The following is a 131374-nucleotide window of genomic DNA, read 5'->3' as shown; positions in this document are numbered from 1 at the left end:
TTTAATAAAATATATACACTTGGTAATTTATATGCCCCTAATAATGATGATCCGGCCTTTTTCCATGATTTTTTCTCTCAGCTGTTTGATTTAGTAGCGAACTCTACTATTATTATTGGAGGAGACTTTAACACAGTCTTAAATCCATTAATTGACCGTTCTAATAATACAACATGTAGACGATTACAATCTACTAAAGTAATAGGGGAATATATGGATGACTTTGGCCTCGTCGACAGCTGGAGACTTAAAAACCCAAATAAGAAGGAATTTACCTTCTTTTCCGCTGTGCACCGGTCTTTTTCAAGAATTGATTATTTTCTTACAAATAACTCTATTGCTGATAAAACTGTTACAAAAATACATCCTATTATTATTAGCGACCATGCACCAGTCTCCCTTTCCCTACAAGTTGATTATACCTTTAAACCACCACCGACATGGCGGTTTAACATCTCACTGCTAAACGACGCAGAGTTTGACAAAATTATAAGAAAAGAATGGGCAGACTTTTTGGAAATGAATGACTCTCCAGACCTATCGCCATCTCTTCTCTGGGAAACTGGGAAAGCAGTAATTAGAGGTAAAATTATATCATATTCATCTTATAAAAAGAAACAGGATCAAAAATCAGAAAAAGACTTGGAAGATAAAATTAAACAACTGACGGATGAGTACGCAATAAACCCAAATAACCAAATATGGACTGACTTACAAAATACAAAAATACAGTTAGACGATATGCTAACTAAAAAGACAGAATTTATAATACAGCAATTGAGATATAACAACTTTGAATATAATAACAAATCAGGTAAATTTCTTGCAAACCAACTTCAACGCAATCGGGAAAAGTCTCTTATAACGGCTATTAAAGGGACAACTGGTGAATGCACACAATAACCAGAAGAAATTAATCACATTTTTTATAACTATTATCGTAACCTATACTTAGAAACTAACAAGCCTAACCCTGAGCATATTGAGGCATTCCTCAGTAGCTTAAATATACCTCAGTTAACTACTGAATATAAAGACATGTTAGATGCGCCACTTACTATAAAAGAGTTGTACAGTGCTCTAGATAGTATGCCTAATGGCAAAGCACCTGGCCCGGATGGTTATCCGGCTATATTTTTTAAGCACTTCTGGTTAATGCTTGCTCCACTATTCTTAAGAGTAGTAACAGAAATTAAAACTAAGGGTTACATACGCCCACACATGAATACAGCAGCAATTAAACTTTTATTAAAGCCAGAAAAAGACCCCACCCTTCCATCAAGTTACCGTCCGATTTCACTAATTAACACTGATATTAAAATTATCACTAAGGCTTTCACATCTAGACTAGAAACAGTAATCTCGACAATTATTCATAGCGACCAAACAGGCTTTATTAAAGATCGGCACTCTACTAATAATATTAGGAGACTCTTTAACCTTATTAGCATGTCACAGCGGCATGATAAAAAAGGCAGTTATTATATCATTGGATGCAGAAAAAGCTTTCGACAAAGTTAACTGGTCCTTCCTCTTTGCTGTTTTAAATAAATTTGGCTTTGGGAAATCATTTATCCACTGGGTATCAGTATTATATGATTCTCCAAAAGCTACAGTTACTACTAATGGGATTATATCTCAGAGCTTTACTTTACAGAGAGGCACAAGACAGGGATGCCCACTATCCCCTTTATTATTTGCAATATTTATTGAGCCACTTGCATTAGGCATACGCCAGGAAAGAAGGATTCAAGGAATTCACTCTGGGGTAACAGAACATAAAATTAATCTATATGCCGATGACATCTTACTTTATTTAGAAAAGCCGGCTACTTCGCTAGGAGAAGTATTTAATTTAATAACTAAATTCTCACAGTTATCAGATTATTCTATTAACTGGACAAAATCAACACTTCTACCTATTACAGAAAATTCATGGAACCCTGCAAGCCAGGACCCACACTACTCATTTCCTATAGGTAATTTAAAATACTTAGTCATAAAAATCTCACCTAAATTAACTGATTTAATTCATTTAAACTTTTCTCCACTTCTGGATAACATTTATAGTGACTTGGAGTGCTGGAATAATCTTCCTATTTCTCTAATAGGACGAATAGCCACCATTAAAATGAAAGTTTTACCCGAAATAAAATATTTTTTCTCAATGATTCCATTTAAACCTACGGCTAAATGGTTCCAGTTGTTGGACTCAGCCGTAACAAAATTTTACTGGAATAAAAAAAAAGCAAAGATTAGTCTATCTACTCTTCAGAAAAGTAAATCCAAAGGTGGTCTAGAGGCACCAAATTTTATGTACTACTATATAGCTAACCAGCTACAATATATCGTTCTATGGGCACAACCCAACAGAGACACTAACTGTTGGTTGGAACTAGAACAGAAGGATTGTAATAACCTCAGACTTCGAGATCTACTCTTTAATACAACATCAATTAAGCGCCATAATTGTTTTAAAAACCCAATTATTTCCGCCACCGTGACTGCCTGGTGGAAGGCACTAGAATTGACAAAAGCCCAAGTGGAGCCCTGTGGACTTTCTCCCCTATGGCATAACCCCGACTTTCAACTTAACAACCAACCATTTCATTTAGCTGTGTGGGAGCAGAAATGAATTACACATCTCCACCATCTCTTCTCAGATAATATGTTTATATCATATACATCCTTGATCCAAAAATACAATATAAAAAACGGAATTTTTTTACATTATCTACAAGTTAAAAATATGATAAAGAAAAAAATTCCAACACTTCGGGGTACGCTCCAACCGCCTGTTTTAGCTAAAGATATTAACAAGCTTTCTCCGACAACAACAAAAAAACTTTCAAAAATATATAAGTTACTTTCATATACTGATAAAATGTGTTTACCCATCTCGAAATGGGAGACAGACTTGTCTATAGCACCGGAACCTGACTTTTGGATTCAAGTTTGTGAAAACGCATTTAAAATGACAAAACACACAAATTTACAACTTATCCAATATAAAATTATTCACAGAACATACATTACTCAATATATGAAGAAGAAAATGGGACTCTCAGACTCCGACATTTGTCTCCAATGCTTACAAAACACTACAGACACTTATGTTCATGCTTTATGGTTATGTACTCCGGTTATGTATTTCTGGACTAAAATCTTAGAAAAACTTTCCGCTATTTTGGACTGTAGGATACCTTTATCTCCAAACTTGTGTTTGCTAGGTGACCTAACAACAACTGACTTACCACACAAACAATTTCAATCTACACTTGTAGCCCTTACTATCGCTAAAAAAACAATTCTTGTTAACTGGAAAAATAAACAAACTCTGAATATCGACCAATGGTCTAACCTCCTCATAAATCACATTTTAATGGAAAAAATATCTGCCTCAAATAAAAACCAAATATCAAAATTTATAGAAACATGGTCTACGTATATAGAATTTTTTGACCTAACAACAACTGACTTACCACATAAACAATTTCAATCTACACTTGTAGCCCTTACTATCGCTAAAAAAACAATTCTTGTTAACTGGAAAAATAAACAAACTCTGAATATCGACCAATGGTCTAACCTCCTCATAAATCACATTTTAATGGAAAAAATATCTGCCTCAAATAAAAACCAAATATCAAAATTTATAGAAACATGGTCTACGTATATAGAATTTTTTAACCTAATTCTGGTTACTTAATTCTGTCTGTTAGCGAGAGCCACTACATCGTGATAACTTACATTGATGTTTCTGTATTTGGCAATTTATTATTATATTATATTATTAGTATGGGATTTTTTTTAATGGGCTTTAGGTGAACTGATGAATACACACACGCTCGCACGCACGCACGCACACACACACGCACGTACACATACTCACCCACATACAAAAATATATATATATATATATATATATATATATATATATATATATATATATATATATATATATATATATATATATATATATATGTGTGTGTATATGTATATATATATGTATATATATTTAAAAAAAAAACATTTATTACATTTTTTTAATTTATTTGTTTTTTTTTAAAAAAAAAAGGAGAACAATGATGATGTCAAATCGAATGAACAATACTGAGCTCTCCTGAAAAAAAAAAAAAAAAAAAAAACAAGAAGGCAAAAGGGTATTTTTTACAGGCAATGCAAACACTTCCTCTACTCTGTGAAAACAAACGACCGACGATATAATCAACTCCACACAAGTAAGTATAAGCTCTATGTTGTACTATATTCAGCAGGAATAAACAGACCATATTAATGTGCTAATCAATAATATATAATCATCACAATAATTAAATTTTCCTCAGTCGATGATAGCAGGCAAGTGTGTAAAATAAGTATTTGCATCAAATACCGTAATGGAGAAAGACATCATACCACCCAAATTGAGTTAGCAGGTACCTGTATAATGCTGGTAACAGCACAATAATAATGCACTCCAAGCAATATTATAAGCCTTATAAACATTATACATCCTGACAAAAATGGCACCTTAATAGGCATATGAGAGAATTGACATGGATACAGTTCACTCCAGAAAGATCTATCAAATGATTGATGATTTTGGCCGATGTTTGAAGGGACATAATCGGCCGATTTTATCGGCAGGCTGATTAATCTACTCGGTTGGGCCCAAATCATACCGCGCCCAACATTTCAGTTTGGGATGTAATATCACAATAGCCTAAAGGGTCTATATGGAGGCCTTGCTCTACAAACCCAATTCCCAAAAAGTTAGGACACTATACAAATTGTGAATAAAAACTGAATGCAATTATGTGGAAGTGCCATATTTTGTTCAGAATAGAACATAGATGACAGGTCAAAAGTTTAAACTGAGAAAATGTATCATTTTAAGGAAAAACTATGTTGATTGTAAATTTCATGGTGCCAACAAATCTCCAAAAAGTTGGGACAGGTAGCAATAAGAGGCTGGAAAAGTCAATTGCACAACAGCTGGAAGACCAGTTACCACTAATCAGGTCCATTGGCAACTTGATTGGAGTCCCGCCCAGACGGAAGCAAAGACGACTTAGTTCCTCAAACAAATCTTGTACACACATTTGTAGACTTGCGTGTGTCCAAAAGAAGAGGCTTAGGACGTTTAACGGCTGTAATGCATATGCCAAGTCGGGAGTGGCGCTGTAGCGCAGCCACAGTGAGTTAACGGAAAGCTTAGAAGAAGAATCAGCGAAGAAGATGAACACTTTTTTTTTCTAACTTTATTGCAATCTACAGAACAAACATGGCTTCGCATGTATCAAAACAACATGAAAAAGACGAACACAAGCAAAATATTTTGCTGCAAAAGCATAAGCAAGCTAAGGAGGTTGAACAAAATGACTACGACACGGCTATCCGCCATTGTTGTTGACAAACTGAAGGCTCCTGCAGTGGAGACGTGCACATATGGGGCTGGCCCCGTAAATTTACCCCAAAGTTCCTGTGGTGGAAACGTGGCTAATGTCATCCCACAGACCCCCGGCCCAGATTGACTGCGGCGCACCCCACACAGAGTGAAGCGTGCCACAGTCCCTCGGGGCCAAGGAGCCCCCAGGACAACCGTCCGGTCGCAAGAGAAGACCAGCCACTCCTCCCAGTGCGGAGGCCTTCCTATGAGGAAACACTGGAGCTAAGAACTAAGTGACAACCAAATAAGAACAGTTAAACGCTAGAAGAAAACAGTTAAACACTAAAATGAAACAGAATAAAAGGCAAAAACAAAGCTAAAAGACCTAATGATAAAAGGAACTCAAAAGAAATAAAAGGGGTAAAACAAAAAACATTTAATTGCCAAACTAAAAAGGTGTGTCTTAAAAAGATAAAAGACAAAATAATAATAACAGAATCTGTGAAAAGGGCAACCTTGACTGAGTCCAACACCCACTGGGATCGAATCCGACTTACTGCCAGCAATGCGGACCAAACTCTGTCACCGAACGCGTCCAAACAGCCCGTATCAGGGGGCTCGGTAGACCGTACTTCCGGAGCACCCACCTCAGGACTTCCCGAGGGACAAAGACATTTTGAACCTGTTAAAAATTTGATAGCATGGCGAGAAGGAAAACGGTTTGCGAGCATAAAAACTGTCTGCGTGTCTGGTGAACGTCTTTGCAACGTTTGCTGCTCAGCGAGATACTGGCTTAAAGTGCGTTCCCAGGATGTTCAATTCTCCTGGGCACCATACAAATGCTTCAAATAAGCCTTTGGAACGTTAGGTCACTGACTTTTTTGGTGTCAGATCACTGAAACAAATCATACACAGTCTTAACTCAATAATATATTGATTCTGAACAGACATTTTTTGCTTTGAAGGATCCTTGTGAAGTTTGTCACTTTTTTACTCATGACTGCCACCTCTGGCCCAAAGCGCAACTGCTGCATCTGTGTCAGGCTCGTTCATGGTGCGCGTGCGAGTACATGCACGATCTTAAAGCGAAAGTTGACAAACGAAGACATGACTTCAAATGAGGTAAGAAAAACTCCACCAGCCCAGAATTTACCATTCTCACCCCCATGCCTCACTGTAGGGTGAAGGTTCTTTTGCTGGTATGCAGTGTTGACTTTTCACCAAACATGACTGTTTTAGTTGTGACCAAACAGTTTAATTTTGGACTCATCTGTCCACAGAAGGGACTTCCAAAAAGCTTCAGGTTTGTCCAGGTACTCGCTGGCAAAGTTGAGATCGGCAGCTTTGATTTTTTTTTGTAAGCAGAGGCTTCTACTTAGCAAGCCTTCCATGAAAGCCTTGTCGATGGACTTTTCTTCTGATTGTTGAAGCATGCACATGTGTCCCCGATGCAGCAAAAAAAGGTCTGCAAATCCCTTGATGTGATCCATGTGTTGGCTTTTTACCTGAACTATCATTTTTCTTGTGGTTCTTGCTGATATTTTAGAAGGTCATCCACTTCAAGGCAGGATTGCAGTAATTTTCAGTGTTCTCTAGTTGCAGATGATCTGCTTCACAGTGGAATGATGAAGCTAATTTTTTTTTTAGATGACTTTATAGCTTCCCCCAGACAGAGAAGTTGCTGTCACTATCCACTTCCTGAGGTCCCCTGAGATTTCTCTTCCTCTCAGCATGACTGACCTGTATGGGTTCACATGGGTAGGACTAAAGTGACGTAGTTTTGTCTCTGTTTCAGTCAGTGATGCACAATTTCTTTGCTAAAACTCTCATTTCATTGGTTACCGTAGTTTAGCTACCAATTTGTCCTACCTGATCCTACTTGACTGCTTGTTTTAAGCAATGCAGCTCAGGGTTCACTTACTTTTGCACCTAGATGAATTGACCAAAAACGTTTTGCATTTAAACCTGTACAGGTGAAATTAATGTGAACTTCTCTAAATGTTACAGTACTTTTTGCACAAGTTGCTGTTCTCTAACAAGGAGCTTAACGGCAAAATTCACAAACGACAATGCTCCAGCTCATCGAGGTCGCATCATCAGGGAATGTCTGTAATTGAAGCTCAAGGGCACATGACAAGTTATTGAGACGTTGACAATTTTTTGTTATGGTGTCACCACCATTGTTGTTAACTTTTGTTTAAATGAATTGTTTGGGATGAGGAAATCACTAGTGCATCCTTCTACTTAAATGTCCTATTTTCATGATATGATATCACTGTAGCGTGAACTTTTTACATTTCCCATAAATTTCATCTGAAAGCCAAATATTGTAAACCAATATGTGTACTTTTCTGTCTTGGTGGTGCCTAGCGGGTGGCTTCAAGTCATTATGCAGTAGCTTGACACACATTTATTTTGTATTCCACCAGAAAAACGTCAAGTGAAAACAAATCAAAAATAAAAGTTAAAGTGCAATTGTTTCCCAAATGAAGACAAAACAGGTGCGTTGGAGTCGGGAGACATGGAGAACAGGCTGGATAGTGGGCCCCGAGGACCAGGGTTGAGAAACACTGCTTTAGAGCACACTAGAGCGATGCTAACTGCTAACCAGCAGTCCAGGGGACTCAGGCGACTCCAGGCTTCCTACCTCATGTGCCTCGTGGTCTCGAAACAGGAAGAGATGGCCGCATGTGCAGAATTTATGACTAAAGTTAGTTTTCGGGACAAATTGTGTCCCGGGAAAATAAAAATTTCTCCCGGGACACAATTTGTCCCCAAAAATGCCAAAAGCTAATTATAAATCCTTCATTCTGTGACCTAAAAATCTCGCTTTGTCACAGAGCGTTTAGATACACTTTGGATTACCGTAACTCTGACACCGTTTGTGCTAGCTTGTCCACTGTAGCCTGTCAAAGCACAATAACAAACAACTTAAACAGCGTTTGCGGTGTGCGACCATGTCTTGCGTCATCATCTACTGGCTCGTCTATCGACCGAGCATGAAAACACTTCTAATAGAGCCTATGACAATCCTATGGCTACAGTTACACAATTACATTCACATACAGAACAGTTTCAGTTTTCCCAAAATTGGTTGACAAGAAAATATGTAGTTCCTGTTTAATCCAAAACACAAAATGTGGACTGTTACGGCATCCATCAGTGGCTAATAAATGAATTAGTGCTGATACAAACCCACACATCTGCTCATTAGCTCAATCTAGCATAACTACGCTTAAAGTTAAATAGCTTAGCGAGTAGCTCACACATACAATTGGTCTCTGCCAAGTGACGTTTACTCTGTCGCGGTGCATTGTGGGTAAATCACCATTTTTTGTAGAAAAGGCTGGAAAGCCACGAGTTTCAGTTCTTGCACACAATTGTTTACAAAAATGGTTCGATCATGTTGGTGTCACACCGCGGTGAGGTTGTCTTGTCATTTCATGTTTTATTTTGAAAATTCTGACTTTGTTTCAGGTCACTAGCGCTTCCTCATGTGGTGTCAGTGTCAACCCTGATTCCTGATTGTGTCCACCTGTTTCCCATTACCCTCATGTGTTAAATGGTCTGCGTCTCCCCTGTCTTGTACCAAAGTGATTTCGTCAGAGCCACTCAAGCCAGTCACAGTCCTCAGCCTTGTTGTCCTGTCTCTTGTGTGAACTTTGGTTTGTAACTTTGTATAGCCACAGTATAGTTTTAGTTAAGGAGTGATATTGTTTTGTTGGTAGTTTAGACATCCTCCCTTTTGGAGCGCCTTTAGTTTAACATTTAATAGCCTTTGTTTTTCCCTCTAAACGAGGAGTTTTTTTTGTTTAATAAATATCTACCTTGGCCTCAAACCCCTATCTCTGCGTCTGAGTACTAAATCTGCCACGACGTGTCAGTTGGTTGAAAGGCTGCCAATCATGAAGCCACAGACCAGGGGACAAAGGTATACGTTTCTTTCTTGGAAAATATCACATGGACCAAATGAGAGCAGGTTGAAAACTTATGATTTATCAGAAATTAAGAGAGAAAGGCGCCTAAATTAACATGGATAAGATTCCGACTTCTCCTCGCTTAAAGTGAAAATAAAGGTACTAAATGACACCTTAGCCAAATAAAAGTAGGTTTTTCTGAAAGCAGACCTTTGTCACTACAAAATGTGAGAATTTGATGTCTAGTGAGCAAAGATTGTGGCCATGGTGACGAGTTGAAGTGAAACTTTTGGAAATAGATTTTTTGGTTCCCGCCACTCAAAGCCGAATTGCTCCACTGAAGCCGACCCAATACACACCAATTTTAGAAGGCTATTTCACTCACTGTCTTTGAACTCGCACAGGGGGGAGAGCTTTCATTCCTTAAAAAAAAATTCGACACTGAGCTATAGATGGGAAAAATTGCTACAAAATGAGCTCAAATTCATATCGGTCGGTTAACGTATGCGCGCGCAGCGTGTCTTGGAAAAAGGTGCTTGATGTGTGATTTTGTCTTTCCTTTTCCCATTCATTCCTATGGGACTTTTTGGGGGACTTTTTTGGGAACTGCGTCGCCATGGTAAGTCGGAATTCTTAGAAAAGAAAAGTAGTATGTGCCTGCTTGCTCTGCTCAGCAGTCCCATAACTAGAAAAATTCCCGCGGAAATTTTGAATGGGACTGCTGACTCTTGCGAGGCGGAAAAACGCATGTATGTAGTACTTGTAGCAATAGTAGTAGTAGTAGTAGTATAGCAGTAGCACTTGTAAAAAAGCAGTATTTAAATAGCAGTCCATTCCATTTAATAAAAAAAATTCAAATTAAAAATAATAATAATAATGTGTTTTTTTTTTGAAAATGTATTTAAAAAAATTTTAATGAGTTGAACAGTTAAAAATTTAAACGACTGGAATCGGTCAAGAAATGTGGACGTTAACCATAATCAACATAAACTAAAAGTATCTTACTGTCCTTAAAAAAAATTCTTTTTTTTTAAAATACATTTTCAAAAAAACACATTATTATTATTATTATATTTAATTTTTATTTTTTTAATTAAATGGAATGGACTGCTATTTAAATACTGCTTTTTTAGCTCTTACAAGTGCTACTACTAAAAGTTCTACTACTAATGCTAAAAGTACTACATACATGCGTCTTTCCACCTTGCAAGAGTCAGCAGTCCCATTCAAAATTTCCAAGGGAATTTTTCTAGTTATCTTTATTATTTGAAAGACGCATGTAGACAACCATACTCGGGTATCAATCAGCCATGTGGAAGCACTGGTTTGACTGCCTCTTAAATTCTTGCGCGTGTGTGATGTTTTGCTTCTCTTGTTAGTTTTTTTTGTCTTAAATAGACCCAGAGTCTAAATACTCTATTTTTATAAAAATAAAATTATGGATTGTAGTTGGAGCATAGTGTGATCCAGTGTGAACTTTCTCTCTAAATCAAACCTAATGTGTGTTTCATGTGAGCCAGCTTATAAAATGATGGATTTGTATTATTTCACCGATATTTTTCAATGTTTTTCAATAAAACAAGATTGGAACACTGAAAGTATATGTTGCTTGTAAGGGGGGATCGAAACATTTACCACTAAACCCGATCAGCCTAATTGACCGGGGTCCGGACATGAAAAACACCCAACCGCAATAATTTAATAATATAATAATCAATTGTAAACATGTTAATTCATTGACAAAAATTTCAATTTCTTAAATATATTCAACTTATTTTTAGTCTATTGTTCAAATATTTCGTTCATTAATTTTTTTTTTCATGCAAATATTCAATTGTTAAATCTTTCAAGCAAGGGTCCCCATCGCAAGTTATGAATACAACAATTTTCACATTATTTCCTTTCTCTTTCAGCATTTCCTTTATGGCCAAATATATGTCCTCTCTGTGTTTTCAAAGGTGTGATACCCAAAATGTCCTCAAATTTTTTTTAGTCTCCTCATGATAGAATCGGACATACACCAAAAGCTGAGGATTGTCACTTACATCAGTTGATTGATGACTCATCCGCAGCTAACGCAGTGCACCGGGCACTTTGATGGCGCTGTCAGGGTGCACACATCTTCCGAGAGCAGTGCTGCTCGTTGTTCTCGTTGTTGCTCGTTCTTAAGTTTCTCTCCTTTCTCTTCAAATAGCGTGTCTCCCATTGCTTCCAAACATTCCTCGACCATTCCGGAATCAGTAAAATGATTTTTGCGTTGCGCCCAAAATCCACCCGCGTAGTGAGCACTCGTAGGCAGACACACGGGGCTCGTAGCCCTCAATGCTGGTAAATTTAAAGCATATACACCTCAGTCCATTCACTTTTTGCCGTCTAATTGTTCTTTTGCTTTTGACAACGCCATACTTCATCACGTTTGTCGTGAGAATGTGTGTACCCCGAAAAACAACACAAATTGCGAGCTTACCGGACCCCGGCTCTGTCAAAGGACCCCGGCTCAGGCATAGCTGCCCTCGCGCGCGCCTATCGGTAAAACTGAAAATATTTCCCGCCCAGTACATATTCTTGGAGGTCTGCATGTAAGGGTCTCGCGTCCGCCAGTTGGGGTCTATTGTTTTGACCAGACTCCGAGCGCTGATACACGTGACCCGACATTGCGTCTTCCGCTGAGAAAACGTGACATGCGATGTGACGTCACTCCTAAATGCAAGAGAAACATTTTCTCCTCAAAATTCTCTTTAAAATAGACAACAAAATTTGGCATGCTACATACATTATGAGGTCATAAAAAGTAGTCACGCACAGCCATTTAGGAAAGTAACTTTAATAAGATTACTGGTTTGGAAAAATGAACGGGTTAGATTGCTCATTATTGAAAGACAGTAATCAGATTACAATAATGCGTTACTTAGCAACTAGATAAAAATCTCTTGAGAGACCTACGTCACATGACTTTGTTCAAGCACACTGGTAAGTTTGGATAAACTTATGAGCAATAGGTTGATCACATTTGTCCCTCAACACATCAGAGCACCAATTAGGGAAACATGAATAATATGTTTTGCCTATCCTTTGATACAAAAGCTATTCTGCAAATACAAGTAAACATGTATCTAGAGTGGTTGTTTTAACCAAATCATCTGTCAGACACATATCTACCAGCTAGATTGGTCAAATGTAACCTTTTTGGGGGGGTAAATTTGAACAATCTGTTTTTAGGGTGTAACGTTCCAAGTTCTTCCCGCGGCCCCGCTCCAAGTGGTTCGGGGTGGTGGCTTGTGCATAATTACGCGGCGGGAAGGTCTACATCCCGTCAGGCAGACCGCCTTTTCCCCCACTCCCGCCAGTCTCGGATGGAGCTCCAAGCGGGGTACCAGCAGCTGGGGGCTGGCCGTCATATGTGGACGGTCTGCGCAAAAAGACCTGGCAGACGAGCAAATGCTGTCGTGAACAACAGTGCTTTCTACTTCCCGATTCTTTGTTTTTATTTATTTTGTTTAATGTATGTAGATCCTTCACCCCAAATTGCCGAAGTTGTTGTTTATTGAAAAAATAAATAAAATTGTTTTCTACTTCTAATGGGACGAAGTGTTGTTCATATGCCGTAGACGCTCTTCACTGCCTCCTAGCCTGGGAGAATATCGACCACAGCGGGGGGAAACCGCGCTGTGTATGATGAAGGCAGCAAAACGTGTGCTCGCAGGCGCTCACCGTCAAGCAAAAACCCTTCGAAAGCGGAGGGGATGGATTGTGGTCTTCATGAAACTGAGGGGGACCCCCCGTCCCTAGTGCCATCTACGCCCGTGACATGAGCTATGTATGGAATTGCTGAACAAAATAAACTTCATGGCTGAAAAAAAGAAAGCCTGTTCCGTGTTCACAACAAAGACACAAGGCAAGCATAGACACAACCTCACTCCTAGACTTCTTTGAGAGCTTTAGAGCACACTACAGTAGATTATGGCTAACCAGCAGTCCAGGGGACTCTCTCAGGCGACTCCAGGCTTCCTACATCATGTGCCTTGTGATCTCGAAACAGGAAGAGATGGCCGCATGTGCAGAATTTATTGCCCAAATGGCAACTCCAATGTTGCTCTAATCTTTAGACAAGTTGTAGTGCAGTGCAGTGTAGTTCTAGATGGATAATTCATACGTGGTAGGGTCTGCTCACTCTGCTGCTTTGTGAGCGGAAATAAGCCCAAAAAAATGTGCGGCATTAAGGGATCTTTAAGTTAACTTGATAGTAATATGATCATTTTGACAACCTAATGTGTGTGCATGCATGTATTATTTTATTTTTTTAGATGAAAAAGGATGATGCGCTGGCGTCCCTAGAAAGAAGTAACTTTATTATCAGGTTATTTGCCTTATGCGTGTAGTATTTACTTAATTTCTTGAAACAAAACTTTATAGGAGACCATGTAGGCATCACAGTAGACATGCAACATCTGGTCCACTGGGCTGTAATTTAGGAAGTAAATGTTAGGACACATTTTTTTAATAAAGATGCCAACATTGAACCTCTCTACCCCAGTTGAGGGGTCGAATGAGTAGAAAATCTCGTCCATGCCCTTATTTACATAACGTGTTGCGTAGAGGACACCGCAGGCCATGAAAGTATTGGTGACTGCCTGCTTATAGACAGAGGTGTGCCAAGTTTGGTTGAGTGAAGGTGGATCTTCTGGGAAGGAGATGTCCACTTTGGACAATACCAGGTTACCAAAGTGTTGGACTGTGCTGTAGATGAGCCACACACCTGACTCATCTGTTGCGAGGTCCATGTCAGTGTATAAGTAGCATTCACTTAGATGGCAAAAATTCCCTCTTGAGTTATACCTGTTTAAAAAGAGTTGTTGTTGTTAATGTTTTTTTTTAAGTTAACACCCGTTAATGTCACCTGGTTGTCTTGAACATATTGTCCATTACAAATATAGTGTATAAAATAACAAAAGTCCAAATGTACCTGGTGCCTTTGGGTAGCTTTACGGTGGAAATGGTTTTGGTTTCTATGTTGAAACGACAAAGTTGGTCACTGTTGTAACAATTGTAGAACAAGGCCCCGCCATATAGAACAACATTTGGTCCCTGAATGGTGTTGGTGGTTGGATTGGAAGGACGGATGATAAAATTACCTGCAATGAGACGAGGGTGGCTTCATTTTATATATGGCTAAAATCAAGTATATATATATATATATATATATATATATATATATATATATATATATATATATATATACAGAAAACTGATTTATAGATATTTTTAAAAAGATGTGCTTTGGAATTGTAGGTGATGGAGTGGTGCCATGATCAGTCGCTGTATAACCTGGTGTCTTCACTCCTACGGTCAGAGAACTCAGGCTGGAGTAGAAACTGATTTGGTTGGCATATATGTTGTTGCCGTTCAGAATCAACCGCCAATACCAGTTCTCTTTCCCCATCTCAGGTTCAGGGTCACGGCCCCAGCCTCCATACTTGTGGTTAGCAGGAGATTCTCCTGTTGAGTAGAATCTGGGCCCAGTAATGTTCACAAACTTGCCATGGGGACAGACACCTACAGTACAAAAAAAGGGAGGTTGCTGCAGTGATTAAATGTATTTACAAAAATCAACCTTGTACGACACAACATATCTCTGAATTATTTTTTTTCTCCAGTTAATAGGAATCAGGGAAAATAAATGATTGCTGTTTTCTTGTGGCTATGCTATCTCGAAACAGTTGAAGATTAATCTTGCCTGAAGTCTGCATACTGTCTGGATGATGTGTGGGCTGTGGATTGTGGTCATTATCATCCCTGCATTCGTCAAGGGCTCTTTTCAGTCGCTGGTTGTCTTTACGTCTCATTTCTACCTTTAAGGTGTCATATTGCTCCAACTCCTGCAACTCTGCTCTCAGGTGCACCACCTGAGACAAAACAACAACAACAGTATTATGACATCATTGAACTCAAGGATGAAGAAACATATATATTTTTTCTTTCTTTTTTTAGCAGGTTGTAGGAATGGAATAATAAAAAGCAGCTAGAGAATATTGAAATTCCATGTGCTGTTTATTAGTAACAAGAGAGGTTAGTCAGGTATTGCAAGTCAGGCATTCCAAGCTAGTCACTGACATCATTATAAAAGTACTGTTAATTGTTGTAAAAAAAAAAAAAATCTATGTTCATAGTAAGAAACTGACTTTGTTTGTTTGATTTAGTGAACATATAAAAATAGAAAACCATAAAAGACATTACAAGTATAAAATACAAGTTACAAGTATAAAATACAAGAATAGGAAAAAAGAAATGAGTTTACATGTTCAAAAGGGAGTAGGAAGAAGTTAAAAACGTATCTAGTCCTACCCTTTATATTTTGACTTATTTCAATAGATACAATAATAGGTTAATATATTTCAATGAAAGAAAATGTATAAATCTGTTCATGTATACAACTGCACTCTGACATGTACGTACATTTGCCAGTAGCATATGTACATGTAATTCATAGGCATACACCATAATAATTCATCCTCATATTCACATATATGATTTTCATTACACTCATACTGATACATCGAAAGAAATAACACAATTTCTGCTGTTTTGCCAACTCAAGCCTGATTTAATTAATTTTCTTGAACTTTGCTTTTAAAAAAAATTTTTAAGTCAGCAAGTGACTTTTCATATCAATACCAAAATTATTCCACAAATTGACACCTCTTACAGAAACACACCTTTGCTTAACATTTGTTCTTGTTTAGATTTTTTTTTTGTAGACACTTGCACCCCTTATGTCACAAGGACTCTCTAATTTCAAATAGCTTCTGAGTATTGTGGCAGAGTAGATTGTTGTATGCTTTACACATCAATTTAACTGATTGTACTGAAACACCAATGTCAACTTACTTGTCGGCCAGAGTCAGTAGTTAAGTGCTGGTGTCCCTGGTTGGTTCTGTTGAGCCTGTCAACCATATTCGTGATCTCAATGAGTTCATTTTCTATCACCTGGAAGCTGACAACTCCGTATAGCTCGCCATCATTCTCCTTCTCCAGTATTGACACATCGTTTAGCAGTTGGGGCAGACGGAGCTTCAAACCAAGCAGAAGAATTTCAAGTTCTTGAGCCTGCAAAGAACAAGCACATTTTTTAAATTTTGCAATTATTGATAAAACAGTACAGTCTTCAGTATCAAGAAATTGTGGCGAGTTACCTTCTGTGGGGTGGCAGTTTGAGAGCATTTTAAAGCCTTGTCATTCACTGAGTTGAGGGTCTCATGAGGAAACGCCTTCTCTTTGTTAGACAGCTCACATACACAGCGATCTTTTAGATTCAGCTGATAAAACAGAGACAAGTTACAAACATATTTTAGAATTTAACTTGTCATTGTACTGTACATAATGTTAAATCTCACCTGTTGTGTAGTGTTGAACAGAGAACACAGGAAAAAGATGGCGCAGAGCTTCATGATGTCTTTGAGAGAATGAACACCACCACTGACTTATTAGCATTGCATATGGATTCTGCATGTATGCATCTTTGAATGTTGATGTATTACATCAGGAACCTAACCTGCAAATGATCACTTCCTCCTTCTGGTTTCAGTTCAAGAAACCTAGGATTGCTTTCGATGTGAGGAAACGGATGTGAAGAAAACAGGTGAAATCCAAGTTTGCATTTTGTACTCAAAATTGTTTCCCAAAACGTTATCCACCAGCATCATCATTCACTTGGAAAGTAAAGGATAATAAAATATTATTAGGACTCGTACTACTGATCATTGAAATGTATTCATAATACTCAGCAGACAAGCATTTGGCCAACAATTAGTTCCAATTTCTTCTTCTCCACAGCAGTCTTAAACCCAGGTTCTCATGGACTAAACTTCTACCTCAAATAATTCTTAGAATAATCCAAGGATGAAATGATCCAACATCCTATGAGCTTCCATCCTGCAAATGGTGACCAAGGCTGACGGGTGGTTGTCAACAATGTGGTGATTTTGGCTGGCTTATATTCATGCCTAGCCGAATAATTCTCGCAGACTGCGTCAAGAGAAAATATCGCCAACGCCACACTTCTCTGTGGCCTCCACTAGCCAGCTGCGCACCAATATCCACGGCCTTTCCCCTCCTGCGGGTTCACTCACCTTCTCACCATGGTGGACAAAACCTTCAGGTGGCCAGAAGTTGTTCCCCTATAAGAAACCTGCTAGTTGTTGTCAGACGAAAATACATTTTAAACTGTGTCACTAATGAGCAGGTAATGCTAGTGCTGGACTACGTTTGATGTATTTCCACCAAAAATTGGGCCACTGGTCTCTTGCTATAGCCTATACATTATTTTGAAGATGTATGATTACTTCATTTAAAATAACATAAGAATATATGTTAAAGCAGGAGATAGTTGCATGGAAAAATAAGCGCCAGTGCAAAAATAAGGCAAAAGCAAGATGGAGAGTCGGGGGACACTCAAGAGAAAAGGCCAGTGACTGTTAACTCTTTTACTGCCAAAGACGTTAAATGACGTTCTGCAAAAACCTATGGAGGAGCGCCAAAGACGTTAAAAGATGTCCTCCCATTTTTATTTTTATTTTTTTTGAAACGGGTGCAGGAAAGTCTTCCGCAGCTGTGGTGAAAATTTCAAGCAGGTCTGGTGAGCCTAATGACTATTTTTGGCCCCGAGAGGGCAGAGGTGACTCTCTTTTGACAAGATTGGGTGGGCGTCAGCAGAAGACGTGAGGCGGGGTTAGAGTGTTGGGGGGACAATGGCTGAAGAAGCCATAATGGCGACCGCTTGCAAGCAGCTCACGGTCGAGCCGTTTTTTTTTCAAAGACCAAAAGCATCGACCAACGATAAAGAGCACATTGATGACGACGATGATCATCATCGATGATGATGATGATGGTGACTCCGTGGTTGGAAGCATTGACGCGGCAGTAGAATACGTTAGGCGGCGCTAGATGGAGGAGGAAGCGGACAATGGCGACCGCTTGCAAGCAGCTCACAGTTGGGAATTTTCAACGCTAAAGAGCACATTGATGATGACGATGATCATCATCGATGATGATGATGGTGACTCCGAGGTTGACGGCGAAGTTGGAAGCGCTGACGCGGCGGCTATGACTACGTTATAAAGGTTCATGGGCTAGCGATACTGACACCGGAAAACGCGCAGCACAACGGAGCATGCTCAGGCGGACGTTCAATTGGACGATGAAGAGTGCCCCGAGTCCAATGCATATTAATCGGAGGAGTGTGTACAGTCTGCTACTTGCTATTTATTCCCCGAAAAAAAAGGCCGTCAAGAAAGTGTAACGTCTGCACGCGAAACGGACAAAGCTAAAGTGAAAGTAATCTGTTGTGCGAATCCTGGTCCCTCTCCTTGCACGCAGGAGAGTGTTATAAAAAGAAAAACTGTATTTGAAACATCCACATAATTGTAAGTAGTAACACAGTTGCACACATTTGTAAATAGTTTCCGAAATTGTTTTGTCAAATTGTTACACTGTTGAATGGAAATAAACGTATTTTGCAAACTAAAAACACTTTTTCATTGTTGGTGAAAGCGTTTTACAGAAGTAAAGCACTATTTAGGTGTTTGTGGCATCATTCATGGACAAAAAGAAGTGTACAATTCACTAGAGTGCATGAAATAACATCGTTTCACAAAAAGCTTGTTTTCTCCGCTTTTTGTTTCAAAACAGAGCATTTTGGTGAAACTAACCATTTTCTATTGTTGATTACTGAAGAACGGAATAAGGTAGAAACAAACTTTTTTTTCTGATGAAAGATGAGAGTTCAATCTTTCATTTGGTAGTATGTGTGTTTCCATAGTCCAAACACAACATTTTCTGTGGACCTTGAAAGATCAGTCAAAATGCTTAAATCGGCTGGCACTGGCGACATCCCGTTTCTGAAAATGTCTGGCAGTCAAAGAGTTAAAAGTTTGTTTTGTTTTTACAATGTGAACAGGTTTGTTTTTGTTTTTAATTGTGGAAACAGCACAAATAAGACATATGTGCACAAAAAAAACTGTACCTTTTTTGTGACTATGTAAAACAAAGACAGAAGCGAAGAAAAAAAGGCAAAACAAGACATTAACGGAGACATTAAAATAACAATTCACAACTAAGCCCATTTGTTCCATGTTGCGAATCAAACCCTAAGCATGCCGTCATTTCCAAAATTAAAACAGTGTTTGAAATCTTCTGAGGCAACCGGCACATGATTTAGATCTAACTTTGGTCTGTCACCCTCACTTACCGCCTGTGTTAAATATGATGACTGTTGTGAGAAGAGAAATCTATCCGCTGTCTCCCACCGTGGGAAATTTGTTATTTCCCAAAATGTGAAAATTAAGGAAGCTACTTGTTTCACAACAATTGTGAAATTCGGAATTTTTTTCTCATTGCTTGTGTGCTGACTCAGTGGGAACAAAAATGGAGTTTGGCAAACTATTAGCAGGTTTGTTAAACATAGACAAGAGATGTGGGAGGAAGTGTAGTACCATCATAGTAACAGCTCCATTACATGTCAGTTCACTCGTCATTACTTCGGTTTTCAACATGCTGTTCTTGCTAGCCTTGCTGGCATCTGCGGTGCTGGTGAGTATCATCTGTTCCATGCTGATGCTAACTGAAATATCTTCACTCACTTAATTGTACTGCCTTCTAAGCTTTATTTGTGCCAAAAATGTGTGAACGTAAAAGGTCAAATATATTATATTATTATCGTTATTGTTGTTATTAAAATATTGTGATTTATGTGACAAGAATTGATGCATATTTTATTGTCAATCTAATCCATGTATTTTTCAGAATGGTAAAAGTATTTCATTTACCTATCATTGTATGTTTTTTGTCTTTGGGAGGTAGTAGGATTACCTAAATATTAGTGGGAGCACATGTTTAACCACAATGACCGATGTGAACATCAATTTTATGTGTGTTTTGCTATCGCTCTACACTTTTTAGTTATGAAATACAGTAGTATAGGTACATGAAGATACAGAACACCCTTCATAACAACAGTACATTAAAGTGAGTTTATAGTATGGACCTTGTAGCAGAAAGATACTGTATGAATGCAGACCCTAACCAATGCAGTAATGTAAAATGGCTCACAGTGCCTGGGGAAATTTTCCATTTTAATATTGAGCCATGTGGTGTCATAGTCCTCATTTCTTTGTCCTAGTACTTGTATTTGTCAGCGTTCTCATTCAATTTGTAGTTTTGGTTTTTAAGACGCAAGGCCTTTGTCTAACATTGCTTACTTTATGTTTGCTAGCAGGGTGACTGCCAGGTCCAACATGTGTCCGGTCAGATGAAAAATGGCTCATGTGCATGTGAGGTCAACACCAACATGTGGTTTTTCCCAGCTAAGAAGTACGAAGCCACACTGCAACAAGTTGAATCTTGTGAAGATTCCCTTACACGGCTACAAGAACAGGTAAAGTAAAAGCAGTTCTCATTTGTCACACAAATAACTGTTTGTGTTCTTAGGATTTGGTTTTCACCAAACCTCTTTTACCAAGAAGTGTTTCGTTTCTATTAGGTGCATCTGTCAAATCAGCGTCTCCCTGAGTTCCGTACAGTGGTTGATGACATAACAGCACGGCTGGAGCCTTACCGCTATCTAAATGATAAGGGCATTCATACTGCCTTATCGCTGCGTCTGCTTGGTGAAGAACTCAACCAGTTGGAGACTGACATTAATACAATGTCCCTTCAAGTGAACAATGCTGAAACAACAAAAATATCAAAAGAGGTATGACAAACAATATACTGTAGCAACCAATCACAAATGGTAATATAATATAATCTTCTTTTTTTTTAACATAGTAAATCTGTTGTTAGAAAATGTCTTCATCGGTGTCGTCTGGAGCACAAGAACATATACGATACAAAAAGTTTGGGATATTTGGCATGAAATTTCAGGATGAAGCTAAAATGCTCCAACAGGTGAACTTAAACTGACTTCCTCTAAACTTTTGAATTTCCAACTGTTCAACATTTGAGTAATTTTGCACAACTTGCTCCAACAAAGAAGTAAATGATAACAATCATAACTGGTGTTTGACACATGAGTCAAATAATATTGGTTCACTTAGAATTGGTATTTAAAGAGTTACTCAACACTAAATTAACACTTTTTTTCTTTTTGATATACTGTTGAAACTGTTGTCTACCAATGCTGGTTACATGTCCTGGGCATTATTTTGACATTTTAGTGCATGTTTGTTGAAAGCTTGAAATATGGGCATAAACCATATGTTTGGCGCCAACTTATGGTTAAACAATGGGATAAACACAATTTGGCTGTTTTCCCTCATTACACGAGAAGTCAGTTGCTACGTAGTAATTTATTAGCATAGCATTTGGTTTATTTAATTAGTGTAGCTTTCCATAGCATAGACATTACTTAGATTTTAGTTTTCACTGCTGCAGTCAATCACAACCACGCCCAACCATCTCCCCATTCGCAACCCAACGGTCATCCAGGCAAAACCTCCTTTGGTCATAAGGCAAATTTTAGTGAGGGGTGGAGCAAGAGTCTGGCTTCCTGTTGAGCTTACTGACAGACAAATTGTGTTTATCCCAGTGTTTAACCGTAAGATAACTTTACCTTTAAACAAAATTAATAATTGTCTGACATCTTTTCAAGTCATCATCAAGATGATTCCATACTTTCACACCACTCATAGAAATACATTGATCTTGTAATTTAGTCCTAGAATAGATTTTATTCTGTGAAAATGTTGCTTCCCTTGGAGGTGGTATCTTTATTGTTTATTTTCTTAAACATATTCTCTATGTGACTAGGCAGCTGTTTATAATACAATTTATACATTATAAGTGCAATTTTATAATTTACCAAGTCCTCAAATTTCAAAGCTCTTAAATGAATAAATAACCCATTTGATGGTTCTCTACTATTTGACTTTGTTATTATCATTTACAGTGTTCTTTTTGTAGAATAAATATTGGTCTTGTATGTGTGGGATATGCATTCCCCCTGACACAGCGTGGCAGTTTTTGAACCCAGACGCAGAGATAGAGGTTGAGGCTAAAGCAGCTTTTATTAAACAAAACAAAAGTTCCTCGTTGAGAGGGAGAAAACAAAAGCTATTCAAAGTTAAACTAAAGGCGCTCCAAAAGGGAGGAAGTCTAAACTACAATCAAAACAAAAATCACTCCTTAACTAAAACAATATTGTGGCTATTCAAAGTTACAAACCAAAGTTCTCTCAAGGGACAGGGTAACAAGGCTGTGGACGGTAACAGGTTTAGTGGCTCTGACGAAAACACTTACGCACAAGACAGGGGAGACGCAGACCATTTAACACATGAGGGTAATGGGAAACAGGTGGACACAATCAGGAATCAGGAATGACACAATCAGGAATCAGGGTTGACACTGACACCACACGAGGAAAGGCAAGTGACCTGAAACGAGAGGAGTCAGAATTTTCAAAATAAAACAGGAAACGACAAGACAACCTCACCGCGGTGTCACACCCCCATATTTCCAAACAATATGTTGTATAAGGCACAACCAAAGATTAATACAAAATACACAGCACATGTTGGTTCAAAAGACCCTTCACCTTATATAATATGGCAATCGATCTTTTATTTGACATAATTTATATGCATTTTCCATTTCTATTTATGATCCAAAATAACACCTAAGAATTTCATATCAAATTTACTGTCAATTGAAAATGGCATCACAGTTGCTCAGGGCTGAGGTAATGACCAATCACAGCTCAGCTTTGGAACATCATATGACCAAACTCAGAAAACAAATGAGCTATGATTAGTCGTTACAAGAGCCCCCCCTGAGCAACTGTGATGTCATTTTCAGTGACACAAAGTGGGAAAAATGACATGGATAAAAATGGGGGGGATTTTGCTGCTTAATTCATGATCCATAAATGCAATATTAATCTAGTGGGACTGCATAGAACTAATTTTTGTGTTGACTTCCCCTTTTAAACATCGACTGGGGGTGAAATTAGTTTTAAGGTCATTGTGACTTTTAAGTTCACCTGTAAACCTGTGGTGAGTAGTATACTGTATACAATATTATGGAACCTTTGTTTCACTGTAGGTCTACAAACTGCGAAGAGACGTTGACAAGATGCAAGTGGTGAACTCAATCAACATGAAGAGTGTGAAAGAGAAACTCCGCTACCTGAAAAACAGTGTTGAGTCATGCTTGTCAATCCCCAGAGATTTTAAAGGTATTATCATAGTTTGAACTTCGTGTTTGTGTGGATACCCATGATGTTTCATTTTACCTCATTCACTGCCATTGACGGCTATAGACGTCAAATATTGATTTTAACTATTTCTATTAGTTAAACATTTTTTTCCACTTTTGTTAACAAGAGTCTGAAAACCTAGAATTGTTTTATTGTACATAGATATAAAATTTGTGATTAATCGTGAGTTAACTAGTGAAGTCATGCGATTAATTACTACTAACATTTTAATCGTCCGACTCCCCTAATTTTTTATAATCTTTTCTTTTTTTCTTAAATCACGTCAGGTGAATAAAATGTTTAATTGTAATTAATCACATGACTTCAGTAATTAACTCACGATTAATCACAATTTTTATATCTGTTCTAAATGTACAATATATTTTTTTAGGTTTTCATACTCTTATTAACAAAAGTGGAAAACTAATAGAAATAATTCAAATAAATTTTTGATGTCTTTAGCCGTCAATGGCAGTGAATGAGTAAAACTGTTTGAGTTTGCAATATGATTAATTTCCTTAATTGTTTCCAGGTCAGCAAAGTTTTTGCCTCAATGGTCTAATGTCCAACATCAGTGCACCGGTCATAACTAAACTCAGTCCGTATGGTAAAACATTCAGCGTTGGCTCATGGGGCCAACAAGCCCAAATGGACAGCGAAAACCTGAAAAACATCTTATGGATTCAACCTTTGCTCAACAACCAAATGTCAGGCAATATCCTGAGAATCTACCAATCATATGAAGACTTCATGGCCTCTGAAAACCACAAAGATTTGATCATAGCTCCATCCAACACCCATGCCAATACTGTCGAAGGCCCCAGTGCTGTCCTGTATGGAGAAGCTCTGTACTATCACTGCTATGACTCCGCAGATATCTGCCGCTATGATCTGAACAGCAAGGCTGTCGCAAGGGTCGAACTTCCCGGACTTGGGAAGGATTACAGAAAGTTCCCTTATTGTTACTTTGACTGTCGGACCTTCAGTGATGTGGACGTGGAAGTCGATGAGACGGGGCTGTGGGTCATCTATGCCACCATAAGAAGCCATGGTAATCTTGTGATAAGCAAACTGTCATGGGACAGTGAAGCTGAAACGCTCAATATCACAAAGATGTGGGAAACCAGGCTGTTCAAGAAGTCAGCAACCAATGCATTCATGAAATGTGGTGTGCTGTATGCTACTCGCGCTTTGGATGATTTCCATGAAGAGGTGTTCTACGCCTTTGATACAGCAACAGGCAAAGAGGACAATACACTTGCGCTGCCGATGGAGAAAATCAGTAAGGGAGTTGCAAGTTTGAGTTACAACCCAGTCAACAGGCAGCTCTACATGTTCAACGATGGATATCTTCTCACCTATCAAACAACACTATTTTAAAATTGTACTACAACAATATATGCAGCATGATGGTTACAGTTGTCCTCTGAGTCAGTGAGTACTCTGTTGTAACGTGAATCTCAGACTGTACCGTAGTGCATCACTAACCTACGCTAATGTAGCAGTAAAGTCATAATTACAGTTGATATTTATAGGCCATAAATATAAACATGCAAATGAAAAAATAAGTACAGTAGTATCTGAATGTTATTCCTTGTACCACGTGATTATTTGTGCCCCATTCATAACCTTGAAATATTGTTAATGAGGCCCGCCTTTTACTGTAAAATTATCTCCTCCAGAATTTAACATTGATGAATCGGCGCTGCATTTGAATAAACAACAGTTTTTCAAAGAAGAAGTGTGGAAAATGTCTGGCAAGTTGATATCCAAGTATAAAATTATCCTTTATTTTTCTAATGTGCTCTCTTACTAGTTTTGAAAGTAATTTTTTCATTGTTTAAGGGCCACAAATATTTGAACAGTTGTCAGTGACTAATGTTCAGACTTGACAAATTTTGTTTAACATTAAAAAAAAAAAAAAAAAACATTTTAAAAAATAAATAAACGTAAGACAGAGTGGTTAAAGCCCTTCATCACAGAGTTAGTCTGTTTTAAACAATTAAATCCACTTAATATATGCAGAGGAAAATTTGTTATGCTGATTTTGAGCTCATTTGGGGGTAATAACGTTAGGATAAACGCTCTTAAGGGCATCGACCCAAAACTTGAACATACTCTTTGGGGAAGAGGTATGCTAGGCAACGGTTTTGCCATCAGAGGGCGCCACAAGGCTCATTAATAAGTCGGTATGGTTGTCTATGGCTTCGGACAGCAGAAATACTGAGCTTTCCCCGTGTAGCCTACTGTTGTCCTCGGTGCGAAATTGCGAATGCATTGCTTGTAACAAGCAGTCTCAAGGAAAAGTATACTAGGGAGCAATATGAGCCACCTTTGACGTCTCCAACATCGACAGCTTTTTTTTTTTAAGTTTCTGGCTGGTTTCCGCTCAGATACGCCCAAAGCTCTGCTCTCATAATGACAGAGCAGCTCCCTGCACAGTTGCAGAAACCAAAACAGAAATTGTATGGCTTATAACATAAGAGCTACTCTTTACTATGTGTGTGGTTATGCTGATTTGATGTTTCTTTGAATGGAAAATGGGCGAGGGTGTTCTCTAATGAGATACTGTGAATTTGTAACGTTTTGAATCCTGTAATCTAGTCTTTCAGACAGCTGTTCTTAAATTGTAAGCATGACAAGTGTTGAAAAAAAAAATTTTCACAATGCAAAATTAACCTGGTTCAAGAGTAAATTGGATTCCACATAAAATTATCAAAGAAAAACGACCTTGATTTACGTTTATTGGGCTTATTGTCACGCAGTGTAACCAACATTGGCCTCGCAATTAGGACTATACAGTAGGGATTTTTAGAATAGCTTGTTAAAAAAGTAGGCCTAAACATATTCATTAGGGATGCACCGAAATGAAAATTTTGGGCCGAAAATTAGAAACGCTTGGCCCAAAACCGAAACGCAGAAAATAATAATAATAATTAAAATATCTATATATATATGATTATTTTTTAATCAAAATAAAAAACAATGTTTAATATCACTCAGATTCACCATTAGCTATAGTCTACTCCACATTTTCAACACATATTACTACAGTAATGATTGAGAAATGAATGAGGTAGCTGAATGAGAATAACCACAAGCATACAGTAAGCACACAGTGCAGTGTCATGTCATTGTGTTATTCTATTATAAATAAAGTTGTCGTTAGCAAACAGACACAGTGCTTTTCTGCACATTGTTGGACGTAATAATCTGGAGATGAAGCTTTACTTTTGTGAACTTTTTCGAGTGTCCTCACTTGTCACCCTCAATTGATTTGGGTTGCTGCTGATATAAATTAAATAAATTCATTTATCATGTTAAGGAACCGGCGCCGTGTTGCTTATTTAACGGGAGCTTTATTTGCATTTCAGCAGCAAACAATTTGCTATGACACATCAGTTACAAAATAAGAAGTTCGATCGCTGTAAACTAGCACGTAGCTGCTACACGCACACACTTGCCTTGTGTTGTCTTTCGCGTCCTCTTCTCTCGCTGGCGCACACACCATACGGAGATCACGATACTGCTTTCCGCTAACACTTTGTGCCGTTGCCATTATTCCTCGCCGCTGATTTGGGATAGCATAGATTGGGTTAACCTCAAGTCGCTAGATTTCAGCTACTGCTTATGAATTAACATTGAGGCGAAACGCTCACCCCGGCGTTTAATTCATACATACGCTTGCTTGCTTGCAGCAGTTTTTTTTTTTGCTTGCGTTACCACAACATCCTATTTGGGCAATATTTTTTTGTCTCCAATTTTATTTTGTCCGAATGCCGAAAATGCATATTTTTCTCATTTTCTGAAGAAAATTTTCCAAATATTCGGTGCATCACTAATATTCATGTGTCCATTTATTTTCATAGAACCAATTAATCGGTCAGTGGGTTGTATTGGCCCTTCTTCAGGCCTTCTTACACTATTTTAAAAAGTCATCTGCAAATTTGCTGCAGTTTTTCCCTAATGTACCCTAACAGGGCTGGACTGGCACAACAAAATCTGCCCTGGCATTTTGACAAAGCCCCACCAGCCTGAATGTAGTTCTGCTACAGATGTTTTTTGATGATGTTTCAGTTTGCTATCTATATTCAAACTTGATTAATGGACTGGTCCCTCTAAATGGTGGGCCAGTTATTTGGGGTAAAAAGTAGGAACATAATAATTAAAAAGCACTGCATCGGCCCTAAAAGACCACCAGGTATGTGCCTTGTATGCCAGATGGCCCTGTACCCTAACGATTTACAATGGGCAATGATAATCTAAAAAATGTTATAGGGCCTACCAGGAATTGGCAATTAACAATTTTTTTCTGATTGCTTAAACCTGTTGACATTATTAACATTTTTAATTCTTTATTTCATATTTTAACCATGTTGAAATGTTTTATAGATGTGTAGAGTAGGTAAAATAGTGTTGAACTCAGTATAATTTGACCTTAACCTAGTTGGTACCTTGTTTTGTCTAAAACTCCTTCTCAGTGTTCTGCGCGAAAACATATTCTGTTCGTGAGAGAGAACGCGCACACACACAGTCCCACAACTATACTACATTAGGAGCTGTCAAGTTCAACTTGTTTGTGAGATTTTGTTTTGGGATAAAGCACGAAAAGTACCCTGAGAGTATATTTTGTCTAAAAGATGAACACAGCTGTGAACTGTGTACTGAAAATTCTGTTATATAACATATTGTGTGAGAACCAATCTGTTTTACTTATTCATGATGGGAGGAGAAAAGGCGTTCTTCTTCTGACTTGGATTCTATAAAGAGCCCTCTTTCCCAAGGGAGGAGGCACGCGCTCCTTGACTGACACAATTTACGTGGTATTCAATGATGTGTGACCAGAGATTCTCTGTAATAAAATCCTTGCAAGGAGTCTTTCTCGCAGAGAAGTTTATCTCCGATTTTTTGGAACACGCAAAAGAGGACAAATTATTTCACCTCTATCAAACCCCAACAGCGATTCTTGTACAATTTCTAAAACTATTTTATTTTATTTTTCTGATGGCTTAAGCATATTTTTTTCTAACTTTACTTTTCCTTCAACCAACATGTTCATTACAATCTGCACCAATCCACATTCTTTCCCTGCCCGAGATGTCCAGGCTGCATCATCTAGCTCCTTCCAGAATTTCTCTTTCTCTTCTAATTCACATCCTACCTGTGGGGTATAACCACTAATTTCATTAAACAGTGCCAGATTCATCACACAATCTGACACACTTTTCACCTCCGGGACATTCTTAACTAACTCTTCTTTCAAACAACCCCCTCCTCAATATCTCTTCTCATCTACATCATGGCAAAATCAATTTGAACCCTGCTATTAAGCTTCTAACCTTATTGCCTGCCCACTTGATCTCCTGGAACACAATTTATTTATCGTTCTTCTAATCATCGTGTTAACCAACTCCCTAGCTTTTCCTGTAATTGTCCCAACATTCAAAGTCTCCATTTACAGGCCAATATTCTGTACTTTTCCCCTCTCCTTAGTCTTCGACACAAAGTAGCTGCATTTCCACCTGCCTACAGATTAAAGGCGCCGATGGCGGTCATTGCGAACCCAAGCTACGACCCATCAGGTCTGGAATTCTTTGGATGAATGCTCATAATTGGTTGGCAAAGTTTTAAGCCGGATGACCTTCCTGACACAACCCTTAGTATTTACCCGGCCTTGGGACTGGCCTACAGCTTGCACCGGCTTGTGCCCCATGTTGGCTGCTTTTGATAATAATACAAATAATATAATAATACAAATAATAATAATAATGATAATAATAATGCCTTTATATGGAAGCCTTGTCTTGGGTATAGGTACTGTGCATTGCACCACTATTTTCACTGTTTATAAAATTGCCATCATTGCAATCTGTCACGTGAGGTGTGGATTTAGGACACAAACACAGACAAGACACGGCAGTCGGGAAATAGTGTCATTATATACAAAAATACAAAGTAACAACAGAAAGCAGGCCTGGATTCAGATGGCTTTGAAGAAAACATTTGATCGACAAATCTTCACCAAGAACTTTGAGAGGGCTGGATTCCGAACTTAAAAGTACAAAGTAGCCACATGCACACACTGCAGAACACATGAAAGACAGAAAAACGTAGGGTTAAGAAGACCTCAACGTGCTGAGCGAAACATTAGCTAAGGAACCTCAACATACAGACAAAAGTGTGACTCATAAAATTTCAGATAGGGGAAGGCACGATTCTATATGACAGAATAAAAGCCTATATAGTAAAATAAGAGTGCCTAGACAAATAGCATAGCAACTGACAACATTCTCATCGTAAGGGACATTTGCATAAAACTAGACAAACTAAGAGAGGCTAACTCATCATCGTCAAACATTATTATTAAAGGGCCATAGCAACTGTATAGCAACTACAAAAATGAAAGAAGACCAGACAAAATAAGTCTGACAAATTGCATAGCAACTGACAGCATTCTCGTCATAAGAGACATTTGCAAAAGACTAGACAAACTAAGAATGGCTAATACATCATCATCAAACATTCACATCATAAGGGAGATAGCAACTGTATAGCAAAACTACAAAATAAAACTGTCAAATAGCATTGCAATTTGCAACTGAAAACATTCTCATCATAAGGTACATTTGCGTAATACCAAACCAATAAGAGTAGCAAACATATAATCATCAAACATTATCATTATAAGGGACAAAGCAACTGTATAGCAACTACAAAATAAGAAATAACTAGACAAAATAAGACTGAAAAATAGTAGGCCATAATTGGATGTCGATCTGCACATGACAATAAATACATGTTGACAGAGTTATGTTAATCCATTCAAGGCAACCTTCCCATCACCCCTCCTCCAATAGTATTAGCAGCCTGTAGATGTAATCTGTCCATATGCCTCCATTACTGAGATGAATTATCAACATAAATACTTGGCTTCACTGTTAGACAATTGTAGGCAGGGCACTTTGGTCACACATAAAAAATGTATGATGTGGAAGAAGAAGTGACCTAGCTGGTGTAGAGTCCTAACCCTAACCTATAAAACACGCCAAATCTAGTGTGAAAACTTAGAGAATAGTGCAGTTATTATAGTTGTAAGGTAGAGTATAGTTACTGACAGACACCAACATGAAACATCAGACAACAGTATTTTCTCTGAAACAATCAAATGACATAATGAAAGTGATTGACTCAAAACCATTTGGGGTCTCAACCTCTCAGTTTAAGAAAGCCTGACTGAGCATTCATCTATACAAAAATAGACCCTATTTCATTGCAAATTTTATGTACAACATTGGTTTCATTGCACTTACTGTTTGGATGAGGAAGAGAAACAATCTGATTTGTGAGCCACCTAGCCTATAATGCTACATAATGCTCACCATCGATTTTTTATTTTTTTTTTACATTTACCTCATTGAGCATTAGACCCCCACAATGGCAAAAGCTCTAAGCCAACTATTGTTCCTTAGATGCCCACTACTGTAGTGCAAAGTGGAAAACACACCACATTATAAAGTGTGCAAAGCACATGACCACTGGACAGATATGTACAACCTGGACGAAGCTTGCCGAGAGGATGTGAATTTGAATTAGAATTTAAAGTTTAAACAGAGTGTGTTCTTACATTTTTATTAAATTATGAGGCGTGTGCTTTGTGACAAAACTGTTAAGGTATTGCAAAGGATGAAAATGAATTAAACAAAGCAAAGCAGAAACGGACAGAAAAGAAGTAGGGTGGGGTCATCGTCATTGCTAAATGAGGCCTTGTAATGACAAGGCGCCTTGGAGTTTAAAGTTATAATTACTGCAGAAGGGTTATTCTGAAGAAAACTTGGAAACAGTCCACCCTCTCGGCTGAAAATTACTGAGTGGATGTGGATGGGAAAACTGTGTGTGTGCGTGTGTGTGTGTGTGTGTGTGTGTGTGTGTGTGTGTGTGTGTGTGTGTGTGTGTGTGTGTGTGTGTGTGTGTGTGTGCGTGTGTGGTTCCGAGAGTCTATGGGATTGTTTCACTGTTCACTTGTGTAATTCACAGCTGCGTATAATAAATGCTAACGGTACATTCATTCATCATTGTTAACTAGATAAAATTGCATTTCACCTAATTTTTCATAAGTTTGTGTGTTTGTGTAGTGTGCATGGATGTGCGCGTGTTAGACACTGTCCGTGTAAAGTCGTGTAATTTATAAAAACAAAGTTCTATTTTTGAAAAAAAATCAACATTCATTCCATCTGTATTTTTATATTTACAGTGGGAAATTGGAAATACATGTTCAAAAATTTACATTTTTATTTTTGTTAAAACATGTTACACTTACATTTTCTCATCAATACTCTAAATTGTAACTCAACATTCATTGGTGAATGCTCTTCTGAATGAGGTACTTAAACAAATCTGGAGTTAACATAAAATGAGTGAACACCATTGTCATGGTGGTAACCTGTTTTCACTACAATGGTGTTTGGAACCTGAAAGCCAAACACTTGAAAAAGCGTTTCCAAGTGGAAACTTCACATTGTATATCAATGCTCAAATGGTAATTGTAGCCTATGAAAACAGATTGTATGCACTTGTGTTTTGATGGGTCCATCTGGCGAAGGGGATTCACACACAATTTGATCCCAAAAGAAATTTCCTGAAGTGTTTCTGTACTTCCACCACCAACTGTTGGCCAAGCAATTTGTCCAGTTAAAATGTATGGAAATAAAAATGGTCTTTCCCCAGACCCAAATTATGTTTACCTTGTGTTTAGATAAAAGGGAAAAAATAACCCTTGTGATAGACACACTGAGACAAAAGTTTGCATATTTTAATCCCTACCCCACTCCAGAGCGGTAGATTAAAAAGAAAGAGCACTTTGATGGCGAAGAAGATGTAGTGGTTAAACGCCACACAGTTCGCTACATAAAAATGGCAAGTCAACCTTTTTTTCAGTACCAGATGAGAGAAAATAAGAGACACAGCATGTTTTCCTTCTGAACACGCCTTTGTGGTTGACCAATACTGGGAAAAATGTTCTCCGGTAGGCCAAGGACCAGTAATTAGTACAGGGCAAGTGTAGTGTGTGTGTGTGTGTGTGTGTGCGTGCAGTTCACATACTGTAGTATGAGCCCAGCAATAGCACAAGGAGCCTCTATTCAGTAACAGTAATAATCTGACACATTACTAATCACACAGTGCAACTCCTCATTAAGTTCCATACAATCCCTACACATGTATGAGGTACCAGACCAAAGAAAAACATTGTAACACAGTGAACCATAGGGCAATGTATCATATTTAGTAACGTCAACATTTAAGGCAAGATTGACACTACATGCCTCACTATAAGGAAGTCAACCATATGATTTCTTCCAGCCAATCACCATCACCTTGACCCAGACAACCCTCAGGCAAGGTGAGGGACCAAACCACTTTTTTCTTTTTTCTCTCTCTCCTTTGTCTTGGAAAACCAATTACATATTGATCCCTTGCATAGTTGTGGAAACATTAGTTTAAAAAAAAAAACATTCTACTATCATCATCTAATACAGGAACTGTACCAGATATTTTGCCTTTTCAGTTTGACTGATGCTGTCAGAGAAGTATTTTTAAATTAAATTTATTACAGCCGTTGTTGATCTTTGCAGTAGGCAAACATTTTTTTTTTTAAAGCTCGCGTTGTTGTTTTAGCTTTTTCTCACTGACTGGTAATATATTTTAGCAAACATTTGCGACTACTTGACTTTGAGTGGGAATTTTGACATTTACTCAGAAGTGCATGTTGACGTTCAACGTTCATAATGTTCATGTTGATCTAACAGACAACTTTTTACATAATTCAACATGACTTATTAATTGTTTAATTATGTAAAAAGCTGTCATTTTAGATAAATAGGATTATTTAAAATACATTAATTGTTTATACACTGAGGTTATTGTCATTATAAATCGTCAATAAATTGTCATTTTAGATAAATATGAGCATATCATGAGCATAGTAGTCATTCTGTATAAAGACATATTAAACCAACAACAATATCTTGGATCAGCACACAAACACCATCATAAATACAATATGAGCAATTTGATTGTGCTATTGATTGTCTGTTCCTGTGAAAGACCTACACCGACTCAAAATGTTTCTTTTGTTTGGTTTGTTGAATAATATATATAGCAAGCATAAGTGCATTTAAAATGTAATATTATGCAATTGAGAAATGCAGTGACTGCTAGTCTCAAACTATTACGTCTCTTTGTTAATGGTTCAAGTTCTCTCTCTGGGACGGTCAATGTGAGAGTAGGCGTGGCGTTGTGGCCAGGCAGTGACGTCATTTGGGAGCTGTTCGAAGCCGTGCGGTGCTGAACAGATAACGCGCTCGTCGTCTTTCTCCTTCTCGCAGTCTTGCAGCTCACACGGTCTTTGCCCAGCTGCTGGTTGGGGAAGGTTGGGCTCGCACACGCTCACTGACTGTTCATTGAGGAGACGTATCACACGCGCGCGCACGAGCACCGCTGCCAACCGCACGCACGGCGCACACCTTGCCTTCGGCAAATGGAGGAGAGATTCCCAATACGGTAAGTAATTTTATCTTTCTCGTGCTCTTTTTAATAGAGCACAACTAGTTGATTGTTGCTGGTGATGAACGGTTGATTATTTACCAGTCAGCTCAGCTTCCTCCTAGCCGTGTGTTGAAAAGCATTTTGTGACGTGTCTTTTGTCAGTGAACCTCCAGCCGCGCCTAAAGCTCGGCGGAACCGCCGGGGCTTCAATATTTGATTCATATTTACATGAAACATGTCTCTCTCTCTCTCTTTCTCTCTCACTCTCTCTCGCTCTCTCTCGCGCTCCCTCTTTCTCTCTCTCGCCCCCCCCCCCCCCCTCCCATTTTTCTCTCGTGCGTGGGTACAGCCCAGAGAAAGATAATCAAAGTAAGACAAATATTGCAGTGCCCACTCGTGTTATTTTTGTTTCCAGAGGGCACATCATTAATTCCGGTGGGGAGAAAAAAACACACTGTTGAAAAAATACATTTAGCTCCTCCCAGTTATTTTTTAGATAAATGGCGATAGCGCTGGTAATTATTGCATCTTTCTTAATACAACCATACCAAACAGGATATCACAGAGAAAGAAACAAACTATTAAATTTAAATACTATAGTTAGTTTTTCCTACAGACAATATGGTCTGAAATACACTTTTCATCTCCAAATTCAGATGTCTTTGTAGAGTATAATAATATGTAAGGCTCTAAAAGATTAGCTGGTAAATGTATTCCCAACGATGTGCACCCTCTCTTTTCAAAGCTCCTTTCATGTAGGTCACATGCACCAGTGTAACCATGAGGCAAGACCTCAGACTGTTTTTGCGTTAGTCGTTTCATGCTAACTCAGGTGTTGCTGAATGTCTCTGTTGGAATGGTAGCAACACCATTCATATCTAAGGGCAGTCTTCTATGTACTCTATAGGTTGAAAATAAAACTGGAGATTTTACTACATTGGCAGATAATGACAGTATAATGACAATGACTTTAGTGTAGAAGCAATCAATGTTTGTTTGTTTGTTTTTTTCTGGTGGGTTTGTTCCTATGGATCAGACTTGGACCTGAAGCCCAGTTCTTCAATGATTATTTTGAGATATAACAAAGCTTGGGATTTAGTTAGGACACCATAATTTCTTTTGATTGTGTTGATAATAATGATTTTACGACACCCTTCTTAAGGAGAACCAGAAGGTTATGCAATATGTCGACATCTTTCAACATAATCTTGAGACTAACCTTTACAGGCTGTCATGTACTGTGCTTTGTGTTGGCTGTTCCCATCAAAACTCTTTTAGTCATTGAGGCATTATTTGCCTGCTGTTAAACCCCAGGCGCATGAACAAACCTCTTTGATTGAACTCCATTAATATTGCAATTAAAAGCCCTCAGCAAGTGCAACATGCTGCACTGTTAAACCGCATCAGAGGAAATGAGTGCTGGCCTCTTCAATTACACAGGGCACTTTGCCATGTCTTTGGGCAGCATAACAAATAAGATACAGTATGTCATTGTAATCAGTAACAATAAACATATTACAATATTTTTTTTTAATTATTCAAAATGGAATAAACATTGACAACATATTTATTATATAGGAATAATACATGATCATGTCTCCATAATTGGGAACAGTACTGATTCTCCAAAGCGATCATTGTGTCCAGCAAACTGGTAAGCGAGCAGACATGTTGGATGGAGACCCACGACACCTGATAGTCGAGGGTCTGGTTTCTGCACCTTAGTGCCGGAGGTAAAGCATCAGGAAATGTGGACAGCGTCATATAAGATAATAATGCGGACTGTATATTTAATTATCAGGCAAGTTTGAACACTTTTAAGCAAGGGACAGTTCTACAATATGAACAGACATTTTAAAAGGAACAACCATGTCTACTTTGGGTTGACTCACGAAAAAATGCTAGTTAATGTGTCATAAGAGATTATTATTTATCCAATTTCACTTAATTGGTCTGAAAATTGTATAAAGTGTATCAAGTTGTTCATCTATTACCGCCAGCGATAAATAGTGCCAGGGAGATCAATTATAGCCTCGTCCACTAGATGGTAGAAAGCACAAATCATCTGCAAATCCAAATTTTGTTATTCATAAAACGGAATAATAACGTTGTGGTCAACCAAACAGTCTTTTATAGTACATCATTTTAATTTGTACATTATGATTAGTATGTACTTTTTGTGTTATATTCCATTTGTTTATATACTGTGCCTTGGTTCTACAGAGTGAATTTGTAGAGTAGATTTTACTCTAAAAAGACTATATTCTATATCCCAGTCCAAACAGAGTAAAATATATAGTTTTTATATCATATTTACATTTTCTCTGAATATTTTACTCTCTTCCAACTGAAAATTTTACTAGACTGGGACCAAATATAGTCGGTCTTTTCAGAGTACAGTAAATTGTACTCTACAAAATTTACTGTGTATCAAGGTTAGAAAACACTGGTCCAAAGGATATTTGCATATTTGTATTCAAGGATCTTTTGTCACTGCGTCTTCCGGGTGGATCATCTTAACGATTGAATCAATCTGCCGTAAAGACGTCGTGCGTGCTCCTTCCTAGCTGCATATTTCTGACTGCATCAACCTTTGCTAAGCTTTTTTCAAGTAAATATCACTCTCCATTTTTACAGTGTAGGCGTTTCCCCCAGATGAGCAGCAGAGCTGGAAGGATGGTCTTCCACATGCGCATTTTTTTAAAAAGTGAAAAAGGGACATTTGGCTTCTACTTTTCGAAAAAATCCTTGAATACACCTTTAAACGTTGAATACTGGAGATCAAATACACCCTTAGATGAGCAAACATTTTGTGTGCAAGCTTACATATTGAAGAAAAAACAGCAGCAACAACAACATAGGAAAATATAGCATAAAAGTACAGTAGAGCATACAATGACATGCAATACAATTTTCAGTCAAAATAAATTTTAAAGTCGCAGTGTCACATTATGAATCCAAGTTTGAGGCCATATGATCAGTATTTTAACCTTCCAATGATATCCTTCTACTTACACCGTTTTTTTGCATACCTTTAAAGAGAGCATTTCTCAATCTTGAAAGGTGGGCTGTTACTTAACACTGAAGTAAAATGTGTAAAATCAACACCTCCTCCTCCTCAACTTATATCTGATACACTGCACGTACACTAAAAAGCAAAAATCTATTTTCCCTCACATTGTTGCTTTGTGTAATATTAAACCGAAAGCAAACTGTTACTTGAAAAATTACATACATAAGACATCATCCTGACGTAAACAACGTGTTATAAATGCTTCATTCAAAACGGTCCAGTGTGGACAGAGAGGAATTCTTTATGTATAACTGTGTGTTTTTCTAGTAAAATTCAAGCATTTATCCTAAATAATGTTTGCACACTTTCACATAAGATTCTCTATTAATGTAGACAGCGCATCTGCGGCAGAGTACAAATGCTGGCGGATCCTGATTTTCATGCCAGGGCAAGGCTCGCTGTGCATGTTTGTCATTTTGGTAGAACACCTTCTCAGACCATATCTAAGTACTGACACAGGGTAGACCATTGGTCATGGGTGATTTTGCGGAATTTGATCAGGGTGCAGGCAGACAGATACTGAGATCTGTAGAAGTGTGGTGGATGTCAGACTGATTTCATTCATAAATTTGTGAACATTGGGAATCAAACCATCTAGATGCAGAATTCATTAAGATCTATTAAATGCATTATTATTAGTAGCAGTTGTAGTAGTTTTTTTTTTTTATCAGCCCATTGGAGATGGAAGAAGTCCCTTTGATTGGCCATTCGCAGAAATAGAGGCCTTTCTATCTCTATTCTACTTCCACCATTTTGCATGTTCTGAATAGCCTTTTTGTTTCTCCTCATTCCACTAAGCATATTTATGTTTGCATTTGAGTTGTTTGTTTCTGCCAGGCCAGTGGTGAGCTTTTTTCCCTTGTGGAGAGGCTGCTTGGGGCAGTTTTGTCGATAATGATGAATTTTTTAAATCAGCTTTTATCAACCGATTGCAGCCAACTGAAAGATTAAGAAGCAACAGTATATTTATGGCACCGTACGCAGTATTGTTTGCATATTGGTGAACTGAATATTACAGCTTAATTTGACCTGCTTCAAACAGTAGTGTTTTTGTAGTTTATGCAAATGTTTGAAAGTGACTCGGATGAACTTTTTCCTTGGAAGCTTAACTTACCGTACAACGATGCTTTCTCTTCACCACCGGTCAACACCCATTTTCCCCCCAAAACATATTCCACTGCGGCTGAATGGTAATATTGTACTACATGGAGGTGCCTGAATCTCAATCGATCTAACTGTACTTTGAGCTCAACTGAATAATTTGATACACAGTCAAATATATGCTTATATATTCTCTCAAATTAGGAAAGTAGTTTTAACACTCTTCTCAATCACCTTTGGAGTTACATTTGAACCTTCATTTCAACATATGATGTTGGGACGTTACGTTGCATACAGTACACCTGACCTGAGTTCATTGTGAGATTTTCCATTTGTAAAGTGCATACTGTTGGGTGATATGCTGTCCATCCGTTTCAGCACAGAACAGATCAGACATGCAGACACTCTCTGAAAGCCTTTGGGATTAGCTATTTCATTGGCTTGTCACCCTGATCCTCTATTCAGTCGGCCTACTTTTGACCACATCTGGTCATCACATTGCAGGGTATGCACAGCAAAAGAAGCCCTTTAATCTGCATTAAATGAAGGGCTCCCAAGTACCATTTGGCAAGCTCTGAATAAAGCTTTAAAATTTGCTGTTGGGAAATTTTGTAAATAATTCTACGCGAGTTTGACCCGCAAATTGAAATCTACAAGATGGCATGTTGAGCTGTAATTAACTTAATGTTACAATAATGTATTGTTTAATCATCAGCATACTTTGTAATTAGTGAGGCAGTAGTTGCTTCCTGAGTTCTACTGTGGGCTTGACTGAGGCACGGAACTCCCAAATTAATCAAAGGCACATCATCAACCTTTGATCTACCGCCTGACAACTTCACCTGAATATGTTTGAGTCTTGTTGTGCATTTTAAAACAAATCAACTGGAAGAACAGTCATTTGGTTTAATGACAATAAATATTGTTGAGATTGTTTTATATGTATAATAATCAGACGTGCTTTGAAATACAATGACATATGTCGGAGGACATGAATTTCTCCTTCATGCCCAAAAAGTGAGCAATGTAACCGAAAAGTTGGTCCATGTTCAGGGAATGCATAGAGCCAACCTCTTCCAGAGCCTGAAGGCTATGTTGGACACACATTTAGTGTTCCAGCCACTATATGATTACAGCATTTGACTGTTTTAGCCCAAATTGGACGTTGTAGGACTGATTAGAGACGAGCTTTATATTAACATACACTTACCGTCCGTCCTCCACCCTCTTCCTGGTCCTTCTCACTTTCATCTCATGCTGCATGTTAATTATGTCCAAAGTCTGGCTCGCGGGCCTCATATGCAATCCGCAAATCGTTATTACATTTTTAAATGTTAGGCTAAATGTTAACATTAAGCTTGTTCTTGTCTGTATTGCACTTCTTTTTACACTAGGGTGCTGCTCTAGCAAGAAATCGGCATCATTATTAGTGTGAAGCATAAGAGTTGAGTATGAGAATGTTCCAAGTGCACTGAGAAAAACTGAATCACGAATCACAGTTGTTTTCTTTTCAGCTCTCAAACTGTTTCTGTAATCAACTGCTGTTGTTTTTCTTGGTGTACCCATTTGACATGTTACACTTTTCACTTAGTTTCTCTGTTTTTCCAGACATTCACAAGGTTCAGACTGGCTGTAGTCAATGTTTGGGCAATGGCACTAAGTGTATTTTATATTTTTAATCTCAACTAACAATTACTTGGTCTCTGCTTTTCATATTGGTAACACTTGTAATAGTATAAACATAGTCTAGGTGACAAAACACAAATCTGAGGGCTGAACCCACAAAAAAAAAAGCACTGCATCTGCTGATAGCTAGCTAGTGTACCAAGTAGCATGCAGGCTAACCCATTCAGCATTTAGGATGTGTGCAGCGAGGACCACCTACTTCACAACATCAAAGCATGCAATAAACGACGCAGATTCTAAGTCCTCTCAATTTACTATTTAGGTAAAATTGTATTTATTTTCCGGGAAATACACTGACGTCGGCACAATTAGCAAATTGGGATTTTAGGAGCGAGTCAAGCTCCGAGTCACAACACAAATTGTTTCAGTTTACAGCTAAAATAATGGAAGAATGTTTTATACAGAGAAAAATATGTAACAAATATGAGGAAATGTACAACCTTTACAGGCATAATTTTTCATAAGGCCTTTGTATTACTTTGCATTAGATTGTGCTAGTGGTCATATTGTTGTGGCTTGTCTGCATATCTTTGCCCACAATGATTGATTAGTTTCAGTGCATTTAATAAATAAAACAAGACAAATATCAAAGTGGCACCTGCCTCTTACTATTATTATTTTTTTTATATATATATACATGGCTGTCCATGGGAACAATTTAAGCACTCCTGCTGTACAGGAGGCTTCTGCCTTCAAATGGCTAGCATTATGACTCCTTTCTTTTCATCTCTAATGGATGCCATTCTCTCGTCTTTTCTCCTTCCCATCATTCAGACTACCATATAACCAGGCTCATTTACCAGCAACATGAAATAATCTCTCTGAAAAGTGCCTGGTTTAGATATTTTCTTTTTATTATAAAAAATTTTTACCCTGACGAGGACCACATTTTCAGTTACCTCTTCAATAAATACCACCGTAAATTGAACAACCTTTTGGTTACCAGGGTTTCTAGATTGCTACAAAAAAGAAGGAACACTTCATTTGGAAAGTCTTTATGTGATCCTTTTATTACAAACACATTTCAAATGGTCTGCTTTCTTTTTCCATGTCCCACAGTTCTAGGCGAAATACAGACCTAATCTGCACAAGATTATAAAGAAGGGAAGCTAGTAACTATAACAAAGGGTACGTACTAGGTAACTGGAATACTCAAATTAAGTCCCAAAAGTAGAAGACACGAGAACAGGTATATACAAGCTATAGAAGTGAGCAATGCGGAAGAATAATCTGACCCTGCTGATCATCATGGCCAACAGGTGTGCAGCAGGAGGCTCCGCCCACAGCCATCACCCAGGAAACTGTGGGCCATAGAAACGGAAAGCAGACCAGTGAGAAATTGGAAAAATGACAGTATCGACCTTTTTCTTTTTCATGAAATAACCCAATTGAATCTCTTTAGCGGGTCATCACTTTGTAGCTTTGTCATTACTTCCTGCAGGAAATGACAGAGGTCATCAGAAGTCCAGTTTGGATGTGGAATAGAGTGAGATTGTATGGATTTGAAAATCCCCCCGAGGATGAACTCAATGTGTCTTTTATTGTTGTTGGATCTTTCCTGAAATATACTAGCCATTGTCATATTACATCATGTTTTTTGGTCCTCGTTGTAATGACTCACAATATGAGGCAGGCAACCTAGACAAGGTCAACTGTGTCCAGCAGACACACACACATATACGACACAGAGGAGATTATGAATATTAAAATTGTTAATAAGGCATATCCAATCTGTTGTCATAAAAAAAAAAAAAACACAAATGTATGGATGTAGAAACATCACAAACACACACCGACTATCATCCTCGCCAAACTGCAGTCGGGTGGCGATGTAAAATCCAATGATGAGCAGAGGCATCAATTGAACCAATGTTATTCCAGTCTGATGGCTGCTAAGCCGTGTCATTGTATGTCAATATCATGAATCAACTGGCAGAAGTTCATTTGCTGTGGCTTTTAGAAATTGATGTTTTGCGTTGCACGAGTCCCACGTAGAACCTCATCAATTTATTTAAACGGAAAAAATCTTATAATAAGTCATTCTAAGAACTGCAACTGAATGAAGCCCCTTCTAATGGCAATTCTGGACACTGCTTATTTCTCAGAAGCTATATTTAGTGTGTCCAGATGTGCAAATATATAGTGAGCGAATGTGTGCAGTGGGGGTAGCTTGCCTGCTGCTTTTGGCAGGTCTGTGTGAACAGACTGTGTGAACACAGAGAGATTATGTTTCCACTTCGGGTCCTGCCTTTACCTCTACGAAAGGCAGAAAGCAGGATTTGGGTTTGGTTGAGTTAATCTTCTATTGTGTGGTTTATATTTGGAAACAGTGTGACTACGTACAGTATGTGCGTGCTGCCTGCCAGTCATCCGCCCCGTTTATTGATTAAATGATAGAAGACTACATCATTCGTTTTTCTTCTTATATACATGATTTGGTTGAAAGCAACATTATCAATTTAATATAAATCAAAGACTATTATTTTTCCCAAGCCAAATAAAAAAGTTACATCCAAGTAACTTTTTACCTTGGAATAAACTAATTAAAGTCAATTTTATTACTTTACCCCAAATCAAATTTCTGATTCAGTATGAACAAAATTTAGGGCAAAAAAGCCTAATGGCTCTATTTTTCATGTCTGGCATGAATCCGGTGCGGCACGCAACATAATTGCGCAAAAGTGGGTTAAACTTGATGTTGGTCATTTTGCAGGCCGCAAAAGGGAGAGCTGCGCTGCTGTTGGAGTTGTCACAAGTGACTTTAATCATGACCAATCAAAGCGGAACTTTTCATTTATTTTCAGTTTCTGCATACTAACACTGTGAGAATTGTTACATGAAGTCGTTTATTGAAAGTAATAATTTCCATTCAAAACAGGATAAAGTTTGTGAAAACAACTGCACATCAGTTCCACCATGGCATTGTACTGTAGCTTTAGCCATTTAAGGCTATGCTATGTTGTTGGGCTTTGGGTGAGTGTTTTGAATTTGGTAGTGTGAGGGTCAACTGCTTTCAGAAAGCAGTCTTTCGTTTGATATTGTTTAATTACAGCTCAGATTGTTACCACACGTGTTTGTCCGGGCTCATTTGCTTGTTAGACAATTTGTTTAGTTGTTGTTGTTGTTGTCTGACATCTTTCGGAGGACTGCCCATGGGATATTATAAATGGGATATTCTGCCTTATCCATCATCTTCTTTCTCCTTTTCTCGCTCCATCCTCACCTTATCTCTAGTTCATATGTTGCATATGGCTCATATTTTAAAATTAATAAATATATTTTGAGTATATATATTGGCTAACTGTCTTTTTGCATCGAGTTTATAAGATGGACAATATAAATGATTCTTTTGACGAAACCAAAAAAAAAAAAAACAGCTCAGTGGCCCGTTGGTAGAGTGTCTTCCCTGAGACTAGGAGGTTGTGGGTTCAATCCCGGGCTGGGGCATACCAAAAGTTGATAAAAATGCTACCTGTTTCCCTCCCTTCTTGACACTCAGCATTATGGGTTGGAATTGGGGGTTGAAATGACCAAAAGATCCCTGAGCGCAAGCCACTGCTACTGCTCACTGCTCTGTCAGGTGATGGGTCAAATCTAGCGATCAAATTTCACCCCACTTAGATGGGCGTGACAATCAGTGGTCCTTTAACTTTAGAAAATGCGAGAAATATTAATTTGGTTACACTTAAATTAATGAACTGGTGTCAAAGTGAATATGTTAATTCAGTTAAAAGTAAATTAATTAGTTTGGTTCAGTAACTAAAATATTAAGAAAATAATTTGGATCAAGGCACAAAATTATTATAAGAATTATTGTTTACATCAGCATAAAATGATGAGTCACTCAATTTTGTTTCTGTGAAGTCAAATATTTTAGATGTGATATCTGGACATCTTTTTTTTGTTTTTGTTTAACTGAAAGTAAATTTTTACAGTGTAGTTGCGTACTAGAGTCCCGACATGGTGGAAGTACATCTGCTTGCCATCCTCTATTGCTCGAGGTCATTAGATCGTGGTTAATTTCTTTTCAGAAAACAAGAAAATTGAACCAAATATTTTATTTATTGTGAATTTCATTTCAGGGGTAGAATTGAATGATCTGTTTAACTAAGGATGTAGCCAACTTAAAGCTACTGAACGAAGAATATTCCATTTCGAATCGCTACTGCCACCCGCTGACGAAAAATGAAACTGCAAATACCGTTCTTCACACACACCACGCACATTACGTCACATCCGCAGACAGGGCGTGAGAAATTCTAACCCAAATTCAGTCTGAAAACTATTAGCTAGAGGTTTGCAGTAGTACCCATTGTGAACAACTAAGGTGTTAATCTACTAATTAGAAGGCATTTCACTCATAAATTGTCCGTTTATTGTAACGTTATCTTTGGGGAAAAAAGTTCCATATTGCAACTTTAAGCAGAGGTGGCATTTATGACCATTATTTTAAGAGTGTGACAATACTGTAACACTCTATTTTTGTGTGGTTGGGAGTGTTGTAGTTCCAAGTGAAGTTTGTGGGGAAAGAACAGCACACGGAGGGAATGGCTCCACAGCAAATTTTATTCAGTAGCCTCACTTCATAATGACAACCACATAACGGTCTCAATCCGTCCCATCATTCGCCTCATCACCCAAAGTATCCTTCCTCCAATACAACTCAATCACAATAGTTACCCGAATAAGAAACAAAACAGGTCCACACAAACGCATACATCACTGTAAAAATAAATATTTTTACAATATAATACAGAATGTATGGCTGATAACAAATAAGCGTAGAAAATATTGAGCTCTGTAACTTGTGTGACATAAGAGCACAACCGCGTGCAACTCACCTGTAAATTTCATCAAGAAAATAACAAGAATCACAACTATTGTCGCTGTGACAACTTAGTTGAAAAAAAAACACACACATAAAATGCACATCAGCACTTCTTCCTGCTGTGGCCTTGCCGTTAAGGCACGTCTGTCTATCAAAGTGACAGTAAGGAAACAACACAATGAAGTGTTAGTGCTGGCTGTAACTGCACTACTTATTGATTGGAACTAAAAGTGAAAGGACGCAAAAATAAATGGCAAATGGGAGCTAGTTATGCTTACATTTCCGTTTTATCACAGAAGCAAATTAAGCAATTCTCTGTCAGCCTATTAAGAGACATGTGTGTGTCTAGCTCCACCCTAAACAAACATTTGTACAAGGACTAAGTAAATAAACACACCTATATGAAAAAAAATAATATACAGTTACGTTATTATACAATATACACAAAAGTGTAGATTTGACATTTGCAAGCCAAAGAATGCTTAGCAGGTTTGTCCTTTGAGACAAGATGTGTATACCCAATGCTATTCAAACATGACTTTAAAGAGTCGTGGATGAACTGGCACACGGAAGGGACCTCAAAGAAGTGTTTATAAAGACCACACAGTGTTTTAAGGTACAGCACACAATCTTTCATGATCTGCGTGGACCACAGGCCATGTGGTAACCTCAATTAATGTGTATAGGCTGGTTAGGAAGGAGAGCGGGCGAGAGGCAGCTCTGTACAGTAATTAGTGAGGTGCTGAGGTTAAAGATGACATCTGGACAGGGTGGGCTGCGCTGCGGTGCGGCATGTTAACCCGATTTTCAACTTCCTCTTCATTCTCCTTCTATTCTCAGCCTCACATGTGGTCAGTTTTATATTCAACATGAGTTGCTGCACCAAAACTGCTGAGTGGTTTGAAGACAAGCAGATTCTTCAAGTACAGGTAGAAAGGCAATATTGTGTTTTGTGTGACCATAAAAAGTATCCAGAGGTAAAAAATTTATTTGTAAAAATACCATTATACTCAAACAAACACTCGTTCATGTTTAAATCATGAGCTACAACCAGATTTAATATCATGGTTTTTATGCATATGTATTATCAGCAGCTGGATTTAATGGTGTCAATTTAGTTGTTATTTTGGCTCACCACACGCTCTATTTACTTTCACATACAAGCTTAAATGACGTTACCTTAGCACTGAATATTTTTTCTTCATATTTCTTTAATTCTTGACAATAATATGTTCTATGCAGCCCCACTAGTCTGAATACAGTATTCTGGTTAAAGCTACTGAACGTAGAATATTCCATTTCGAATCGCTACTGCCACCTGCTGACGAAAAATGAAACTGCACATACCGTTCTTCACATACACACCACTCACATTACGTCACATCCGCAGACAGGACGCGGGAAATTCTAACCCCAATCCACTCTGAAAACTATTGGCCAGAGGCTTGCAGGAGTACCCATTGTGAACAGCTAAGGTGTTAATCTACTAGTTAGAAGGCATTTCAGTCATAAATGGTCAAATAAAAAGCTTATTGTAAAGTCCTTTGGGGGGGGGGGGGGTTCCATATTGCAGCTTTAGTACTGTAGTACAGTTTTTATCAATATTAGAAGGCGGCCATTTTGCTACTTGCTGTTGAGTGAAAATGACATCACAGTTGCGCAGGCCTCAGGTAACAACCAATCACAGCTCCACTTCAGAAAACAGGTGAGCTGTGATTTTTCATTGCCTGTGATGTCATCTTCAGTCGACAGCAAGTGGCAAAATGGCCGCCCCCTGGATTTTGCTTCACAAGTCATATTCCACAAATGAAATATTAATCAGAATGTCATGTTTAAACTAATGGGGTCACATTCAATATATTATTGTTGAGAAATGTTGAAGGTTGACTTCCCTTTAAGTTGCTGGGCCTCCTGAATAGGGTGGCCACTTCTATCAGGTCAAAAAAGAGGACATATTTAAAAAAAATAATAATAAGTGTTCCCTCGCTATAACACGGTTCACTTTTCACGGCCTTCCTGTTTTGCAGATTTTTTTGGTGCAATTTTGCATACAATTTTTTTACAGCAATTTACCTATTATATAACATTTATGAAGGTTTGAACATTGCGAATGTTTAAACAAGAGAAATGTGAGAAAATGTAAATGCCTTGATGAGAAAAGTGTATAAACTGTGTGGTGAGGGAGCCTTAAAACATTTATAATGAATGTAAAACATGAAGCTATAACTACTTCGCGGATTTCATTTATTGCGTGTATTTTTTGGAACCTAACCCCAGCGGAAAACGAGGGAACACTGTACATCAGACTCACGGTGTATTTTGTTTTGTTTTTTTGTTTTTATTGTTCATTTTTCCTTTCGGTCAATCATAGTGACAATTTACAACAATCACTTTTCATAAACAATCATACCTGAAAAGAAATATAGCTGACGGGATGAATCCGAAGCTTATCAATTCTCGTTCCCAGAATGCAAAGGGACGCAGAAAATCAGAGTGGAATTTGTAGACAAGTTCATTGCCATTCTGTTTGAGGCGATGTTGGATGCAGCTAGGTCGTTCTTCACCTGTGACATGTCATCACAGGCCTTGGACAAGTCGGCTTGCACTCCAGTGATGGTGCTCAGAGCCACAGTGGAAATTTCCACCCGGAACTTATTTTTTCCCTTCATCAACAATAAAGTTTTGCATTGTTTATAGATCATGTTTGCGTAACTAAATGGTAAAATGTATCAAAAAAAAGTCAAACATCTTTTTGACAATTTATTTTGTTTACAGTACCATGTTTTTAACCCATTAAGGCCGGGAGCGCGTGACCGCCCTTCTACCGTTAAAGTCGGGAGTAGTGACATGCTTCCGTAAAAGTGCAACGTGCCACAAAAAATAATTTCTTTTGAAAAGCAAATAACAAGTAAAAAATGTCTTCAATGAAGACGCACCTGCTGCTCGTCTCACTTTTAAGCTTCACTGTCCCGAGCCCCAGGTGGCGGAGTTGTCACGTGCTCACGTCCACATCACACCGGCAAAGCATGCAGAAACCAGTCTCGACTGCTTTTGGCCAGGAAAATGTTAAAAGATGTCCGGCGTTTGGGCATTTTTGCTAGCACTGCCTTTTTGCTGCCTTTTTGCTGCTGTCAAAGAAGGCGGCGGGGAAATGACTTAGCCAGATAGCCACACATGGAGATTTGTTTACATTTATTGAACCAATGATATATGAGATTTTTAACTGAAGTAACTCTTGGCCAATCACAGACCAGTTGTGACAACCGTGGGGTTAGGCTGATGTTGGGTCACATAAAATCAACCGCGGCTTATTTTCTAAACAGACAGGGTATCAAAACAGACAGGCAGACGAGTGAGTGAGTGACAGCCATCTGCTAAATTCCCAAACACGCTAATCCAAGCCTACATTGAAGGGGAAACTCATAGTTTTTGTTTGAAATAAATCTTTTGTTATACAAATCCTGGAACTTTTCTGACACACATTGTATGAGCTGTACAGTAGATGTGTAGCCGTATGTGTGTGTGGACTGTGGAGTGTGCGGGTGCTGTATTTGCAGGCATGGACTGCGAAGTAGTAATCTCCTGTGTGGTCATGTTTGCACAGCAGGCAGTTGTTAGTTTTAATAAATGTAGAACAAATCAATAAAGAATCATCTATACTGTGTCTGCTATTGCCAGCAGTGAGAGCTAAGGGATCTCTGAGGGTGATGGTGCATATGTAAATTGTGTGCTAGAGCTGACTTACTGCGTGTACTACAAGTGAATACCCGTGTAGAAATTCATTGCGGGTCAAGGTATGATGCATTAATGGACCGAGAATAAACAGGGTCTGTCTGGATTCATGCCACGGTGTCCTTGATTGGCCTACACAAATAAAGGTTTATTGTGGGGGAAGAGCTACTGCCTCCTTTGGTCTTCTGTTTTGGTGCGAAAGAGTTTGTCAGGTCCGAGTCTGTAATTAAAAGAGTCAAAAGCTGTGCTGGAGTTCTACCAGTCACACATAAAACGTTTGCCTGATGTAGCCACTTGACTCTATCTCTATTTACAAGTTGTCATTTAAAAAATGTTATCATCGTATTTATGTTATCATTGTGTAGCTGCCTTTGGCATAAGCTCCATGCTAATCAACAATGTCTTGTATGATAATCATTAACCAGCTGCGTCAAGCCAGATGGGTGCCTCCTGTCCTGTCCTGGTGTTTAACATAGAGACGGATGATCAACTGACATCCGTGTGACGTATAGCTCCACTACACACTGATTGCTTTGGATTACACAGAACAAACATCAGCTCTGCACACAATCCACATTCATCTAAAGGTAGACACAGGCGGTGTCGACGCACAAGCTTCGTCAGACCGCAGCCTATATGGATTGCTGCCCAAAGGGATATTGGGTAATTGTAAGTCATGATTATAATCAATTGAATATGAGACGAATGAGTAGAACTGTGCATTGCAGTTGGCATGTAAGCTGTCAAGATGGGAGAGATGTCGTTTAAAGAAACCATTTAAGATCTGTACCAGCAGATCTTATTTTACAAGACAGGGCCATGTAGTGACCACTGTATGAGTGAAGATACATTTTTATAGGAAATCAGACTAAGGTGACAGGAACGGAGTATCAAACTCAAGGATACTTGAAAATGTCACAATGGAAGCGACTGTCAGCACAATACTGTAATGAGTAAACTGAGAATTTTCTGAAGCATGATATAGTGCTGACAGCATAGTTGTGCTTGAGGACCTTTGAGATCATCTCACCACTCTCCAGATACCTCCAGATTAGTAGCACGGACCTACTAAATACTCATCGGTTAGTATTGGGGGCCCAAGACAGCTTAAAGGGGAAGTCAACCCAGAAATCAATTCTTGACAATAATATGTTCTATGCTGCTTCACTAGTCTAAATACGGTATTCTGGTTAATATTGCGTTAGTGGAATATGAGTAAAGCAGCAAATTCTAGCAGTTTTTATCAATATCAGAAGGCGGCCATTTTGTTACTTGCTGTCGACTGAAGATGACATCACAGTTGGTCAGATCTCAGTTAACCACCAATCACAGCTCAGCTTCAGAAAACAGCTGAACTGTGATTGGTTGTTACGTGAGACCTGAGCAAATGTGATGTCATCTTCAGTCGAGAGCAAGTGGCAAAATGGCCGCACCCTGAGATGGATAAAAACGGATGGATTTTACCACATAACTCATATTCCACAAATGTAATCAAAATGTTATGTTTGGACTAGTGAGGTCACATATAACATATTATTGACAAGAATTTTTTAAGGTTTAATTCTCCTTTAAAGGAAAACAGCTGGGAAATGAATCGTGTCACAAATGCAGCCAATGTGTTTGTGAAGTGGGTTAAAAAAGAGCTGGAGAAGAACGGTGCGTTTTCTGTACGGCCACCGCAAGGAATAGAAAGCATTCGAGTCTGCGTGTCAATTCACACCAGCTGCAGTGCACTGCGTATGCGGTGCGGAAGGAATGCGGCGCTGCGGAAGGTTTCCGCAAGCTTTTTATTTTTTCTGGACGAACCCCCGTGATCTTGTGGTCTGGCGGGTGCAGATTTCCGGACACGGACAGCTCACGCGGTGTGAATTGCAGTCCATGCGGATGCCGTATGGAAAACGCACCGCGTCGAATCCGCAGTCAGTGTGAATTGGGCGTTAAGTTGCCTCATTTAGCGCCTTACACTGTTAGGACTGTAGAGGGGTTGAGCAAACTATTTGGTAACTACAAGTCCTGTAAAGACTGCAATTTGTGCTTACCATCCTCTCCCAGTATAACCTACCGAGTGATACATATCACATCATTGCATTGGCTTACAATTTCACTGACAGTCTCTTTAGCCAATTTGCTTGTGAGAGGAGAGGACCTTCTCCACTCTTTTTCAAGTTTGTATGTGATGAGTGATTGACACGAATGATAAATTAAATTCCCAACAAAGCTAGTCCAAGATGAAAACCTGCCTTTCTTCATTGTAAAGTATCAAAATGTTACGGCACTCCCATATTTTGAGTGTGTTTATTCAATATATAGCAGCAAACATTACAATGTGTGACAGCCAAAACAAATTGAGCTCCATCACTACAGTCACGTCAGTACTGTACAGTTACCAAAGGTGGCTGGGTTGCCATGACAACAGCCTGTTGAGTATTGCCTGACATCAGTGTGTGTGTGTGTGTGTATTGTAGTACTGGCATGACATATTTTTTATATGACTTCTTTAAAATAACTTACTGTTGAATGAGGCATGAAATCACAAATTTTATCCCAGATTTAGTTGACCTGTTTCTTTATGCCATTATGATTGTCCAGTCCATGAACTCAGCTCCTTGTCTTGAAAACCTCTGACTTCTGACTTCAATTCAGGCCTGGGGTGGGGCAGCGATGCGTTTTCCTCTATTTTGTTTTATTTTGATTCAATCTTATGTTTAGTGAAAGAGTACTGCCAGCAGACATATTTGGCACAGCTGTCTTCCGTAATGTGAGCCGCAACTACATTGTTTTAGCTCGTCGCAACAGTACTTCTAATTAGTAGCTCCTCAGATTCAGACAGCACAGCAAACCGTTTTTCTGTGGTATGCAAGCCACTAAGATGCATGTCTGTCACTGCATGTGGAAGGATATAAAGTCAGTGTCACTCCCTTGGCAAGGTCAAGCTTGACCTCTGACTAAAAAGTGTAACTTGTGCTTTAGCTTAGCTTTCATCTTTTGTTAAGTAGAATAAATTGAGCTTGTGGTGTAATTTCATTTTATTTTATTTCATTTTTACATTTGACAGCATATATACAATAAAAACTCTGAATGTGCTGAGCTCCTGTTACTCGAGTAAACATAACAACACATCTTAAAAAACACACACAAGCATTCTATTTCAATTAAAAAGCAGTCATTGATTAATTCTGTCATTTATCTCCCCCCTCCCTCTCTTGCTCTCTTTCTGCCATCAATTTGTAGGTCCTGAGAAAATGGTGCTGTCAAATGGCTACATCCTGAGGTCACTGGAGTCCATGCAAGAATAGCTCCATCGTCAAGGAAAACAAACCTATCATGGCCAAATCCTCTTCCCAGACTAGACTAACTAACTTGTGTGGATGGCATAATTGCTGAAAACTACCTATGAACATAAATATGCAAATCATGTAGTAAAGCTTTTTTTTTCAAATTGAAGGGTCTTTTCAAGATTTTTGTTTTGTTTTGTTGTAATTGCTCTGATTAGTGTTTGCTTACAGACATAACTTATTTTTTAATCTGTGAGTGTGGACAGTGTTTGAGGTGCATAAAGTGACAAGACGTTTGTAAGAATAAGAGCGAGAGATGGTCCTCCACATCACCCCTTACTCCAGTTCCTGTCTTCACTTCCTGGATGGCTTGTCATGGAGCCTGGTGTTCCCCTGTTACTGGCTCCTGGACCAGCTGCTGGCCTCCTGCCTGGCCACTTCACTCGAGAAGCGCCAGCGTTCTCAGGATCCGTGCTCCCTCCTCACTTTGTGTGTCCTAATAATGGTGCCGCTTTACTTGCTCCTTCTCCTCGCCTCTCTGCCTTTTGCCCTGCTGGGCTTTGTCATCTGGGCTCCTCTGCAGGCCGTCCGTCAACCCTACCTGTACACCTACCACAGGTTAGTCTTTTTGCCATGCTTTTTAGTCAGTAGATGTAAAATGTGTACATCTTGATTTTTGTATGCTGCTGCCATCATATTTCTCTCTTAGTGTTGATCTCCATTTCTACTTCTATATCTACTGTACATAATGTGCAGTATTACAAGCATTCACACCCGCAACACCTACATTTATATTACATGTTGAATGTTTAAACCAATAGTCAAGTCCTTTGTTTGTGTTCTTTTCAGCTTGTCAATTGCAAGGTAAAATGATTGTCCCAAAAAGTTTGTATTATCACTGCAACACTGCTAGTTTACATTAATCTCTTTAGAGTTCCAAAACAAATAAATTGCTAATTTAGTCACGTGACGTTGAACTGCATGCATCAGCAACATTGTTTTATTTTTATTAATAAATTATTCATCTTTATCCAAGGTTGTTGGGAATTGGTTTATTAAAACAAAGAAACAGTGATGGGCTTTTGTTTTCACAGTTTTGTGACTGTTTTAGAATCAAGGCAAAAGTGGCCTGTGTGCTCTGAAGTCAACATAAGCAATTGGTGCAAAATGTTATCCAATTAAGTATTTCAAACCTTTAAACTTTCAAAACAATGTAAATAATTTGTTACCGTTAACAGTGTTAGTATTGGATGGGGGACAATAGGCAAGGTAAGGCAAGGAAGCTTTATTTATGAATGGATCTCTAATGGATCTATTACTAACTGCTGACTTCACTTTAGTTGCCAATACAGAAGTCACATTACAATAAAATGTCAAAATTAGACAAATGACATAAATCAGCCATGAACTGAACTTTTCCCAGAAGTCGTGAGTTAAAGGCATACTCAACACTAAATCAACTTTTTTTTCTCTCTCTCTGATAAACGGGTGTCTACTAATGCTGTCTACATGTCCTTGTCATTATTTTGACATTGTAGTGCATGTTTGTTTAAAGCTTGAATTTGGGTCAAAAACCGTCTGTGTGGCGCCATGTTCAGGTTAAACACTGGGATAAACACAATTTGGCTGTTTTTCCTCTAAAAGCTGGTTCACAAGGCAAGTCGGCCGACTTACAAACTGTGAGAGACTCCACACGTGACGACAAAAAATCATGGGAGTAACGATTTTGAACGTACCATGTGTGGTGTTCAGCCACACGGCACAATCAACACGTCACACACTAACCGATTTTATTCATGAATGTTTCGTGATTAGACAGGAAATCTCACAAAACCTCTTGAGAGTAAACGTGGCTTCAGAGTAAACAAACATGGAGTACCAGTCGCGATACTTTCTAGTTTGTTTTTAGCAGAAAAAAACAACATAAAAAGAAAAGGCATTGTTTAAAGGAGTGTAAACAGCACAAGCACGGACTTTTTGCTGCGCCATAACTGTTTTGATTTTGGATTCCCTACCCTCTTCCTCACCGCCTCGCTTTCAGATTGGCTGCACGTCCGTTCCCTGTCAACCGGTTGCGTGCTCGTTTGTTCTCAGGGCACATCACACACGGTGCAAAGTCGGGCCAAAAAATCCAACATGTTGAATATCCCGATTTGAGAACGACCTTCTGAGCGGCCAAGATCGGACTGAACAGACCACACACGGCAGGATTATCTGTTGAGATTATCGATTGGATGTTAGCACGTCCTTACGATTGTTGGGCGGGGAAATTCGGGGCTAAAGCCAGGATAAGTCCCCTGCCGTGTGAACCCGGTTTTATTGGACGAGAAGTGATTTACTAGGTCACTACGCTCTGCCATACACCGGCTCAGTCTCATGCCTCTTAAGCGAGTTGGAGTAGCACTGTTTTGCAAACATCTTTATACTGATTTTCAGGTTAGTGATTATTAGCATAGCATTTGGTTAGTTTATTTAGCATAGATTGTCATATAGTAGAAATTATTTAGATCGTACTTTTCACTGCTGCTGTCAATCACAGCCAGCCACGACCAACCCTCTCCTCATTCGCAAGCCCAACGGTCCTCCAGGCAACACCCACTTTTTTTTATTAGTGAGGGGTGGAATATAAATTAAGCAGCAAAATCCAGCAGTTTTTATCAATATCCGAAGATCAAGCCTCTTGTTTGTTGATTCAGACTAGTTTTCCCTGTCCTGTTAAGATATGAAAAGCGCCAAGCTGAGCAAGGCGATGCTGCATCAGGATTTGTTGGGGTCAAGGACTGGAGACCCCAGGGCAAGACCTTCTGTTTCTGCAGTGCCAACGTTTGCCTGCTGCCCGACTCCCTGGCCAGGTTCAACAACCTTTCAGACACCCAGAGAAGAGCACGGGAAGTGGGTAGGAGGATCAGAAATGGTGCCTGTCGTCCTCAGATTAAAATCTACATTGACTCACCAACCAACACTTCCATTAGGTATGTAGCTGTATCTAGTGATCACTGTAAGAGAAAAGTAAGTTTTGTGTCTAAGTTACACTGACGTATGTTATTCTTTCACATTCTGTTTCTCAACCATCAGTGCGGCTTCCTTCAGCAGTCTTGCCACGGGTTTTCGTCGTACCTCTTCTTTGGATCAGCGGCCAGATCAGACACACATTGTGAATGGCCCAGCAGACACTGAAAATGAGCCACTCGCTGAGTGTCCCATTCACACCGCAGGGGCTACAGACTGCGCAGTTCATCCATCTGCAGGAGTTCATGGAACCTCTGAATGTCCCCTTCACTCAGACACGGGAAACACAACAGCGGATTGCCCTCTTCATTCTGTGGAGACTAACAACAGCTCAAACTGCCCCATGCACACTTTGGCAGAGGCTCCAGAATGTCCAATGCACTCTACAGGTGTGCATAGCGGCCTCAGCAATCATAACTGCCCCATGCATGGGAAGGAGACGCAAGCTAATCATGAGTGCCCCATGCATGGACAGGAGACGCAAGCTAATCATGAGTGCCACATGCATGGAAAGGAGACGCAAGCTAATCATGAGTGCCCCATGCATGGACAGGAGACGCAAGCAAATCATGAGTGCCACATGCATGGAAAAGAGACGCAAGTTAATCATGAGTGCCACATGCATGGAAAAGAGATGCAAGCTAATCATGACTGCCCCATGCATGGACAGGAGACGCAAGCAAATCATGAGTGCCACATGCATGGAAAAGAGATGCAAGTTAATCATGACTGCCTAATGCATGAAAAGGAGACAAAGGCTAACCATGACTGCCCCATGCATGGAAAGGAGACACAGGGTAAATCCTCTTCAGAGTGTCCTCTTCACACCTCAGGTGTTCAAATCAGCATCAGTGCCCCTGAGCCGGACCCCTACGAGGAGGTGACAGGGAACAATCAGTCAGGGGAGCTGGCAGGAGGAGATATGGGCAGTATGACCGCCTCAAGGGAATCTCTTTCTCGGTACCATGGTAGCGATGGTTGCGGAATGATATCCTCGAACAATACTCTCTCCCACGTGCCTCGCACCTCAATATTTAAACGCCCTGGTAGAAAGCGCCGCCACGGAGATGAGACTTTCGACCATGATATTTCTGCATTTTTCCCTGCCAACTTGGATTTCCTTGCCCTGCAGGAAGTGTTTGATCATAGTTCAACAACACGACTGCGGCAGCAGTTACATCGCTACTTTCCCTATGTGCTGAGTGATGTTGGGCGCTACGGCTGGAAGGGCTGCTGTTCCAGGTTCAAATTCCTAAACAGTGGCTTGTTGCTAGCCAGTCGCTACCCAATCCTGGATGCTCGCTATGAGTGCTACCCTAATGGAAGAGGAGAGGATGCACTGGCAGCCAAAGGAGCACTCTTTGCCAAGGTCAGAGATTGATTCTCTTTCATATTTTCTTTTACCTGTTTGTGTTAGTACTGTGTGTTTCCTTTATCTATTTTGATATATTCATATAAGCGGAAAAGATGAATGGATGGATGGAAGATAAATATCAGTTTTATAAAATGTTGAACTTGAAGGAATGTCTCTTTGGAGATGTATCAGAAGTTGAAATGTGAAATCCATTTCATCCAAATCCATCCACTTGTGATTTCCACAATAACCAAAACGTGATCTTATCTCGATCAATCTCTAGTCTAGTCTTGTAAGTGCCTGGCCATAGCTTGGCCGTAGCAACCAGCCCCTGATAACAATAAAAAAAAAAGTCAGGTCTTGTGCCTGGTAGATGAGGTAAGGACAAGAAGCGGAAAACCACAACCTGGGAAACCCAGGAGAGCCTGGGAGTGCAGTGACTGTTATTGAGGCTGCCTCTGGACGTCCGGCCTTTGCGTACACGGCCTCGTTGGTGGTAAAGTCTTACCATCAGACATTTCATAGGCAGTTCCCTTAGGAAAACGTTGAGGTGTCGGCTGTCAGCAGCTGAGAGTGTCCAGGGTTGTATTTCACAAAGCAGCTTTATTCAGAACCCTGAGTCAAGAAACCCTGAAATGTTGGAAACTCTACGTCTTCCGTTTCAGAAAGGGAGGTAACTTAAACCAGAGGAAAATAGGTAACTCTAGCCTCTTTTATAAAATGAGGTCATTTAAACTCTTGGTCAGTTACCATAGCAACATTGTCTATCAATCAAACCTGGTCGGTGGCAGGTTTTTCACAATGAACCTTGAGGTTTTCTCTGTCCCCGCCTCCTTTCAGCCACACACGACATCTAATTTTCTCATTCATAAAGTCCACCGCCGCGGGTTTTTGCATAAATAAGCCTATAGACTATAGCATAAAGTCCACTTTTGTCACGAACATGACATGTCCTTTTGACAAATACCCTATTGATGAAGGTGCCGCAATATTGCGTAGTGAATTAAATATTTGTCGCAAGATTGTTTATCGGACCGCGCATAGATATGCTGGTATTTCTGGAGAGTTCTTTTTGAACGGTACTGTTTCACATCACAGTCCATCATCTACATACACAACTTAATCCGTCAATTTAATTCAATTCAATTCAATATTTATTTGTCATTGCAAATAACATGGTTATAAACAACAAGATAACGTTATGAGCGCCAAATACTGTCATAGTATGTCTATAAAGTTATTCACAGTCATTCATAGTATTCATAGTATTCTTGTACAAGAAAAATAGTGCTAAAGACTAGTCTTTGGAATTTGGGGATGGGGAAATAAACAGAACAGAGTGGATAGTTGTGTTGGAGCTGCAACAATGCAATACCTAAACCATAGTTATTGCAGTGGTGGAATATGAAAATGTATAGGTAGCAGAGAGGGAGAGGGGGTTGTTCATTTAGCAGCCTCACTACTAGGGTAGAGGCTATGAGCCAGTCTGGTGGCCCTGGCACGGATGGACCAATATTTCTTTCCAGAGGGTAGCAGACGGAAGAGGTGATGTGCAGGGTGGTGCTGATCGCGCAGGATGTTATGTACCCGCCTCAGACAGCGGGTGGTGTAGATGGTGTTGATCTCCGGGAGGCTTGTCACGATGATTCTGCCTGCTGTTTTCACCACACTGTAGAGGGCCTGCTGCTCGGCTTTAGTACAGCTGGAAAACCAGACTAAAAATCAGTAGGTCAGTATGCTGCTGTTTGCACACTGAAGTTAATTATGAGCGGTTGAGGGATTTTAGCCACCTTAAGTTTCCTCAGGTAGAAGAGGTGTTGTTGGGCTTTTCCCACAGCTGAAGTGGTGTTCTTGTGCCAGGTCACTTACATTTGCAACATTACCGGCGCCGTAGTCATGTGCTCACATCACAGCATATGTTGTGTGTTGCACCCTGCTTTTTTTCTTATAACATATGAAAAATGTTTTTATATTTCATCTTAAGTCAAGTGTGCTTCTCCCCCACAGGATTGCACCTAAATGAAATGAATTGCTGAGCTACAATTCAACAGGATTCCCCTGTAATGTTATTGTGATTGCATAGGACTACATTTAAATTTACGTATTGAGCCGACCAGCAACATTCTCCCACGCCGCCTTCCTCTATGGGGAGCTGCTGCGGTGTTGCACTTTTTTTCTAAAAACATGTTCAAATTTGCCATATGATCACATTAAGATTTTCAGTTGAGAGGGGTAAAAAAACAAACAAAAAAAAACATGGAAGCAGAGGACAACGTAAGGTGAAACTACTCTGGGTTGATCCTGGAACCGAAAACGCAGAGTTTCCGCTCTCAGTGTATGTCAACTGGCTGTTCAGGGTTAGTCCCGGTGTTTGTTAAAGATGCTTTGTGAAATGGACCCCTGGACTTGCAACCGTACTGTATAAGACAGAGGGGACCAGTTAGTTGAGGAGACAGAACCTGAGTGGAGTGCAGATTCAGGGGCTTTTCCACACTCTTGATAGCCTAATTATGTCCTCCAAACCATTTTCTATAACATTTGCCCTCATTAGGGTCGCGTGAGAGCAAGAGCGGACCCCAGCTAATTTGGGTGAGAGGTGAAGTACCACCTGGACTGAGTGTCAGTTAATTGTAGGGCGAAAGCAAGCGCTTAAATGAAGGACTAAGCTAATAAGCGTAAAAACAATTAATAGCTAAATTCAGGAATCTGATTGCCTTAATTTTACTATACACTGATGTCATTATTAGAACAGGAGTGTCCAAATTTTTCCTCCAAGGGACACCAAGAGAAAAATCAAAGGCGCACGGGAATTACTTTGATATTCTTCATTATTACATCTTAAACATGCTGAAACCAATAAATCTTATCTAGCTAAGATATGCAAAAATAAACATTCCTCCATCTATCTTACCCTGCTTTTCCTTTCGCCAATAATTCTGTTCGGGGTCACATGGAACTGGAGCCTATTCTCTGCTGACTTTGTTTGGACCAATCCTATTTGTTGACGTTGAGGGCAACTTTGTTGTGTAGCTAATGCTAAATGCTATCTTGGTTGACAGTTCAACACCACTAAACAATACTATGCACTCACCATTATCCAACGTTTTTTGCTCGGTCCCGGCAGCTATTGGAAGCTAGCTTTATATTTTGTTGCAATATTGTAAGCTTGTAACATAATATGCCGCCAGAAAGCTCAACTTGCGTTGGGTTCAACACCAACGACCACAGCATTTGGATAGTAGGACAACATTTGCCATGATTCTTAGTCGTGAAAGCAGGAAGTAGTTCTAGTTCCGGTTTGATGAAAACACGCCTGCCAGCGAGCAGATGCTGATGAGAATGAAAAGGCAAGCTAAATGTGAAAATAATTGGAAATAATTTAACAGTTAAATTCCCTATTAATTGGTTAATTGTGTGAATCACAAAGACAACTGTGCGATTGACATACGCATGGCAAAAACGGGACGACGGGATACAACCTGCATAACATTGGGACAATACAATGACGTATTCGAAATCCGCTAAGACACGAGGCTTAAAACCTGGACTGTCCCGGTCAATACGAGAAATGTGGTCACCCTGCCTTAAGTGCAACCAACTTCCGCGTTTGATAAAACTGCATCTGATCATCAGTGAGCTGTCTGGTCTGTTGTATTTTGTTTTATAGTAACTTATGTATATGTAGACATACACATTTTACATTCACACATTATATTAAACAAGGTTTTGATGCTGATAAAGAACCTGAAACCTCTCCATTCTTTTATTCAAAAAAGTTTAGTCTTGTTTCCCTTTGCAGTCAGAAGCAATACAGGATGTTTCTACTTGACCACTGCACTTAGTGCAAGAGTGTATCAGTGGCTTTTGCATTCAGGAAGAGTCAATTTGACATGACATGAAGTGCAGTAGTCTTAATGAGTTGAAGAGCAAATTTTAAAGTTGAGTTGCATAAGCACGGGAAGTGGTGTATTTAAGGCATGACAAACAGAGCACGAATGCGGCATCAAGCTGAGAGATGGAATTTCCAATGCAGCTCCTAGATTACATCCTTCCTCATTTGAAATAGTTTTTGTGTATTCAAACAAAACACACACTTTCTCTAAAAGTATTTATTGCTAAGCTATAATGACACCATTGAGCATAAATAATGATACCAGCTGTGGTGAGTGTTCATCTCTTTTGTGTGCATGTATGTGCATACATGATGTGTGGTTTCTGGATGAGATCACTAATAAGATTATCATTACCAATGATTTAAAAAAATATATATATACTAGTTTAAATATAATATAAATGTAGAACTAAACACTGTACAACTTTTTGGTTCAATTGATAATTTACATTGTAGCGTGTTTGGTAGCAACAGATTAAAAAAAAGAATGTGAGTCTAGAACAAAGTAATAAGTTGTGCACATGGAAAAGGTAGTTGTCTAACATGCCCCTGATTTTGTCCTTCACCTTGCAGAGCCACAAACTCAGATCATACCATTCTAGGCCAACCAGAAAGTGAAAAATGTTTGTCCAAATGGAGAATGAATTCTTGCTCATTGCCATGGAGGCGCCAAATGTCCAACAAGCTTGAAAGCAGCCAGCTCACTTGGCATTTCTATCAGATGTGTGTGCTACTTTGACAGAACATGACGTGATCATATTACAAACGATTAACGCTGCGCTTTCAAAAAAAAAAAAAAATTCAAATTGAATTTCATTAAGAATTGTATTTATTTCTTTATTTCTTTATTTCTTTATTTCTTTATTTCTTTATTTCTTTATTTCTTTATTTCTTTATTTCTTATTTCTTTATTTATTGGAGGGGGGTGGATGGATGGATGATTTTTTTCAAATATTTATTTTTCCTGTTAGTGGCTCCAATGATTAAAAAGATTAAAAAGCATTCATGAAGTTAGACATGAAAAGGCTATACTGGGTGTTGATCCGAGTCTGCTCAAGAGGTCTGCTCTGTCCCTTCCTAAAGAGGGCATTTTGCATTGTGTAATCAGTTGAGTTTGTTAATGATGTATACGCCAAAGTGCTTCACCACTTCCTCTTTGCACCATATCATGAAGCTCAAAACTAGTCCTCTGCACTCCCCTTCATTGCTGTCGTCACTGATGTGTCCAAAAGTAGATGACATTTCAATAAACTACAGGTGTCATGAACCACAATTGAGCCGTAAATCTGACGTGATGAGATTGAAGAAGAGGAAAGGTGCCAGAACGGTTCCGTGGGGCACTCCAGTGCTGATTGACACGACCTGAGAGACACACTTATCCACCTTGATGTATTGTGAGTGGTTAGTGAGGTAGTCCTCGTGCTGTCGTGTCCAGGCGCAATTGCAAATCATTAAGCTTGTCCTAATTGACTCTGACAGTGCTTCTCTGCTTCTCCAGAGGTTTAATATGCTGCTGGCATGTGAACTACAGGGGGTGCTGGAAAGTAATGAGAAGTATTCTCAAGTGCTGAAATATAGTGCCACGGGTCCATAAGTACTGGGCCTCATTCAGTTACAATCACAAAATTGTGCTTTAATCATGCATGTTTGACACAGAAATTTGTGATAAAAAATATTCCAAATGTTGTCACTCAATCATGGAATCATTTTGTTTTCATATACCATTTAAAGTGCAAATACCACAATCATTTAGAAATATACAGCAACTAACCAGGCACATAAGAGTTAATATAACGTTGGTGATACGCAGTCCGTCTTAAATTTGTGTCATACTGGCTGCCTCTTCAGGATCAAGTAGATTATTCAATTCTGCACAATGTGTTTTGTTGCAGATTGACGTCATTATACATGTAGTCATTTTCTGTATTAAGCAAGTTATTTTCCGATTATATCAGCCTTTTGAAAATAAAATAAAGATTAAGAAATTCATTAAAGCTTTGGTGCCACCTCTCATAACTTTAAATCTCTGCACGTTGGCTTTGATGCGTGAAATGCAATTTATATTTCTACTAGGGCTGTCAAAATTGAAGCGTTAACTCTGGAGATTAGTTTAAATTCTTTAAAGCCTTAAAAAAACCTCAGTTAACTCAGTATGCAGCTAAACTTGGAGGAATGACTGATGGAAAGATGAACATGGATTAGAGGTTGTTTTACTTTCTGATTTATTTACTTGATGCTTGTTGGAGAACTCTTAAGTAATGTGTGCACTTTGCAGAGCCAAATTCAAATAGCAGACTATTTGTAGGCCTTTGGTGTATCATCTCAGTGCAAAATTCCCTGCTCAAGTTACCTCCAGTTGACCTCGCAAACCAATGCTGCTGGAGGCTGGTGCGCGTGAGCAGAACTAAACATGTAAGCGAGAAGTTCCGAGAATTGTTTGTTTGAATCCATTTTGATCATTTAGTTTAACAGTTGTATTTTACAGGAGATGCATTCCATTTAATGATCAAAGAAAGCTATTAGAACAGACTGTAAACTTTATATTTGATGATTTTTACATTCATTTCAAGATTTTACTCAAATATCAGTCACAAACTTTGAAGTAGAAAAATGGGATTAATCACTAATTGCGATTAATTATAGAAAATTGTACAATTAACTAGTTAAAAAATAATCGTTTGACAGTACTAATTTCTACACACTTATTAGTGGATGAGGCCCATTGAGAGTGCTGGGTTGTCCTTTCTTTGGTACACTCTAAAATGAGAATTGTTGAACCAACTTAAAAGAACACACCACTAATAACTCATTTTCCAGTATTCATTTGGGCATTGTGTATAAAGAATAAAAGTGCAAATACCTCTGGCATATTATTCCCTGAATTTTCTTTTAAACCGATTAAGCCGCCTTCGTTCATTTGAATGGAAGCTTGCTAATGTTGAATGTGCATGGAAAATGCCGTCTTCTATCCCAACTACTGCGCCAATTCTGATCGGATTCATGTCTTTCCGTGTGGGGGTGGGACGGTGGGAAGTGGCCTTGACTAATGTTGGCTGAAACGCGCTGAGCACACATGTAGCTGTCCGAGCAGGGAGAAAGTCAGCCAGATGTTTCCTGTCCATGTCAGAGACTGTCCACAACTTATATTTCCAGAGTGAATCAATGGTGACTTAACTAATAACTTGAGCCCCTGTAACACGCAACTTGCAGACGGTCCCTAACTTGTACTCACTATGAGCCAGCCGGCTGAATGTGTCCTCCTTATCAGCCAGTTTCATTCCCACATTACAGGGCGTAATTCCACCTTTAATGATCAGCCGTGAGACGCAATAATTCCTTGTGAGTCTCTTTTTAGTCATTGGCAGCCATGTTATTCTTTGCTTGTTTATAGCACACGATACGTCACGATGATTGTCCAAAACGGCCGATACTGTACTTGATGCAAAAGTATTCGTAAAAAATACTATAAAATCATAATCGCTCACCATAAATTGACTATTTTTTTCAGGGAAGACTTGAAATGAACCATTTCACGGAATAGTTGGTTAGTTTTTCATAAATCTTGCATTCCTTTAAGATTAAACAGAGTTGTTGGCCAAATTAATAAATTGTTTAAGTGGTAACACACGATAGAATTTAATTAATCCAAAGTGAATATATTAAGTTTAATGAACTCATAATTAATTCAGCTTAATATATTCATTTGCATTAACGTAATTCAATGGTGTCTTTCCACTTGAAGCAATTTTACTATAAATTGGTTCAACAATTCTTTTTTAAGAGTGTAATGGGCCAATGCAGGAGGTATTTGCCAGGGCGGGCACCCTCATCAATTTTAGGGAGAGCCCCTGCCAGCTGACCAGCACAGAACCGAAGGACCTTTGTGCAGATGTGGGGAGAGTTTGGCTGGGGCTGACAGGGGTGCAGGGAGAGGTCTAATCTTGTAATAGTGACCAAATGGGAAGTGAAAGTTGGGGCACGAGTGTAAGTTGGAAGGCAGTAAGCCAGTTCCTGCTGAGCTGGCTCGACATGTTCAAACATTTATAAGTGTGTGTGTGCGTGCGTGCGTGCGTGCGCGCGTGCGTGCGCGCGCAAACATTTTGTTTCATGTGTCCAGACAGATTCTTCCATCTACTACTCATAATGAAGACACACTCAAACACAGCTTGCATGCTGACCGTCTCATCCTATTAGCCCTGCTGGCCGTCACTGCAGTTTAAAAGCTGGCCTCACCTTCCTCTCATATTCGCGGTCACTCCAGGTGCCCCAACAAGCTGGCAAACATCCAGCTGGCATCTGGATCTACTCTAGAGTATGTATGAATGCAAACCTCAAAGAATAACAAAAACAAATATGTCCGAATGAAACTATGCACATAGTTTGACTGACCTGGGTCCAAACCCAAAATAGCTTTTTATTGTCCAGTTTGACTTTCTAAAGTCATTCTATACATCAGCTTGAGCATTTTTATTTTATTAATGAACTTGATGAAAGCTGCACGTCACAAATGGATTTAGTTCTCCGGAAAATGTAACCCAGAGGCTGCACATACTCATTATCGTAATTTCCCAGTGGACATATCTACCTGGAGAGCAGTATCAGGTCAGCAGCATTTGTCTGAATTGTATCTTGTGGAGAGGTAATAGATTGGAGAAAAAAAAAGAGGGAGAAAGGAAGAGAGAGGCAGAGATTGAATATTAATTAAAACTGTCTCCCTGTAGAGGGAACCAGTGCTCAGTAATTAAAGCTTTTCAGACTCAACATTTATCCCCTCTTATAATTATTCCTACCATATGTGTGGGTGTCGGGGGGTTAGGGAGCGTGTGTGCTTGTTTGTCGGTTTGAATGACAATTGTCTGACATCCTCCATGCCCCAACCCAACATCTAAAACACATACTGTTTGACCTTTATCATTGTGGTCAGCCAAAATGATCAACATTAATTGCTTCCTGCTGACTCAAAGAACATGCATGTTAACCCCTGGGCGTTATTTGACCATTTTTTGGCTTTTTGTTGGTTCTGACCAAGCCATTTCAAAATAAAATAACGCCCAGGGGTTAAGGTCACTTACTAAGCTTAAAAGAACAGGTGAAGTAATAAGTCATTAAAAAAAAACACACTTTTGATTTCACTAATATGCAAAATAAATTTGTTCTATCACATCAACGTACATTTTTTCATCGCAATCTTCCTGCTACGGATACCAATTTCGCAATTGTTATTAGCCCTTTTGTGCTTGTAGTTCGTGTCGCACCCAATGGTTCAACCGCCATTTACCTTCCACAGCTGGTGACTGCATGTGGCCGTTGCCAAGTGACATGATTTCGGGCTCACACAGCTTGTCGCCCTCTGCTTTGCTCTTGCAAGCTTTTACTAGCTTCATCTGCTAGCCGCTCCATCCAGGCTCAGGCTAGCTTGTTAGCTGTTCCGGCTAACTTTGGCCCGCTCTGTCTTTCGGTGTTGCTCGCCAGGGTTTCGCTAGCTGTCAAGTTGCCGTCGCTCACCGAGATGCTCACTTGCGCACGACAATTAGTAATTGGTGGTAGGCTTGTGAAGTGTAGTCTCTATGAGTCACCGTAGTGCGCATGCTTCGAAATGCACGCACTTGGGCTGCATTCTATTATTTAGCAACATCTAGTGGTGAACTTTTACACACTGTACCTGTTTTTTTTTTCGAAGTGAAAAAGTGAGAGGTTGTTTTGATCACAGTTTATTATTTGTACTGCACATCTCCATAAAACTTGCATATGGGTCAACCATTTTTTTAAACCATTTCAATTTGTAACAAATTTTGGATACAGGAATTTACAAATGGGCTTCGTGTAACTGAATTAGGCATGTGGTTGACTTACTGTACATTGTGTTTTAACAACAGGGGTTAACTGGTGTATAGGACTGAGCTCTAAAGTATCCGTTTTGGATTTGTATGTGGCTTCAGCATACAGTGTCCATTGTGTGGCCAAACAAACAAACACAATTCTCCACAACATACAGTATTTGTCAATTTTTAATAATATGTAGCTCTTTGCGGAGGTCTGTACTTTGCTGTGTGTTTTAGTTCTTCTGTTCCCATTGTCACATAGTGATGATGATGATCAATTTATTGACTGCATTGTGTCTGGCTCTATCACTGCAGTAGCCGTTTGGAGAGTACCAACCTGACGTGTATTACTTGGTGAAAATGTGGCTTTACCAACTTTTCTACTACTATATTATTACACAGTAAATAAACACACACAACCAGTTAAGCAAAATATTTTGTGCCAACATTAGAGTTAACAACACAACTACAAAAGATGCAAGGGCTGGTTATATACAATATTATATGACGATTACACAATATTCTGATGCATATTAAAATCCAGGGACTCGTTGAAAATAACTTTTTAAGATAAATTTGTTGCTTAGGGTCTATAATGTACTGTATTTTGGGGACTATAAAGTCACACACACCCAAAATTCAAAGCTTGGCAGGTCCTGTGACTTATACTCAGGTGCGACTTTTATAAAGTATATATTATAATTAGAGCTCAGACTGGCAAAAAGAATCCCCATTCCCTAATCGTGTTGATTTTGTTTTGGCAGATGGCAAGTAGGCCTACTTTTGGTGCATTACCGCTGGTGGCCACATGGCAACAATGCACAAAAACTATTTTCTAACCACCAAAAGAAAGTAGAAGTGTGTAATCCTTACGCTATAACAAGGATCTACAGCACCAAAAGGTGCAATAACTGCCCAGCTTTCTGCTGTTGGCCATAATCTGATGTGGCATTCTAGTTAAAGCAAGCCATTTTAAACTAAAACAAAAAAAACTATTCCGTCGTTAGAAGCAGAAGCCGTCCTATTTTTAGATGCATTAAAAAAATATATTATGCTGCCAAATATTCTCTCAAACTATCATTTTATAGGCAATATTATGCACGATATGCTGTAAATCAACCTAAATTACAATGAAAAGATTGATTTTGATTTTTTTTTTTTTTTTATGGTTTGAATGACACCCAAAAGCAGTCTCATCTGCTTTCTGTCATCAAGGAAAAAGTAAAGTGGTCAAGCGAGTGGGAGTAATGAAAGATGAAATCTTGGCTCACTCCTCATCTGATGTCAATGTTCAGGTAATTAGTTAGAGACGCCTTGGGCGCTTGCTGATTGAGGCTTTTGTAAATCAACTTGATTTGGCTGATGTGTGAAGTCGCTGCTCATGTCTCGTTTTTACTTCCGCTCTTCTCTGAATAACCTATGATGACAGAATTGAAAGGAAATAAAATGATTTCAGAGCTCAAAGAGACTCGCTTTTTAAAATAATTTCTGATTGGGCTTTGTTTAATTATCTGGAATATTGATAATTTTTTAAGAAAATGTCCACCGAAAAAAATTACGACTTAAAGGCAGCAAAAATAGCACTAAATAGGGGGCTCAATTGTAAATATATTGTTCCAAAAATAACACGAATGCAAATGAAATGCGGCAACACTGCCCGTATGAGGTGAGTTACAGTATATCTCCATGTTCTGCATATATATTGTTCCCAGAATGCATTGTGTGGCACAGTTAATTAAGTTGTAAGGACGTTAATCCTTGTCATATGTGTTTGTGTTACCAGTGTGTCATATTTAGCATGTTTATGATGGTCGATGTTTTTATTTTATTTTTTAAACAAACCATAACTTTAGGTTGTGTGTGAAATAATGACATCCAGGGCAATTGCATGTTTAATTTGCATTGCTCATCTAACGATTGCTTGTGAAATTACAAATGTATATGTTTGTTTATGGCTGGCTGATTAACTCATTCACTCCCAGCCATTTTCACTGAAGCAACCCCTTTCGCTCCTGTCTGTTTTACTGGATTTTTACTGATTTTGAAAAGCCCACAGAATATTGTGTTCTATTGCTGTAAAAACATACTACCTACCAAAATAAATATTAGAGTCTCTTCTTTCATTAGGAAAAAATGTATATTCTTATCTGTTTGTTTTGCAGCAATTAGCATTAGAATATAGCTAAGTTTCATCATTCACAAAGCTGTTTAGAACTGTGGGTAAATTAGCTTTATTCAACATGGCCTTGGTTGATCCACCTTTCAAACATTTCCTGTAACGTACAATGTGATGGTTATTTTTGTTGACATCATGTCATATTTGTGTCTCCAGGTTCATGTGGGAACATCCCATCAAGAACAAAGGGTTGTGGGATATCTCTCATGCACCCACCTCCACGCCATAGAAGGTACAATTATATTGTATGATTTAAAGCGGTCAAAAGCATTTCTTACTCCATACTCCTTTTATAGAGCTAAGTTTTACGTTTTAATGTCTTTGTTTTAACATCAAACATATGTATATTTGTTTCTGAGTGGGTGACCAGAACTACGCATTTTCAGTTCTGTATGTGGTTGTACATCCAAAAAGCCACATAAATGTGTGCACTGAAATTTCGGCGTTCTTCCTCCTGCAGTTTCTATGGCGACTGGCTCAAGCTGTTTAAGGCATCACAGCCCTATTTAAAGCTCCAGTCAATGGCTCCCTCATTTTTTACTCGAGACATGTCTCCCACCCTTGCCTGTGTTGAGCTACTCCTGCGTTTTTCGCAGGTCTAAACATAGCACTGCCAGGGCGGTTACTAAATATAGAATAACCCCTTTGGGGCAGGAGAAGAAATGGGGATAAGGGAGAAGAATCGCAGGGGTAAAGAGTATAAAAGAGTATCAAACGTATTTGTATCGTAAAAGATTCAGTTCAAGTTAGATAGATTTTTCATCCACCCTATTTCTAATGTTAATTCTATTCATGGTCACACTTAAACAAGCGCCAATCCCAGAGAGGGAGGTGAGGTTTGGATTGGTCACCAGCAAATCAGATGACACGCAAAGACAAACAATCTTTGACACACACACACACACACACACACACACACACACACATACATGCCTCCGAGGTAATCATCTTCGCCTCTTCGGTCAACCAAACATATTTTGGACTGTAGGAGAAAACAAGAGTACCTGAAAAAAAAAAACGTAATCAGGTTTTACACCCACATGGTTGGGAGGGTTACTTTTAAAATGTAATCCATTACAGTTACAAGTTACCTGCTAATTTTTTTTACTTAGTAACGTAAACCAAGTACCATAATATTAAAGCAATATAACTGGATTACATTTGGATTACTATTTAGGATTAGTATGCGCATGAAGACAAAATAAAATAAATATCACCACAATATATATTCTATACAATATGCCCGTGCTATTTGCGGGTGATAGGGAAAAAATCCTTATGTAATTAAAAAGCATGTAGACTATTGATTGATTGATTGATTGATGGCCATATGCTGTTTTCGAACTGTCACTGAAAGCAACCACAACTCACAGTTAGATAGATAAATAGATAGATAGATAGATAGATAGATAGATAGATAGATAGATAGATAGATAGATAGATAGATAGATAGATAGATAGATAGATAGATAGATAGATAGATAGATAGATAGATAGATAGATAGATAGATAGATAGAATGATGTCCTTTCTTTCTCTCGCCCTCCTTTGCACTCTCTGTCATCGTAGAAATTGTAATCCCTCGAAGTAATCCCCATTTTTTATAAATGAACCTGTAATCTGATTACATGTTTTTTCCTGTAACTGTACTGGAATAAGGTTACATTTTTTTTGCAATCTGATTACATAACGGCGGTACATGTATTCCGTTACTCCCCAAGCCTGCCCACACGTCATGTTACTTTCCCATTCAATGATTTAGTACAGTGGTACCTTGGCTCACGAACTTAATTGGTTCCCACAGAGAGTATGTGAGCCAAAAAGTTTGTCTTCCAAACAAGTATTTCCCATAGGAAACCATTGAAATGAGAATAATCCGTTCCCAGGTCCCCATAAAACACAATTTTCTACTAAAAAAGCCTTAAAACTACACAAAATATACCTTATTTTATGTATAATAAATGTGCTATTGTATTGTAATTAAAGAAATACACTGCACTGTATAATAAAGTGTTTTTATTTGCAAAACTTACCTTTGTGATGGTACAGTAGTTGAAGGCTTGATGGAATGGAGTGGGAGGAGGAGGAGGGAGGGAGGGAGGGAGTTACTGTTTGGAAGGAGAGTCCTCCGGTGTGGCTTCTCTTCTTTGCTTCTTAGGAGACTCTTTATCCTTGTTGCTGACTAAAAAACTCTTAATTGACACCTGTTGCTTTCTGAGTTGTAAGGTCTTACGAAACTGAGGCATCACATTATCATTCATCATGTTGATGATTCTCATAGCCACAGTCTTTTCTTAATGGTACTGTTCGATAAAAGCCTGCACATCACTCCACTTAGTTAACATGGTCTTGATGCTCTCACTTGATGCTGCAGCCATCTCCTCCTCCTCGTCCTCACATGACAACTCCTGAAAGGCTTCCTTCTGCTTGTCCTCTTGAAGGCGAATCAAATCCTCTGTGTTGAGGACATCATTATGAACTTCCAGGTTGCCTCTTGATGATATCCGAGTGAAGTTGCCGTGCTTTCTCGGCGATAATACCCGGGACGCTAAGTCACACAAACGCACACCTCGTTCGTGTTTTTCGATGATCTCCTTCTTCTGCTCGACCGTAATTTTCTTTAATGTCTTCTTAGGCTTAACACTAGCTTGTGGTGGGGTCTTTTTCGGTCCCATGATAGCAAAAGTACACTCCAAAATGGTCCAAAATGTCTACCAAACACAAACCACGTCCGCACTCAAAGAAAGGGGGTGACGAACTGGGAGGCCGTGAGCGTGCGTCAGCTTCTCGTGATTTCTCGTGTCACGTGATTTGGTTCGTCCGCCGAAAACTAGTTCGTCAGCTGAGACTATATGTTCGCGAATTTAATGTTCGTGAGGCGAAAAGTTCGTGAGCTGAAGCGTTCGTGAGCCGAGGTACCACTGTATTTGTATTTAACAATCAGTGGCACGCCTACCTCACAATTGTAAGGTTGGGATTCAGTTTTCCGCAGTTGATACTCCAGCTTTCTCCAAAAGAAAAACCTGTATTTTGGGTTCATTGAAGCCTCTAAATTGTGAATGTGTGTAAGTGCAAGTTTTCTGGGGAAAACCCTGCAGAGTACACGCTGGCCTGATAAACTGCATTCCCTTTTATGCAGCTTGTTGAATTCAGGTTTAATGCACCTTTGTTGCACCTTGCTATTCTATATACCAGTAAGCGGCATGGACAAAGAAAATAAGGTTTTTGCTCTGCCCTTCTTTGGTGTTTGTGTCAAGGCCACAGCAGACCCAGAGATACAGGTGCGGAAATGCGGAAAACAGCATTATATTTCTTCTTCTCAGTTATTAGAGTTTTATATTGTGGTTGTATTTGGGGATTTATTATATGACAAATACAAACTGCATACAAAAGACAGAGTCTTCAATAAGTGTGCTTCAGAGGGGGGGAAAAAAACGAATTTCACAAATATCTTGACACCACTTTTTGGACACCATCCACTATTTTTCTTTACTTTACTTTTTCGCACCTACCTCCCTTGTTGAGCTTCTCTCATCTGTCTGCACCTTATTTCGTCTGCTTGACAAGAAGGAATTTGACATAGATTGCACCAGCAAAACCCACGTTTTAAAGTTGTCCAGTTCTGATGCATGGTTCACACTGCAAGAAAGACCAGAGATATGCAAATTGTATATTACAATTACATGGTATTTTTGGTTCTGTACTGAATAAAATAATTTTGGTGAGATCAATGGAACAGTACAAGATCAATGTGTTTTCCTTTCCTTTGTTTTCAAACTACGCCAGTTAGTTAACACAGATGACAAAACACAAAGTTGACCTTTCTTCCCTGCATTTTCTGCCAGGTGATGCCTCTGTACGATGTGAACAGCTGGACTTGTTGCTCCAGTGGGGGGCAGAGTTCCGCCAAGCTTCAGCACATCATCCTGAGGGGGAGAAAGTTCTTGAAGACCTTGTGGCCTTTGATGTCATTCTGGGTGACCTCAATTTTGACAATTGCTCTTCAGGTATGCATTCAGGCTAAATTAAACCATTCTGTGGAAGGAGGTTTTCAATATAATATCCAAGAATTTTAGCGCTTGAAAAGTCAGGTAGCGTGTGTTTGTGTGTAGAAGAAGAATCAGCAAAGAAGACAAACACTTTTTTTTTTTTTAACTGTATTGCAATCTACAGAACAAACATTGTTTTGCATGTATCGAAACAACATGAAAAAGACAAACACAGGAGAAGTGACAATGGCGGGTGATTCAAGTATGACACTGCTTGTTGAACGTGGAAATAAAGAAGCAAAATATTTTGCTGCAAAAGCATAAGCAAGCTAAGGAGGCTGCGCAAAACGACTACGACACGGCTATCTGCCATTGTTGTTGACAGACTGACGGTTCGTGCGCAGTCACGCGAGAATTGGCGCATACGTCATCACATTGACATTGACAATGCGTCGTCATCGAGTTGCGACCATTACGTCATGACTGGAGGAGTATCCTGCATATGGTGTCCAGACTGACACGTACGGGGCGCGTTTTGAAATCTTTTTACTCTGGAGTCCGGTTTCAAAAGTGATCGGTTTCAAGCTCCGAAACCGCGCCATCGTGTGGACAAACGGCCTGAACGGTAAGAAACTTGTGAAGATACATTGAAACTGACTTTCGTGTCCTCAGTTTAAAAAAATCATTGGACTTGGTACACACAGGTCCAGTTCATTAACAGCTGCCTGTCACATGACACAACCCTTACCGCCCTACGCAACTTTCACCCAGCAACTGTATCAGCCAATCAGGTACCGATGGCCTCTTTTTAGTGAAGCGCTACTTTTGGCTCAGCAAATCTTAACCAAGCATCCCATCACATGTTCTGCTCATTCCTAAAATCTCCAAATTAAGGTTTATTCTATACCTTTATGTACTGATTTGTAAATAGAACATGTAAAGACTTTCCTTTTCATTGACAACAAATGTTCTGTTGTACAGAGCAAGCCCGTCTCTCCACGAAGCCTTCCCAAATGTGGCTTACAAGACTTGCAAGACTCAGCATTCAGAATTTTTGCAGGAATTTTCATACTCACGGTTCAGTTACCACGGATTTGCTGATTTTTTTATAAAAAAAAATTGCTTTTTTGTTATCTTTCAATATTTTATTCCCATTTCCCCCAAATTTTTCAACACTGCAAGGACAAATGCAGTAATCATCATACAACATAAGTGTGCAACATGATGACAAACTCGCAATTATCATATGACTCTTTTTTTTTTTTTTTTATTAATGTCTTGGGGAAGCAAGTTGTTAGAATATCTGTTGGTTTTGGTGTGCAGTGTTCGATGGCTTTCCTTGACTATTTGTTTGTTCTTTGAAGCATACCAGTGGCAAGGTAGGCGCCGATATTTTTCCCCGCTGTCCATACTATTCGTTGCAGTCTGATTTTGTCCTTTTTTTTTGCCAAGCCAGACTGTGATGTAAAAACTGATTCAATGAATGAGCTCCTGTCACAGGCTCTGTTTCCTCACAAACCACATAAAGCATCACCTCTGTAGCTCTTTTTGTGAATGTAAATACTGTAGTTATGTTGGAATCCTACTTTAGGTCCATCTGAATATGTGATTTTATCTCCCCCACCATCACCACCACCTCACTTCCCACAGAGGACAAGTTGGAACAACAACATGCACTTTTTTCTATATACAAGGACCCGTGTCGCCAGGGGCCAGGAGAGGACAAACCATGGGCTTTGGGTAACAACACACACACACATAGCAAAGCTCTTGTCTCTCGCTAGACACTCTTACAGATTGGAAACTTCATATGACAGGATACATCTTTGATATAAACAATAAAAGCCAAGCAGGATATACTGGAATCTGGCTTTCTCCCACCTTTTAAAATGAAATCCATCTAGTACAGTGATGATGCATGGGCATTAGCGGCGTAACAACCAGAGGGTTTGGTCTGGATAGGAAGTGTTATTTAGGCCAATGGTATTTCAGGGACAGTGTGTGTTTGTTCACTAAGGCCTTATTTATGTAGATGGGATTTTGTGTAATGAACCAACACAGCAGATTTTCCCCCTCGAAAGTCAATATAAAATAGGGAATAAAGAAACGAAGATTGAATCAATGAAAGATTGAGAGGGAGATTATCCTATTTTATGAAGCTCACCCAAAAAAGATATAGATTAAAAGAACACAATAGCCAAAACGGCAGCAAGCCAGCCCGCCCATGTCCTACTTTGTACTTAATACACAGTGGCACAAGCAGTATGTATTATTAGCATTTTATTAAATGGAAAACCCGGAATGGGCATTTCTATGATGTTCTATAAATAAAAATTAACTAGTATTAATTAGTTGTGCTGGATTATGCTGAAGTCTGTTACATTCTATATGCTTTCAAGGCTTATATTTGTATAATGAGAATAAGATTTAATGACTCTTATTTCCATTTTCAATTGTAAACCACACTCCATGTGTAAACCAGCTTGTTATGTTAACACTAGTTTATGATGGGTTTTCATTTTATTCTATATTCTGTAGTAATGTGCCCTGATTCAAACTATAATTTTAGAAGTGTGTTGTTTCGGTGCCCTTGAGGGAGTCAGGGAAGTTCATCTAAGAACAGCTAAAGGGGATCAGCAAAATGGAAAAATACTACCAAATAATGTTCGTCTTTTACACATGTTAAATTAAAGGTGACTTTTAAGTGATATACTGAAATGAAGATGACTTAGCAATGCATTTTATTTTGATTATGTGTGATAATGTGTTTTCTGTTTGTATACTGAAGCATTGTAATATGTTTCTTCACTACAATTAAAAAGGTACACTGCTGGATCCCAGTGGCCTTTACGATGATGAGGTCAGTTCTCCGGAAAGCTTACAAAAGTAAGTCCAAATTTTGTCATAAGATTAGATTAAATCAATTAGATTTTTTTTAAATAGTGATGACTGTGAGTAATACAGTAGATAGGTAGTAGAATTAGTTATTCAAGTACTGTTTTTGTGAATAAAATATACATTTATATTTGCATTGTGGTAGCTAGTGCTGAGTGCCCACGTACTTGCTCAATTTTGCTGTACCTTCATTTAATACATTTCTTGTGTTTGAATGAGCATCACAGCTTTTAGACCGTTTTTTCCCTGTGTAGTAGATGTTCATCAAATGTTTCACACAGCTCTCACATCTTATGCCACCTTAGAGTGATGGAGAACGAGGAGTGCAGAAAGGAGTACCTGGTGTTTCCGCCCAGTAAAAGCCATTGTCCCTCCAGCAGCCAGAAGGGAAGGAAGATTCCTCTGAAAGGCAATGGTCGCCGGATTGACTACATCCTGTACAGTGACGAGGGCCTGCAACAGGACTGGAAATTGGTATGGCTTTGGAACAATATTATAAAACAATCAGTCTTCAGCATTATTTTTTCCCGTGTACCCAACAAGTCTCCACTATTGGTCAATAGTAGCCAGTGGTAATTGCACATGTGGCATGCCTCTTAACAAGCGAAAAACTGTGCCATGGTTTTAATGAAGGCATTTTATCAAATGAGTTGGGTTTTTAAATAAAACACAAGCCTTCAAAGGCAACAATTGCAGTGAAATTTGCAAATACAATTGCATACACACACACATTAGACGCCTGGTTTGTTTAAATCTTAAATTATTGTTTTGTTTAAAATAACAATACACCTCCTACTCAGTCGGGATGACTGCTTAAATGTGTCAATGCCTGCAATTCCAAGAGATAATTTGTTAATGTGGAAACTGGTGTCCTCCTAGTGATAAGTGGAAACTAGATATTTAATATGTCATAAATCTAGTAGGGCATATAACACAGTCTCATAAATTGGAATCACCAAGCTTTGTTTTGGGGGTTTGAAAAGCTAAAACATGATATGGATGGATGATATGTTGAACATACTGCTGCTTGATGCCACCTTGTGTCAGAACATGGTAACTGCAACCTCCATTCATGTCACTGAGTACATACATTTTATGTGCCCTTAATAACAAATGACAGCCTACATTTTAAGTGTTTTTATTTCCATATAAACCACATAATTGTTTTAGTATTCATTCCTGCACTTAAAAACGTTTAAAACATGTTTAATCTGCCAGGATCATTTTGACTGCTCCCTTCTCATCTTCTTCCTTCTTTTCCAGGAAATTGAGGAGTTCAGCTTTGTAACACAGTTGGCTGGCCTGACGGATCATCTGCCTGTGGCCATGCGATTGGCTGTCTCCACAGGGGAGGAAGACTCTTAGATCAACCACCTGCATTTGTCAAATATACTGCCATTGAAGGATGACGGACGACGGAGATGAACAGTTGATGTATTATGGATAAAGAACAGCTTTTGAAGGACAACTTTAAGTGGGCAACACGGACCATAATCTCATTTATATGGAATATAATATAAAAGAAAGAAAGACTGATGTGACTGAGTTGGGACAATTACACTACAAGATAGGAACACCCTGCACACTAATACACATTGTTTGCCATTTGAGTGTCTGATGTCATCCGTGGACAACACCCCTCTTATTGCATTCCAACCATGAATACATTGTCACAAGTAGTTGTTTTTTTTAATTAGCAAGCAACTCACGGATGATGTTGCGGTTTACAAATGGAACGATTTTGTCATTTTGATTCAAGGGTGGATTTGCCCGTTTATGCCATTGTGACTCAAACATTATGAAGGGAAAGTGCACCTTAATCCAGATCTACACAAACATTTCCTGGATTACAGTGTTCCTTGATCCATGCAGCACAGCTCCACAAAATTGTGTGAAATGATTGAGTAGTTATTTACAGTTAACTAAAGAATGATGAGGGTTTTGTGCTTGGGGGAGGTAATAAGGGAAAGGCTTGCTACTAGGTTCGACAATGACCATGTGTGTCACTGAGTCATGCTCCTATCCCGAGAGGCTGTTGGTCACTTCAGTTGTCAGTCATTTACCTTACCTTCCCCCCACCTCAACAAGTGTCTTCTTTAACAACTAACAAATACAAAGATTACGGAATAAATTAATATAATGTGATTTCTACTGTTTTGTAGGGGGTTCAAATCATTGTTTAATACAATATAAACCACTTTTAAATGAATAACTATATAATATAAAAATGAGGAAGGGTATTCCAATCGAATTGTTGTAGCATGTTTTACAGCTTTGACAAGTGAAATAAAGAAAAGCGTTTTTTAAGCTTTGCTGATGCATGATGGAAAATGGCATCCGTTTACAATTTTAATATAGTAACTTGATACATGCTTGTTTGAGTTTGGATATGACTTTGGAATATGCCCTTTTATTTGAATATACAAGTACTCTGGGCAACAGTGCTCTCCTGTATGTTAAACTCCGCCAGGATAATGTTACCCGACACTGCCATATGTTCTCTAACAGCCATATCGGAGATCCTGGTTTACTATCACAACGTGGCCCGTGATTTGGGACAAATGAAAAGAGGATGTGGGGTCTATACAAACCATCTTGAGTACTATTCCAATACTGTATTGTGGTTTTATCCAGTTCTTACATATTTATATTCTTATGTGGCCTATGAGGATGTCACAAATAGAGATTAGAGGGGGGCATGGGGCACTCCACATTACACCATTGCTTAAATTTAAAGTGACACACTTGTTCACTCTTAAACTTTAGTAGTCATCTTGCTTTTTGGCTGTTTATTATAGTAGGTGTATGAGATACTAATTACACAAGGGGAAAATATTTCTGAATTGCATTTTGTGGAACAATAACAATCAATTCAGGTTGGGTTTAATTTGTAACGTCTGTTCATTGAACCATGTACCTGTTTGTTTGTTTGTTTGTTTGTTTGTTTTGAGCACTTTTTGTAAGTTTTGATACAAATGTGTGTGCATGTCTTACATATTTTTTTAGACATTTCAGAATTTATGGATTATTGATTTTTGACTATGTCCATATTTATAATCTAATGTGTGGTAAACAATAGGAATGTGCTCTGATCAGATCAACATGCACTCATGCCACCTGGCTGCTCTTAATACTCCTTAAGATCCTTTAAGGGTGCACGATTTACACGGTTTTCATTTACATTGATACAATCTTAATATAAAAAGAAAATGTACAAAATGTTGGGAGGTTTTCCCCAAAATGCTTCTATTTCAGTGTCACAATAATTTAATCACTTTGGTAAGAATTAAGATACTAACTTGGATCAAACCATTCCTTGTATGTTAAGTAGTCATGGGACTACACACATGGACAAAATTGTTCATACCCTTCTGTTAATGAGATAATAATAGCAGAATTTAATGTAAATCATTTGACCATAGGGACCTGTTCAACCCAGGTGTGTTCCTCTAATTAGCATCACAGGTGTCTTCAAACTTGTAAGCAGTCGATTGCCCTGTTTAAAGCTGATGAGACAGGCAAGTAGTCACTGAACATGGACCAGATGCAGCAAAGGAGAGAGTTGTCTTATAGGCAAGTATATTAAGGTAAGAGCTATAAGAAGATGTTCCAGTGACTGCTGTTCCACATATTCTCAAATATAAGATCCACGGGAGTTTAGCCAACCTCCCTGGACCTGACCACAGGTAGAAAATTGATGACAAATTGAAGAGACAGATAGCTCCAAAGAAATTTAAGGTGAACTCTAAGTCAAGGTACTTTGTACTTGTGTCAGATCGCTCCCATCCATTGTTGTTTGAGCTTAAGTGGACTTCATGAGAGATGACCAAAGAGGACACCACTGTTGAAAATCAATCCATCCATCCATTTTCTGAAACACTTAAACTTTTTTTTAAAGAAAAATGCCACAATGCATGTTAACAATCCAAAAAGCTTCTGGGAGAGTGCCTTATGGACAGATGATACAAAACTGCAACTATTTGTTAAATATGGAGGAGGCTCTGCTGTGTTGTGGGCCTGCTTTGCTATTTCTGGCACAGGGAGTCTTGAATTTCTGCACATAAAATGGAATTCCAACACTATCATGGTATTCTAGAGAGAAATGTGCTGCACGTAGTGCACAGTGTGAGAAAGCTTGGTCTCAGTTGCAGCCTTGCATGTCATGAATCTTGTAACAGGATAAAGACCCAAAACATAGCTAAAAAAACACCCAGTAATGACTATGAGCAAAATACTGGAATATTCTGAAGTAGTCTTCTATGAGCATTGATCGAAATCTTATTGAACATTGTGTAGGCACAGACAAATGTTATCTGGATGAAGAGCCCTTCAAACCTCAGACAACTGCAAGCAGTTTCATCATGAAGAGTGGGCCAAAACACCTGCTGAGAGGTGCAGAAGTCTCACTAAAAGTTAAAAAAAAAAGATCATTTTTTTATTGCCACAATTGCGTCAAAAGGTTGTTCAACAAATTAAGAGTACCATCATTTTTTTCATCAAGTTTTTATTTTATATAATTCTGTTGAACCAATTTTCATTTTCATTTTTTTAATTTTCATTACAAAATATATTATTATTATTATTATTATTATTATTATTATTATTTCATTAACAGAGGGGTACCAAAAAATGTTGTTCGTATATGTATGTTTTGATACCAAATAAATAAGGAGCAAGGGGTAAAATTAAGTTAGTCAAGCACCAGGCATGAGAATTATCTTTAAATCAGTGGTTCTTAATATTTTTGGACGTACTGAACCCCACCAGTTTGATTGGATCTTAACTAACCAATCACAATTGCAAGTTGATTTGCATGAGTTTCCATGTTAAAAATTTTGCATATAAGCTTGGTAAGTTTACAACACGTTACAGCCATATTATCCTGGCGTCCACTATAACAAATAAAACATGAGATAACCCCCCCCCCCCCATAAAAAAATCCATGTTATTCTTATTTGGGGGAAAGAGTCCAAATCAGTTTTTTTTTTTAAAGAAAAAGATTTTTGCCCAGCAGAAAAAAAAACGCGGGTCTGAAGGGGCTACGATAGACTCTAGGTGCAGCAGAAAGAATGAAAACACCAGACGGTCCAGAAATGAACCCTGTGGAACACCATATATTCTGTTATACGCTACATGTGAATTCACATTGCACATATTTGTCCAACTACTTTCATTTTTTGTTTGACATAGTTAGTATGAAGGATTACAATGTTAAAGAAATCACACGACGTACCATCACAACAGCCACAAGTCGACTACTGAGTGCACCAAATTCCCTGCAGCACAGATAAGCCAAGCAATGTAGCGTGATAACCTGTGATAACCAATGATGGCCAAGTGGGGCTGGGGTTCAATCTAACCCAGGTTAAGAACCAGTTCCTTAAATAAAGGATTATTGTCTAATGATAATGACAACAATAACAAATGTTTTTAGACATTTCATAAGTCTTGTCATCTTTACTAACCTTTTCTTGTACATACGCAATGACCCATTCATGTCACTTTGTGCTGTTGGGTTCACATTAGATTAGGGTCAAAGCTTGTATAGTTCCATACAGACACCAAATGATGCCTTGCATTGCAATCAGGTTCAAAAGAATCCATGTGGAATAAAGTTTACGGTTGGGTTGAGGAGTAGATTCCCACTAAAATTGTCCATGGAATTCACTCGATTGACACATTCTTCCCCCCAATTACCAAGGGTTTTAGCAAGTGCCCCTTTTTTTTTTTTTTAACAAAACAGTATTTTCAATGGCCTTGTAACGGGCTCATGACTTTTCTCCCCCTTGTGAAATCATTTTACAATTATGTAGAGGAATTTATATTTTCTAGCCTGCAGTGAGCCAAACAACAGCGAGTATTTTTCGCTTTGTGAGTTGCATTAATTGTTAAATAGCTTTAGGTTTGTCATCAGATTAGAAGAGATGTTTCGCTTCACTCTCCTTTCTAACTTTGTCTTCTGCAATCTTTTGAAATGAATCATCTTTTTAAATGATTCATGTCTTCTCTTTTCTACTTTGTCATGCTTGGTTTGGTAATGTAACTGAAGAATCACAGCTTTTTTCTTTAATAAAGTTTGTTTTCATTTGCTTAAAAAATATTGTCTCTCAAAATCTGCTTCTATTGCTGTATTCTTTTAATGTTGTCATTTCCTGTACTTTTCATATGCACCCATTTAATCATAGCTTTGTTGTACAGTATTATGATGTTAGCATACAATTTAGTCTAGGTCTCTGGGTTATATATATAAAGTATGCATGTGCAAAACAGGTATGAGAACCCTTTGGAAGTACGTGTATTTTTGCATAAATTGGTCCTAAACTGTGATCTGATCTTCATCTATTTTAAGTCACACAATTTTATGTAAATAATACCACACAAACGATTAGGATTCTGTGAAGAAAATAACACTTTTATGTTCATCATCCCTTTGAACCGGGTCCCGTATCTTCAGGTCAGGGTGAATGTACACTCCCTTGTGGGTCACCACACTTGCATGATTTTACTGAACACAACATGCAAACATCACAGGGATGGATGGAAAAATTATGTGAACTTTTTGGTTGAATAACTGTGTGAGCTTCCTTTGGCAGCAATAGCCTGAAACCAATTTTGATGAGGTCATGCCACAGTATCTCAATTGTGTTGCTATGAGAAATCTGACTGGGCCACCCCACAAGGTTGTTGATTTTCTTCTGTTCTGCGCGTTGTTGTCCTGTCACTTGTTGTCTTTTTAGCTGCAATTAGGAGACAGATGTTTTTGAATTTTCCTGATTCATGTTTTAATGAATTTAGTAATTCATTTTTCCGTCAATGCGTGCAGTTTTCAAGCCCTGAGCCCTCCTTCATTTTTCCAGGTGGAATAAGGTTTTGATGGTTGTGCGTTCCTTCTAAACAACTCCACTATGGTTCCAATCATATGTCCACAACGCTCTTTTGCAAACGTCAAACCAGTGACTCAGTGTTTTGCACGGTAATGTCCAATTACATCCATTCTTGTTTAATGCTAACATATGCCAGAAGTTTCTGTAATTTTTAGCCAACATGCTAGGATTTTCCTTGCTCATGCGGATGAGGGGAAAGTAACGTGCTGAACTTCATTTATAGATAATCTGTTTAAACATGGAACGATGAATATCAGGGTTTTTAGAGAAAACATGCATTTCTTAATTGTAGGTATTTCAGAGCTTATTTGTTTATATCGGCTAACACTTCCAGAGAATAGCAAATAAGGCTGTTGTGTATTTTATTGGGCAGAGCAACTTTAACCAACACCTCCAATCACTTCACAGTAATCTACTCTAGGTTGGTTGACTCCTGATGAATCCTAAAGGTTCACATGCTTTTTCCAGCCTGCAATGTTAAGGTTTATATTGTGCCCACTGCCTCCAATAAAATTATGAAAGCATATAATTGAGTGGTAATAGTTTAAGCAGACTGTGTTTGTCTATTGTTGTTACTTAATTGAAGAACAGATCGCATTTTATGACCACAGAAGGGTTCACGGAATTCAGGGTTAATCTTGCAACATTTGCAGTTACTTATAGGCCTACTACGTATATTTAGCTATACAGTAAACACTCACATCTACACATACACACACATACACGTTACTGTGGCATCACACGGTGAGGTACAGTATAGCGCAAAGATGCAGCATTCATTTTCAGAAGACAGGACCACAAAGCAAAATGGTCGCCAACTAATCCAGACATCTCCCAACATGCCTCACAACCCCAACAGGTGTAGCTGCTTAAGCCACTTGATTAAAGCAGGCATGGTTGAACAAAGCAGCAGAGAAAGAGTGAAGAAAGATTGGCAAAGCACTTGAGTGAACCCAGAAGTGAAACACACCCAACGTGGAGGAAAGTGTTTCTTTTTTAATCAGAACAGACTTTAGTTGATTTTGTTGTTGTTTATGTTGTTGTTGCTTTGCAAGCCTGCATTGACACCTTGATTAATTTTTGTTTCTTCTTAGCCAAAAGGAAACTTTGTTAAAAATAAATATTGATTTTGTTGACTGTGATTGGCTGGCAACCAGTTCAGGGTGTACCCCGCCTACTGCCCGAAGCCAGCTGGGATAGGCTCCAGTGCCCCCCGCGACCCTTGTGAGGACAAGCGGTTAAGAAAATGGAGGGATGGAGGGATAATTTTGTTGAATATATATATATATATATATATATATATATATATATATATATATATATATTCTGCATGGAACTTGGAGAGCTAAAGAATGTTTGCAATCCAGTAACATGAACAAAATGTCAGGACAAAACAAACTGGGAGGTGAAACGCGAATAGTTCTGTTTTTTTGAAGGGGGGTTTACAAAAGGGAAAAGTCAATAAAAATTTACATATGATACTGATGTGTGTAAGTAAATGTGTGATACCCCGAAACAAAAACAGATTACACACATGCAGTGTCATAACAAAAAAATATTTTCATTCATTTAAAATGCACTGTAATTCCCACTATTATCAAAGTGAAAAGTATTGTTATTATTGTTTCCAATGACAACATATTTTAATAGACATCAGTAATAAATGCCTCTAATAATTAGATTTTATTGTTTTGTAATATCCTTGAGCCTGTATACAAATTAACTTTTTTTTCTTGGAGCTGAACAACATATATTGTTTCATTTACAAAATAATTATTAGCATGATTAACAAATCATTTAACACAAGGCTGAAACTATGGAATGAATGCTGTATGATAATTCATGTATGTTACAAATATGTTATATTTATGTAATGTACAACACTACAAAATTAATTATACTTTTAGAGTATCATGTACACATATTTACAAATACAAATTTGTTAAATGTTATTAATTTTACTGGTTTCATTTGGGCATTTAACAATATATTACAAGAAGATTAATTTAACTGTTGTGTTATAAAGATCTGATTGATCATTTCACAATTCAACAGTTTTTGAATGAGAGGCTTATTAGATGTTGTTTCATTAACATCATTAATAATTCCGCTTTGGAATAGTCACTTTCTCTTCCAAAATGAACTTGCTTACTTTGCTTTCTTCAGACAACTCAAATTATGCAACGAGACTTTTAAAGACTATCGCTTAATGCAAGATGCTGCCGGTCCAACGCACCTATTTTTAATAAATAGTGCATTAATTTTATAAAAATAAAACATACATACAGTTTATATCTTAGCTTGCAGGGCAAACAAAATAGTCATCAACGCACTGGGTTATCTTCAGAATTATTATTATTTTTTAACTCTAAGAACCTGAATAATTTTCAGTAATATAAACCCAATACAACATGCTATTATGAGACCAAACTGAAGGCAGCAAAACCACATAAAGGCAGCAGGACAGACAAAACATCTCCAGAGAGGAACAATTTGGTAATGTCACAGGTTCATTGCCTGCAATGGCTCATCTTAAAAATAAACTAAAAATGTATTGATGTCATTCATGTCCAAATTATTAAAGTTATATTAACCCTGAAAAACTACAGGTCTCTTGTTATTCAACGTAAATGTTTGGAGAATATTCGGAAAATAGGCACGCACACCATTGCATATAACTCTTTGACGACAGAAGTCCATGTGACTGTGTAACATGTAGGAGGTGAAAGTAAAGTTGGTTTCAGTCAATATGACTCACACGCAAAGAAACTAAATTGGGAAAGCTTATACGCAATACTTCCTCCTTTGCCCCTGTTGAGTCCCTTGTTGATCTTATCCATGACTTTTCATTTTGAGAAGTGAGATGAACTCAATGAAAGAAAGAAAGAAAATCCCATATATCCCGGTAAACCCCCTGAGACAAAGTCCTAAAATGGAGCTGGGGTCTTCCCCAGTCAGTTCATCTTCTGTATATAATGTGGATGCAAACTATGCTAAATGACACAGTAGAGAGAAGAAACTGAAGCAGCTTTAAACATTACACACTGCATGATGACTTCTCATCTTACTCTGTCTGTGTTGGTGGTGCTGCTAGTAGCTGTAACTTTGAGTGAAGGTAAGAATGTGATGCTGTTGACTGTATGCTGAATTTATTTTGTGAGTTAGAAAAGATCCCATCTCAAAAGGAATCCGGCTTCTCATACGATCGTATCATTAAGTATTATCTAACTTGTGTCATTGATTATATGTGCTATTGAGTTGTGTATTCTTTGAGTTGTTGATTTCAGGCTCTTGTTTTGTAGGTTTGCGGGGTTCTGGACCAAAAGGCTGTTGCTACCGTTTCAATGACAGCCCTATTCCCTCACAAAGAGTTGTCAGTTATGTCAAGACTCCACAGCAGTGCCCCATTCCTGCTGTCAGGTCGGTACCCAATTGTGAAGACATATAGCATTATCATCACATCTGAATCACAAACCTCACCAACTGTCTTGTTTCTATATTCTTACAGACTGACGACCGTGTTGGGCCGTCACATGTGTGCAAGGTCCTCAGCCTCATGGGTGAAAAACCTCATCAACGATCTTGATGCCAAAATAATCCCAGGAAATACAAATCCCTTGTAAACTTCACTACACCCCAAACCTTGTGGATATTGGATATATTTTAGCAACATGGTACCTGCAGGGAGCACATGAGTGGCCCGAGGGTCTGTTCCATTATCAGTGGTGGGAAATTGTCATTTTCTAAGAAAGTTGTATAAGAGATCATTTGAAAATGTAAACATTTACAGAAATTTATAGAAATAAGTGCTGAACTTTTTTTATCTTGTCAAATCATTGTTTATTAGAAATCATTAATATTGTATACGTCATCACTCTGTGATACCTTCCTTTTAACGTGTAAAATATTATCACTGTCTTTACAATGATGTGTGATGAATATAATTACAGTATCAATAAAACATAATTCAGAATAATTTGGAGTATGTTTGTTATTTCCGAAGTGTGTACCAAACTGGTAGCCCTTTTTTTATGGAGGTAAATATGGTGCAAAAGAAACTTGTAAAAACATTTTTTTTGTTGTATTAAAAAAAAATTGTACCTGTAGAAAAAAATATAAATTTGTATCTGTAAAAGTCGTGATTTGTACCTGTAGAAATGACAACTTTTAGTCAAAGAAGTCGCCACTAGGAGTCACAAGTGTTTTTTCTGCTGCTGTCCAGTCACTGGACTTTTGCACCAAATCTCTCGCTACAGATTAGGGGTGTGAATTGCCTTGTACCCGGCGATTCGATTCATATCACGATTCATAGGTCACGATTCGATTCGATACCAATTAATCCCGATACGAATCTATAAATTGATTATTGAGATTTTTTTTTTTTTTACTCCCATTTAGAAAATGCAAATCAGTAAACTTGTACATGTACACTGTAAGATTTTAATGAAAATGTATTTATTTATCTGAAAATTCAGGCTTATAACTGAGCCAATTAATTTAACAAACGGGTTGCAGTCTGTTTCATGTCTGAACAGCACTGAAATCAACTATTAAGGCTTAATGTTCCATTAATATAACATTCTTCCATGCTTAATGTGTGAATCCTAACCCTAAGTAAGACGTTTTGTTGATTATTCCCCCCCAAAAAATTGATGTTTAAAAATCGATTCGGCCGCATATCGAATCGATTCGAGAATTGCAAGCTGTAATATCGCGATATATTGCCGAATCGATTTTTTCTAACACCCCTACTACAGATGGTGCAAAACTGATTCGTACTTGTAGAGTTCCGTGATTTGTACTCGTAGAAGAAGAGGGCGGGCTCTGGAGGATTGGGCGGGCTAAAGCTCAACCTCATTGGTTGAGCGAACGACAGTGGGTTGAACTCAAATGACGCCACATTTTTATCATTAATATGCACAAGTCCAAAATTTCCAAACAAACAAAGTAGCCACACCAGTTTACGCGTCATTTTGGAAGCGGACGTCCCAGGCGTGAAAATTTCAACTTGGTTCAATATACAAACACCGTGTGGAACAGCTTAAACGTTGGTTGACATGCAGAGCACTCAAAGTGGGCAGAAAGAAAGAAGTTTTAGTATGAAAGTAAGATTTATTGTACGATCATAGCTCGTAATCCGGTGCAAACTAGCTCATCTCATGTTGTTAATTGTCACAAAAACTGAATGCATTGAAGTCAAGATTTTCATTTCAAGATTTTCTGTCCTGAATGTATTTCCTTTTACCTGTGCCATTTGTATTGTCATAGCTGAGACAGTGTAAACATACAATCAATAGCTTGTCCCTGCACTTCTTTAATGTCTTCAAAAAATACCTGTATACTTGAACTGAGATATATTAAGATTGACACCCTTTCATATAATGTGAGTTCATGATGACATATTTATACTGTGGATACGGTATCCCATGTGTTGTTAAAACAAGTTTTGCAGTGAAATTCAAATGATCATTCTTAACACTTGCAAGCATACACATTTCCCTTCAACACTGAAGCCAAATCAAAATAATGCAAATGGAAATGTTTATGAACAATGTCTGTGTCTATCAGTATTACCACTATTTCTGATACTGAGTACTGTCCACTTTTGGTTATAGGTTTAGGTTATCATGTAAATTATTCAATAGGGTTCTGTAGGTATATAGTCATTTTCACATCTAAGCTCTAAGCAGCAGTTTATGAGGTATTTTTAGATTTATTTATTTTTTACAGGTACAAGCTATTGATCGTATGTTTACACTGGTAGGTTTCAAATCTTGAAATGAAAATCGTGACTTCAATGTATTCAGTTTTCGTGACAATTAACAACATGAGATGAGCTAGCTAGCACCAGATTACGAGCTATGACCGTACAATAAAATTTACCTTCATACTAAAACTTCTTTCTTTCTGCCCACTTTGAGTGCTCTGCATGTCAACCAGCATTTAAGCTGTTCCACACGGTGTTTGTATATTGAACCATGTTGAAATGTTCACGCCTGGGACGTCGTCTTCTTCCAAAATGACTCGTAAACTGGTCTGGCTACTTTGTTTGTTTGAAATTTCGTACTTGTGCATATTAATGATAAAAACGTGGCATCATTTGAGATCAACCCACTGTCGTTCGCTCAACCAATGAGGTTGAGCTTTAGCCCGCCCAAATCCTCCAGAGCCCGCCTTCTTCTTCTACGAGTACAAATCACGGAGCTCTACAAGTACAAATTAGATTTGCACCATCTGTAGCGAGATATTTGGTGCAAAAGTCAAGTGACTGGACAGCAGCAGAAAAAACACTTGTGACTCCTAGTGGTGACTTCTTTAACTACAAGTGCTCATTTCTACAGGTACAAATCACAACTTTTACAGATACAAATTTAAACATTTTTCTACAGGTACAATTTTTTTTTAATACAACTACAGGTACAAGTTACTTTTGCACCATATTTACCTACATACTTTTCATTAATCAATACCCAAGAAGTAGCTCTCTGTATTTGTTTTTAAGTGGGTGACCCCTGTTCTGGCTACATTTTCAAAGAAACTACCAAGGGTTAAATACAACTCCGTTTTAATCTCAAAATAATGTGTGCAAATAATAATCTCACGGTAGTGATATTCCTGCTCTTTTGAGGCAATTTTTTCTCAACTCGGTAATAACTCCACAAATGGTGTTCTACTTTGACAAATTGCAATCCCGCTAAACGCCACTTGATGTCACTAGCCGCTGTGTTGTCTTCCCACTCCACTTTGTTGTTCTTTTAAATTGAGGCTCTGGCCGAGGGGTGGGGGGCTAGGGGGGAGGAGTACGTTTAAAAAAAACGGTAATTTTGCGGTAACTGGGGCGCCAAGAAAAAAAATACAGTGACATAACAGAAAACTACTTCTCATAAAAATAGTTTCCCCCCCATAATTAAAGTTTGTAGTAGTAGTTTTATTTATTTATTTTCCGGTTGTTTTTAATGTTTAATCAGAAAATTATATTAGTTGTTTTCAATGACATGATCATTTGTTTGATGTAATAGAACAGTATATGACACAAAAATAATAATGCACCATCTTTCAAAACATGTCAAACAACTGGCGAAAAAAAACAACTGATATTGGGTTTAAAATAGCAACAATTGACTGTTATGAAAATTCCTTACGATGCCTTTAAAACACTTTACATTTTGACTACTCATTTACCTTCTGACACAGCATCAGGAGCAAATGGGAGTTCAGTATCTTGCTTAAAGGATACTTTGACATAGTCACAAAGGCCAGGGATAGAAACCACAACCTCCATCCATTTTCTTAACCACTTTTCCTCACAAGGATCGCGGGGGGCGCTGGAGCCTATCCCAGCTGGCTTCGGGCAATAGGCGGGGTACACCCTGAACTGGTTGCCAGCCAATCGCAGGGAACACAGAGATGAACAACCATACTCACAATCACACCTATGGACAATTTGGAGTGTTCAATTAACCTGCCATGCATGTCTTTGGAATGTGGGAGGAAACCCACGTAAGCACGGGGAGAACATGCAAACTCCACCCAGGAAGGCTGAAGCCTATGGCAAGCCCTTTGAGCATTTATTCAATATCCTTGATATCAGACAGTAGTGTTTCTCACTAGTGCAGTCTTTGCCAGCACTAGTTGGACAATTAGCCACACTAGCTATGCACTTTGTCATACTAGTTGCACAGAAACTCTGACTAGTCACTCATTTTCAGCAACATGTTAATTAGTCAAACGTGAATTCTTCTCACTAGTGACATGTGTCCTATGATTTCCTTGCACTAGTTAGGCTGTGGGAGCTGAAACATCCACTAGTTAACTAGTGAAAGAAAAAACACTGACAAGTTAACAAGTGAACGGTTCTTGAAGTCTACATGTTGAACTAGTGACACGCAATTGTTTTACTAGTAAACTAGTGATGCCCCAAATATCCACTTGTTACACTAGTGAGACATTTTGACTGAACTAGGTCAACTACTGAGGTCCAAAACGTTCACTAGTAGAACTAGTGGATGCCAACATGCTCACTAGTAAACTAGTTACACTCCAAAAATTAATGAGGAGGTGGGGCCGACGTGCGTCCAGGATTCCTATTGGCTCTGCAGTTAAAATACACCAATCAAGATTCAGATTTTGTCATTATCCCACCCACTTTAATTGCACGTTTTACACTAGTTTACAAGTTGTCCTGAGGAATTGGAGCTTGTTAGCATGTGGATGCTTATTACGGATACATGTTAACTAGTGAATGCAGAAACCCAGACTACACAACTACTTGCATCTATTTGGACCTTACAAGCTAACTAGTGAGGCTCAAAATGTTCACTAGTTAACTGGTAAATGCAGAGATATCCACTAGTTACACAAGTTGGGGCCTTTATGATGCCACTTGTTAACTAGTGAAACACGTGTTTTCCTACAAGTAAACTATCTGCGTACAGAGTGAGTAACTAGTAAACTAGTGACACATATTTTCTGATCACTAGTTTACTAGTAGAAGGTATTTTGTCTCACGTGTCGGCCTCAAGACTGAACTTGTACAGACTTTGACTGTGCAAGTTTCACACAAATGCTCACAAGCTGGCATGTGCACACAACTACTTAACCAGTGAAAATAATTACATTTTACTTGTTGACATGTTTGCCAGTTACAACACTTCACAAGTTCACTAGTTGTGCGCACATGTCAGCTAGTAAGCATTTTTGTTAAACTAGTATGATGTAAAAGACGCCTATTATACTAGAAACATCAACTAGTGCAACAAAATTCACTACATGTTAGATATTTGTTGTACTCGTTGGGCACAGTTGCTTACCAGTGCTACATAAGGGTCCACTAGTTAAAAGACATGCCCAACATGTAGGAAAAATGTCTAACGTGTTCTGTCAAATCTTGTACAAGTTCATTTCTTGGTCTGACTTGTGAAAGAAAATGCCTTCCACTAGTTAACTAGTTAAATAAACATCAGTGTCACTTGTTAACTAGTGACTCAGTCCGGATGTATCTAGCTTGCAAGAGAGAAATCAAGTGATTCACTAGTTAACAAGTGAGGTCAAAACGAGCCCAACTAGTGCCACAAGTGGGTATATTTGCGTTTACTTGTTCACTAGATCACATTTTGTACTTCACTAGTCAGCTAGTAAGGTTGTGAAGATCCCAACTAGTGTAACTAGTGGACATTCTATGGCTTCCTAGTTAACTAGTAATCAATTTTAAACCTTACAAGTGAACCACTAAGGTAAGAAAAACGCAACTGGTGATACCAGTGGACATTTGGCCCTTACATGTCAACATGCAAAATGCAACAATAGACCATAGACGTCTTGAATGCGACTCAAACGCCAACACGTTCACTAGTGGACTGCATGCAAATATACCAGGCGGGACAAGAACTTTGATTGGTCGGTATTCAAATTAGATGTCTTGAAGCTTTAACCCTTAAGTGCCTGGACCGCAATATATGTAAAGAAAATCAACTGTATTTACAAAAAACAAACAAAACATGCTTAATTCATCTCGCCCCTATCAGTAAACTAAATAAGCATTATGGCTGTTTTCAGTTTGTTTTATTTTTAAATAACTGGATAAGTACTTTTGCACTGTATAGATACAGTGCAGTATACAGGCATGGACAAAGAGTGACCAGTGGGTGGCAGTATGCGTATCCAACAAAGTTATTTGGCGGGCCTCTTGCTGATTGCTGACATGAGCTGGTCTTCACCTGAATCTGCCTCAGAAAGTGGATTTGATGAAGTTATTAGTCGCGTCTGGAATGCACTAGATGTTGCAAGACGAGAACTGGCAGCGCAGATGAATGGAAACAACGTATTGCGAACCACAAGGAACACATTTCGGAGACGCAGAAGAGCACGCACGACGACGACGACGACGACAGGTTGGCTAACTTTTTGACATGGCTAATTCAATTAGTGCTACTTACAGCTAGCCGGCTAGCTACTGTAAGACTGTCTGTCAATCAATACTATTAGGGGTGGGTGATATTGCCTCAAAATAATGGCACGATATTTCAAAGAAATTTGCGGTGACGGTGTTGTAGAGGCAAAAAAAGCAGTCTTGAGCCATGGAACTGATTCTATAGTGGACCAGTACTTGATTAATTTGCAACATTTGGCGTGAAAAAAAAGGTGTTCTTTTGAAGATTCTTGAGCACATGTTTAAGAATGTTCATCGCCCACCCCAGATGGTCGTCACGGAATTTAAATGTATTTATTTTTTACCCCACGTCCCATAATCTACTGTATTTGTACAGTTTTATGATGAGATTACGATACCCCATTTTGCCGAATGTGCTACTGATAATTGCATCTCATTAACACATTCTTATTAATACAGAAACACAAGGAACAAATGGAATCTGGAGAGTAAGGCTCTTTCTGTTGCCAAATGCTGATCATTTCGCTGTTCCATCGGCTTCACAATGCTGTCAACTAACCAGAATTGGTTTGGGTAATGTACACACTATTGATTTGCACAGTGAGATTGCATTTGTGTTTTATTTTTTGTGTATGCAGAAAATCTATGTGTATTATTGCTTCGTTGGTTGTGCAGTATTTTTGCGTAAAATAGAAAAAAAAACTAAGTGCTTTTTTAAAAAAATATTAACTACATTCTGGCAGCTTTATGCCAGTGACGTTTTTATCATGAGGTATCCTCTTGCACAAACACAGACATAACAAATTTAGTATACACGCAGTATAACAAATCAACCTATAAATAAAAAGTAGCACAATTAGATAGATAGCCAGATTTAAAAAATGTTTAAACTTGTTGAACCAGTACTAAAATAATATTGTTAGATATTTATTTTTTAATTGTTTTCCAGGGACCCCAAGTCATGAGCTACTAGGGGCAACCTCCTCTTGATGTTTTGTGCAGTTATCATGGACTCTTCCAGAGTTTAATAACTACATTTGCCAAAGCTTCCCCTCTGTTAGCCTAAACGTAGTTGGCTTTCACCTGGCAAGAGCTGACAAATCGAGGCTTCTGAGTAAAATTCAGGCCAATACTTTGAAGGACCTCAGAAAAGCAGTTGGCAGAAGCAGATTATATATTCTTCCCCAGACAAATATTTCACTGCCAATAGAGGTTAGTGTTTGTCTTTGTATTGATCAAACATTCCTTTTTTTTATATTAGCGTAGTGACTTACTAATAAGACAGTTTGTGTTGTCAACTTAGATCACTGAATCTGAAAGGACACCAGAGACAATTGCTTCTTCCACTGCTACCACAACAGCCTGCAGACCGGAACCGGAAGTCTCACACAATAATCAATCTCAATCACTTTCATCATCAGCTCTCGGATCTCTAGCCTCAGCTGCAGTCCCTCAGGTCATGCTCTCTACTTCCTGGAGTACCAATACACTAGCCATTTGTCACATCTAACAGCAATTCTACATTATAATAATATATTTTTTTTTAATCTAAAGAAACAGAATTTCGATATTTATTTGATTTGAATTTACAGGTTTTTCCTATTTCAAAAAAAAAAGATTTAATTTTCAAAAATAGACTGTTTTTACCTGAATGCAAAAATAACATAAAATCTCTGTAACTCTGACACAACATTTCACAACTTGATATTTCTGTTGTTTTACAGAAAAACGTATTAGTAATGCATATATTTATTGTTAAAATAGGTTCACAAATAAATCGTAATTCCTCAAATATTTGTCTGTTATTTAAGGTAATAACCTCTCAAATTTATGCAACTTTAAAACCCTTTAAAAATGAGAGACATTTACAATTTCTGAGAAATTAATACTAAAAATGTATAATTGTACGATAAATTCTTAATTAGTTGACTAGATGGTAACATTCATTGACATTGTATTAACATTTATTTTGAAAGGACATCTAAAGAGGCATAGGGAAAATATGAGAGGATAAATAATATGCAAAGCAAATAATTGCAATTGATTTAGGGATGCCATGGGGCATCAGCACTACCAACTAAGTATACATTTCACGTGATCTAAAATTGCTAAAAACAGCAGCGACATGGTTCAGTGGTAAAGTTGTTGGCTAGTATCCATTAAATTGTGGGTTTGATCCCCTTTGTGACCATAATGAAGTATCCTTGAGCAATATACTGAACTCCTGATCCTGCATCATCAGAAGGTGAATGAGTAGTCAAAATGTAAAGCTGTTTGAGGACATCATAAGGTGGAAAAGTGCTATATACGGTAAATGAATTGCAGTACCATAATGTAAATTGTTGAAATTTTAAACCCAATATCTAGTTTTTCAACAGTTTTTTTTACATGTTTTGGAAGCTGAATCACATTATTTTTTGTCATAGCCTATACTGTTAGGGTGACCAAAAAAATGGGAACTTTTTTTAACAATCCAATAAAACCAAGTGTGATGGAAGAAACATATTTTGTTCATAGTAATTGAAACCTTAAAACATGCCATTTACAATCAAACAATGATGGAATCCCAGCTGAGCTGTTGCAGCGGTCAATGAGGAATCTCGACAGCAGATTTCAATGGATTTGTACAGGAGGATGTTATCTCCAGGATGTAATAAAAAGAAAAAAAATTCCAAGTATTGTTTCTTAAATGGCATGTTTTATGAGAAATAATAAATTTATGTTAATTGACAATTTTTTTGGTGCTGGAAAATTCAATTTTTTTTTTAAAATTATTATTTTGTATTTTTTTTTTTTTTACAGTGTAGTGCAAGTTCCCAGTCTTTGCCTACATCCATGGACAATAAAGGAAGTGCACCAAGGACAGACTTCAGCGCAGTACTCGTAAGTATTTGTAAACAATACTGTATTTTGTGTGTACTTAATAATTCAGACTGAAGAAAATGGTGGTCTAAATGTTAATGATTTGGGTTTGGAAGTAGGGATGCACGATAATGTCGGTGTACGATTATTATCGACAATTATTGACCAATTTGACGTCAAACAGATAAACCAGATAATGAAGAAATCCGCTGATAGTTATCAGCAATTATCAATCAATTTGACATCATATAGATAAACCAGATAATAAAGAAATCCGCCAATATTAATATCATGTCACGTTGCTCCATCTGTTGTGGTTGTGCCCAACTCCTCAACCACTCCCCTCTTCTATGGTAGTGTCGCATATTTGTCACATCGTAATGCGCACGACCTCGTGTTCACAGAAGATGCATTATGGTGACATGGCAGTCGCCATTGTGGGCTTTCTTTACTGTTTCTCCCAAAAATGTTACCCTTACAGTTTTTTGTTGCAATTTTTAAACATGACTGTTTTGTTTTGGCAAACTCAAAATGGATTACTGGTTGTCTGAAGCAGAGATATCAAGAAAATTCAGCTTCATGGTGCTTTACACAATGTTTCATTGTATTTGTAGTATGTTAGAACTATAGTAGGACTCAAAAGTAAACACACACAAGTTAATTTTGGAAACAATTATCAACTTACTTATTGGTTATCGACATCGACACTTTCTAAATGATTGGTTTATCGGTATTGTTTGAAAATAGCATTATTTTGCATCTCTATTTGGAAGTCACCCTTTCTGTGTACACCTCAATAGAAGAGAGCTGAATGTAACTCTTTCCAACAGGAGTCAAGTTTGGATCCTGCACAGTGGCTCAATGCTTGGACCCCAGATGTGATGATAAATAATCAGTCATATTGAGCATGTTCTAGAAATATGACTATAGGCTTTATCATTTTATGCCATTATTACATGCACCATGTCTATTTTTCAAGGTCTTCTACAGAGCAACATGTTTGGAACCTATGAACAGGTATTTCGTCGGTTTAGAAACAGGAGCCACATGTTACATTGTATTCTATTCAATGTAAATTCTGTCCTCAACACTTGTGCTGTGCTCTTGCTGTATACTGTATATTGACAGAGAGCTAAACATCCCTCTCTTATCAAGTATGCCGGACAACACAAAGTTTGTCCTTACGATAGTTATGAAACTATATGACAAATACAGAAAACAAAGGAGTAGTCAAAATTTCTGTGAAAAAAAATGACTGAATGCACAATAAATGAGATACACATGCACAAATGAAATCTCAGTACATCTAGCTAAATCACAATGTAGTACTTGTATAATACAAACGGTTTAGGTCTCCGGGATTCCTGTGTGTAATTATGACTTGTGTAATCATATTTTGTAGGACTCTTGCCAATTACTTTTTTATTGATGATACTGAAGAAGATGGGGGAGATGATGACATCATTGCAGATCCTTTTGAAAATGACAGTCCTCCAGTAAGTTATAACTTTTTAAACAGAGCATTGGGAAAAATGTTAATTTTTTTCAGTAGTCGTTTTTGACTGCATTTAAAAATGTTTATGAATAAATGATTTTGCCACATTCTACCAGTGTTTCTGCCATTCATTTCTAATGTACTGTTCTTTTCATATATATTAGGAAGAAGTGGATCTTGCCACTATCTTGAGGACTTATCACGAGGATCACATTTCTGGCACTATGGCATCCACCATTTGTATCAGGAGGAGTAAGCTTCTAGAGAGTGCCATTAAAGCACTCTCTAGAGCAGAGGTGGGCATCGAGGGCCGAAGTCCTGCAGGTTTTGCATGTTGCCCTTCTCCAACACAGCTGATATATGATCAGCTCATCAGCAAGCTCTGCATAAGCCTGATAACGATCCTGTTGATTGGAATCAGCTTGTGTTGGAAGTGAGAAACCTCCAAAACCTGCAGGACTCCGGCCCTCGAGGACCGAGATTGCCCACGTCTGCTCTAGAGTGAGTTTTTGTTGGAGCCAACCACCACACATTGAGTTTGTAGGAGAAGATGCAGATGATATGGGGGGGACCACAGCGTGAATTTTTCAGGTCTGAATGCCAATACCATTTTATACATATTTTGTAAACATTTATTCTGGTGAACAGTATATATTTATAAGTAATATTTTGTAATAACTTTAATCTGTGATTGTTATATTGTTTATTGCTCGTTTGTTAGCTCTAAAAATCATATGTCAAACACGTCTTACCTGATTAAAAACAAAAAAATACTTTGTATGTTTGTCACTTATAAGCTACTTATATTTTCTTTACTATTGAAGATGTGAAATCAGAAGATGAAAATGGAAGAGCCTCCTCCGTTCCTGAGGTGGTGCAGGCCCACAAGGATCTGTCTCAGAGTCTGTTCCACATTAACTGTTTTTAACTGAACTGCAAAAGGTTATTGTTGGTGGGAAAATTAATATGCAGGTTTTTTTTAATAAATAAAAGAGAAACTGCTTGGCATAAGAATGTATTTTTATTTGTGACATAAACAAATGTAATGTCTATTTGGACCAATCTGCAACTTCCTTGATTGCCCACTAGACCGCAACTTTTAGAGCCTGCAAGAAGATGTCCTGACCAGATTTGAAGGAATAAGAGGTTGGATTTATTTGCTGTAGTGCAGCAAGTCTTTCCTCTGACAAAGAGCATTGGATGGCACATACGAGGATTCCGTGCACTGTTCACTGCCATGGTCCAAAGGGAGGGGCTCTTCATATTGATGAATCTGGAATGTCTAATGAATTAATTAATTAAAGCGACAGTAACACCTAAGAAAATGAAAATTTACTGATATAAAGATTTATAAAGGTCACAATATACTTTCTTTTCCCCAAATTAGCATCTGTCAAAAGGTCGGAAGTTATCACAGTGGATTAAAAAGAAAAATCTTGGACGATGTTTTACACAAAATTATATACACTACTTACAAAAAGTTTGGGATATTTGGCTTTTGGGTGAAATTTCAGGACAAGCCTAAAATGCATTCAAACCTTCACAGGTTAACTTAATGTGACCTTCCCTATGCTTTTGAATGCACATGTTCAACTGTCCAATGTTTCAGTACTTTTTGCACAAGTTTCTGTTCTCTGAGAAGGAGCTTAATGGCAAAATTCACAAACGACATTGCTCCAGCTCATGGAGGTGGTATCATCAGGAAACGGCTGTTGGAACTGGTGTACCTCAAATGGAATGGCCTGCACTTTCTCCAGACCTGAATCCTATTGAAAAGCTGTGGGATCAGCAGAGTCGCCGTATTGAGGCTGGAGACTCCAAAACCTCAATGCCCTTCAATTAGAGTGGGATGCCATGCCTCAGCAGACAATTAGTCGACTTGAGAACAGCATGAGATGTTGTTGTCAAGCTGTAATTAATGCTCAAGGGCACATGGTGAATTATTGAGATGTTGAAATTTCTGGTTGTGGGGTACCCACCATTGTTGTTATTTTTTGTTTCAATCAATTGTTTGAGATGACGAAATCACCAGTGCATCGTTCTACTTAGAGAGGGATTCCAGTGTGGTGGAACCACTCAAAATGTCCTACATTTATGTATTGATATCATTGTAGCTTGAACTTTTTACATTTTCCATAAATTTCACCTGAAAGACAAATATCCCTAACTTTTTGTGAGTAGTGTATATATAATTATTCTGTTTGAATATATGTATTTGCTTTATTCTCGTGACTGGTTACTTTGTAGATTCTCAATGAAGGCATCAAAACTATGTATGAACTGATGAGGAGTTATGTACTTAAAAATATATATATTTTATATTAGATATTCTTTCAAATAGCCATCCTTTGCTCTGGTTTCTTTTCTGCATACTCTTACCTCTGGAAACTCCTTAAAGACTATTGGAAAACCTTTTCAGGTGACTACCTTTTGAAGCTCATCGAGAGAATGCCAAGAATGTGCAAAAAAGTAATCAGAGAAAAGGGTGGCTTTTTATTTGTGTTTATTTTATTATTTTTACATAACTCCACATGTGTTTGTTAGTTGTGAGAATCTACAATGTACTGTATATGGTTATGAAAAATAATCAAATGTATTGAGTGAGAAGGTGTGTCCAAACTTTTGGCTGTATTGTATATATATGTTTTAAAATACCTGTGTCATTATATATGCAATGTCATCCTAACAGGAATTGGTTGTTAACTGATGACATTTCGACAAGCTTATATTCTTTAAGCTGGAGCATATCCTACCTGCTTTGAGCGAGTGCTGTGGTCCAGGACTAGCCAGTAAATCACATGAAAGAAATTTGGTTGGATACCTGGGTTGGTGTAGTGTCCTGTAGAACTGGTCCGGTCCTAGGATAACAAACTTTTAATTTTTAATGATTTATTGAAATCAGCAGTAATAGTCTAAATTTCAAATGACTTTTATTTTAAAATGTAACATCAAATTTTGGTCAAAGTGCTTTTTTTCGTTGAACACCACAAGCTCAATGTAAGCTTAATTGTACACTCAATGTAAGCTTACTTGTTAGCATGTACACTCAATAAAAGCTTACTTGTTAACATGTAAGCTCAATGTAAGCTTACATGTTAACATGTACACTCAATAAAAGCTTACATGTTAACATGTAAGCTCAATAAAAGCTTACTTGTTAACATGTAAGCTCAATGTAAGCTTATTTGTACACTCAATGTAAGCTTACTTGTTCACATGTACACTCAATGTAAGCTTACTTGTTAACATGTACACTCAATAAAAGCTTACATGTTAACATGTACGCTCAATAAAAGCTTACTTGTTAACATGTAAGATCAATGTAAGCTTACATGTTAACATGTACACTCAATAAAAGCTTACATGTTAACATGTACGCTCAATAAAAGCTTACTTGTTAACATGTAACTTGCACGGTGTGCATGTTGACATGCTGCCCTCTAGTGGACATTTTAAGGAATAAAGATAAAAATTAACTTTGAACACTTACTCGTCCAGACGTGTTCTTACTCCGCCTACATTACCCAGGATGCACCAGACAAGATCTGCGTGACTTCGGACAACCAATCAGCCAATCATGATGCATTTGCTACCACCACCAGTTTGAACAGATTTAACAACAAATGACAATTCAAATCCTCAAGAAGGGCAAATTTATTTCAGAACTGTTGCACTGGATTTCTTTTTATTTAGTATAGCATATAAAGTGGTAAGTGACTGCTCTGTGTTGATTTTGAATAGATACAAGGGGCAGTAAATGACTGTGGAAGCTCAAATTCAGGCTTTACAGGGTTAAAATTTTCCTGGGTTGAGCTCTGATCATAGAGCCAATAGGAGTTACCCACTTATGGCATTGTCCGGCCTCCTGATTAGCATTTAGCGTAACTCGTGCCACTAGTGAGCAATTTGTTTTTCACTTGTTCTACTAGTGAACATTTGGGCATCATAGCTACCTAGCAAATTCAAAGGACTGTAACACTAGTTGACTAGTGAGCATGTTGGCATCCACTAGTTCTACTAGTGAACATTTTGGACCTCACTAGTTGAACTAGTTCAGTCAAAATGTCTCACTAGAGTAACTAGTGGAAATTTTGGGCATTACTAGTTAACTAGTAAAAACGTTTGAGTGTCACTAGTTCAACATGTAGACTTTAAGAGGCTTTCACTAGCTAACATGTCAGTGTTTTGTCATTCACTAGTTAACAAGTAGGTATTTCAGCTCTCACAAGTAAGCTAGTGCAGCAAATCAGAGGTAACTAGTTAACATGTTAGAATAATTCACGGTCAACTAGTAAACATGTTAGAGCTTTTGTGCCTTACTAGTTAACTAGTAAGACTTTGAACATTACTTGTTTGGTCCACTGGGCAACTAGTGCATAAAAAAGCCGACTAGCTGCGACTTTGGCACTACATGCATGCTTATATGTGTCACTAGTTAGACTTGTGTCAGCACTAGTTTGATTAAAGAGGCACAAGTTGCAGAAAATGGGTGACATGTCAGTGTTTTTGTACAAGTAGTACGACAAAGCGCATAACTAGTATGGCTGAATGTCCACCTAGTTCTGACAAAGACTGCACTAGTTAGGAAACACTACTGTCTGATATCAAGGATATGGAATAAATGCTCAAAGGGCTTGCCATAGAAGCCTGGACTCAATCTCAGGTCCTCTACACTGGAAGGCGGATGTGCTAACCAGTCATCCACCGTGCCGCCAGAAACCACAACCTAAAAAAAAGAAAAGAAAAAAAGAAAACAGAAACCACAACCTCAGGGATACTAGACGACCACAGCCATGCCGCTGCTGTTTCAAAGTGATTTTAGATTACATGAAATGTATACTTAGTTGGTAGTGCTCATGCCCCATAAGCAGAGGCAGCATCCCTATAAGTTCAAGTCCAATTATTTGCTTTGCATATTATTCACACTGTTAAACTTTCCCTTTTCCCTGTATCTCATTAGATGTCCTTTCAAAATAAATGTCAATTAATGCTACCATCTAGGAAATTACAATAATTGTAGTTTTATTACAAAAACACTTGTCAATTAAATAATGTATGCATGAATAAAATTATTGAAACTTGAATTTTGGTCCGTTTTCTTTTTTCAGTAATATCAGTTTACATTGAATACAATGAAGCTGAAAATTTTTATTTTTAAATATTATTTTACAATTAATTACAATGAAGTCTATTAAATAAAAGTATGCCTAACTTTAAGGTTATTAATTTCAGTAAAGGTGAACATTTTAGGCCATCAATTACATTAAAATGTAGAATAAAAGCTAATGAGTTCCACTATAAACATTTAAAAAATGTTAATGCATAACTTTAAAAACAACAGGCAGATTTGCACGAGCCTCCTAACAATAGAATGACAACGCTTAAAATTACTTGTTTGGATTTTTATTAACTTTCATAGAATATATAAAACAAAAGAGAAGAATAAAAGCTAATCATTTCCACTAAAATAATATTTATAAAAAAACTTTATGCATAACTTTAGAAATAATAACAGGCAGGCAATGAGAACTATGGCTATAATGACTTGTTTAGATTTGTATTGACTCATATCAGATAAAAGAAAACTGCTTTGCTCATTTAATGCCTTAGATTTCTTTTCTTTTTTTCTGGCCTTATGTTATGCCTTCGATTTCTCATTAAACTCAATTTAGAATGCTCATAAATCAAGGTTTGAACAGTTTAGGCATGTGAGTGATATTTCCTTACATCAGGTCGGGACTCCAACCTATTTCTGGCAAAGATGCGATTCCTCTCGCGAGACACGCGATGGTTCGGCGTTTCCACTATCCGCAGCCACGAGGCCTGCATTGAAGACAAGTGACGGTACCACTGCCACCCAGAGCCCAGCTCGCTGTCTAGCTGTAAACTCGTACGCGTTTAACCCTTAAGATTGTTTAAAAAGACATTAAGTACAAATCATACGTAACACAGTATTCTGAAATGTGATTTTCTTATTATTTATTTTTTTCTCCATCACGACTTCCAGCCAATCCTGCTGCGTGACGTCTTCGGTACAGTTGTGCAGGCCGGGGAGCCGAAGGACCAGACCAGTGTTTTTCCATGACGTCACTCACTAAGACGTCACACGCCAGCATCCCGAGTCTAGCTAATACCCAGACCAGTATTTTTCCATGATGTCAATCACAACGACGTCACACACCAGTTTCCCGCGCATGACGCTTTATAATCCGAAAGTGACGCATTTGTTCGGTTTGACACTTGACAGTAAGGACACGTACCGAGGCGGATGCCGGAGAAATGTTTGTTGGACACGAGCGTTATTGCGGAAACGGTGGTTTGGGTGCGGGTCTGCACCCAATAACCGCGGAAAAAATGCGGAGAAACGGAATGGACGACGGAAAACAGCACATTTGGAAACCAGGTCGGTAGTATTTGTGTGTGTAAGTGTGTGGGCGGGTTTAGGTTGGCTGTGTCCGCGAAGGCCGAGTTTGTCGACCGTTGAGTACATCCCGGCGCGACTCGACTACACTCACGGAATTTATATATAAATGGTTTGTCAATGAGCCATTACCACTCCGTCTGTAGATCTGGTACCCTTACCGGTATTTCTCCATTAAGTCAACGTGTTACCGACAAGCAGCATTGATAGTCCATTCATATGTAAGTACGTGTCTTGTCGAGTATCGCCGGGGATGACGTCATACGGTCGACAAATTTGGCCTTCGGGGGACCCAACCATGAGAATTTGGACACAGAGAAAGTCCTTCGGCTGTGTTGTAGCGGGGTTGTTAGTCTTTGCAAATAATTATGGTAGATGGTCCAATGAAACAGATACCTTGACGCTTGTTTCGGATTTCGTCAATCAGTGTTTCGGAGTTTGTATCATTCTGCAAGTATCACGTAACCGATGACGTTCGAAGCTTCACACGTCTCAGTCTCATTTGTTTGACCGTTTGTTTTGGCGCTAAATGCTAACTACCAAACTATTGAATAGTCTGCGTGTGTTCGTAATGGTGACCAGTATAAAAGTGGCGTTTGGGACCGTTTGAGATTGTGGGAAGAGGCTAGAAAATACGTCGACTTCCATCTATCCCCCCAATTTCCAATAATAATGATGATAATTATTTTTTTTTTACATGCTTTTCAGTATTCATTAAATACATTTTAAAAATTGTTTATGATTGTAAATACTGTCATTTTGTCTGTTTTTTAAAGTAATTTTTCTGCTGCTTCCTGCTGTCCTTTTAGATCGATTATAGGCTACCTTTTTATTTAGTCTGCCCTACCGTCGATCTGTCTAGCTGGGCTAGCAGGGTTGTGAAGGGTAGGCTAACTTATTTTCGTATTTTTTGTTATTGTTTTTGTATTGTTATTCTCAGGTCACTTCCCTTTATAATACTGATGCCCGATTGGCCACAGTGGGGCCCCGCATAGGGCTTTGCTGTTTGCAGCGTTGGGTGCCATATCCATATACCTCGAGGATCGCAATTGGTGAACCCTGCTTTAATATTAACATTTTTTAACTGCACAATCATTGCACCTTTAAGTAATCCACCCATTAGCTGTACACGTTTGGACTAAAAGTCTTGGCCTGCATGAAAGTGTTCAGGTTTCTCTTTGAACCAGACTGGTTCAAGCTTGAGTTCGACAATACGATACAATGCTAGTTAGACCCTTTTCCTAATATTTCATGTTACAATAATATAATTTATCTTGATTATTTTGGCCACAATGGTGACATGTTTTCTAATTATACAGCCTCTATTTTCAGGAAAACATTTGGCGACATTGGCAAGCACGATGTTACTGCTGGAGACGGATGTCACTCTGTTCTGTAACAAATAAAGACAAGAGTGGAGTATCAAAATAGGACGACTACGCTTGCTTAACGCCACAGAGAAGGAAGATGGATGGGTATGCGGCAATAACATATACAGGTAAAACCATCAATTTTGACCAATAGCCCGGCTGAAATGAGATAAAACATACTTTTTTCTTGCCTACTTTATTGACATTTGGCATTGACACTTTTCACATCAAACATGTGGTGTCAATTAGGGCTGAGCGATTATGGAAAATAATCTAATTGCGATTTTTTTTTTCCCCAAAATTTTCCGATTGCCATTTACTATGCGATTAAAAAAATTAATAAATTAGGTCCTGTTCTATTTTTCAACATACACAAATAAATCCATGTTATAAACATAAATCAACCAATGAGAAGCATTAGAACTTTTATCTATAAACTTTTATCATAGAAGTGCAAACATTTTTAAGGTTCTGTACTTTCAAAAAGTCACAAAATTAATTAACACAAAATATGTGTACACTATATTTTCATTCAAATTTGAAAATAAAAAACAATTTTGAATACCAATGAATATATTAAATTAACTCAGTAATAGCAATTCATGAGCAAAATAAGTATAGAACTCTTAGCCACAAAAGTTGTTCTGTATAAGTACCTCACAGTTTTTTTACTAGGAAAACCAGCATGTCAACTTATGCTGGTTTTAAAGATGAGCGCAAGTAACTTCAAGGTAATAATTTTTGCAATAAACACATTTTCAACCTCTGTCCCTCACACCCGGTTTATCTCTATCCCTTTCCCCCCTCCCTCCCGCTCACGCTGTCTCTCTCTCGCTCTCCCGCACACACGCATTGACCCTCTGCTCACACACACAGAAGTTGAAACACTGGTTGCTGGCGTTTTAGTCATAATGCAGCTATCATTCAGTGCTGTGTGGTGTGGGTTTTTTTAAGCGCTGAAAAAGGTTCGTATTGTCCCCTCTTGAGGTAGCAACGGGAGGGAGGCATATTCTGCACGATGCTTTTTTTGTGTAGCGTCGTTTTTATAGCCAAAATGCATCCACACAATTGCCTTGCTGGTACTAAACTTTCAGTTGCATCCGCCATTATAGCGTCGTGTTGAAGTCGCCTCTACACTTCCCTCCATCCTGGACCGTTCCACTCGGCCTCGCTCGGCCCCACCACTTTCCTCCCTACCCCGCGGCTCCTACCCCTCCCCTACTGAAATTACTCCAGCTAAGACGCACGCATGTTTTCAAACCGCAGTCAAATCACAAATGCAATTAATTGTTCAGCCCTTGTGTCAATAGCGTAGTAGACACAGGTGTAATTAAATGTGATTATGGCCCTGGTCCATTTATGTTTTAGCTGAGCCAGGGTGTGGATATTGTGCATAGTGGCACTGTAGCATGGCTGTGACAGTGTGAGACACTCAATAAAGTGTGACCTTAATTCATTTGGTAAAATACACTTGTGTGTACCCCACTATGACAATGCAACATGAATGCTGTGTAATGTGTCTATTTAGTTACAGAACCCTGAATGAAACTGCTGACCCTTCAGTCATGAGACAACCTACTCCAAATTCTGAGGTATAAATTCCCCTATACAATTGATACCCTGTGATGCCATCCACTGTGTGTGTGGGGTGGGGCTCAGCAGATTTGCCAGAGGGGGAGACAGAGACAAAGTTGGAGGATATAAACTCAGGCATGCAATCGGCCAACGTGATGCCCACAGTGTGTGTGTCTAATAAACCTCTCCCTGAAAAAGAGATCTGTTGCGTGGCGGTACAGGTGTCCGATGAAGGTGTCAGAAAGTGCACGGACACAGAGGCGTCTCTGTGGGCTGAGTGAACTGGGGCAGTAACAAACCCATTACGAATGGGATGGTTTGGCAGACGGCCGGAAAATATTGCGCCGGCGTGGAGCGGGACGTTAAAAGTCTCCCCGCTCATGGAAAATGCATAGACACAGAGGCGTCTCTGTGGGCTGGGAGATTTGGGGCAATAACTAACCCATTATGAATGGGATGGGATGGCAGAAGGCCGGAAAATGTTGCAAAAGATGGTGAACTATGCCCGAGCAGGGCTAACCCAGAGGAAACTCTGGTGGAGGCCCGCTGCGGTCCTGTCGTTGTACCGCTGGTAACGAGCTTGATCGGCCAACGTGATGCCCACAGGGTGTGTGTCTAATAAACCTCTCCCTGAAAAAGAGATCTGTTGCGTGGCGGTACAGGTGTCCGATGAAGGTGTCAGAAAGTGCACGGACACAGAGGCGTCTCTGTGGGCTGAGTGAACTGGGGCAGTAACAAACCCATTACGAATGGGATGGTTTGGCAGACGGCCGGAAAATTTTGCGCCGGCGTGGAGCGGGACGTTAAAAGTCTCCCCACTCATGGAAAATGCATAGACACAGAGGCGTCTCTGTGGGCTGGGAGATTTGGGGCAATAACTAACCCATTATGAATGGGATGGGATGGCAGAAGGCCGGAAAATGTTGCAAAAGATGGTGAACTATGCCCGAGCAGGGCTAACCCAGAGGAAACTCTGGTGGAGGCCCGCAGCGGTCCTGTCGTTGTACCGCTGGTAACGAGCTTGATCGGCCAACGTGATGCCCACAGGGTCTGTGTCTAATAAACCTCTCCCTGAAAAAGAGATCTGTTGCGTGGCGGTACAGGTGTCCGATGAAGGTGTCAGAAAGTGCACGGACACAGAGGCGTCTCTGTGGGCTGAGTGAACTGGGGCAGTAACAAACCCATTACGAATGGGATGGTTTGGCAGACGGCCGGAAAATTTTGCGCCGGCGTGGAGCGGGACGTTAAAAGTCTCCCCGCTCATGGAAAATGCATAGACACAGAGGAGTCTCTGTGGGCTGGGAGATTTGGGGCAATAACTAACCCATTATGAATGGGATGGGATGGCAGAAGGCCGGGAAATGTGGCAAAAGATGGTGAACTATGCCCGAGCAGGGCAAACCCAGAGGAAACTCTGGTGGAGGCCCGCAGCGGTCCTGTCGTTGTACCGCTGGTAACGAGCTTGACTGCCCAACGTGATGCCCACAGGGTGTGTGTCTGATAAACCTCTCCCTGAAAAAGAGATCTGTTGCGTGGCGGTACAGGTGTCCGATGTAGGTGTCAGAAAGTGCACGGACACAGAGGCGTCTGTGGGCTGAGTGAACTGGGGCAGTAACAAACCCATTACGAATGGGATGGTTTGGCAGACGGCCGGAAAATGTTGCGCCGGCGTGGAGCGGGACGTTAAAAGTCTCCCCGCCCATGGAAAATGCATGGACACAGAGGCGTCTCTGTGGGCTGGGAGATTTGGGGCAATAACTAACCCATTATGAATGGGATGGGATGGCAGAAGGCCGGAAAATGTTGCAAAAGATGGTGAACTTATGCCCGAGCAGGGCGAACCAGAGGAAACTCTGGTGGAGGCCCGCAGCGGTCCTGTCGTTGTACCGCTGGTAACGAGCTTGACCGGCCAACGTGATTCCCACAGGGTGTGTGTCTGATGAACCTCTCCCTGAAAAAGAGATCTGTTGCGTGGCGGTACAGGTGTCCGATGAAGGTGTCAGAAAGTGCACCGACACAGAGGCGTCTCTGGGCTGAGTGAACTGGGGCAGTAACAAACCCATTACGAATGGGATGGTTTGGCAGGCGGCCGGAAAATATTGCGCCGGCGTGGAGCGGGATGTTAAAAGTCTCCACTTCCCATGGAAAATGCATGGACACAGAAGCGTCTCTGTGGGCTGGGAGATTTGGGGCAATAACTAACCCATTATGAATGGGATGCGATGGCAGAAGGCCGGAAAATGTTGCAAAAGATGGTGAACTATGCCCGAGCAGGGCTAACCCAGAGGAAACTCTGGTGGAGGCCCGCAGCGGTCCTGTCGTTGTACCGCTGGTAACGAGCTTGATCGGCCAACGTGATGCCCACAGTGTGTGTGTCTAATAAATCTCTCCCTGAAAAAGAGATCTGTTACGTGGCGGTACAGGTGTCCGACGAAGGTGTCAGAAAGTGCACGGACACAGGCGTCTCTGTGGGCTGAGTGAACTGGGGCAGTAAGAAACCCATTACGAATGGGATGGTTTGGCAGACGGCCGGAAAATGTTGCGCCGGCGTGGAGCGGGACGTTTAAAAGTCTCCCCGCCCATGGAAAATGCATGGACACAGAGGCGTCTCTGTGGAATGGGAGATTTGGGGCAATAACTAACCCAATATGAATGGGATGGGATGGCAGAAGGCCGGAAAATGTTGCAAAAGATGGTGAACTATGCCCGAGCAGGGCGAACCCAGAGGAAACTCTGGTGGAGGCCCGCAGCAGTCCTGTCGTTGTACCGCTGGTAACGAGCTTGATCAGCCAACGTGATGCCCACAGGGTGTGTGTCTAATAAATCCCTCCCTGAAAAAGAGATCTGTTGCGTGGCGGTACAGGTGTCCGACGAAGGTGTCAGAAAGTGCACGGACACAGAGGCGTCTCTGTGGGCTGAGTGAACTGGGGCAGTAACAAACCCATTACGAACGGGATGGTTTGGCAGAAGGCCGGAAAAGGTTGCTCCGGCATGGAGCGGGACGTTTAAAAGTCTCCCCGCCCATGGAAAATGCATGGACAGAGAGGCGTCTCTGTGGGCTGGGAGATTTTGGGCAATAAATAACCCATTATGAATGGGATTGGATGGCAGAAGGCAGGAAAATGTTGCAAAAGATTGTGAACTATGCCCGAGCAGGGCGAACCCAGAGAAAACTCTGGTGGAGGCCCGCAGCGGTCCTGTCGTTGTACCGCTGGTAACGAGCTTGATCGGCCAACGTGATGCCCATAGTGTGTGTGTCTAATAAACCTCTCCCTGAAAAAGAGATCTGTTGCGTAGCGGTACAGGTGTCCGATGGTGTCAGAAAGTGCACGGACACAGAGGCGTCTCTGTGGGCTGAGTGAACTGGGGCAGTAACAAACCCATTACGAATGGGATGGTTTGGCAGACGGCCGGAAAATGTTGCGCCGGCGTGGAGCGGGACGTTAAAAGTCTCCCCGCCCATGGAAAATGCATGGACACAGAGGCGTCTCTGTGGGCTGGGAGAATCGTGGCAATAACTAACCCATTATGAATGGGATGGGATGGCAGAAGGCCGGAAAATGTTGCAAAAGATGGTGAACTATGCCCGAGCAGGGCGAACCCAGAGGAAACTCTGGTGGAGGCCCTCAGCGGTCCTGTCGTTGTACCGCTGGTAACGAGCTTGATCGGCCAACGTGATGCCCACAGGGTGTGTGTCTAATAAACCTCTCCCTGAAAAAGAGATCTGTTGCGTGGCGGTACAGGTGTCCGATGAAGGTGTCAGAAAGTGCACGGAAATAGAGGCGTCTCTGTGGGCTGGGAGATTTGGGGCAATAACTAACCCATTATGAATGGGATGGGATGGCAGAAGGCTGGAAAATGTTGCAAAAGATGGTGAACTATGCCCGAGCAGGGCGAACCCAGAGGAAACTCTGGTGGAGGCCCGCAGCGGTCCTGTCGTTGTACCGCTGCTAACGAGCTTGATCGGCCATCGTGATGCCCACAGGGTGTGTGTCTAATAAACCTCTCCCTGAAAAAGAGATCTGTTGCGTGGCGGTACAGGTGTCCGATGAAGGTGTCAGAAAGTGCACGGACACAGAGGTGTCTCTGTGGGTTGGAAGATTTTGGGCAATAACTAACCCATTATGAATGGGATGGGATGGCAGAAGGCCGGAAAATGTTGCAAAAGATGGTGAACTATGCCCGAGCAGGGCGAACCCAGAGGAAACTCTGGTGGAGGCCCGCAGCGGTCCTGTCGTTGTACCGCTGGTAACGAGCTTGATCGGCCATCGTGATGCCCACAGGGTGTGTGTCTAATAAACCTCTCCCTGAAAAAGAGATCTGTTGCGTGGCGGTACAGGTGTCCGATGAAGGTGTCAGAAAGTGCACGGACACAGAGGCGTCTCTGTGGGCTGAATGAACTGGGGCAGTAACAAACCCATTACGATTGGGATGGTTTGGCAGACGGCCGGAAAATGTTGCGCCGGCGTGGAGCGGGACGTTAAAAGTCTCCCCGCCCATGGAAAATGCATTCACACAGAGGTGTCTCTGTGGGCTGGGAGATTTGGGGCAATACGTAACCCATTTTGAATGGGATGGGATGGCAGAAGGCCGGAAAATGTTGCAAAAGATGGTGAACTATGCCCGAGCAGGGCGAACCCAGAGGAAACTCTGAAGGAGGCCCGCAGCGGTCCTGTCGTTGTACCGCTGGTAACGAGCTTGACCGGCCAACGTGATTCCCACAGGGTGTGTGTCTGATGAACCTCTCCCTGAAAAAGAGATCTGTTGCGTGGCGGTACAGGTGTCCGATGAAGGTGTCAGAAAGTGCACCGACACAGAGGCGTCTCTGGGCTGAGAGAACTGGGGCAGTAACAAACCCATTACGAATGGGATGGTTTGGCAGACGGCCGGAAAATGTTGCGCCGGCGTGGAGCGGGACCTTAAAAGTCTTCCCGCCCATGGAAAATGCATGGACACAGAGGCGTCTCTGTGGGCTGGGAGATTTGAGGCAATAACTAACCCATTATGAATGGGATGGGATGGCAGAAGGCCGGAAAATGTTGCAAAAGATGGTGATCTATGCCCGAGCAGGGCGAACCCAGAGAAAACTCTGGTGGAGGCCCGCAGCGGTCCTGTCGTTGTACCGCTTGCAACGAGCTTGATCGGCCAACGTGAAGCCCACAGGGTGTGTGTCTAATAAACCTCTCCCTGAAAAAGAGATCTGTTGCGTGGCGGTACAGGTGTCCGATGAATGTGTCAGAAAGTGCACGGACACAGAGGCGTCTCTGTGGGCTGAGAGAACTGGGGCAGTAACAAACCCATTACGAATGGGATGGTTTGGCAGACGGCCGGAAAATGTTGCGCCGGTCGTGGAGCGGGACGTTAAAAGTCTCCCCGCCCATGGAAAATGCATTGACACAGAGGCGTCTCTGTGGGCTGGGAGATTTGGGGCAATAACGAACCCATTATGAATGGGATGGCAGAAGGCCGGAAAATGTTGCAAAAGATGGTAAACTACGCCCGAGCAGGGCGAACCCAGAGAAAACTCTGGTGGAGGCCCGCAGCGGTCCTGTCGTTGTACCGCTTGCAACGAGTTTGATCGGCCAACGTGATGCCCACAGGGTGAGTGTCTAATAAACCTCTCTCTGAAAAAGAGATCTGTTGCTTGGCGGTGCAGGTGTCCGATGAAGGTGTCAGAAAGTGCACGGACACAGAGGCGTCTCTGTGGGCTGGGAGATTTGGGGCAATAACTAACCCATTATGAATGGGATGGGATGGCAGAAGGCTGGAAAATGTTGCAAAAGATGGTGAACTATGCCCGAGCAGGGCGAACCCAGAGGAAACTCTGGTGGAGGCCCGCAGCGGTCCTGTCGTTGTACCGCTGCTAACGAGCTTGATCGGCCATCGTGATGCCCACACGGTGTGTGTCTAATAAACCTCTCCCTGAAAAAGAGATCTGTTGCGTGGCGGTACAGGTGTCCAATGAAGGTGTCAGAAAGTGCACGGACACAGAGGCGTCTCTGTGGGTTGGAAGATTTGGGGCAATAACTAACCCATTATGAATGGGATGGGATGGCAGAAGGCCGGAAAATGTTGCAAAAGATGGTGAACTATGCCCGAGCAGGGCGAACCCAGAGGAAACTCTGGTGGAGGCCCGCAGCGGTCCTGTCGTTGTACCGCTGGAAACGAGCTTGAGCGGCCAACGTGATGCCCACAGGGTGTGTGTCTAATAAACCTCTCCCTGAAAAAGAGATCTGTTGCCTGGCGGTACAGGTGTACGATGAATGTGTCAGAAAGTGCACGGACACAGAGGCGTCTCTGTGGGCTGAGAAAACTGGGGCAGTAACAAACCCATTACGAATGGGATGGTTTGGCAGACGGCCGGAAAATGTTGCGCCGGTCGTGGAGCGGGACGTTAAAAGTCTCCCCGCCCATGGAAAATGCATTGACACAGAGGCGTCTCTGTGGGCTGGGAGATTTGGGGCAATAACTAACCCATTATGAATGGGATGGCAGAAGGCCGGAAAATGTTGCAAAAGATGGTAAACTATGCCCGAGCAGGGCGAACCCAGAGAAAACTCTGGTGGAGGCCCGCAGCGGTCCTGTCGTTGTACCGCTTGCAACGAGTTTGATCGGCCAACGTGATGCCCACAGGGTGAGTGTCTAATAAACCTCTCCCTGAAAAAGAGATCTGTTGCTTGGCGGTGCAGGTGTCCGATGAAGGTGTCAGAAAGTGCACGGACACAGAGGCGTCTCTGTGGGCTGGGAGATTTGGGGCAATAACTAACCCATTATGAATGGGATGGGATGGCAGAAGGCTGGAAAATGTTGCAAAAGATGGTGAACTATAACCGAGCAGGGCGAACCCAGAGGAAACTCTGGTGGAGGCCCGCAGCGGTCCTGTCGGTGTACCGCTGCTAACGAGCTTGATCGGCCATCGTGATGCCCACAGGGTGTGTGTCTAATAAACCTCTCCCTGAAAAAGAGATCTGTTGCGTGGCGGTACAGGTGTCCGATGAATGTGTCAGAAAGTGCACGGACACAGAGGCGTCTCTGTGGGCTGAGAGAACTGGGGCAGTAACTAACCCATTATGAATGGGATGGCAGAAGGCCGGAAAATGTTGCAAAAGATGGTAAACTACGCCCGAGCAGGGCGAACCCAGAGAAAACTCTGGTGGAGGCCCGCAGCGGTCCTGTCGTTGTACCGCTTGCAACGAGTTTGATCGGCCAACGTGATGCCCACAGGGTGAGTGTCTAATAAACCTCTCCCTGAAAAAGAGATCTGTTGCTTGGCGGTGCAGGTGTCCGATGAAGGTGTCAGAAAGTGCACGGACACAGAGGCGTCTCTGTGGGCTGGGAGATTTGGGGCAATAACTAACCCATTATGAATGGGATGGGATGGCAGAAGGCTGGAAAATGTTGCAAAAGATGGTGAACTATGCCCGAGCAGGGCGAACCCAGAGGAAACTCTGGTGGAGGCCCGCAGCGGTCCTGTCGTTGTACCGCTGCTAACGAGCTTGATCGGCCATCGTGATGCCCACAGGGTGTGTGTCTAATAAACCTCTCCCTGAAAAAGAGATCTGTTGCGTGGCGGTACAGGTGTCCAATGAAGGTGTCAGAAAGTGCACGGACACAGAGGCGTCTCTGTGGGTTGGAAGATTTGGGGCAATAACTAACCCATTATGAATGGGATGGGTTGGCAGAAGGCCGGAAAATGTTGCAAAAGATGGTGAACTATGCCCGAGCAGGTCGAACCCAGAGGAAACTCTGGTGGAGGCCCGCAGCGGTCCTGTCGTTGTACCGCTGGAAACGAGCTTGAACGGCCAACGTGATGCCCACAGGGTGTGTGTCTAATAAACCTCTCCCTGAAAAAGAGATCTGTTGCCTGGCGGTACAGGTGTACGATGAATGTGTCAGAAAGTGCACGGACACAGAGGCGTCTCTGTGGGCTGAGAAAACTGGGGCAGTAACAAACCCATTACGAATGGGATGGTTTGGCAGACGGCCGGAAAATGTTGCGCCGGTCGTGGAGCGGGACGTTAAAAGTCTCCCCGCCCATGGAAAATGCATTGACACAGAGGCGTCTCTGTGGGCTGGGAGATTTGGGGCAATAACTAACCCATTATGAATGGGATGGCAGAAGGCCGGAAAATGTTGCAAAAGATGGTAAACTATGCCCGAGCAGGGCGAACCCAGAGAAAACTCTGGTGGAGGCCCGCAGCGGTCCTGTCGTTGTACCGCTTGCAACGAACTTGATCGGCCAACGTGAAGCCCACAGGGTGTGTGTCTAATAAACCTCTCCCTGAAAAAGAGATCTGTTGCGTGGCGGTACAGGTGTCCGACGAAGGTGTCAGAAAGTGCACGGACACAGAGGCATCTCTGTGGGCTGAGTGAACTTGGGCAGTTACAAACCCATTACGAACGGGATGGTTTGGCAGACGGCCGGAAAATGTTGCGCCGGCGTGGAGCGGGACGTTAAGTCTCCCCGCCCATGGAAAATGCATGGACACAGAGGCGTATCTGTGGGCTGGGAGATTCGGGGCAATAACTAACCCATTATGAATGGGATGGGATGGCAGAAGGCCGGAAAATGTTGCAAAAGATGGTGAACTATGCCCGAGCAGGGCGAACCCAGAGGAAACTCTGGTGGAGGCCCTCAGCGGTCCTGTCGTTTTACCGCTGGTAACGAGCTTGATCGGCCAACGTGATGCCCACAGGGTGTGTGTCTAATAAACCTCTCCCTGAAAAAGAGATCTGTTGCGTGGCGGTACAGGTGTCCGATGAAGGTGTCAGAAAGTGCACGGACATAGAGGCGTCTCTGTGGGCTAAGTGAACTGGGGCAGTAACTAACCCATTATGAATGGGATGGGATGGCAGAAGAATGGAAAATGTTGCAAAAGATGGTGAACTCTGCCCGAGCAGGGCGAACCCAGAGGAAACTCTGGTGGAGGCCCTCAGCGGTCCTGTCGTTGTACCGCTGGTAACGAGCTTTATCGGCCAACGTGATGCCCACAGGGTGTGTGTCTAATAAACCTCTCCCTGAAAAAGAGATCTGTTGCGTGGCGGTACAGGTGTCCGATGAAGGTGTCAGAAAGTGCACGGACATAGAGGCGTCACTGTGGGCTGGGAGATTTGGGGCAATAACTTAACCCATTATGAATGGGATGGGATGGCAGAAGGCTGGAAAATGTTGCAAAAGATGGTGAACTATGCCCGAGCAGGGCGAACCCAGAGGAAACTCTGGTGGAGGCCCGCAGCGGTCCTGTCGTTGTACCGCTGCTAACGAGCTTGATCGGCCATCGTGATGCCCACAGGGTGTGTGTCTAATAAACCTCTCCCTGAAAAAGAGATCTGTTGCGTGGCGGTACAGGTGTCCGATGAAGGTGTCAGAAAGTGCACGGACACAGAGGCGTCTCTGTGGGTTGGAAGATTTGGGGCAATAACTAACCCATTATGAATGGGATGGGATGGCAGAAGGCCGGAAAATGTTGCAAAAGATGGTGAACTATGCCCGAGCAGGGCGAACCCAGAGGAAACTCTGGTGGAGGCCCGCAGCAGTCCTGTCGTTGTACCGCTGGTAACGAGTTTGATCGGCCATCGTGATGCCCACAGGGTGTGTGTCTAATAAACCTCTCCCTGAAAAAGAGATCTGTTGCGTGGCGGTACAGGTGTCCGATGAAGGTGTCAGAAAGTGCACGGACACAGAGGCGTCTCTGTGGGCTGAGAGAACTGGGGCAGTAACAAACCCATTACGAATGGGATGGTTTGGCAGACGGCCGGAAAATGTTGCGCCGGTCGTGGAGCGGGACCTTAAAAGTCTTCCCGCCCATGGAAAATGCATGGACACAGATGCGTCTCTGTGGGCTGGGAGATTTGGGGCAATAACTAACCCATTATGAATGGGATGGCAGAAGGCCGGAAAATGTTGCAAAAGATGGTAAACTATGCCCGAGCAGGGCGAACCCAGAGAAAACTCTGGTGGAGGCCCGCAGCGGTCCTGTCGTTGTACCGCTTGCAACGAGCTTGATCGGCCAACGTGATGCCCACAGGTTGTGTGTCTAATAAACCTCTCCCTGAAAAAGAGATCTGTTGCGTGGCGGTACAGGTGTCCGATGAATGTGTCAGAAAGTGCACGGACACAGAGGCGTCTCTGTGGGCTGAGAGAACTGGGGCAGTAACAAACCCATTACGAATGGGATGGTTTGGCAGACGGCCGGAAAATGTTGCGCCGGTCGTGGAGCGGGACGTTAAAAGTCTCCCCGCCCATGGAAAATGCATTGACACAGAGGCGTCTCTGTGGGCTGGGAGATTTGGGGCAATAACTAACCCATTATGAATGGGATGGCAGAAGGCCGGAAAATGTTGCAAAAGATGGTAAACTATGCCCGAGCAGGGCGAACCCAGAGAAAACTCTGGTGGAGGCCCGCAGCGGTCCAGTCGTTGTACCGCTGGTAACGAGCTTGAGCGGCCAACGTGATGCCCTCAGGGTGTGTGTCTAATAAACCTCTCCCTGAAAAAGAGATCTGTTGCGTGGCGGTACAGGTGTCCAATGAATGTGTCAGAAAGTGCACGGACACAGAGGCGTCTCTGTGGGTTGGAAGATTTGGGGCAATAACTAACCCATTATGAATGGGATGGGATGGCAGAAGGCCGGAAAATGTTGCAAAAGATGGTGACCTATGCCCGAGCAGGGCGAACCCAGAGGAAACTCTGGTGGAGGCCCGCAGCGGTCCTGTCGTTGTACCGCTGGAAACGAGCTTGAGCGGCCAACGTGATGCCCACAGGGTGTGTGTCTAATAAACCTCTCCCTGAATAAGAGATCTGTTGCGTGGCGGTACAGGTGTCCGATGAATGTGTCAGAAAGTGCACGGACACAGAGGCGTCTCTGTGGGCTGAGAGAACTGGGGCAGTAACAAACCCATTACGAATGGGATGGTTTGGCAGACGGCCGGAAAATGTTGCGCCGGTCGTGGAGCGGGACGTTAAAAGTCTCCCCGCCTATGGAAAATGCATTGACACAGAGGCGTCTCTGTGGGCTGGGAGATTTGGGGCAATAACTAACCCATTATGAATGGGATGGCAGAAGGCCGGAAAATGTTGCAAAAGATGGTAAACTATGCCCGAGCAGGGCGAACCCAGAGAAAACTCTGGTGGAGGCCCGCAGCGGTCCTGTCGTTGTACCGCTTGCAACGAGTTTGATCGGCCATCGTGATGCCCACAGGGTGTGTGTCTAATAAACCTCTCCCTGAAAAAGAGATCTGTTGCGTGGCGGTACAGGTGTCCGATGAAGGTGTCAGAAAGTGCACGGACACAGAGGCGTCTCTGTGGGCTGAGAGAACTGGGGCAGTAACAAACCCATTACGAATGGGATGGTTTGGCAGACGGCCGGAAAATGTTGCGCCGGTCGTGGAGCGGGACCTTAAAAGTCTTCCCGCCCATGGAAAATGCATGGACACAGATGCGTCTCTGTGGGCTGGGAGATTTGGGGCAATAACTAACCCATTATGAATGGGATGGCAGAAGGCCGGAAAATGTTGCAAAAGATGGTAAACTATGCCCGAGCAGGGCGAACCCAGAGAAAACCCTGGTGGAGGCCCGCAGCGGTCCTGTCGTTGTACCGCTTGCAACGAGTTTGATCGGCCATCGTGATGCCCACAGGGTGTGTGTCTAATAAACCTCTCCCTGAAAAAGAGATCTGTTGCGTGGCGGTACAGGTGTCCGATGAAGGTGTCAGAAAGTGCACGGACACAGAGGCGTCTCTGTGGGCTGAGAGAACTGGGGCAGTAACAAACCCATTACGAATGGGATGGTTTGGCAGACGGCCGGAAAATGTTGCGCCGGCGTGGAGCGGGACCTTAAAAGTCTTCCCGCCCATGGAAAATGCATGGACACAGATGCGTCTCTGTGGGCTGGGAGATTTGGGGCAATAACTAACCCATTATGAATGGGATGGGATGGCAGAAGGCCGTAAAATGTTGCAAAAGATGGTGAACTATGCCCGAGCAGGGCGAACTCAGAGGAAACTCTGGTGGAGGCCCTCAGCGGTCCTGTCGTTGTACCGCTGGTAACGAGCTTGATCGGCCAACGTGATGCCCACAGCTTGTGTGTCTAATAAACCTCTCCCTGAAAAAGAGATCTGTTGCGTGGCGGTACAGGTGTCCGATGAAGGTGTCAGAAAGTGCACGGACACAGAGGCGTCTCTGTGGGCTGGGAGATTTGGGGCAATAACTAACCCATTATGAATAGGATGGGATGGCAGAAGGCCGGAAAATGTTGCAAAAGATGGTGAACTATGCCCGAGCAGGGCGAACCCAGAGGAAACTCTGGTGGAGGCCCGCAGCGGTCCTGTTGTTGTACCGCTTGAAACGAGCTTGAGCGGCCAACGTGATTCCCACAGGGTGTGTGTCTAATAAACCTCTCCCTGAAAAAGAGATCTGTTGCGTGGCGGTACAGGTGTCCGATGAATGTGTCAGAAAGTGCACGGACACAGAGGCGTCTCTGTGGGCTGAGAGAACTGGGGCAGTAACAAACCCATTACGAATGGGATGGTTTGGCAGACGGCCGGAAAATGTTGCGCCGGTCGTGGAGCGGGACGTTAAAAGTCTCCCCGCCCATGGAAAATGCATTGACACAGAGGCGTCTCTGTGGGCTGGGAGATTTGGGGCAATAACTAACCCATTATGAATGGGATGGCAGAAGGCCGGAAAATGTTGCAAAAGATGGTAAACTATGCCCGAGCAGGGCGAACCCAGAGAAAACTCTGGTGGAGGCCCGCAGCGGTCCAGTCGTTGTACCGCTGGTAACGAGCTTGAGCGGCCAACGTGATGCCCACAGGGTGTGTGTCTAATAAACCTCTCCCTGAAAAAGAGATCTTTTGCGTGGCGGTACAGGTGTCCAATGAATGTGTCAGAAAGTGCACGGACACAGAGGCGTCTCTGTGGGTTGGAAGATTTGGGGCAATAACTAACCCATTATGAATGGGATGGGATGGCAGAAGGCCGGAAAATGTTGCAAAAGATGGTGACCTATGCCCGAGCAGGGCGAACCCAGAGGAAACTCTGGTGGAGGCCCGCAGCGGTCCTGTCGTTGTACCGCTGGAAACGAGCTTGAGCGGCCAACGTGATGCCCACAGGGTGTGTGTCTAATAAACCTCTCCCTGAATAAGAGATCTGTTGCGTGGCGGTACAGGTGTCCGATGAATGTGTCAGAAAGTGCACGGACACAGAGGCGTCTCTGTGGGCTGAGAGAACTGGGGCAGTAACAAACCCATTACGAATGGGATGGTTTGGCAGACGGCCGGAAAATGTTGCGCCGGTCGTGGAGCGGGACGTTAAAAGTCTCCCCGCCTATGGAAAATGCATTGACACAGAGGCGTCTCTGTGGGCTGGGAGATTTGGGGCAATAACTAACCCATTATGAATGGGATGGCAGAAGGCCGGAAAATGTTGCAAAAGATGGTAAACTATGCCCGAGCAGGGCGAACCCAGAGAAAACTCTGGTGGAGGCCCGCAGCGGTCCTGTCGTTGTACCGCTTGCAACGAGTTTGATCGGCCATCGTGATGCCCACAGGGTGTGTGTCTAATAAACCTCTCCCTGAAAAAGAGATCTGTTGCGTGGCGGTACAGGTGTCCGATGAAGGTGTCAGAAAGTGCACGGACACAGAGGCGTCTCTGTGGGCTGAGAGAACTGGGGCAGTAACAAACCCATTACGAATGGGATGGTTTGGCAGACGGCCGGAAAATGTTGCGCCGGTCGTGGAGCGGGACCTTAAAAGTCTTCCCGCCCATGGAAAATGCATGGACACAGATGCGTCTCTGTGGGCTGGGAGATTTGGGGCAATAACTAACCCATTATGAATGGGATGGCAGAAGGCCGGAAAATGTTGCAAAAGATGGTAAACTATGCCCGAGCAGGGCGAACCCAGAGAAAACTCTGGTGGAGGCCCGCAGCGGTCCTGTCGTTGTACCGCTTGCAACGAGTTTGATCGGCCATCGTGATGCCCACAGGGTGTGTGTCTAATAAACCTCTCCCTGAAAAAGAGATCTGTTGCGTGGCGGTACAGGTGTCCGATGAAGGTGTCAGAAAGTGCACGGACACAGAGGCGTCTCTGTGGGCTGAGAGAACTGGGGCAGTAACAAACCCATTACGAATGGGATGGTTTGGCAGACGGCCGGAAAATGTTGCGCCGGTCGTGGAGCGGGACCTTAAAAGTCTTCCCGCCCATGGAAAATGCATGGACACAGATGCGTCTCTGTGGGCTGGGAGATTTGGGGCAATAACTAACCCATTATGAATGGGATGGCAGAAGGCCGGAAAATGTTGCAAAAGATGGTAAACTATGCCCGAGCAGGGCGAACCCAGAGAAAACCCTGGTGGAGGCCCGCAGCGGTCCTGTCGTTGTACCGCTTGCAACGAGTTTGATCGGCCATCGTGATGCCCACAGGGTGTGTGTCTAATAAACCTCTCCCTGAAAAAGAGATCTGTTGCGTGGCGGTACAGGTGTCCGATGAAGGTGTCAGAAAGTGCACGGACACAGAGGCGTCTCTGTGGGCTGAGAGAACTGGGGCAGTAACAAACCCATTACGAATGGGATGGTTTGGCAGACGGCCGGAAAATGTTGCGCCGGCGTGGAGCGGGACCTTAAAAGTCTTCCCGCCCATGGAAAATGCATGGACACAGATGCGTCTCTGTGGGCTGGGAGATTTGGGGCAATAACTAACCCATTATGAATGGGATGGGATGGCAGAAGGCCGTAAAATGTTGCAAAAGATGGTGAACTATGCCCGAGCAGGGCGAACTCAGAGGAAACTCTGGTGGAGGCCCTCAGCGGTCCTGTCGTTGTACCGCTGGTAACGAGCTTGATCGGCCAACGTGATGCCCACAGCTTGTGTGTCTAATAAACCTCTCCCTGAAAAAGAGATCTGTTGCGTGGCGGTACAGGTGTCCGATGAAGGTGTCAGAAAGTGCACGGACACAGAGGCGTCTCTGTGGGCTGGGAGATTTGGGGCAATAACTAACCCATTATGAATGGGATGGGATGGCAGAAGGCCGGAAAATGTTGCGCCGGTCGTGGAGCGGGACGTTAAAAGTCTCCCCGCCCATGGAAAATGCATTGACACAGAGGCGTCTCTGTGGGCTGGGAGTTTTGGGGCAATAACTAACCCATTATGAATGGGATGGCAGAAGGCCGGAAAATGTTGCAAAAGATGGTAAACTATGCCCGAGCAGGGCGAACCCAGAGAAAACTCTGGTGGAGGCCCGCAGCGGTCCAGTCGTTGTACCGCTGGTAACGAGCTTGAGCGGCCAACGTGATGACCACAGGGTGTGTGTCTAATAAACCTCTCCCTGAAAAAGAGATCTGTTGCGTGGCGGTACAGGTGTCCAATGAATGTGTCAGAAAGTGCACGGACACAGAGGCGTCTCTGTGGGTTGGAAGATTTGGGGCAATAACTAACCCATTATGAATGGGATGGGATGGCAGAAGGCCGGAAAATGTTGCAAAAGATGGTGACCTATGCCCGAGCAGGGCGAACCCAGAGGAAACTCTGGTGGAGGCCCGCAGCGGTCCTGTCGTTGTACCGCTGGAAACGAGCTTGAGCGGCCAACGTGATGCCCACAGGGTGTGTGTCTAATAATCCTCTCCCTGAATAAGAGATCTGTTGCGTGGCGGTACAGGTGTCCGATGAATGTGTCAGAAAGTGCACGGACACAGAGGCGTCTCTGTGGGCTGAGAGAACTGGGGCAGTAACAAACCCATTACGAATGGGATGGTTTGGCAGACGGCCGGAAAATGTTGCGCCGGTCGTGGAGCGGGACGTTAAAAGTCTCCCCGCCTATGGAAAATGCATTGACACAGAGGCGTCTCTGTGGGCTGGGAGATTTGGGGCAATAACTAACCCATTATGAATGGGATGGCAGAAGGCCGGAAAATGTTGCAAAAGATGGTAAACTATGCCCGAGCAGGGCGAACCCAGAGAAAACTCTGGTGGAGGCCCGCAGCGGTCCTGTCGTTGTACCGCTTGCAACGAGTTTGATCGGCCATCGTGATTCCCACAGGGTGTGTGTCTAATAAACCTCTCCCTGAAAAAGAGATCTGTTGCGTGGCGGTACAGGTGTCCGATGAAGGTGTCAGAAAGTGCACGGACACAGAGGCGTCTCTGTGGGCTAAGAGAACTGGGGCAGTAACAAACCCATTACGAATGGGATGGTTTGGCAGACGGCCGGAAAATGTTGCGCCGGTCGTGGAGCGGGACCTTAAAAGTCTTCCCGCCCATGGAAAATGCATGGACACAGATGCGTCTCTGTGGGCTGGGAGATTTGGGGCAATAACTAACCCATTATGAATGGGATGGCAGAAGGCCGGAAAATGTTGCAAAAGATGGTAAACTATGCCCGAGCAGGGCGAACCCAGAGAAAACTCTGGTGGAGGCCCGCAGCGGTCCTGTCGTTGTACCGCTTGCAACGAGTTTGATCGGCCATCGTGATGCCCACAGGGTGTGTGTCTAATAAACCTCTCCCTGAAAAAGAGATCTGTTGCGTGGCGGTACAGGTGTCCGATGAAGGTGTCAGAAAGTGCACGGACACAGAGGCGTCTCTGTGGGCTGAGAGAACTGGGGCAGTAACAAACCCATTACGAATGGGATGGTTTGGCAGACGGCCGGAAAATGTTGCGCCGGCGTGGAGCGGGACCTTAAAAGTCTTCCCGCCCATGGAAAATGCATGGACACAGATGCGTCTCTGTGGGCTGGGAGATTTGGGGCAATAACTAACCCATTATGAATGGGATGGGATGGCAGAAGGCCGTAAAATGTTGCAAAAGATGGTGAACTATGCCCGAGCAGGGCGAACTCAGAGAAAACTCTGGTGGAGGCCCGCAGCGGTCCTGTCGTTGTAACGCTTGCAACGAGCTTGATCGGCCAACGTGATGCCCACAGCTTGTGTGTCTAATAAACCTCTCCCTGAAAAAGAGATCTGTTGCGTGGCGGTACAGGTGTCCGATGAAGGTGTCAGAAAGTGCACGGACACAGAGGCGTCTCTGTGGGCTGAGTGAACTGGGGCAGTAACTAACCCATTTTGAAAGGGATGGGGTGGCTGAAGGCTGGAAAATGTTGCAAAACATGGTGAACTATGCCCGAGCAGGGCGAACCCAGAGTAAACTCTGGTTCGAGGCCCGCAGCGGTCCTGTCGTTGTACCGCTGGTAACGAGCATGATCGGCCAACGTGATACCCAAAGGGTGTGTGTCTAATAAAATTCTCCCTGAAAAAGAGATCTGTTGCGTGGCGGTACAGGTGTACGATGGTGTCAGAAAGTGAACGGACACAGAGGCGTCTCTGTGGGCTGAGTGAACTGGGGCAGTAACAAACCCATTACGAATGGGATGGTTGTGCAGACGGCCGGAAAATGTTGCGCCGGCGTGGAGCGGGAAGTTAAAAGTCTCCCCGCCCATGGAAAATGCATGGACACAGAGGCGTCTCTGTGGGCTGGGAGATTTGGGGCAATAACTAACCCATTATGAATGGGATGGGATGGCAGAAGGCCGGAAAATTTTGTAAAATGTGTTGAACTATGCCCGAGCAGGGTGAACCCAGAGGAAACTCTGGTGGAGGCCCGCAGCGGTCCTTTCGTTGTACCGCTGGTAACGAGCTTGACCAGCCAACGTGATGCCCACAGGGTGTGTGTCTAATAAACTTCTCCCTGAAAAAGAGATCTGTTGCGTGGCGGTACAGGTGTCCGATGAAGGTGTCAGAAAGTGCACGGACACAAAGGCGTCTCTGTGGGCTGGGAGATTTGGGGCAATAACTAACCCATTATGAATGGGATGGGATGGCAGAAGGCCGGAAAATGTTGCAAAAGATGGTGAACTATGCCCGAGCAGGGCGAACCCAGAGAAAACTCTGGTGGAGGCCCGCAGCGGTCCTGTCGTTTTACCGCTGGTAACGAGCTTGACCGGCCAACGTGATGCCCACAGGGTGTGTGTCTAATAAACCTCTCCCTGAAAAAGAGATCTGTTGCGTGACGGTAAAGGTGTCCGATGAAGGTGTCAGAAAGTGCAGAGACACAGAGGCGTCTCTGTGGGCTGAGTGAACTGGGGCAGTAACAAAACCATTACGAATGGGATTATTTGGTAGACGGCCGGAAAATGTTGCGCCGGCGTGGAGCGGGACGGAAAAATCTCCCTACCCATGGAAAATGCATGGACACAGAGGCGTCTCTGTGGGCTGGGAGATTTGGGGCATTAACTAACCCATTATGAATGAGATGGGATGGCAGAAGGCCGGAAAATGTTGCAAAAGATGGTGAACTTTGCCCGAGCAGGGCGAACCCAGAGGAAACTCTGGTGGAGGCCCGCAGCGGTCCTGTCGTTGTACCGCTGGAAACGAGCTTGAGCGGCCAACGTGATGCCCACAGGGTGTGTGTCTAATAAACCTCTCCCTGAAAAAGAGATCTGTTGCGTGGCGGTACAGGTGTCCGATGAAGGTGTCAGAAAGTGCACGGACACAGAGGCGTCTCTGTGGGCTGGGAGATTTGGGGCAATAACTAACCCATTATGAATGGGATGGGATGGCAGAAGGCTGGAAAATGTTGCAAAAGATGGTGAACTATAACCGAGCAGGGCGAACCCAGAGGAAACTCTGGTGGAGGCCCGCAGCGGTCCTGTCGGTGTACCGCTGCTAACGAGCTTGATCGGCCATCGTGATGCCCACAGGGTGTGTGTCTAATAAACCTCTCCCTGAAAAAGAGATCTGTTGCGTGGCGGTACAGGTGTCCGATGAATGTGTCAGAAAGTGCACGGACACAGAGGCGTCTCTGTGGGCTGAGAGAACTGGGGCAGTAACTAACCCATTATGAATGGGATGGCAGAAGGCCGGAAAATGTTGCAAAAGATGGTAAACTACGCCCGAGCAGGGCGAACCCAGAGAAAACTCTGGTGGAGGCCCGCAGCGGTCCTGTCGTTGTACCGCTTGCAACGAGTTTGATCGGCCAACGTGATGCCCACAGGGTGAGTGTCTAATAAACCTCTCCCTGAAAAAGAGATCTGTTGCTTGGCGGTGCAGGTGTCCGATGAAGGTGTCAGAAAGTGCACGGACACAGAGGCGTCTCTGTGGGCTGGGAGATTTGGGGCAATAACTAACCCATTATGAATGGGATGGGATGGCAGAAGGCTGGAAAATGTTGCAAAAGATGGTGAACTATGCCCGAGCAGGGCGAACCCAGAGGAAACTCTGGTGGAGGCCCGCAGCGGTCCTGTCGTTGTACCGCTGCTAACGAGCTTGATCGGCCATCGTGATGCCCACAGGGTGTGTGTCTAATAAACCTCTCCCTGAAAAAGAGATCTGTTGCGTGGCGGTACAGGTGTCCAATGAAGGTGTCAGAAAGTGCACGGACACAGAGGCGTCTCTGTGGGTTGGAAGATTTGGGGCAATAACTAACCCATTATGAATGGGATAGGTTGGCAGAAGGCCGGAAAATGTTGCAAAAGATGGTGAACTATGCCCGAGCAGGTCGAACCCAGAGGAAACTCTGGTGGAGGCCCGCAGCGGTCCTGTCGTTGTACCGCTGGAAACGAGCTTGAGCGGCCAACGTGATGCCCACAGGGTGTGTGTCTAATAAACCTCTCCCTGAAAAAGAGATCTGTTGCCTGGCGGTACAGGTGTACGATGAATGTGTCAGAAAGTGCACGGACACAGAGGCGTCTCTGTGGGCTGAGAAAACTGGGGCAGTAACAAACCCATTACGAATGGGATGGTTTGGCAGACGGCCGGAAAATGTTGCGCCGGTCGTGGAGCGGGACGTTAAAAGTCTCCCCGCCCATGGAAAATGCATTGACACAGAGGCGTCTCTGTGGGCTGGGAGATTTGGGGCAATAACTAACCCATTATGAATGGGATGGCAGAAGGCCGGAAAATGTTGCAAAAGATGGTAAACTATGCCCGAGCAGGGCGAACCCAGAGAAAACTCTGGTGGAGGCCCGCAGCGGTCCTGTCGTTGTACCGCTTGCAACGAACTTGATCGGCCAACGTGAAGCCCACAGGGTGTGTGTCTAATAAACCTCTCCCTGAAAAAGAGATCTGTTGCGTGGCGGTACAGGTGTCCGACGAAGGTGTCAGAAAGTGCACGGACACAGAGGCATCTCTGTGGGCTGAGTGAACTTGGGCAGTTACAAACCCATTACGAACGGGATGGTTTGGCAGACGGCCGGAAAATGTTGCGCCGGCGTGGAGCGGGACGTTAAAAGTCTCCCCGCCCATGGAAAATGCATGGACACAGAGGCGTATCTGTGGGCTGGGAGATTCGGGGCAATAACTAACCCATTATGAATGGGATGGGATGGCAGAAGGCCGGAAAATGTTGCAAAAGATGGTGAACTATGCCCGAGCAGGGCGAACCCAGAGGAAACTCTGGTGGAGGCCCTCAGCGGTCCTGTCGTTTTACCGCTGGTAACGAGCTTGATCGGCCAACGTGATGCCCACAGGGTGTGTGTCTAATAAACCTCTCCCTGAAAAAGAGATCTGTTGCGTGGCGGTACAGGTGTCCGATGAAGGTGTCAGAAAGTGCACGGACATAGAGGCGTCTCTGTGGGCTAAGTGAACTGGGGCAGTAACTAACCCATTATGAATGGGATGGGATGGCAGAAGAATGGAAAATGTTGCAAAAGATGGTGAACTCTGCCCGAGCAGGGCGAACCCAGAGGAAACTCTGGTGGAGGCCCTCAGCGGTCCTGTCGTTGTACCGCTTGTAACGAGCTTTATCGGCCAACGTGATGCCCACAGGGTGTGTGTCTAATAAACCTCTCCCTGAAAAAGAGATCTGTTGCGTGGCGGTACAGGTGTCCGATGAAGGTGTCAGAAAGTGCTCGGACATAGAGGCGTCACTGTGGGCTGGGAGATTTGGGGCAATAACTTAACCCATTATGAATGGGATGGGATGGCAGAAGGCTGGAAAATGTTGCAAAAGATGGTGAACTATGCCCGAGCAGGGCGAACCCAGAGGAAACTCTGGTGGAGGCCCGCAGCGGTCCTGTCGTTGTACCGCTGCTAACGAGCTTGATCGGCCATCGTGATGCCCACAGGGTGTGTGTCTAATAAACCTCTCCCTGAAAAAGAGATCTGTTGCGTGGCGGTACAGGTGTCCGATGAAGGTGTCAGAAAGTGCACGGACACAGAGGCGTCTCTGTGGGTTGGAAGATTTGGGGCAATAACTAACCCATTATGAATGGGATGGGATGGCAGAAGGCCGGAAAATGTTGCAAAAGATGGTGAACTATGCCCGAGCAGGGCGAACCCAGAGGAAACTCTGGTGGAGGCCCGCAGCAGTCCTGTCGTTGTACCGCTGGTAACGAGCTTGATCGGCCATCGTGATGCCCACAGGGTGTGTGTCTAATAAACCTCTCCCTGAAAAAGAGATCTGTTGCGTGGCGGTACAGGTGTCCGATGAAGGTGTCAGAAAGTGCACGGACACAGAGGCGTCTCTGTGGGCTGAGAGAACTGGGGCAGTAACAAACCCATTACGAATGGGATGGTTTGGCAGACGGCCGGAAAATGTTGCGCCGGCGTGGAGCGGGACCTTAAAAGTCTTCCCGCCCATGGAAAATGCATGGACACAGATGCGTCTCTGTGGGCTGGGAGATTTGGGGCAATAACTAACCCATTATGAATGGGATGGGATGGCAGAAGGCCGTAAAATGTTGCAAAAGATGGTGAACTATGCCCGAGCAGGGCGAACCCAGAGAAAACTCTGGTGGAGGCCCGCAGCGGTCCTGTCGTTGTACCGCTTGCAACGAGCTTGATCGGCCAACGTGATGCCCACAGGTTGTGTGTCTAATAAACCTCTCCCTGAAAAAGAGATCTGTTGCGTGGCGGTACAGGTGTCCGATGAATGTGTCAGAAAGTGCACGGACACAGAGGCGTCTCTGTGGGCTGAGAGAACTGGGGCAGTAACAAACCCATTACGAATGGGATGGTTTGGCAGACGGCCGGAAAATGTTGCGCCGGTCGTGGAGCGGGACGTTAAAAGTCTCCCCGCCCATGGAAAATGCATTGACACAGAGGCGTCTCTGTGGGCTGGGAGATTTGGGGCAATAACTAACCCATTATGAATGGGATGGCAGAAGGCCGGAAAATGTTGCAAAAGATGGTAAACTATGCCCGAGCAGGGCGAACCCAGAGAAAACTCTGGTGGAGGCCCGCAGCGGTCCAGTCGTTGTACCGCTGGTAACGAGCTTGAGCGGCCAACGTGATGCCCTCAGGGTGTGTGTCTAATAAACCTCTCCCTGAAAAAGAGATCTGTTGCGTGGCGGTACAGGTGTCCAATGAATGTGTCAGAAAGTGCACGGACACAGAGGCGTCTCTGTGGGTTGGAAGATTTGGGGCAATAACTAACCCATTATGAATGGGATGGGATTGCAGAAGGCCGGAAAATGTTGCAAAAGATGGTGACCTATGCCCGAGCAGGGCGAACCCAGAGGAAACTCTGGTGGAGGCCCGCAGCGGTCCTGTCGTTGTACCGCTGGAAACGAGCTTGAGCGGCCAACGTGATGCCCACAGGGTGTGTGTCTAATAAACCTCTCCCTGAAAAAGAGATCTGTTGCGTGACGGTAAAGGTGTCCGATGAAGGTGTCAGAAAGTGCAGAGACACAGAGGCGTCTCTGTGGGCTGAGTGAACTGGGGCAGTAACAAAACCATTACGAATGGGATTATTTGGTAGACGGCCGGAAAATGTTGCGCCGGCGTGGAGCGGGACGGAAAAATCTCCCTACCCATGGAAAATGCATGGACACAGAGGCGTCTCTGTGGGCTGGGAGATTTGGGGCATTAACTAACCCATTATGAATGAGATGGGATGGCAGAAGGCCGGAAAATGTTGCAAAAGATGGTGAACTTTGCCCGAGCAGGGCGAACCCAGAGGAAACTCTGGTGGAGGCCCGCAGCGGTCCTGTCGTTGTACCGCTGGAAACGAGCTTGAGCGGCCAACGTGATGCCCACAGGGTGTGTGTCTAATAAACCTCTCCCTGAAAAAGAGATCTGTTGCGTGGCGGTACAAGAAGGTGTCAGAAAGTGCACGGACACAGAGGCGTCTCTGGGCTTAGTGAACTGGGGCAATAACAAACCCATTACGAATGGGATGGTTTGGCAGACGGCCGGAAAATGTTGCGCCGGCATGGAGCGGGACATTAAAAGTCTCCCCGCCCGTGGAAAATGCATGGACACAGAGGCGTCTCTGTGGGATGGGAGATTTGGGGCAATAACTAACCCATTATGAATGGGATGGGATGGCAGAAGAGCGGAAAATGTTGCAAAAGATGGTGAACTATGCCCGAGCAGGGCGAACCCAGTGAAAACTCTGGTGGAGACCCGCAGCGGTCCTGTCGTTGTACCGCTTGCAACGAGCTTGATCGGCCAACGTTATGCCCACAGGGTGTTTGTCTAATAAACCTCTCCCTGAAAAAGAGATCTGTTGCGTGGCGGTACATGTGTGCGATGAAGGTGTCAGAAAGTGCACGGACACAGAGGTGTCTCTGTGGGCTGGGAGATTTGGGGCAATAACTAACCAATTATGAATGGGATGGGATGGCAGAAGGCCGGAAAATGTTGCAAAAGATGGTGAACTATGCCCGAGCAGGGCGAACCCAGAGGAAACTCTGGTGGAGGCCCGCAGCAGTCCTGTCGTTGTACCGCTGGTAACGAGCTTGATCGGCCATCGTGATGCCCACAGGGTGTGTGTCTAATAAACCTCTCCCTGAAAAAGAGATCTGTTGCGTGGCGGTACAGGTGTCCAATGAAGGTGTCAGAAAGTGCACGGACACAGAGGCGTCTCTGTGGGCTTAGTGAACTGGGGCAATAACAAACCCATTACGAATGGGATGGTTTGGCAGACGGCCGGAAAATGTTGCGCCGGCGTGGAGCGGGACCTTAAAAGTCTTCCCGCCCATGGAAAATGCATGGACACAGAGGCGTCTCTGTGGGCTGGAAGATTTGGGGCAATAACTAACCCATTATGGATGGGATGGCAGAAGGCCGGAAAATGTTGCAAAATATGGTGAACTATGCCCGAGCAGGGCGAACCCATAGGAAACTCTGGTGGAGGCCCGCAGCTGTGCTGTCGTTGTACCGCTGGTAACGAGCTTGATCGGCCATCGTGATGCCCACAGAGTGTGTGTCTAATAAACCTCTCTCTGAAAAAGAGATCTGTTGCGTGGCGGTACAGGTGTCCGATGAAGGTGTCAGAAAGTGCACGGACACAGAGGCGTCTCTGTGGGCTGAGTGAACTGGGGCAGTAACAAACCCATTACGAATGGGATGGTTTGGCAGACGGCCGGAAAATGTTGCGCCGGCATGGAGCGGGACATTAAAAGTCTCCCCGCCCATGGAAAATGCATGGACACAGAGGCGTCTCTGTGGGCTGGGAGATTTGGGGCAATAACTAACCCATTATGAATGGGATGGGATGGCAGAAGGCCGGAAAATGTTGCAAAAGATGGTGAACTATGCCCGAGCAGGGCGAACCCAGAGAAAACTCTGGTGGAGACCCGCAGCGGTCCTGTCGTTGTACCGCTTGCAACGAGCTTGATCGGCCAACGTTATGCCCACAGGGTGTTTGTCTAATAAACCTCTCCCTGAAAAAGAGATCTGTTGCGTGGCGGTACATGTGTGCGATGAAGGTGTCAGAAAGTGCACGGACACAGAGGTGTCTCTGTGGGCTGGGAGATTTGGGGCAATAACTAACCCATTATGAATGGGATGGGATGGCATAAGGCCGGAAAATGTTGCAAAAGATGGTGAACTATGCCCGAGCAGGGCGAACCCAGAGGAAACTCTGGTGGAGGCCCGCAGCGGTCCTGTCGTTGTACCGCTGGTAACGAGCTTGATCGGCCATCGTGATGCCCACAGGGTGTGTGTCTAATAAACCTCTCCCTGAAAAAGAGATCTGTTGCGTGGCGGTACAGGTGTCCAATGAAGGTGTCAGAAAGTGCACGGACACAGAGGCGTCTCTGTGGGCTGAGTGAACTGGGGCAGTAACAAACCCATTACGAATGGGATGGTTTGGCAGACGGCCGGAAAATGTTGCGCCGGCATGGAGCGGGACATTAAAAGTCTCCCCGCCCATGGAAAATGCATGGACACAGAGGTGTCTCTGTGGGCTGGGAGATTTGGGGCAATAACTAACCCATTATGAATGGGATGGGATGGCAGAAGAGCGGAAAATGTTGCAAAAGATGGTGAACTATGCCCGAGCAGGGCGAACCCAGAGAAAACTCTGGTGGAGACCCGCAGCGGTCCTGTCGTTGTACCGCTTGCAACGAGCTTGATCGGCCAACGTTATGCCCACAGGGTGTTTGTCTAATAAACCTCTCCCTGAAAAAGAGATCTGTTGCGTGGCGGTTCATGTGTGCGATGAAGGTGTCAGAAAGTGCACGGACACAGAGGTGTCTCTGTGGGCTGGGAGATTTGGGGCAATAACTAACCAATTATGAATGGGATGGGATGGCAGAAGGCCGGAAAATGTTGCAAAAGATGGTGAACTATGCCCGAGCAGGGCGAACCCAGAGGAAACTCTGGTGGAGGCCCGCAGCAGTCCTGTCGTTGTACCGCTGGTAACGAGCTTGATCGGCCATCGTGATGCCCACAGGGTGTGTGTCTAATAAACCTCTCCCTGAAAAAGAGATCTGTTGCGTGGCGGTACAGGTGTCCAATGAAGGTGTCAGAAAGTGCACGGACACAGAGGCGTCTCTGTGGGCTGAGTGAACTGGGGCAGTAACAAACCCATTACGAATGGGATGGTTTGGCAGACGGCTGGAAAATGTTGCGCCGGCGTGGAGCGGGACGTTTGTCTTCCGGCCCGCCGAAAGTGCCGGGATACAGAGGCATCTCTGGGCCAAGAGAACAGGGTGTTAAACCATTGCGAATGGAATGGATCAGCAGACGGCCGGAAAATGTTGCGCCGGCGTGTAGCGTGACGTTAAAAGTCTCCCCTGCC

General features: G+C 41.4%; 3 protein-coding genes and 1 long non-coding RNA gene across 7 annotated transcripts; 3 read left to right on the top strand and 1 right to left on the bottom strand.

Annotated features, from left to right (window-relative positions):
* Window positions 1-12110: 12110 nt before the first annotated feature.
* On the bottom strand, window positions 12111-17017 carry LOC144053760 (olfactomedin-4-like). 3 transcript variants are annotated; one of them, XM_077568556.1, is made up of 8 exons: window positions 16698-16845; window positions 16497-16619; window positions 16192-16410; window positions 15041-15209; window positions 14632-14859; window positions 14270-14438; window positions 14063-14142; window positions 12111-12729 (listed from the first exon to the last, which is right to left on the bottom strand). In XM_077568556.1, the coding sequence occupies exons 1-8, from the start codon at window positions 16749-16751 to the stop codon at window positions 12701-12703; spliced, it is 1071 nt and encodes a 356-aa protein (XP_077424682.1). In that variant the 5' UTR covers window positions 16752-16845; the 3' UTR covers window positions 12111-12700. The 3 variants fall into 3 exon arrangements, with proteins under 3 accessions (XP_077424682.1, XP_077424681.1, XP_077424680.1); XM_077568555.1 differs by lacking the exon at window positions 12111-12729 and adding an exon at window positions 16856-17017 and having other exon boundaries at window positions 13635-14142; window positions 16698-16756; XM_077568554.1 differs by lacking the exon at window positions 12111-12729 and having other exon boundaries at window positions 13635-14142.
* A 2773-nt stretch (window positions 17018-19790) lies between these two features.
* LOC144053840 (olfactomedin) lies at window positions 19791-25298 on the top strand. 2 transcript variants are annotated; one of them, XM_077568685.1, is made up of 5 exons: window positions 19791-19890; window positions 20573-20734; window positions 20840-21052; window positions 23398-23530; window positions 24084-25298. In XM_077568685.1, exons 1-5 carry the CDS (start codon window positions 19852-19854, stop codon window positions 24929-24931), a joined length of 1395 nt encoding a protein of 464 aa, XP_077424811.1. In that variant the 5' UTR covers window positions 19791-19851; the 3' UTR covers window positions 24932-25298. The 2 variants fall into 2 exon arrangements, with proteins under 2 accessions (XP_077424811.1, XP_077424812.1); XM_077568686.1 differs by having other exon boundaries at window positions 19793-19890; window positions 20576-20734.
* An 8579-nt stretch (window positions 25299-33877) lies between these two features.
* Window positions 33878-81251, top strand: smpd3 (sphingomyelin phosphodiesterase 3). The gene is made up of 10 exons (XM_077568829.1): window positions 33878-34108; window positions 51745-52406; window positions 54509-54760; window positions 54864-56166; window positions 68198-68273; window positions 71886-72047; window positions 73680-73769; window positions 74852-74915; window positions 75230-75398; window positions 76188-81251. Exons 2-10 carry the CDS (start codon window positions 52105-52107, stop codon window positions 76287-76289), a joined length of 2520 nt encoding a protein of 839 aa, XP_077424955.1. The 5' UTR covers window positions 33878-34108; window positions 51745-52104; the 3' UTR covers window positions 76290-81251.
* Window positions 81252-91486: 10235 nt separating this feature from the next.
* LOC144053762 (uncharacterized) lies at window positions 91487-97062 on the top strand. The gene is made up of 9 exons (XR_013294504.1): window positions 91487-91698; window positions 92157-92270; window positions 92647-92909; window positions 93001-93153; window positions 94500-94580; window positions 95390-95576; window positions 95962-96055; window positions 96219-96645; window positions 96879-97062. It is a non-coding gene; the product is annotated as an uncharacterized LOC144053762 (long non-coding RNA).
* The last annotated feature ends 34312 nt before the right edge of the window (window positions 97063-131374 follow it).

The sequence above is a fragment of the Vanacampus margaritifer genome, chromosome 6 (genome assembly GCF_051991255.1).
Source record: "Vanacampus margaritifer isolate UIUO_Vmar chromosome 6, RoL_Vmar_1.0, whole genome shotgun sequence".
Lineage (NCBI taxonomy): Eukaryota > Metazoa > Chordata > Actinopteri > Syngnathiformes > Syngnathidae > Vanacampus > Vanacampus margaritifer.
Note: the sequence above shows the minus strand (reverse complement) of the source record. Positions and strands in the feature narration are given on the sequence as shown.

Coding starts and splice junctions, on each gene's coding strand:
- LOC144053760 (XM_077568555.1), bottom strand. CDS start 16,751: ATGAAGCTCTGCGCCATCTTTTTCCTGTGTTCTCTGTTCAACACTACA. Junction 16,411..16,496: donor AAACTGCCACCCCACAGAAG/GTAACTCGCCAC, acceptor TGTTCTTTGCAG/GCTCAAGAACTTGAAATTCT. Junction 14,143..14,269: donor AAGCTACCCAAAGGCACCAG/GTACATTTGGAC, acceptor CTTTTTAAACAG/GTATAACTCAAGAGGGAATT.
- LOC144053840 (XM_077568685.1), top strand. CDS start 19,852: ATGCTGTTCTTGCTAGCCTTGCTGGCATCTGCGGTGCTG. Junction 19,891..20,572: donor TGCTGGCATCTGCGGTGCTG/GTGAGTATCATC, acceptor TATGTTTGCTAG/CAGGGTGACTGCCAGGTCCA. Junction 23,531..24,083: donor AATCCCCAGAGATTTTAAAG/GTATTATCATAG, acceptor AATTGTTTCCAG/GTCAGCAAAGTTTTTGCCTC.
- smpd3 (XM_077568829.1), top strand. CDS start 52,105: ATGGTCCTCCACATCACCCCTTACTCCAGTTCCTGTCTTCACTTCCTG. Junction 52,407..54,508: donor TACCTGTACACCTACCACAG/GTTAGTCTTTTT, acceptor TGTCCTGTTAAG/ATATGAAAAGCGCCAAGCTG. Junction 54,761..54,863: donor CCAACCAACACTTCCATTAG/GTATGTAGCTGT, acceptor CTCAACCATCAG/TGCGGCTTCCTTCAGCAGTC.